The sequence below is a fragment of the Eretmochelys imbricata genome, chromosome 3 (genome assembly GCF_965152235.1).
Source record: "Eretmochelys imbricata isolate rEreImb1 chromosome 3, rEreImb1.hap1, whole genome shotgun sequence".
Classification (NCBI taxonomy): domain Eukaryota; kingdom Metazoa; phylum Chordata; order Testudines; family Cheloniidae; genus Eretmochelys; species Eretmochelys imbricata.
This window is the reverse complement of record NC_135574.1, coordinates 210,741,856-210,861,021: the sequence shown is the minus strand read 5'-3', so window position 1 is coordinate 210,861,021 and position 119,166 is coordinate 210,741,856. Positions and strand designations below refer to the sequence as shown.

General features: G+C 45.3%; 2 protein-coding genes across 2 annotated transcripts; one reads left to right on the top strand and one right to left on the bottom strand.

Annotated features, from left to right (window-relative positions):
• Positions 1-36,615: 36,615 nt before the first annotated feature.
• Positions 36,616-91,174, top strand: ATL2 (atlastin GTPase 2). The gene is made up of 13 exons (XM_077814267.1): positions 36,616-36,720; positions 58,407-58,675; positions 64,629-64,763; positions 66,329-66,433; positions 68,434-68,484; positions 71,663-71,719; positions 73,436-73,528; positions 73,824-73,962; positions 74,698-74,825; positions 78,287-78,343; positions 79,837-79,908; positions 86,021-86,452; positions 90,958-91,174. Exons 1-13 carry the CDS (start codon positions 36,672-36,674, stop codon positions 91,075-91,077), a joined length of 1,707 nt encoding a protein of 568 aa, XP_077670393.1. The 5' UTR covers positions 36,616-36,671; the 3' UTR covers positions 91,078-91,174.
• Positions 91,175-98,490: 7,316 nt separating this feature from the next.
• Positions 98,491-114,669, bottom strand: EIF4A3 (eukaryotic translation initiation factor 4A3). Its single transcript, XM_077814268.1, has 12 exons — positions 114,449-114,669; positions 113,788-113,860; positions 110,612-110,678; positions 108,650-108,712; positions 107,276-107,408; positions 104,531-104,611; positions 103,964-104,105; positions 102,221-102,359; positions 100,457-100,572; positions 99,249-99,356; positions 99,040-99,167; positions 98,491-98,736 (listed from the first exon to the last, which is right to left on the bottom strand). Exons 1-12 carry the CDS (start codon positions 114,609-114,611, stop codon positions 98,720-98,722), a joined length of 1,230 nt encoding a protein of 409 aa, XP_077670394.1. The 5' UTR covers positions 114,612-114,669; the 3' UTR covers positions 98,491-98,719.
• Positions 114,670-119,166: the final 4,497 nt, after the last annotated feature.

The window sequence follows — 119,166 nt, the reverse complement described above, 5'->3', positions numbered from 1 at the left end:
GCAACATATGGGATGTTTGTTCTGAGCCACCGTTTGAAGAAGTGATGTAATGATCTGGAGAAGTAGAGAAGATTTGCTTTCTGTTCTCCTGACTTTGGCCAATATAACCTGTGTTTGGGCTTAGTTTGCTGTGAATTGTTCCTCTGCTTGAAAACAACAGAAGCCAGATTCTGATCTCAGTTACATGAGAGTGTTTCCATTAAACTTCAGGGAAGTCACTCCAGGTTCACACAAGTGTAACAGTGTAAAAATCTGGTTTTGTAAATCTTGAACTAGGGAATAAATCCTGTTTGTGAGTGTGCGTAGACCTCCTGGCAATGGAACGGGTGCTTCTACCTTTCTACAGAACTGTAGGATTTGGTGAGGGCCCAAAGCAACAATACATGTTCCCTGGAGAACCTGGAACTGCAGTGCCTATTTGGGCCTGGCCCTGAAATTCCACTGAAAGCTAGCTCCTCAGGTACTTCCCTCAAGTAAAACCCGAGTGTCTCTGGATTCAGTTTAGAAGCGTGAGCAACAAGGTTGATGTCGTGGTGGGAGTCTGCTATAGACCACCGGATCAGGGGGACGAGGTGGACAAGGCTTTCTTCCGACAACTGACGGAAGTTACTAGATCGCAGGCCCTGGTTCTTATGGGAGACTTCAATCACCCTGATATCTGCTGGGAGAGCAATACAACGGTGCACAGACAATCCAGGAAGTTTCTGGAAAGTGTAGGGGACAATTTCCTGGTGCAAGTCCTGGAGGAACCAGCTGGGGGCAGAGCTCTTCTTGACCTGCTGCTCACAAACCGGGAAGAATTAGTAGGGGAAGCAAAAGTGGATGGGAACCTGGGAGGCAGTGACTATGAGATGGTCGAGTTCAGTATCCTGACACAGGGAAGAAAGGATAGCAGCAGAATACGGACCCTGGACTTCAGAAAAGCAGACTTTTACAACCTCAGGGAACTGATGGGCAGGATCCCCTGGGAGAATAACATGAGGGGGAAAGGAGTCCAGGAGAGCTGGCTGTATTTTAAATAATCCTTATTGAGGTTACAGGGACAAACCATCCCGATGTGTAGAAAGAATAGTAAATATGGCAGGCAACCAGCTTGGCTTAACAGTGAAATCCTTGCTGATCTTAAACACAAAAAAGAGGCTTACAAGAAGTGGAAGATTGGACAAATGACCAGGGAAGAATATAAAAATATTGCCTGGGCATGCAGGAGTGAAATCAGGAAGGTCAAATCACACCTGGAGTTGCAGCTAGCAAGAAATGTTCAGAGTAACAAGAAGGGTTTCTTCAAGTATGTTAGCAACAAGAAGAATGTCAGGGAAAGTGTGGACCCCTTACTGAATGAGGGAAGAAACCTAGTGACAGAGGATGTGGAAAAGCTAATGTACTCAATGCTTTTTTTGCCTCTGTCTTCACGAACAAGGTCAGCTCCCAGACTACTGCACTGGGCAGCACAGCATGGGGAGGAGGGGACCAGCCCTCTGTGAAGAAAGAAGTGGTTCAGGACTATTTAGAAAAGCTGGACGAGCACAAGTCCATGGGGCCGGATGTGCTAAAGGAGTTGGTGGATGTGATTGCAGAACCATTGGCCATTATCTTTGAAAACTCATGGCGATCGGGGGAGGTCCCAGACGACTGGAAAAAGGCTAATGTAGTGCCCATCTTTAAAAAAGGGAAGGAGGAGGATCCTGGAAACTACAGGCCAGTCAGCCTCACCTCAGTCCCTGGAAAAATCATGGAGCAGGTCCTCCAGGAATCAATTCTGAAGCACTTAGAGGAGAGGACAGTGATCAGGAACAGTCAGCATGGATTCACCAAGGGCAAGTCGTGCCTGACTAATCTAATTGCCTTCTATGACAAGATAACTGGCTCAGTGGATGAGGAGAAAGCAGTGGATGTGTTATTCCTTGACTTTAGCAAAGCTTTTGACATAGTCTCCCACAGTATTCTTGCCAGTAAGTTAAAGAAGTATGGGCTGGATGAATGGACGATAAGGTGGACAGAGAGCTGGCTAGATTGTCGGGCTCAACAGGTAGTGATCAATGGCTCCATGTCTAGTTGGCAGCCGGTATCAAGCGGAGTGCCCCAAGGGTCGGTCCTGGGGCCGGTTTTGTTCAGTATCTTCATTAATGATCTGGAGGATGGTGTGGATTGCACCCTCAGCAAGTTTGCAGATGACACTAAACTGGGAGGAGAGGTAGATACGCTGGAGGGTAGGGATGGGATACAGAGGGCCCTAGACAAATTAGAGGATTGGGCCAAAAGAAATCTGATGAGGTTCAACAAGGACAAGTGCAGAGTCCTGCACTTAGGACGGAAGATTCCCATGCACCCATACAGACTAGGGACCGAATGGCTCGGCAGCAGTTCTGCAGAAAAGGACCTAGGGGTGACAGTGGACGAGAAGCTGGATATGAGTCAACAGTGTGCCCTTGTTGCCAAGAAGGCCAATGGCATTTTGGGATGTATACGTAGGGGCATTGCCAGCAGATTGAGGGACGTGATCGTTCCCCTTTTATTCGACATTGGTGAGGCCTCATCTGGAGTACTGTGTCCAATTTTGGGCCCCACACTACAAGAAGGATGTGGAAAAATTGGAAAGAGTCCAACGGAGGGCGTCAAAAGTGATTAGGGGACTGGAACACATGACTTATGAGGAGAGGCTGTGGGAACTGGGATTGATTAGTCTGCGGAAGAGAAGAATGAGGGGGGATTTGATAGCTGCTTTCAACTACCTGAAAGGAGGTTCCAAAGAGGATGGATCTAGACTGTTCTCAGTGGTAGAAGAGGACAGGACAAGGAGTAATGGTCTCAAGTTGCAGTGGGGGAGGTTTAGGTTGGATATTAGGAAAAACTTTTCACTAGGAGGGTGATGAAACACTGGAATGCGTTACCTAGGGAGGTGGTGGAATCTCCTTCCTTAGAAGTTTTTAAGATCAGGCTTGACAAAGCCCTGGCTGGGATGATTTAGTTGGGGATTGGTCCTGCTTTGAGCAGGGGGTTGGACTAGATGACCTCCTGAGGTCCCTTCCAATCCTGATATTCTATGATTCCCCGTTCATGGAGGACCGCCTTTTATTTATGCACTGTACTCTGAAGGTCAAGGCAGAGCATTCTCTGTAGTGAGTGACAACTGCAGAACATCACATTTCAGGCTGAAGATCACCTGCAAGGTTTTTAGCAGGAGTGGGTGGGTGAAATTCTGTGGCCTGCGTTGTGCAGGAGGTCAGACTAGATGATCATAATGGTTCCTTCTGACCTAAATATCTATGAATCTGTGACTTAACACTGGCACTCTTTTCCCGTTGGTGTGTTGATTTGGTGGCAAAGGTTGGTTGAAGCAAGGAAAATATCAAACTCTGGAATTCCTTCCATAGGAGCAGACATCTGAAACGACCTGTTTGCTTGGAGAAAAGTTGGCCTTTGAAAGGAAGCCAGTTTGATTTGAAGATTGGCAAAGTGTGCACTTATGAAGATCTCAGTCTACTCTATGTCCTTCTTAATTGTTACACCTCATTCTTTAGGGGCAGCCCTTGCCGTGTGAATAACAATAGTGATGTGTTTCCAGCACCTTGTGAGGTTCCAGGGATTGAATTCAATTTGCCTGCCTTCTGCAGCTAGCTGGGGTCTGATTGCTCCAGGCTAATGCCTGTGTCACTGGGGGTGACAGCAGATAAAACTACAAGCTAACGCTGGTGGAAATGCCTGTAGTAGGAGCTAGCGTTTCCTGCTCATCTGTGTTCTGGAAAGGAAAAAGCTTGCCCCATAGGAAAGTGATTGCCAGCACAGTACCAGGATCAGCCCTTTGTTAGGGGGGAAGGCCCAGATCCGCAAAGGTGCTTAATTACCATTGATTGGAGTGGGAGTTAGGTGTCTAATACCTTTTGAGAATCTGGGGCTAAGCGAATAATGTCCAGCTTCCATCATCCCCCACCCCCATCAGTGGCACCCCTATCCTCCTCTCAACCTGCATTGCCACATTTAATCGTGCATGAAGAAACGGTCTATTTCCGCTTCTGATGCCTGAGTGACGAGCTCTGGCTAGCTGAGTCTGCGTGTTGGCATCGGGTGCATTGGGGAGTGGCATAGGAGCCCTGCAAATCTTGTGCTTTGAGGGGAAGTTGAGCAAGTCACCCATGTTTAATCCATTTCACATCCAGCTTGCTGTCAGCAGGGAGCAGTCCACAAATGAGGAGAGTACAGGGAAGGCAGCTGTCCCTGGGCCCTGCACGTGGGAAGTGAGGATAGGACAAGGCTCCTTCTCTGCACTCAAGCTGGGCACCTACACAAGGATGGGACCCAATCTGGCCTTTAAATGTGCCTGACCCTGGGGCTTGTTTTGCACTTAGTACATAGATGTGTGTGTAACTCTGTGCTGTACTTAGTGGGCCATACCAGCTACTCGTGCAAATGATCTCGCTGCATCTGTACCAAGGGCACCAGCTGAGACTCTAGCCCCAGAAGCAAAATTAAGGGGGCAGAAATGGTTGAATAAGGGAGAAGGGCCCTCCTGCTCCAGGTGAGCTCAGTTGCTCAGGCAAGTGAAGTCACAGTGTAAATACAGCTGGTTTAACCGAGTGACAGCGGTACTGGGTCTGGTATCCCTTGCACTTTATCCTTCAGGTTTGTGGCTTTCAGCACCCCGCTAGCTGAAGCTCAAGCTCTGGAGAGCAGTTAGAATTAACTGGTGCCTCTGCTTGAGACCCCTGTCTTCCCCAAGGCATTAGCTCCACTGCCCCATAAGATCTGAGGCCAGCAACCCTTTGAGACAAGTGTGTGATCTTCTGACATGGAGAAAGACCAGGCAGCAAACTCAGGGAAATTCAGTGAAAGGGTCTGTTTCAGAAGCAAGCAATTGTAAGAGACTTAGGCCAAAAAGGTTCCTGTTTTTATAGCTGGGACCGCCTTCCGTGACCCTGCTGACGTAAGCCTGGATAGGATGTCCTGCTGCCTGCTAGGGGCAGGGACTCTCCGGCTGATGATTAGAGCAAGTTACAGTGCCTACAGGTATTGTTGTCACCCATTGCCTTTTCCCTTGACCTGCACCGGGTGTGCCAAGACTGGAAGGCTAAAGGGGCTAGCTGGGCCAGTTAACTGTCCAGGCTGCACCTGGAGGAGTAGCCAGGGAGCAGGGGCTTATTAGAGATGAGGCTCAGCTGGGCTGGACAGGAACAGCAGGGGCCTGTGTAAAGTCCAGGAGCTGAGAGCAGCCGGGGGCTGCAGAGAGGGAGGCTGCAGGTGTTCCCTGGGCAAAAGGAGGGGTGTTTGGAACTACAGAGGGTAGTCTCCAATGCTTCCCTGGGAGGGTGGTGAGCCAGAAATGGGGGTGGGAAACCAGTGAGGAATAGGCTAGTGCAGAGCTTGGCTGCTGAGTAGAGGGCCCCTCTACTCAGCTGGCACCCGGAGGAGAGGGCAGGCCTGGGCTGGGGAAGGGGCGCAGAGCCGGCAGCAGAGAGCAGGCTGCCGGGGAGAGTTTGCCCAGAGTGACTTTGATACCCTGGAAGGGGAGGACCCCAGTGACCTGGCCAGAGGGCTGAGTCACAAAGAGGAAGCTGCAGCTCCTGGAGCGAGAGACTGCAGGGTAAGAGAGGACAACAGGCAGAGAGACGGCCGGAGGAGGGTACAGCACCTGGGAGGAGCTAATCCCCAGAGCAGCCAGGAGGAGGCGCCCCTAGCGGTGAGTGGACCCCTTGGCACCAGGATAAAGGGAACTCACCTAGAGTAAGGTCAATATAAAAGACCATGTGAACATTTTCTGCCATTCCATGAGACATCCCCAGATGGCAGCATGAAATTTGCATAATTCATTCACTCCAGATGCACAAATGGTGACTGACCCCTCACACAGTGCGGCCAACTCCAAGTATTTGGAAATTGTGAGTTGGGCCCCTCCAAAATCATGAGATTTAAACACACTAATAATAGGTTTCAGGTTCTCTCTATTTGCGTTCTGGTTTCTGAGCACTCGGGCTGCCCTCAGGTCACATTTTCAGGCTTTTCTCTGCAACCGTGAGGGCTGGAAACATACTGTTTTTTAAATGAACGCTGAGAGTCTTATGTCATCACCCGAGGCTTTAAGTTAAACTCCAACTGTCGCAAGAGTTGGCAGCATTGGTCAACACACCCTGCACGGTTTGCATAGCCCCCTTTCCTACCTTAAGCTGGGTTTCCAGTGTTTGCTGGAGTGTCATGTTTAACAGAGTGATTAAAACCATTTTTACTAGCTTCCCCCAGGCTGGTGTTAACTTTGCCAGGACACCTTCAAACTCTTAAGCCTGTGACTAGGGAGATCCCAGCCTCTTCTTTTTGGGAAAGACTCATGATTTGATCCTAGGAGCTGGCTAATGATGTGTTTCTGCTCAGGAGGAGAACCTGCCCATCTGCATGATTGTGCTCACCATACTGTGTTGTGTGGTATCACAGTGCATCTTAAACAGGAGGTATTTACTGAAGAAAACTACAAGCTGCAGACACAAGCAAATTTGCTTCCACACAGCAAGAATGCCAGCATTGCCTCTGTTTACCGGGGACCCACACCTTGTCTGGAACCTGACTAGTGCAAGAGACACCTACCGCTGAGTAATAGACTGCAAGTAATTTATCATCGCAAACACAGAGCATCCCCACTGAGCGCAGGTGCTGTTTTGAAAGAGGGAAAGAGCAGAGTCATCACCGTGAGAACCCCTTTGGGATTCATCCCTGGTGCAGAACAGTCCAATTGTGTTGACTTAACGGGTCAGTGAAAGGCCCAGATATTTCCTCGTGCTCTCCTGGCGTGAAGGAAGATGTCCTAAGAATGGCGTTGCAAAAGAACTCCTGCTGCTGGAGGACTCCTAAACCTAGATTTGACCCCACTTGCATAAGCAGCTTTAATTTCTGGGGGAGGGAAGGAGACTTTTGGCCCTCTTCCTTGAGGGAATTGATGTGCTTCCAAATGTATGCAAAGGCCCCCAGATGCCACACTAATAAAAGACAGCCTGGTTTACAAAGAACAGGTCTTGCCAGACCACTGTGATTGCTTTTCGGGGTAGAATTACAAATAAGTAGGCAGAGGGGCACCAGTTGCTGTCATGGGGTCGGGCTTTAGTCAAGTATTTGATTTTTTCTCATGAAACCTTACAGTCTAATCGATTCAAAACAGCTCAGCCAGGAAGGAACATTGTTATGGGGGCTGAAAACTGACTAGGGGCCATAAAGAAAGACCTATGGTCAAAGACATTCATGATGGTAGCACAAAGGGGCACCAGTGAAGACTGGTACCCCCTTATGTAGGCACATAGTAAAAGACAGTCCCTGCCCCAAATCGCTCACGCTCTATATAGACAAGCCAGTTAAAGGAAGAGCAGTTGTCCCCGCTTTGCTGAGGTACAGAGAAACTAAGCCCCAGATCCTCGCAGGTATTTAGGTCCTAACTTCTGTTGATTTGGGGCCTAAGTGACTTGGCCAAGATCACACAGGATGCCTGTGGCAGAACTTCAGTTGCCCCCAGATCCCCTGAGTGCCAGCCCAGTGCCTCAGCCGCGGGTCTGTCCTTCCTCTGTGGTGTATCTGGAAGCACCTGTCAGTGACTGGGCTCTTTCTCCCACAGCCTCATAACGATGCATGAGACCAGGCTGGGTGTCACGGCCAGAGGCTTACACTGAAGGTTCGTGCAGCGTGCAGTGTACTTTTGCCAGCATGCGGAGTACCTGTGCACGTAGGCCCCCAGGTATAACAGCAGTGTAGCCCGTGAGGCACGGCTTAGGTGAGTAAAGGGACATCTGCAGGGCCTGGGTATGTATCAGAGTACGTCCCCTACACCGCTCTCTACTCACTCACCCCACCTCCCTGCCTTGACCGCTGGGTTAAGCAGTGTAGTGTCCCACTGCAGGAAAAGCCTCCAGCAGGAGGGAAAGATGCTGGGAGGGGAAGGCAGCAGGGAAGGCTCTGCCAGGTCCCCCCGCTGGAGCCTTTCACAGATGGGTGGGTACAGCTCGCTGTGGTGTGTAGCTATGCATACCCTACAGCCGCCAACGTTGGTGTGTGGCGTAGACATGGCCAGAGGGGGATCTGGAAGGGACCAGGTTGTGGAGAGCAGAGAGGAGGACCACAGGAGCCATGAAAATACTCTCATCTGATTGATCATGATTATTCTATCTGTTTGAATCAGTGGAAACCCATGGCCTGGGCTGCACTGACCAACCTGCAGAGAAACAAGTGAGAATTATATTTGCACTCCCTCTTCTAGCCCATTAATGAAGTGATTGAATAAGACCAAAGCCTGCACAGATCCCTGGGTTGCACCCCATAGCCCTGCCCTAAACTCAGTTATAGTACCCTCGTCTCATTACCCTTCATTGGGCCTCTCTTAGCTGGTTTCCAGGCCAGATGACAACACCTTCACACAGTCAATCTGAATTAATTTTGTAGCTCAGGCTCTGAGAAATGCTTGACTGAAATCCAGGTGTATTACAGCTGGCCCATTCCCCTGGGTCAGATCCTCAAAGGTAGGCTCCTAATTCCATTGAAATCAAGGGGAGTTAGGCACCTAAATACCTTTGAGGGTCTGGGCTTTGTAATCCATCAGAAAAAAAGGAGCAAAGTTTGTCTGGCAAACTGTGATCTAATAATCCCTTCTGGCCTTGAAATCTATGACAACGACACATCCCCTCGTGCTTTTTGCTCAGAACTCCCTCGCCCTCTGTGGTCGCTCATTCCGTTGTTGCATGAGGGATAGACGTTACCCTTCGGCAAGGGGCAATTGCCAGGGTCACTTTTGTTTCTTGGTAGATCCAGCAGGAAAAGAGAAGCCAGTTCCAGTGTGTCCCATCTCCAGGTTTGCCAGTGATCCACACCTGGGAAGACTTGGCATAATTAGCTTGAGCCCCACTCACTCGCCTCCTAGAGCCACGCTGGAATAAATGTCCCACCTGAATGGGGAGCTTGGGTTTCTTTGGTAGGAGACACAGGGTCTGATACTCCATGGCCCTGGCCCCTGTGTAACTATTTATAGCAGTGCAAACTATGGGTAAAATGCTAGCAGATCAGAGTGTAAATGACTGTCTGGGGGTGGGACAGTGGAGAATGGATTGGGCCCACATACAATAGAAACTAGGAGTTACGAACACCATAGTTATCAACTAAACAGGCAACCACACACCTCAGTTGGAACCGGGAGTATGCAATCAGGCAGCAACAGAGATCAAAGAAAAAGAAGCAAATAAGAATGGCCAGACTGAGTCAGACCAAAAGGTCCATCTAGCCCAGGATCCTGTCTTCTGACAGTGGCCAATGCCAGGTGCCACAGAGGGAGTGAACAGAATAGGGCAGTTATTGAGTGATCCATCCCCTGTCACCTATTCCCAGCTTCTGGCAAACAGAGGCTAGGGACACCATCCCTGTCCATGTTGGCTGATAGCCATTGATGGACTTATCCTCCATTAATTTATCTAGTTCTTTTTTGAACCATGTTATAGTGTCGGCCTTCACAACATCCTTTGGCAAGGAGTTCCACAAGTTGACTGAGCGTTGTGTGAAGAAATACTTCCTTTTGTTTGTTTTAAATCTGCTGCCTATTAATTTCATTTGGTGACCCTAGTTCTTGTGTTATGAGGAGTAAATAACACTTCCTTATTTACTTTCTCCACACCAGTCATGATTTTATAGACCTCTATTTTATCCCCCTTAGTCATCTCTTTTCCAAGCTGAAAAGTCCCCATTTTATTAATCTCTCCTCATACGGAAGCCGTTCCATACCCCTAATCATTTTTGTTGCCCTTTCTGAACCTTTTCCAATTCCAATATATCTTTTTTGAGATGGGGCGACCACCTCTGCACGCAGCATTCAACATGTGGGTGTTCCATGGATTTATATAGAGGCAATACGATATTTTCTGTCTTATTATCTATCCCCTTTCCTAATGATTCCCAACACTCTGTTCGCTTTTTTGACGGCCGCTGCACGTTGAGTGGATGTTTTCAGAGAACTCTCCACGATGACTCCAAGATCTCTTGAGTGGGAACAGTTAATTTAGACCCCATCATTTTATACGGTACAGTGCAGTGTTAAATGTAAACTGCTAAAACAAAAAAAAGGAAAAGCAGCAGTTTCCTTCTGCATAGTAAAGTTTCAAAGTTTTGTTAAGTCAATGTTCAGTTGTAAACTTTTGAAAGAACAATCAGAACATTTTTTCAGAGTTACGAACAACCTCCATTCCCGAGGTATTTGTAACTCTGAGGTTCTGCTGTACTTCAAAGCACTGCCCTTTGGACCCCTCCGGCTCACAGATGAAAAGAGAAATTGCATAAATTAACCCTTAGACTGATACGGGTAATTGCTGGAATATCTGGTAAGTAACTCTTAAGTGACTTGGGTAATACAACCCCTTTGCCTGTGATGTCTGATGAGCATTAGTGCAACCTGAATTTATCTTGCTGCCTGGATGATAGGGTCCAGAGTTCTCTTTTTTGGATCATGATATGGGAGACATTGAATCGATTTGGGCTCAGCTGTGGAAAAGTCAGACTATATAAAACTTCACTCAGGCTTATAGAGACGTTGCCTATCTTGGTTTCCAAGTAACCTTTAGCTCCTGCAGGATGCCCCAAGGAGCTACAAATCCAGCATTTATGGAGGAATCCACATGTATGGTCCTTTGTATACAGTGATTTCCGCATTTGCATGGGGGGACTCCCAAGGACATGGTGAGTCAAGACAGTGTTGCCAATTCCCAAGATTTTATTGTCTCTCTCAATATTTAGTGTTTTTTGTAAAATTCCAGCTCCAGGAGGCATGTGATTGCTTGAAAATCTCTGCTGTCCTTTCAAAGCAGTAAGCTTCTAGGCCAGGGGTGGGCAAACTACTGCCCAGGGGCCGCATTTGGCCTGTCAGACGTTGTAATCTGGCCCTCGAGCTCCTGCCAGGGAACAGGGTCCAGGGCTTGCCCCGCTCCACGTGTGCTGTGGCTCTGCACGGCTCCCAGAAGCAGCAGCATGTCGTCCCTCCAGCTCCTATGCATAGGGGCAGCCAGGGAGATCCACGCACTACCCCTGCCCCACGTGCCGCCCTTGCAGCTCTGATTGCCCACCCTCTAAATCCCTCCCGCCCTCTGAACCCCTCGGTTTCACCCTCCTGCACCCCAGAGCCCACCTCCCCACCCGCATCCCAACCCTCTGCCCCCTCCCACACTCTGAACTCCTAATTTATGCCCCCCCAGCCTGCTCCCCATCCGGAGCCCTCACCCCCTCCAGCACCCCAAACCCCAATTTCATGAGCTTTCATGGCCTGCCATACAATTTCCATAGCCAGATGTGGCCCTTGGGCCAAAAAGTTTGCCCACCCCTATTCTAGGCCATCTGACTGTGGAGTAAAAAGCTTGGAAATGTGACCCAGAAAGATTAAAAATACAAAGAAAATTAAAAATATTTTTAAGTATCGCATGAGTTTTATACCAAATCTCATGATTTTGGGAGCCGGACACGTTTTGAACGGTTGGCGTGAGCGATATTGTAAGTATTTTCATTCAAAATTCACTGGTGCTTTGCGGGAGCCTGAGGCTTGGCTTCAATTTCACTCTCTCTCCTACCGTAACAGGGGATCATGAGAAGGGGGTCACCAGCATCCATATACACAGACTCCCAGGCCAGAAAGGACCACCGTGATCATCTACTTTGCCCTCCCGTACAGCACTGGCCAGAGACCTGCCCCCAAATAATTCCCAGTGCAGGCCTTTTAGAAAGACATCAGTCTTGATTTTTAAAATCTTTTTTAAACTATTTAGGAAGTTTTAACAAGTTTACAAATCCTTGCCATGTAACTACCAGAAACAAAACCACCCTTACAACAGGGAGCTTTGTTTAAAGAGACATTCTAGAATCAGCAGAGCTTTCTGCTGGACAGGGTGTTCCCATGGCAGAGGGAGTGTCAGTCTGTCATCTAAGTTGTTTCTTGTGATTTTATTAAATTCAGTGAAATCTCTCTATACACATGGAACAGACTGGGCATGTCTATCCAATGTTGATGCTCAAAAAAACTGGACAAGTGAAGCTTGTCAAGCTGGTGAATGTACTGTAGCTGAGTGGTGAATCAAAGGTAAATATTTAAGACTCTCTCTGTCCTCTGCCTACTTTGCAGCATATGGAGTTGGTGTGTTAATTTTTCCACAACCACAATCTCCGTATTTCTGTGAACTGTCCCGCAAGGGCTGGGCTGTTTTTCTTTTTCCAAGGAGGGGCCATCCATAGCCAAGTAGCTACTAGCAGAGGAGAGATTAATTCTTCATTTCCTCTTGTGTGATCATTTCTGCGAGGAAGCCCCAGGAGCTCAACAAAGGCTCCTGGTAACAGATACCCAGCAATTTGTGATATTCGGTTATGGATTTTGCATCCCAGTGTTCCAGGGCTTGGATGTGTCCACCACATAAGCCTAAAATCGCCTTTCAGCACTACTTTGCCAGCATGTAGCCCCCACTCACTCTGTATATCTAGTTTAACCTGACTGGTGTGAGGTACTGTGGATACAGTATCTTAAATACATTTTCTTTTATTATGCTACAGATTGTAGTTCAGGGGCTCTCAAACTGGGGGTCGGGACCCCTCTGGGGGTCGTGAGGTTACTACGTAGGGGGTCATGAGCTGTCAGCCTCCACCCCAAATCCCGCTCCACCTCCAGCATTTATAATGGTGTTAAATATGTTTAAAAAGTGTTTTTAATTTATAAGGGTGGGTCACGCTCAGAGGCTTGCTATGTGAAAGGGGTCACCAGTACCTGGGATTACCAGTCACGTGGGGATTACCGTGGATGAGAAGCTGGATATGAGTCAACAGTGTGCCTTTGTTGCCAAGAAGGCCAATGGCATTTTGGGCTGCATTAGTAGGAGCATTGCCAGCAGATCGAGGGAAGTGATTATTCCCCTCTATTTTACACTGGTGAGGCCACATCTGGAGTATTGCGTCCAGTTTTTGGGGGCCCCCCCACTACAAAACGGATGTGGACAAATAGGAGAGAGTCCAGCGGAGGGCAACTAAAATGATTCGGGGGCTGGGGCACACGACTTACGAGGGGAGGCTGGGGGAACTGGGCTTATTTTGTCTGCAGAAGAGAAGAGTGAAGGGGGATTTGATAGCAGCCTTCAACTATCTGAAGGGGGGTTCCAAAGAGGATGGAGCTCGGCTGTTCTCAATGGTGGCAGATGACAGAACAAGAAGCAATGGTCTCAAGTTGCAGAGGTGGGGGACGTCTAGGTTGGATATTAGGAAACAATATTTCACTAGGAGGGTGGTGAAGCACTGGAATGGGTTACCTGGGGAGGTGGTGGAATCTCCTTCCTTAAAGGTTTTTAAGGTCAGGCTTGACAAAGCCCTGGCTGGGATGATTTAGTGGGTGTTGGTCCTGCTGTGAGCAGGGGGTTGAACTAGGTGACCTCCTGAGGTCTCTTCCAACCCTGATATTCTATGATTCTTTGAGTACAAAAATTTGAGAACCACTGTTGTAGTTGCATCTCCTCTTCTCCAGATCAAACACCCTCCCTCTGGGGTGAATTGTCTATCCAGGTCCTTTCCTCAGCATGTCCTATGTGGACACTTTTTTTTTTATTAGGAAAGCTGTCTGCAAAGATTGATATAAATTCTTAAAAATGTTTTCGTTTCCTTATTGCCCAGACGCCATCACCTCTGTTACAGTGAGCTTTCGTATGCAACAGGTTTTCTAGAAAGTGAAGAAACATAGTGCCTGACTTGAAAGCAGTGGTGCAGGGGAGAGTGGGCCAGCTAAAGTTAGCTTTGACCAGTAAATAAGTCGAGGTTTTTTTACTGAATAGCTGGCCAACCGTGTGCATTCCATGGCTCTCTCATCTTTGAAATCCTCTGGTTCGTGATTTGGGTTAAGATCTGGATTATTTGCAATGGGTCATTGAGGGAAAAGAAATGATTTTACCTCTAGTTCTAGCCCAAACCCATAGACTAGCCTTTGCTAAAGGATGTGTGTCAATTTCTGGAGGGTCTGACTTTATTATTATTATTTATTAATTGTGGCAGCCTAGTGACATTTACTCTGCTGTGATTTTCTTGTCCAATAAAGACCCGTTGTTGGGCTGGGTTAGAGCAAACAGGCTCTTCTCTGAAACCTCTCCGATTCATCAACATCCTTCTTGGATTGTGGGCACCAGAACTGGACACAGGACTCCAGCAGCAGTCACACCCGTGCCCAATAAAGAACTAAAATACCTTGTCTACTCCTGTTCGAGATTTCCCTGTCTGTGCATCCCAGGATCGTTGCATCAGAACCAAGATATAAAGTGCTGTCATGCAGCAAGGATGGATCCTGTTGGGTCTGAGACGCCTCTGTAGAACACAGCTTTTCAAAAGCTAAATTCACCAAGAGACACTGGCCCCAATTCAGCAAGCACTTAAATACATGCTTAACTTTAAGCACACACTTAAGTTCCAATTGGCTAAATCCAAATTACGGAGCAAAGACTCTCCCACTCTGAGACATGTCAGCGTCTGAGTCAGAAGGTGTCAGCAGCAATTGCAGTGCACTTGTGAACAGAGGGCACATTTGCCTAGTGTATGAATGTTTTCTGACTCTTAAAACCTCGCCAGAGCCACGCATAAAAGCCGAGCTCAGCAAACGCCCTGAGGGACTGGGCCAGTGAGCTCCATCCCCCAGCGCCAAGGCTTCAAGGAAAAGCACCCTCTGAGACCAAACCTCTGAGAAGCTGAGGGAAATCCCAGCCAGAGGCCACGCGTCCCTCCCCTGGTTCCACCACAGGAGATGGGCCGGTGAGATCCCTCCGGCAGCAGACACAGCTGCTCTCACCCTTGTACCCCAAGCAGAGGGTTTGCCCAGACAGAAGGAAGAGCCAATGACTCCGTGAAATCTACTGGTCCATTGCAATTGATTTTATGTGGACAGTGCCCAGATACTACACCCACGGAGAGCAGCGTGAGACCCTAATATAGACAGTTATCACCCCTCGGGCTCGGACGCCATCCGTCATGTGTGGATGCCATTAATGTGACATTTTCTCTCCTCTAGACCATTCGTGAAGAGATTAGATTATGTCCAGAGCTGATAAAGATCCCAACTGGGGCCCATTCACCAACTTGATCCTTTGTTGTTTATTAATTATTAATAGTAAATACTATTGTATGCATCCGATGAAGTGAGCTGTAGCTCACGAAAGCTTCCGCTCAAATAAATTGGTTAGTCTCTAAGGTGCCACAAGTCCTCCTTTTCTTTTTACTATTGCTGTATTTATTAATATTAATTATTAATCGAGCTGGTCAGAAAACTTCCCAGTGGAACATTTTTCCATCAGAAAGGGCTGATTTATCAGGAGCCAGACATTTTGTGGAAATGTGGATTTAAAAGATTTAGAACAGGAACTGAGCATTCCAATCAGGCTGTAACCGTTTCAGTCTTTTCAGAACATTTTTTATTTTTCCATTTTGGAAAAAATTACTTCTCCTTTCAATGTTTTAAATTATATAGTATATAATCAATAATACATCTGTATTATATAACTCTGCTATTCAGCATTTTCATTCATGGCTTGGATAACGGAGCAAAGAGTATGCTTTTAAAATGTGCAGATCACACCAAGCTGGGAGGGGTTGCAAGCACTTTGCAGGACAGGATTAGAATTCAAAATGACCTTGGTAAATTGGAGGGTTGGTCTGAAATGAACAAGATGAAATTCAGCAAAGGCAAGTGCAAAGTATTACAAGTAGAAAGCAAAAATCAACTACAACATGGGGACTAGTTGGCTAGGTGATAGTACGGCTGTAAAGGATCCGGGGGTTATAGTGGATCACAAATTGAATGTCAATAATGTGATGCAATTGTAAAATGATGCTAATATCATTCTGGGGCATATTAACAGGAGATCATTGTCCTGCTCTACTCAGCACTGGTAAGGCCTCAGCTGGAGCACTGTGTCCAGTTCTGGGTACCACACTTTAGGACAGATGTGGAAAAACCGGAGAGAGTCCGGAGGAGAGAAACAAAAATGATCAAAGGTTTAGAAAACTTGAGCTATGAGGAAAGGTTAAAAAACTGGGTGTGTTTAGTCTTGAGAAAGGAAGACCGAAGTGGGGGGACCTGACAACAGTCTGCAAATATGTGAAGGGCTGTTATACAGAGGAAAATGATCAATTGTTCTCTGGGTCCACTGAAGGTAGGACAAGAAGTAATGAGCTTAAACTGCAGTGGGGGAGGTTTAGGTTGGATATTAGAAAGATTTTCCTAATTCTAAGGGCAGTTGCACTTTGGAAGAGGTTACCTAAGGAGGGCGTGGAATCCCTATCACTGCAGGTGTTTAAGAACCGGTGGGACAAACCCCTGTCTGGGGTGATCAGGGTTTACTCGGTCCTGCCTGAGAATGAAACGTTTTTGATTTTATCAAAACATTTAAATCGACCCCAAACGGTTTTCATAATGCTGTTTTGCAGGAATTTTTAATTTTTTCTTTTTTGTGTGTGTCTCTCATTTCAGAAAAACTTTAGAACATCACAGAATTTTCCTGTGAAACAGAAAAATCCAGGGTCCGCCCAGCTCTGAGGATTGATTTGGACTGCAGTAGCGCCTAGAAGCTCGACCCAAGACCAGGGCCCCGTTGTACTCGGGTCTGTCTGTACACGTAGTAAGACAGACCCTGCCTCAAAGGGCTCACTGTCGAAACAGACAAGACAGGCCAAGGGTGGCGAAGAGGAAGGGTCCCTCTGCTCACTTTCAATGCTGCAGTTTCTGTACTAGTATGAGTTGGCTTCCTGTGGTTAGGGTGGGCAGCCGGTGTGAGCAAAGGGACAGGCTGCATTACTTGAAGAGGGTGAGGGGCAGCTGGCAGTTGTATGTATGGGGAGCCTTTTAAAAAAAGTTTACACGTTTAAAAAAAAGAAAAAGGATTATTCCTCAATGACAGCATGACATGCAACAAAGCCCAGGTGTTCCCCTGTCCGCTCATTAGTCACACATTTCCACAGCTGTGTCACGTACTGGCAGGGGTGAAAACCCACTAGGCAGCTTTGGAAACATCCGGCTGACTCGCTTGTGTAACAGATTTGCATATTAAAAATGTTACCTCACCCTCTGCATTGAACGCTTCTCGGCCGTACACTGTGACATCGAAGGGCAATAGTTTCAGACCAGAGCATGGAACGAGCTGCTCTTTGCTGCCACTGAAGAGTACAAAGGAACAGATGCTGCAGAAGCTAATGGACTGAAACTCTAGTCAAATAAACTCCTCTGAGCAGTTCGCTCAGTGTTCCATAACTAGCAGACTTCAATGAGCCCTTCTGCTGAGTCGTCTCACAGGGCTGGTGCACAGAAGTGGCAGCGTCAGTCAGAGTGAATTCAGTGACAGAGCTCCCGGCTCCTTGGAGATAAGGGTTCCCTGCGTGCCCATGTTCAATATTTAAACTGAATTGAATTTCAGCTGGCAGCGCTCTAGCCCATGTGTAGACGGATCCACGGATTTAATGTACTGGGGTTTCCACATCTTGATCTTGCCCTTTCAACGTTTTCATCTGTGCATGTTTGCAAGATATACGTGCTCTTGATCTTGGACTGCAGCAGCGCTGTCTGACGATAGCCTCGGGGCCGAGGAAATGCTTACTCAGTTACTGAAAATCAGTAGATTTATTTCCTCCACAGCTTTATTAGAACTGCGCTGCGAGGGGTAGATAAACATAAATCAGTATTACATGGAGCTGAAGGTTTGAGGCCTGATTTTGACTCAGGTGAGCAATCGACCATCTGATTGGTACGCACAACTGCGGTAATTGCACACCTGCCCCCAGATGGGTGTCCACATGTAGGCTCCTGATTACCTGGCGTACGGCCTTCAATGGAGCTGCAGGGTGCTCAGCATTTGAAAACTGGGCCCCTAGCTCAGGGCCTGGGTGAAGATTTAAAAGCCAAACTTTAGGTACCCAGGCCCAGCTCCTCAAAAGTACTTGGGTGCCTAACTCCACCGTTGGGGGCCTGCACACGGTAGTCACAGCACTATCCCCATTACCAGTGAACAGCAGGGACCTCATGTCTCCGACATGCCCCACCTATGAAGAGCCCTTCAGCTGGTCCAGGAGGGGTCTGGACAGACGCTTTGATGCATGTGTAACCCCCGGGTGAGCGAGCGAGTGTGTGTGACAGGGCCCGGGCCGGGCCACAAACAGTGGTGATGAGTTGCTGTAGTCCCTATCTATCACCTGTTGGCTCGTTAGCGCAAGTTGTAGCCACTCCTGCTGCTGCGACTGGAGGGCTTTGGTTCAGTCCCTGGTGTATCGGCCAAGGGGGTGGCTCTCACGTATGCAACACGCTGATCTTCCCACGCGAGTTGTCCGGGTATCGTCAACAAACCTTCAGGGGGAGGAAATGCAGGTCCTGGCCAAGCAGAGTCCTCCAAGGAAAGCCCTTTACATCAGGCAGGAGCAAAGCCCTGCCGAGTGGGGGGATGGAGGTTGTATTTCCAGCTCCCCTTTTTGAGATTGTGCCAGGAAAAGCCACTTTTATTGGCGAATGAAAAGGAAACAAACCAAAAAACACCCACTAAAAGAGAGAGGCACGTTCACCAGTTTCTCCCCAGCCCAGGCCCCAGGCACGCCTATGGAGCTGGCCCTCCACGTCCTCATAGGCACGTGAACAACGGCCAGTGTGGCTCCTCTGTCATGGCATTATTACCACCAGAACTGCAGATCCACCCCAAGCCTCGGCACGCGCGCCCCGGGTTGGCTGGAGCACCGATGCTGGTGCAGCCGAGTACGGCGGGGGGAGGGAAGGGCTGGGTTACCTAACGTGCCTTACACTTTGTGAGCCGGTCCTAAGGAGAGACCCTGAAGGTTGTGACCCTTTGGGCGGGTTGAAATAACTGACTGGCTGCCCCATGCGTTCTGGCTGCTCTCCAGCAGGAGGCTCCCGCCTGCTTTGCGCTCGTTAATATCCGAACCCCAGGTTTCTGACGTAGAGGTTGCAGCCGGCGGACCCTGCTCAACACGGCTCTCTCGGAGGGCCTAAACCCTGGCAGAAGTCCCTGGTGGAGGAACCTTAGCAGGGGGTCAGGTTGCAACAGCACAAAACCCCCAGGATGGGAGAGGCCAGAGCAAAACTGGGTGCCGCTCGCTGGAACGGGTCCGTCAGAGTCCTCTGACTCAGGGGTTCCCTGGGGAATCTCCCCTTGGCCAGCTCCTGCGGAGCCGCAGAGGGAATTACGGGCATCGCCCATCTCCCAGCACATTATGCACCCCCAGCCCTCAGCAGGGCAGGTCTCCTCAGGGGACCAGGTAGGCAGAGCCCTGCAAATCCGTGGATCTCTGGTTTATACCCGCGGACCATTTTTGCAGACCACGTGTCGGATGCGGATACCAATGATGTGTCCACACAAGGCTCTACAGGCAGGGGCGGAGTTCCCCAAGAGCTCAGCACCTAAAAGCTCCCACTCAGGCACCCAGATTTTCAAAAGTGTGAGCGTAACCCACCCGTCAGCGTGTGTACCTGACCAGCTCTGCGCCCCACAGAACGGGAAGCGTAGCACCCCGGCAGCGGCAGCCTCCCTAGCCCAGGCTGGAGAGACATATGCTTTTAGCTCTGGAGGGCCCCATGAAACCCCTGTGGGGCTGGCCAGGATGGCAACCGTACCACAAGCCATGGGAGCTGCTGGAGGCTGAGGCTTTCTGGAAATCTGGTTTACATTCTCAGCTGGGAGCTGAGCTCTGGAAGACCTGGCCCATAATTTACCTCCGAACCTGGCTGTATGTAATTGATGCTAAAGACAAGACTCCCCCTGATTTTAAGCTTTCTCCATTAATAATTTTCCTGTTTCTGTTGGTTTACCGCTCCAGCCCACAGTGGATCTCTCATTTGGGTCTTACTTCATCCCTAAAGTGCTGCTCTTTGACCCAGCGCAGAGCTCTCCGCGAACTCCATCTGTCTCATTCCTATCGATGACAAGCGCTCGACAGGACAATGTCCTCTGCCTGGGGTCACTCTCTCAAGGGCTGAAAGATTAGACTGGAAGTTCTTCTGGAGGAAGGCGTCATATAGCTGAGGTCAAGATCCTCAGTGTCGCTTCTGGCCTGCTCTGTTATATAATCTGCAGCTGATAATCTCTCGGTAGGTCAGTGCTTCGATGTGTGCCAGCTTGTTACTGCTTGGGGCAGGGAGAGATCTCAGACATTGGCTTTGACTGGCACAGAATGTTTTCCTTGAATGAGCTGAAGAGGAGTTTAAGGCCTGCATTTTCAAATGCCAGACTCCCTTTTGTGCCATGACACTCTTACCCCCCTTGCCTGGGCAGACCCAGACACCTGGGAGCTTGGCAGCACGCATAGGTACGCTCCAAACAGTCTAGCACCTGAACGCACCCAAGCGTTAGGAGCCACACCTGGGAAACACGCTGGCCTCATTGGCATTTGGGGCACAAATTCTAATCCACGCGACCACGCAGGGAGATGGGGGTCAGAGGAGTGACAAAGACGGGAGAGGGACTTGGGGGAGAAGACGGGTGGGGACTTTACCAGCAGACATGGGAGAAGAAAGGACCGGGTGAGAGGCGAAGAGAGGGAGGGATGGTGGAGAGAGAAGGAGAGGAACTGAGGGAAATTGGGACAGAGTGGGAAGGATGACGAGAAAGCACCACACACGGGAAGAGGGGAGGGATGGTCTTAGGGCTAATGCGTGAGCCCGGAGTCGTGGGTTCAATTTCCCAGGCTTCCATGGATTCCCTGTGTGACACAGACTCTCACTCAGTTTCCCATCTCTAAGGCAGGGGTAATGATACATCCCTATTTCAGAGGAAGGTGAGGTCCCCAGCAGCCTCTCAGATGGCCCGTGTGTCAGTGAGGCATTATTACTATTAGATGGAGAGAGAAGCTAAATCAGAAGAGCTCCCTCGCTTCTCTCACACACAATCACCAAGAGACGTTGGTCTGTTTAAAACTAGAATGGGCAAAGCATTTGAGACTATACAGTCTCTCTCAAACCATACTATCCAACCAGGCTGGATAAGAAGAGTAGCTGGATGGTTCTGCTAAAATGATTGGCACAGAAACAGTTAACAAAGTTGCCATCCTTCGGTTTCAGAGTCAACACCCCATTGTGACAAGTGGGGCAGTTGATACCTTGTGTCCCTGTCGTTACATCCGCTGAGTTTCAAGCGGTTAAAGTGGACATGTTGACGACTGTGAACTCAAGTAAACTTGCAACCGGAGAGGGTCTGGAAGACTGGCTGCTGGATGGTAGCAGAGCATTGGTATGTGAACAACTAATATCGGGTTATTCCCCTCTGGCACACTCCAATTTGATTTTTTTACACTGCTTACAATGGGCTATATTATTTAAGGCCAAGCTGCCTTAAAGCTATTATGCAGAGAGGCGTGTACATTGTTCCTGCTGGGATGGCCTGTTTTATATGATCAGTCCAGACATGCCAGTTTAACGCGGCTATGTTGTTGTTCAATCCAGCTTTCTGTTTCCTAACACCTTTCTAAGTGTTTTGTGTTTTTTAAGATATGTTTTGTGGTGGTTATGTACCATTTAATCTGAGTTTAGATGGCCAGCTCTTAATCCCTGGATCTCAAATGAATTTAGATCTAATACAATCAAAACGAGGTAGTGAATTTAATTGCTTTCGCCCTCCATAATTTTTCTTTTTAGGCGGTGAGGTGCTTTGCGAATTCAGCTCTGGAAGTTTAGTGTCATTTGATCAACTCCAAATGCGTGAAGTCTCCCTGAGTAATATTTCATCTCCATTTTACTCTTTTCTCCTACACCAGCAATAACAATCACAGGCTGAATGTCCTGCCTTTGCAAAATTAACCAAGCGATTGTAAAATATGAGTGCCAATACAATATTGTAATTTTGGGGTTTGTTATGCGATCAGTTGTAACCTGATCTGTGTTCTGTACAGCTCTTTAAAAGCGACTCATCTAACATGTCGTTTAAGACACGGAAACAATACAGTGGCATATTTTGTTACTTATTAAAAAGAATAGTTTTCTGGGTCACCAAACTATTAGGCTAATATGCCGCTTGTGAACATTTCTTCGCAGCAAACGAATGCTGTGCTAGACCTCTGACCCATGCTGCTAAACATAGGCAGCCTTGGGATGGGGTGTCCTTATGCAATCCAGCAGCCCGCAGGTGACCTAATGAGTAAAGAATATTGTCGCCCTCGCTATTTGCTTGCGCTGCTTTGCCTAGCACTCTCGGCACGGCATCAGCTGGCAGGCGTGCAGCCGGCCCTGTAATAGAGTACCCGGAGGGCCAGTTGGCCTAGTGGGTAGCACATCCAGCCTCACGTCCCAGCGGGGAGGCCTTTCCATCCAGTTCCTTGCCCGTGTATACGCTTAGCTGCACCTGGGCTTTTCAGTGTCCTTGCCTGCTTCTTACCAGTGCAGCAGGGACAGGCGGCTAGGGAGCCCGGGCCCTCCTGCTCTGCTGGACTGTGACCCAGGGCCCTACGAGAGCCAAGCAGGAAGGGTTCTCCAGCACCCCTGTTGGGGAGCCCCCAGGATCAAGCTGTCTTCCTCCCTAGCCTCCCCCTTCTGAGCTGGGTTGTTCCCTTTTAAGCCCCCAGCACAGGTGCTCAAATTTGGTTGCAAGAAATCTGGCCTGGCGGAGCAGAGATGCCGCTCAACGCTCCGGGGTGGCAGCATGTGCTGAAAAAAAGACTTTTGGCTGTGCAGGATGCAGCACGCTGGAGTTTTGTTATACGGCATGCAGCATACTCTTACACTGGCAGCCCCTGGTCCCCACCTCTCAGCTACCTTCGATGTGCTACTCATTCCAGCTATCCTGCCTACCCGAGAGACGGAGCCCTCAGCAGCCAGGAAGCAGCATCATTCTCCTGAAATCAATGAAGCGATGCTGATTTTCCCCAGCTGAGGATCGGGCCCTATGAGCATGTCTATCAGCAAGCTGTGCTGCAAACCCTTCTGAAACAAAGCTTTGATGGAGGGGCTGTTATCTGTTCCATACCGAGCTTAGGAATGTCTCCCCGTCGCTGCCAGCTTGATTGTTGTTGTTTGTATTACAGTGGCACCCATGTTCCCTATGCAGAGGTTTCGCTGTATCCAGCAGAGGCATGTGTCTGACTACATGTTGAAACCATCTTGCAATTGGGAAGCAGCAAGGGCTAAGGGATCAGGGATACAGAGACCTGAACTCTGTTCCCACCAGTGACCTGGTTCTGCAACCTTGAGCAAGTCACTTCCCCTGTTTTCCCCACCCTGTGTCTGTCTTTTCTGTTGAGACTGCGAGCTCTCTGGGGCAGAGACTCTCTGACTGTGTGTACATACAACACCCAACAGAATGGGACCCTGACCTCAAGAGCAGGGCCCTGTTGTGCCAGGTGCTGTACGGACATGCTGATGGAGAACTGAGATAGATCAAATGGGTCATCCAAGGTCACACAGAGTCTGTGGCAACAGCAGGAATTGAACCCAGATCCCTGAGTCCCAGTCCAAGACTTATCAGGGGTGGAAGGGACCTCAGGAGGTCATCTAGTCCAACCCCCTGCTCAAACCAGGACCAATCCCCAACTAAATCATCCCAGCCAGGGCTTTGTCAAGCCTGACCTTAAAAATATCTAAGGAAGGAGATTCCACCACCTCCCTAGGTAACACATTCCAGTGCTTCACCACCCTCCTAGTGAAAAAGTTTTTCCTAACATCCAATGTAAACTTCCCCCACTGCAACTTGAGACCATTACTCCTCGTTCTGCCATCTGCCACCACTGAGAACAGTCTAGATCCATCCTCTTTGGAACCCCCATTCAGGTAGTTGAAAGCAGCTATCAAATCCCCCCTCATTCTTCTCTTCTGCAGACTAAACAATCCCAGCTCCCTCAGCCTCTCCTCGTAAGTCATGTGCCCCAGCCCCCTAATCATTTTTGTTGCCCTCCGCTGGACTCTCCAATTTGTTCACATCCTTTCTGTGGGGGGCAGGGGGAGGGGGGGAAACTGGACGCAATACTCCAGATGTGGCCTCACCAGTGTCAAATAGAGGAGAATAATCACTTCCCTCGATCTGCTGGCAACGCTCCTACTAATACAGCCCAATATGCTGTTAGCTTTCTTGGCAACAAATCTAGAGAGCTGCTGCTCCCTGCAGAGGTTTGCACAGACGTGTTCACACTGGGTGTTCCAGAGACTCAAGCCAAGCAGGGTGTTTGCTATGGACTGGCACAGGGCCTTCCTCCTGAGCCAGACAATGGCCAGACCCTTCTGTCCATGGGGGCCCCTGGGAAGGGTTTGGCCTGCGAGGGCCCCATAGGCTGGGGGTGACCTCTGGTAAGCTTGTAGCATGTCTATAGGAACGCGTTCTGGTTTTTAGGTGCTTTCTCTTTCATGCTTTAGCCTTAGGAATAAAGGCGCTTGCTTAGAAAGAGCTGTGTGGTGACTTGTAACTCCAGCAATGCCCTGTTCATAGCCCTTGGAGAGAAAGCAACGTGCAGGGGCTGGCTGCTAGGCAGCCTGGCTTGCTGGGGATATCACGGGTTGCGGCAGGGGGCCGCGCACCGTTAACACTCCCGGTCAGAAGGGAGTGGGGCATGGCTCCCTGACTGGAGACCTGACTGCCTCTCCCTCCCCTGGAGTGGGCCCCAGAGTGGGAAACAGGGGTGCAGTTACCCTGAAACTGCAAGAAGTATCAGAGCCTGGTCCCCCGAGTCCCAACCCTCCTGGGCTGCTCCGAAGCTGGGACAAGATGTTGGAGATGCAGGGGAACCTTCAGCCTTTCGTGAAGAAACTAAAAAACGGTGCCAAAGCAAAATGAAACACTGGGGAATCATGATCAAAATCTGTGCTTCCCTAGCACAGGGGTTGGACAGTTCATGTCCCAGGACACACATGGCTTGTTTGTATTAAAGGCTGACTGGACTCTCCTACCAGGCCTTAGGGCCCGACCCTGCCAGTAGTTCCTTCCTCTTTGGGTGGTCCTGTGGGATCAGTGCAAGGCGACTGGTACTATTCTAAGGGGAGCAGAATCTGGGCCTTCAAGTCAATGTGCAGAGCCCAGCATGCTGCATGTCTCCCGTTCCATGGTGAATGCTCTAACCACCGTGGTTTTTGGCTGCTGCAACTCCAGTCTCTTCACTGGGAGCAGCCCTGCCTCCACAGCAGGTTAGGGCACGCACCGTTGAATGGGAAGTGGTGGGTGCTGGCTGGTATAGCCAAGGACTTAGTCTAGTAAATTGGAACAGTTCCGTGGGGCTGCTGTTCTGAATGGGGAGAGGGGGGCTCGCTAGCAGCCGGATGGAGCAATGCTCGGCGGTGAATTCAAGCTGCAATTACCCTGGCTCTGAGCTACCATGCTGCTGTGGGAATGGACACTGAAATCCTTGTTTTAAACACGCCAGCGTCTCTGTGCAGCTTGTCTGAACTTGCCTGCTAAAAACATCCACCTGCTTGTGAAGCCTGTAAATCTTGTCCTGTGGTGGAATATGACTTCCCTGGAGGCCCACATCACAGCAAAGGGTGCAAATAGGGTTTCACTGCATAATGATCACCCTTTGCATGCCAGCAGATAACAATGCAACCACTTACACAGTCCTTAACGGGGCCTGTGCACAGGGAGCTGTGACGCTGCAGAGCCGCAGCTGCTGTACGTCAGGGTTTCTCCACTGACGTCAGAGTAACGGTGGCAATTCACACCGCCTGAGATATTGGTGCATACGATTAAAGATCCATCCAGGTGCAAGGACAAGGACAAGCCAAAGAGACCAAGGGAAATTCCAAAAGTGACGCTGAATGATGAAGAAAACATTTCCCATGCTGAGAAGAACTGACGGAAACACTAAGAGTTCAGAGCTGATTTTACTGTTATAAGAAACGAAAGGCCCCCACGTTTTTCCGGTTTGATTCGAAGCACGTATGTAATGGCTGAACCCTGTATTTTCTCCGTGTCGCGTTTGGTAAGCCTTGATCTTTCTATTCTATCTCAGAGGGGAAGCAATGGCAATTATTTAGCGTACGTTCAAAGCACAATACTGGATATAACCACAGCAGGCCTTGAGTCCACTCCTCTGCCGACCGAATGGAAACTTGATGGGAGAGTTGCCATTTATTTAAAGGGAGCAGAACTGGCTCCTTATCACACACAAGATATGCTACCTCTTCCACCTTGTGTTTAGCTGAGATGCTCGGAGTACCTTTCCCAGCCCCGAAGCAGAGCTCTGTGTAGCCGAAAGCTCGTCTCCCTTTCCAACAGAAGTTGGTCCAATAAGAGATATCACCTCACGCACCTTGTCTCTCTAATATCCCGGGACCAACAGGGCTACAATGACACTGCAAACATCCTTATCACATAGGCCGTCACCGGCCAGCAACGGCAGAGCGGTAGGTGTTGCCACCAGCAAACTGTGCTGGGACATGACAGGAAGTGGGTGGGAGTGGCAGTAACTCATCTTTGGTTGGGGCAGGCAGAACAAAAGGGGAAAAGCCAGAGCTGTGGCTGTTAACTGGCTTGTTAGTTACCTGTCTCATAACAGTCCTCCTAGCTGGGGATGGGGGGTTGCCTCTGGGCACCGTCTGGAGGCAACGACTACACGTTTGGCAGAGTCCTTGCAAGCTTGTGCCAGGTCCCTTGTTGGGGGCCTTCCCGAGCAGGAGCCATTGCGTGCAATGCTAGTTGTGGCCTTCGGGGAAGCTTACATGATGCTCCTGAGCCAGCAATCCCTGCGTCAACATGGCTTCTGCCAAGATCAACAGGTTTCTTCTCCCCAATGGTTCCGTCTGGACTGTGGAACCATATATGGGCCCTGTGGCACTCTGGCCTCGCTCCGTGTACCCAGAGGCCCAGGCCATGTAGGGATAACCACTGCAAGCTCAGGTAAGGAATGTTTTGTCCGTTATGGATATGTCTACATTGAACACTAACCCCGGGCTCTGACTCTGATTTGAGCCCAAGACCCACTTCTGTCCACTCACACATCAGTCTGACTCAGGTCCAAGCACGGCCATTTTTCAGCATGGACGCAGCTCAGCCTGCAGACCTGAGTCAGAAGGCCTGTGTAGTGCTGCCTGAGTGCGTTAGCACGGCTGTGAGACAGGGGTACAGCGACTGTGAGCCTAGGTTTACAATTCACTGCAAGTGCAGGCTTGGAAATACCAAGTCCACAGGCGTGGGCCCCGCAGACCTCGGTCTGCGGTGCAGGATAGACACACCCTGTGGCATTTGTGCAGGTCTGTTGTTGTGGGGCTGGCCCTGCAGCCCTCTCTTTTGCCAGATCATTCTGCTCACGCTCAGAGCACACCTTAGATTGCTGCAAAGTTTTACAGAGAGTCATACATACTGCTGTCCAGCTACAATGCTGGGAAACTGGCGTTCTGCTAGAAAGGGGAAGTCAGCAAGCTCAGTGCAAATGCAATACTTTTATTCTTTCAGCCTCTAGGCTGGGTCCTCAGCAGCATCGAAGCAGGCCGTGGGTTATTATGCCACCTTTTCCCTTCCTTAGTCCTGAGACTGCATGAGGGCCAGTTTGTCCATCAATGCAGGTAAAAGCAGCCTCAGGGCTGCTCTAAGCTGTACCTAGCCACAACAGCTCCTAAGTGACTTTTCAGCAGCAGGAGATTGCTCCAGCACAGTGGTTCTCCAGACACTATCTCCACATGGTGACTGACGCTGGCTTTATGCCACCCAGGGATTCTCCTAGGGCAGGGGATGGGAAGCCCCTGTAGCTTGGTAAGGCTGCTTTGCACAATAGGACCAGTGCACAGCACCCTTACTGGGGCCATGATCTGGCCCTCTCTTCAGATGAATACTTAAAAGGCGGCAGACTAATGCAATGTTGCATCAGAATGTGATGCAATTTCTGTCCTGCTGATGCTATCTCTGGGAAGATCCTGCCCTGATGTTGCATGAAATTAGTTAATTCAAGCAAATGCTTAAGCTTTAGCCAGTTAGGACTCTTAAACTCTACTTTTTAAAAAATTCAATTTGCTATTTAATCCCTTGAAAACTTCAGTCATCCTGATCAGGGATCCTGGCACACTTGTCCTTCTGCCCCTCCACCCCCACGAACATGATACAGTTCTGTGGTGACCTAGAATCCTATTTTTGACGTCTCCGACTCAAGGAATATTTCCAAAATACCTCTCAACAACATACTAATCCACAGAGGCCTCCCTACCAACACTACAAAAAGAAGGATTCTAGGTGGACTCCTCCTGAAGGTCGAAACAGCAGACTGGACTTCTACATAGAGTGCTTCCGCCGACGTGCACGGGCTGAAATTGTGGAAAAGCAGCATCACTTGCCCCACAACCCCAGCCGTGGACACAATGCCATCCACAGCCTCAGAAACAACTCTGACATCATAATCAAAAAGGCTGACAAAGGAGGTGCTGTTGTCATCATGAATAGGTCGGAATATGAACAAGAGGCTGCTCGGCAGCTCTCCAACACCACTTTCCACAAGCCATTACCCTCTGATCCCACTGAGAGTTACCAAAAGCAACTACAGCATTTGCTCAAGAAACTTCCTGAAAAAGCACAAGACCAAATCCGCACAGACACACCCCTGGAACCCCGACCTGGGATATTCTATCTGCTACCCAAGATCCATAAACCTGGAAATCCTGGGCGCCCCATCATCTCAGGCATTGGCACCCTGACAGCAGGATTGTCTGGCTATGTAGACTCCCTCCTCAGGCCCTATGCTACCAGCACTCCCAGCTACCTTCGAGACACCGCTGACTTCCTGAGGAAACTACAATCCATCGGTGATCTTCCTGATAACACCATCCTGGCCACTATGGCTGTAGAAGCCCTCTACACCAACATCCCACACAAAGATGGACTACAAGCCGTCAGGAACACTATCCCCGATAATGTCACGGCTAACCTGGTGGCTGAACTTTGTGACTTTGTCCTTACCCATAACTATTTTACATTTGGGGACAATGTATACCTTCAGATCAGCGGCACTGCTATGGGTACCCGCATGGCCCCACAGTATGCCAACATTTTTATGGCTGATTTAGAACAACGCTTCCTCAGCTCTCGTCCCCTAAAGCCCCTACTCTACTTGCGCTATATTGATGACATCTTCATCATCTGGACCCATGGAAAAGAAGCCCTTGAAGAATTCCACCATGATTTCAACAATTTCCATCCCACCACCAATCTCAGTCTGGTCCAGTCCACACAAGAGATCCACTTCCTGGACACTACAGTGCTAATAAACAATGGTCACATAAACACCACCCTATACCGGAAACCTACTGACCGCTATTCCTACCTGCATGCCTCCAGCTTTCACCCTGACCACACCACACGATCCATCGTCTACAGCCAAGCTCTGCGATACAACCGCATTTGCTCCAACCCCTCAGACAGAGACAAACGCCTACAAGATCTCTGTCAAGCTTTCTTACAACTACAATACCCACCTGCGGAAGTGAAGAAACAGATTGATAGAGCCAGAAGAGTTCCCAGAAGTTACCTACTACAGGACAGGCCTAACAAAGAAAATAACAGAACGCCACTAGCCGTCACCTTCAGCCCCCAACTAAAACCCCTCCAACGCATTATTAAGGATCTACAACCTATCCTAAAGGATGACCCAACACTCTCACAAATCTTGGGAGACAGGCCAGTCCTTGCCTACAGACAGCCCCGCAACCTGAAGCAAATACTCACCAACAACCACATACCACACAACAGAACCACTAACCCAGGAACTTATCCTTGCAACAAAGCCCGTTGCCAATTGTGCCCACATATATATTCAGGGGACACCATCACAGGGCCTAATAACATCAGCCACACTATCAGAGGCTCGTTCACCTGCACATCCACCAATGTGATTTATGCCATCATGTGCCAGCAATGCCCCTCTGCCATGTACATTGGTCAAACTGGACAGTCTCTACGTAAAAGAATAAATGGACACAAATCAGATGTCAAGAATTATAACATTCATAAACCAGTCGGAGAACACTTCAATCTCTCTGGTCACGCAATCACAGACATGAAGGTCGTTATCTTAAAACAAAAAAACTTCAAATCCAGACTCCAGCGAGAAACTGCTGAATTGGAATTCATTTGCAAATTGGATACTATTAATTTAGGCTTAAATAGAGACTGGGAGTGGCTAAGTCATTATGCAAGGTAGCCTATTTCCCCTTGTTTTTTCCTACCCCCCCGCCCCAGACGTTCTGGTTAAACTTGGATTTAAACTTGGAGAGTGGTCAGTTTGGATGAGCTATTGCCAGCAGGAGAGTGAGTTTGTGTGTGTGTGTGTGTCCCCGGGAAAAAAAAAAAGAGGGGGGGTGAGAAAGCCTGGATTTGTGCTGGAAATGGCCCACCTTGATTATCATGCACATTGTAGGGAGAGTGGTCACTTTGGATGAGCTATTACCAGCAGGATAGTGAGTTTGTGTGTGTGGTTTTTGGAGAGGGGTGAGAGAACCTGGATTTGTGCAGGAAATGGCCCACCTTGATTATCATGCACATTGTGAAGAGAGTTGTCACTTTGGATGGGCTATTACCAGCAGGAGAGTGAGTTTGTGTTGGGGGGGTGGAGGGTGAGAAAACCTGGATTTGTGCTGGAAATGGCCCAACTTGATGATCACTTTAGATAAGCTATTACCAGCAGGACAGTGGGGTGGGAGGAGGTATTGTTTCATGATCTCTGTGTGTATATAATGTCTGCTGCAGTTTCCATGGTATGCATCTGATGAAGTGAGCTGTAGCTCACGAAAGCTCATGCTCAAATAAATTGGTTAGTCTCTAAGGTGCCACAAGTACTCCTTTTCTTTTTGTGGAGAAAGCTTCCTTCACATCCACATCTGGTCCTGCAAGCTTGCTAACACTGCTTTTAAATCCACAAGCAGTTGTGTATCACCCACACTGAGGACAACCTACAAACTTCTAGTGAACCTGTATTCCTTTGCCTCATGAAGCATTGCCAGAAAATAAAGCATTGTAGTGTTGTCCAGGCCATCCCTCTTCTGTTCCATCACTGCTCCTTGGGTTTAAAGGCACAGTCCTATGTAAACTCTGCAGCAATGGCTGCAATCTGAGAACTACGGATTATGCCCCTTTTTAAATATATTTGGTGCCTGGCTTCCACTCTTGTTTTGCGCCTGTCAGTTTTCACTTGTGTGGGATCCCCACAAACAAATCAAACCAAGCAGGTGAGAGCACCTATAGGCTTTCCTGCAGCTGGTGCCTAGCAACACATGCTCCAAATCCTTATAATGACAGCTAAATTTAATATTATTTTATACTTTCCCCCAGAGCAGCTCCCAGACCGTCACCAGAAAGAATGGTATCTTACAAATGAATGGTATTTGAGGAGCTGGCTTTCTGCATCTGTCATACACATGCATTACCACCAGCTGCAAGGCCGCACAAAACTGCTTCTGGTCTGAAAGAATTTATTTCTCTTCTCTCTAACATTCTAATAACATCGCTGATTTTGAAGGGTCTTAGGATAACATCTCTGCTTTACATTGACTAGTTCATCTGCATTGCTTCACATTCTGACTATGTAGCTTAATTTACTGAGCCAGAGTCTGATACATTCACTCATGGTGCGTCCTAGACCCAGATCCTGCAAAACTACTGTGTAGTGCTCGGGCTTGGGCTGGAGCCCAAGCTCTGGGACCTTCCCACCTCCTGGGGTCCCCCAAATGTCGACACTGCAATTTTACAGCCCCATAGGCTGAGCCCCACGAGGCTGAGTCAGTTGAAACAGGCCAGCCACGGGTGTTTCATTGAAGTGTAGATATACCCTATGGCATTCTGGTAAGTATAGAACAAAAATATTCTGACAAAATGGCTTCTACAAAAAGTTTGCCACAGTGAAATAAAAGAAGCTAAGTTACCAGACAAGTATATTACTGTAACAAGTGACTGCTTAAGGTTATCCCGGCTAATTTAATTGTGCATGTTCAGGTGACATTTAGCAATAGCAAGCATTTTTGAGATGAAACCTTCATGTGCCAAACTCAACTCTTTACACAGTTATCCATTTGACACTGTGAGGTCAACTTCAGATTTGTATAAACAAGGTTTTATAAAACCCAAGAACAGCAGAAATGTTTCATAAAATCATAGAATATCAGGGTTGGAAGAGACCTCAGGAGGTCATCTAGTCCAGTGGTCTCCAAAGTTTTTTGATCGCGCACCCCATCAGTAAAAAATGTTTTGAGTACGCACCCCCAATACATGTATATTTATTTATGTATAAATTATATACATGTACTACTGTACTAATATATTATGTACATTATAAAACATACACAAAAATGGAAATTAAAAAAGGATGAGATAAAGATGAAATAAACAATATTTTTAAAATAATTTTTTTAAAATTTTATTTATTAACGGTGCAAAAAACCTTTTGGCTCTCACTAAAATATTATTATTAATCATATTTTTAGTGGGAGCAATGTGATTGACTATGCTTCGTTATTTTTGAAAATCTTGGTTTAACACTTTGTGATACAACGATTCGAAGGTCTGGTTCTAAGTTCAGTTTATTTCGCACCTTGATTTTAATGGCTGTCATAGCTGAAAAAGATGCCGCACAAAGATACGTAGATCCCAATGGAAGAAGTGCACCCTTGGCTGCGCTTACTAAATCATGATGCTCATTTTTCAATCCCATCCACCAATTATGCAAAGTGTTTTTGTTGAAATTCAGCTAGTAAATTTCCATCTTCCCTGATGTCGACCAGCTGTTCTTGCAAACTAATCGGAAGGTGTTCCATTTTTATATTTTTAACAAATGGGTTCAAAACCCACTGAAACTCTTCATTTGGCAGATTTTTAAACAGGTTAGAAAATTCTGTTTCCAAGTTTTTTGCAGATATGAGAGTTTTTATAGGTGACACTTACATCGTTTTCGGCAACAAAATCACATAACGATGGAAATATTTCCAAACATCCGTTTCCAAAATGCTCTTTCCATAGCACGAGTTTCTTTTGAAAAGCAGTTACTTTCTCACTCATCGTTCAAACATCACCTTTACCTTGAAGGGACAGATTAAGTGTGTTTATTTTTTCGAAAATATCTGCTAGGTAGCATACTACTGACAGCCACTTGTCATCACAGCAAAGGTCAGCAAAATTTGGAACACTTGTCTTTTTGTAAAAGAAAAATGCACAACTCATCTTTAAGTTCGACAACTTTTTTAAGCACGTTTCCACAAGATAACCAGTGATAATCTGTGTGGTACAAAAGATTTTCATGGTCACTCCCCGTCTCATTACAAAGTATTATAAAGATTCTACTATTTAAAGGTCTTGTTTTTATAAAATTAACCACATCGATGACGTCCTGTAGCACTTTGTGCACTTCTGGCTCCCACTTCTTTGCTGCAATAGCCTGCCTATGAATGATTCGGTGAATGAATTTCACGTGTGGTTCTATCTCTGTAACCTTACCCCGGAATCCTTTCTTTATTCCAGTCAAAGCAGCCACCCCATCACTGATTACACTTACACAGTTTTTCCATAAAACATTGTTTTTATTAAAGAAGTCATTTACTGTTGAGAATATGCCTTCTCCTTACATCTTTCCTTTAGTGGCTCGCAAAAAAGTAGTTTGGAATCTGGCAAATACCATAAGCTGAGACATGTTAGAAACATCTGTATTTTCATCCAACTGTATAGCAAACCTCCCGTGCTGCGTAATTTGTTCTAATACTTGCTTCTTCAAATCTTCAGCAATGTTTTCTATGCATCTTCCAACAGTATTTGCTGACAAAAGAATGCATTTTAGTTTGTCGCCATATTGTTTTACGTGTATTATTTCATCCATTTTTACCACGGCAAGAAGAAGTGTTTCCCCAATGGTATGTGGCTTTTTGTCTTTTGCTATTAAGTAAGAAACCTCAAAAGAGGCTTCTAAACATTTATCATTAAGTTTAGTGAAATTTTGTAAAGTCCTGGATTGAGTATCGCATGACTTTAATCATCGCTGAAAAAATTGTTGAGGTTTGTCTTCATGTTCTGAATGCTTAGTTTTTAAATGTCTTGCTAATCGTGATGGCTTCATACTCTCACCAGCTAATATCTCAAGGCACAATATACACTTAGGGCGAGGTTCATCATTAACGATAGTGGATGTAAATCGATATTTCAAATAGTCGTCTTGATAATTTCGAATTTTTTTGGCCTTCTTGTCAGATCTGATTGGGTCATCGTCGTTTTTACCTTGTAATGTGGCTGACTAAGAGCTGGTACGAGGAGTAGGAGAAGTGTCAGCTCTGCCATTTTCTTGTTGTTCGCTTGTGCTCGCATTATTAGTATTATCTTCAATCCGCGGTTTCTTTGCAGGAATCTTTTTAAGCCACTTGTCCATTTTGTGAGGGGTAGGTGAGTTAAAACTAGATAATATAATCCGTAAATCCCCGTAACTGGGCACGTGTAAACTGCAATACGTCGCAATACGCTGAAAGCGAACGAACGAGTGAGGGCGCCACTGTCAACCCCTCCGCGTTGTGGAACCCCCACTCTTCCCTCAGGATACCTCGCAGGGCCGGCTCCAGGCACCAACGTAGGAAGCACGTGCCTGGGGCGGCATGCTGTAAGGGGCGGCATTCCGGCCAATCTTAGGGCAGCGCTCCTCCTGCCGCGCCGCCCTTTTGCTCCGGCTGTGCTCCTCCTGCTGCCCCCCCCCCAATGGATCGTCTCGCGCGCACCCCACTTTGGAGACCACTGATCTAGTCCAATCCCCTGCTCAAAGCAGGACCAACACCAACTTTCCTTAATTATTTTTAGTTTCACTGAAAATTGTGTGGTTTTTGTTTGCAGTTAAATGTTCCCCTTATGTGTTTCCAAACCAAACACTGTAGCATTGCAATACTGCATGAGAACCATAAAGAGAAATTGACAGTTTGAATTGTCTGAGAAGACAGAAATGCAAAAAGGTGCCTGGAGTCACAACACAGATTAGGTTTCAGAGTAGCAGCCGTGTTAGTCTGTATTCACAAAAAGAAAAGGAGTACTTGTGGCACCTTAGAGACTAACACATTTATTTGAGCATAAGCTACAGTAGCTCACGAAAGCTCATGCTCAAACAAATTGGTTAGTCTCTAAGGTGCCACAAGTACTCCTTTTCTTTTTGCGAATACAGATTAGGACATTTTGGCCAGACTCACCAGTACAGTCCGGTGACATAAAGCAGCCATAAACTCGTGCAAAAAAAAGAAAAAGATGTGGAAAACAACTCGTTATGATCATGGGCAAATCCAACCCAATCACATTGCACTGGAGGCAGAACTTAGCACTCCTGATGCCATTAGCAACCCCTATTGATTGCTGAAATCTGAAAGGGCAAGATTTATCAAGGCGATACAAGAGTTGCTATGGTGCCCATGTTTTTAAAATCCAGATCTGTAACAATTATGGGGCAATATTTTTAAGGTTGTGAAGCAGTCATGCAAGCCATTCCTTCGGGGCTGGTGTAGCTAATGCCAGCTTCAGTCTCAACAGCGACTCTAAATGACACTAAAGAGCCGCAACCTTTTCCCCCACTGGTGACAACCACGACTGCAACATTGAACATCCTTTCCATGCTCCCTAAGCTAGCAAAGACCCATCTCCACCAATGCCTGCCAGCTGCAGCAGTGGTGTGTGAATCCAGCGGCATTAAAGCCATGTTCTGGGCTGCTTCCTGGATGATGTGTCACAGATAAGAAAGTGAGAGGCGTTATTCTGATTCCACCCATCTCCCCCTCTCTAACACCATCCTGAGGATGCTCTTTGGTATCTCCAGAGCACCTTCCCTCCCAGGATCTTCACTGTGCAGTAGGTCAGAACTGTTCTCCCCATTCAACAGATGGGGAACTGAGGCACAGAGAGTGATCAGTTGACTTTGCCCAAGGCCCCATAGGGAATTAGTGTAGCCAGGAACCAGCATGGCCTGCGGCCTGACTTGGGTAGGACACGTCAGCTGGGATGAGCGACTGCAGCCACACCAGGTGCTGATTCAGCATGCCCAACAAGAAAGATTTGGGGCCCTGATACCTCATGTTTGCTGGGGTCCCACCCACTCCCATTTCACTCTGTTTATACAGGGGTGACTCTGGGGAGGGGGAAGCAGGGGTGACTTCAGGGGGATGACTTCAGGGCTGGGCAAGGGTAATTCTGCAGGGGAGGCCTCGGGGGTGGGCAGGGGTGAGTCGGGGGGGTGGGGGGGTGACTCTGGGGGTGTGGGGATGGGTGGGGTGAGTTAGCGGAGATGGGTGGAGTGACTCAGGGGTTCTGGTGGGATGACTCCAGGGGAGGTGGGTGGGGGTGAGTTGGGGGACGGGCACAGTGACTCCGTGAAGGCTCCGGTCCCTGGCCGCTCGGGATCCTGGAGCTGGGGCTAGGGACGCCAATTTTAGTTGGATGTATTTCTGGAAATTTCATCACATGTCATAATCTTTCATTAAAGATTAATCTTGAAGTCCTGGAGACTCCAGGCCAATCCTGGAGGGTTGGCACCCCTAGCTCGGGGTAGGGCCTCCCCAGAGGGCGCTAGGACCCGGCAGCACCGGCAGCCAGGCGCCCGGCGGGCAGGGAACCCGGCGGCGCTCGGACCCCGCGGGCTCCGGACCGCCCGCCCGGATGGGGCGGAGCCGGCGGCGCAGTTGCCGGGCACGCGCCGCAGCGGGATTGGCGGCGCCGCGCGCTGCCGGCCGATAAAGGTCTCGCGGCGGCGTTTGACGTCACGCGGAGTTAATTTTAAACCCGGACAAGATGGCGGAAGGGGACGCGGCGCGGGGCGGCCAGCGCGCGGGGCCGCCAGGTAACGAGCGGCCGGGCCGGGGCTCCGGGCTCTGCCCCAAGCGCCGGGCCCGGCCCGGCCCAGCCCAGCCCAGCCGGGGGCTCCGGCCAGCGCCGGGGGTGGCGGGGCCGGGTGTGGCGGGCTCTGGCGCGCGTCGGGCGGGGCGGGCTCTGGCCGGGGCACGAGTGGGGGCCCACTGGGGGGGGACGACTCGGCGCGGGGTGGCGACGGGGGGGCCGCTCTGGCCGGGGCACGGCGGGGGGGGCTCTGGCCGGGGCACGGCGGGGGGGGCGCTGGCCCGGGCACGGGGCGGCGGGGTGACGGGGGGGGCTCGGCGCGGGGCGGCGGGGGGGCCGCTCTGGCCGGGGCGCGGGGCGGCGGGGGTGGACGACTCGGCGCGCTGGCCGGGGCGGCGGGGGGTGACAGGTTCTCATGAGTGTTTTGGGGGCGCGGCTGCATGTCGCAGGGCCTGCCCGGCACGTTTTGGGGGGGGCTGGCAGGGTCTGGCCCGTACGCTTGTGGGTCCTGTCGTGTCCCGTGTTCGGCGGGTGGGCAGGAAAGCTGCCGCGGGCGGGTGTTGGGAGCTGAGGTCTGTAGCTAGGGAGCCGGCGTCCCGGTGCGATGGGGGCAGTCCCTGTATTCGGGGCTGTGTCTTGCAGAGGCGCCTGTCCCCTGCCCCCGTCCCCCCGCTGGTCGCCCTGCCCGTAGTGGCGGCAGCCGGCTGCAGGGAGGAATCCGCTCGCGTTGGAGCGCGGTCCTGGCGGGTCATTTATGCTGTGACCTACTTTTAAGTAGAACAGAAATCCTGAAGTGCCAGTTTTATCCCTTCCAACTCCCTCATTTGTTGCTTCTCAGCTCCTGGCCCTCCGTAGAGAAAGGCTCTTTGAGCTTTGCCCCGCGCAGATGGTTCCTGTAGTGAGTCTGAAACAACACATTCAGTGTGTGCACAGAGGGAGTTGGGTGGAAAAACTGAACTGATAACGTTTTAGTGACCTTACCCTATGCTGCAACGTGGTTCTAGCTGGCAAGTGACCTGGGGACCTTGCCTTTGTGTAGGTCATAAGTTATGTGCATAATTGTTGCCAAATCTCTCAGGGAGAATACATTTGTAATACTCTACAACTCTGTAAATAAGCCAAGGCAAAGGATAGCATTTGGATACTATCATGATGGGAAATGCAGAAAATGTAATATAGATAAAAATGTTAAGTCATGTAAAACCTTAATGACTCAAATCCTAAATGATGGGAGTAACTTATTTTCTCATTCAAATAAAATCAAAATAGCCCTAGTAATATGTAATGTGCTTACTGGTTCTGGTTACAGCACTTAAAGTGGGGTCTGGTTGTGAAATTTTACTGACCAACTGAGAAGAGATCTGATGAAGATAAACTAGACTTTCCTTGCCCCTTTACAAGAATATGCTTGTACTAATATACTGTTTGTCATGGAAGCAGACTTGTACACTGGAGCATCAATGTTCTTGTAGCAAGTCCTCTCTTAATAATGGGACCTACTGTCTTCAAGGGTTTGCTACTTAGACTCCTATATATTTGAGTCTAAGGTCGTACGGTATGGCTCAAGAACAAACCAAACATTTGAGAATGTAACTGTCTGATTTTAGAGCTAGAAAGACAGGCAATGTTTTGCTAAGTCATAGGCTCTTGGGGAGTTAAAATACAATGTAATATCTTCAGTCAAATGTTGAAGTCTCTATTGATCCTCTCTTGCTACCTCACACTTGAGCAAGTTAAAATAACACTTTTAGAATAGGAGACTAGTACTACTGATGTAAGTTGGCCATAGCAGGGGTAAGTGCTGCTAGGTCTTCTCCCTCACATTGCTAATGTTCTTAATGGCAACATCTGAGCTGTTCCAATCATGAAGCTTGCTTGATCATACTGCCAAGTACAATAAAAATGGTGGCAGTGAACTTCTGAAGTACAGACTAGAATTGGAACAAAACTAAATGCATGTTCTTCTCACTTAGCGTAAAACATAACTGAATATTCAGTCTTATATGACAATCACAAATTGCAACCCTTTCACCAGGGTTAGGATAAGAGGAAATAAAAAGTTATGACTGTTCATATCCTTTGTCAAAACACACTATACCATGTCAAAATCTGATTGCTCAGTTCTGAGGAGTCACGGACATAGGACAAACTCCGTACTTAAAGGATACCACCAAAGCTGTTCCAGCTTTGACTGCTCTTGACTGTAGCCCCTCGGGCTAGCTTGCCTTTATTATATTCAGCAGTAAAGCAAAGAACCTACAGTTAGCAGAAGACTTGAGGCCTAATGCATAATCTATAGATCAGGCAAGATGACAGATGTCTTATACTTTAGGTCCCAAGTTAAGATTTCCAGTCACTTAAAAGATTGCATTGTAACAATAAACATGCAGATTTGCTGTGTCCATTTAACAACCTGAACTTCTTAGAATGATCTGCAAAAGTTCAAAGGGGCAGTATCAAGTTTAAAATTCAGAGTTTGAAGTGGTTTGCATTCTTGCTTGCATGCGACACTCGGGGGGTGTGTGTGTACACAATGTTGCACTGTGCGCTTGCAGTTCTCCAACTTGCATGCATTTCATTAAGTCCATCCTGGACCAACATTTTAAACTTGATTTACTAACGGTTTAAATTATTAAAGATCACGTCTTAATCTTTTCTATTTCTCATTCTTATTGTCCAAGCTGAGTGAAATCCCAGAAATATAGTTCTTGTTTACACCATGCTGCAATTCTTGCAATCCAAATACTGTAGAGGAATTTTGAAATACCTACACTTGTACTAAAATCTTAAACTTAACATGACTTCTAAACATTGCAGTGAAGAAGTCTATTTAGTTTTTTGTGAAAACAAAAAACACTTTTATAAACCAGCATCTGAGTTCAAGCTGTCTGGCAGTGGTGCCTCTTTCCTGTTAAAATGAAAATATTTTACCCTGAGCATTAATGGATCATTTCCCTCATGTGTTCAGAGCTTTGCCATAGTCCTGCAGTTGAGTGTTGAAGTCAGTGGAACTCTGCATGGGTTTGCCCATGTGAATCCAATTGCAGTATTGGAACTTATGCTTGTCACATGAATACTAGAGCAAACTAATCTGTTCTAAGGAATGGTCTTCTTTTATGGATAAAAGCAGGTTAATGATATTGAAGAACAGTCTTTCAGTTCATTTGTCATGCGGTACTCTGAAAGGAGTACGGGTATCTGTACAAATAGAAATAACTCAGCTATAGTACTTGGCAACTAATTTCACAGGAAATGTTTTTGAGTACTTATCTAGGGAATCAGTAGGTGATCATATCATGCTTCAGCTGTAAGACTTCCCTAATATTACTCTTCTTTAATAATAATTTCCTGTAAAGCTAAATGATTAACACTACACAGGTCTGTGAGTTTAAAGCTATGGAAGATCTTGGGGGTTTTCAGAAAGCCCCCAATATGTTTAACTATATTGATTTTTTAAAAAGATGTTCAGAATAAAATCAAAGTTGTGTTTGCACTGTGTAAACTGGAAGTTTGCCTCATGCAATGGCATGCAGATTGGGCCAGTCACATTTCTAATATCTGGTAGCTATCTGCAGTATCTTAAAGGGACCTGCAACTCAAACTTCTTGAAATATACTAACTTTAAAAAGTTTCCCATGTCTGATAGATTTGAGGCATACTGTTTAAAGGGCACTATTTACATAAGTTTAAAAAAAAATTCTGGCAACAAGGGAGGAAACTGACTGCAAGGGGCACAGGGAAACTGACTTCATACAGTGCTTTTGTGCACAAAGTAAATAGGCTGTTTTTTTTGCTTTCAATTACCGTAATCTTGGCTATTAAATCCTACTAGTCAGTAAAAACAAACCCCATTATTTTCAATTGGTATTCCTTTGGCATTGGTCCTATAAATGCTTATATGAAGTGGTCCATGCAGCACTCCCACTGTGTGATCCTTGCTTTCATTCTGTGGACCACCAGAAAGTGCCAGAGACCACAACTTGTTCATAAATGATCTGGAGAAAGAGGTAAACAGTGAGGTGGCAAAGTTTGCAGATGATACTAAGCTGCTCAAGATAGTTAGGACCAAAGCAGACTGCGAAGAACTTCAAAAAGATCTAACAAAATTAAGTGATTGGGCAACAAAATGGCAAATGAAATTTAATGTGGATAAATGTCAAGTAATGCACATTGGAAAAAATAACCCCAACTATACATACAATATGATGGGGGCTAATTTAGCTACAACTAATCAGGAGAAAGATCTTGGAGTCATCGTGGATAGTTCTCTGAAGACGTCCACACAGTGTGCAGCGGCAGTCAAAAAAGCAAACGGGATGTTAGAAATCGTTTAAAAAAAGGGATAGAGAATAAGACGGAGAATATCTTATTGCCCTTATATAAATTCATGGTAGTCCACATCTTGAATACTGCATACGGATGTGGTCCCCTCATCTCAAAAAGGATATACTGGCATTAGAAAAGGTTCCGAAAAGGGCAACTAAAATGATTAGGGGTTTGGAACGGGCCCCATATGAGGAGAGATTAAAGGCTAGCTTGGAAAAGAGGAGACCAAGATTTCAGCTTGAAAAAGAGGAGACCAAGGGGGGATATGATAGAGGTCTATAAAATCATGAGTGGTGTGGCGAAAGTGAATAATGAAAAGTTATTGACTTGTTCCCATAATATAAGAACTAGGGGCCACCAAATGAAATGAATGGGCAGCAGGTTTAAAACAAATAAAAGGGATTTCTTCTTCACGCAGCGCACAGTCAACCTGTGGAACTCCTTGCCTGAGGAGGTTGTGAAGGCTAGGACTATAACAGGATTTGAAAGAGAACTAGATAACCTCCATGAGTTTAAGTCCATTAATGGCTATTAGCCAGGATGGGTAAAGAATGGTGTCCCTAGCCTCTGTTTGTCAGAGGGTGGAGAGGGATGGCAGGAGAGAGATCACTTGATCATTACCTGTTAGGTTCACTCCCTCTGGGGCACCTGGCATTGGCCACTGTCGGCAGACAGGATACTGGGCTGGATGGACCTTTGGTCTGACCCAGTATGGCCATTCTTATGTTCTTTAACCATTGTCTTGAGGAACTTTTCAAGTTCAAGTGCAAACAATGATAGCTGTCATGTGCCTAGCAGAGAAATCTAGACTATCATTATTTTACCACTGCGTACAGCCAGGTTTGTGTAGCATATAGTTATCAGTTTTTTTCAGTGGACCGATCACATTTTAGTACTAATTTCCTGTGAAATCCTGGATTGGCAAAAAAGTCAATTCAAAAGCAAGTATTTCATAAGACTAGCTGTAATATATATCTGTTTATTAAACTGACATCTGGGAAACGGAAACTCTTTCAAATAGTGGGTAGATGCAGGTAGTCAAGTTAGTTTGAGCTGGATGTAACACACCCACTCAGTGGGCCACACATAGGGAGATTGATGAACGTGCCACAGTTTTAGTATAGCTGGGTCGTCTAGTTCACTCAGTAGAGGCATATTCTTTTAGAACTGGAGGTCCCAGGTTTGATACATACTGCCGATGACCCACCCAGAGGTGCAGTGTTAGAGACAACAAACTGCCTGAAAGTTCTCCAAACAGAAAGCTAGCCTCCTCAACTTCAAAGTCAACATTTCCTGTTAATACCCAAAGTTTTTGTATGGGTTGTCTGTCTGAAATTTGTCAGTGCTCATGGGAATGTGCAATTATACCTTTGAAACTGGACTAAAACAAGATTCTCTCCGAAAATACATTAAAAATGCAGTTGACCCTCCCACTAATCAATCTCAGATCAAATATTCTGAAGTGCTTGTGTATCCCTGTATCCTCTCTCAGTATTGGCTAGTGGTTAGCTGCTATTTAGGGATGGGTAAAAATTAAACAATCAAGACTGTTAAGCTATTCAGAAGCTAAGGGGCGGTCCTACAAAGAGTAGTTGGGGGAAAGAGCATTTTCTTTCTGCAGCTCACTCGCTAGCAGTAAGTAATTTGGTAGTCATGAGCAGACACTAGAAAACTGAACATGTAAAGTGCTATGTAAGTGCATTATTTGCATCTGCAAAATGCCTCACAAAAACTAATCCTGTGGGGAATGTAAATATGATCTCCATATTATAGTTCAGGGTATTTAGGGGATTGGAGATGGTTTTGGTGACTTATTCCAGGCTACACATGGAGTCATAGGAAGGGACTTAAATTGTAACTTTTGCATTTTTTGGCATGTCTTGCTCATGGCTTGCTCTCTGAAAGAGGAATATTTTGCTGTTTTTTCCTTGTTGGATGCAGGCTTCTTCCCTCCGAATCTCTTGATATCTTTCCTTTTCTCTAGCTGTTCTCTCTTTAACAACTTCAGTTTCATATTTTATCTTCTGACCAGAGAGTGAGCACATGGTTGCTTTAATTGCTGTTGCACAACTGACCTGGAATGTAGTACTACTGTATGGCAAGATGGAACATGCACATTACCACTGATCTCCATGGATTGCTCTTCAAGAACTGGAATGAAAACCAGACTCTGAAATTCAGCCTGAGCATTCAACTTTTTTTCCTTGCATGTTTGCACAAATAAAAAATCCACAGATCTACGAAATAGGTTTCAAAGTGTGGGCATAGACACAGATATAAATCAGAACTAGCACATAATTATTCAAGCATAACTGGGTTAAAAAAAGAACTAGATAAGTGATGATCTATGCTTAATGAAGTGACTAGTCACCAAGATGGTCAGGGACATGACTCCATGCTCCAGGTGTCCCTAAGCTTCCAACTGCCAGAAGCTGCGACTGGATGAAGGGATGGATCATTCGAAATTGCCCTGTTCTGTTCATTCCCTCTGAAGCATTGGGCATTGTCCACTGTCAGAAGATAGGATACTGAACTAGATGGACCACTGCTCTGACCAATATGGTTGTTCTTATGTTAAGTCTTACTGGTGCAAAACTGTGTAAGTGAAATCAGAATCAGGCCCCAAAACATCTTCAATAAAGCTGCAGTCACACACTAAGATGGAAGGAAAAAGTAGATTAACATAACCTTGTCTATATTATAACAATCCACATTGTATAAACAACTTCTTATTGATATCAGGAAAATATTTAACATGTATGTTGGTGCAGTTTTTACTGCATGACTACCAGTAAAATGAAACCTCATTTTCAGTCAAACTGTAAAAAGTGTGTGGAAAATCCTATTGCAGAAATAATGTTGACTGCCTGTTCTGCAATACAGGGTCTATATTTTTACATTACACGCTCCCAGGAAAGTTGTTCTCACTCAGTGATACAGTTCAGTTTGGGATAAAGAAGGTGTGGCGTGAAGTGCAGTTATTTTAACCTAGTACATAAGCCAAATCTTGTTAGTGCCCCCTCCAAACTCCTGAGGGGCTGGCTTGTACCACTTACGTCTCGTAACTTCTTTCTTGAGAGTAGGTAAAAAGATAGGAGGAGCCCCTTTTCTTTCTCTACTTCTTGCTTTTGGCTGTTGCTTTCCTGAATCTTTTTAGGGTATGTCTACGCTGGCAGAGTTAGTGCTGGCAGTTACAGCGCCGCTCAGAGAGTGCTGAAAGGAAACTGCTGTTGTGTGTTCACACTGTCAGCTGCCTGCACAATAGCATGTTCACACTTGCAGCAGTATTCGGAACGGTGCACTCTGGGCAGCTATCCCACAGAGCATCTCTTCTGCTGCTGCTAGGAGCTGTGGGAAGGCAGAAGGAGTCACGGGGCGTCCTGGGTCCTGTCCCATCCCAATGGCCTGTGATGCATTGCTTCGCATCCCAGCAATCCCTGTGTTTCTGTACACATTTGGTGCCGTCTTTCAATGGTTTGTGTACTGTGCACTCTGCGTCTTCGGTCTGCAGGAATGGATCCTGCACTGTTGACCAATATGCTGCTCACGGTAACACGTCACGAGTGGCAGTGGAGTTATTCTTTTAACTACAAAGGCAAGCGGAGGGCAATATTGATCTCGCCACACATGGTAGGTACGACATGAGATTGCTTGTGGCATTCACGGAGGTGCTAACCACAGTGTAACGCCACTTTTGGTCTCGGGAAACAAGCACTGAGAGATCACATCGTCATGCACCTCTGGGATGACAAGCAGTGGCTGCAGAAACTTTCAGATGAGGAAAGCCACATTCATGGGACTGTGGGATAAGCTTGCCCCAGCCCTGCAGTGCAAGGACATGAGAATGAGAGCTACCCTGTTGTTGGAAAAGCACGTGGCGATTGCACTGTGGAAACTGGCTACTCCAGACTGCTTCCAATAGATCGCTAACCAGTTCAGAGTGGGAAAGTCAACCATTGGACTCATGTTGACGGAAGTGTGCAGGGCCATTAATTGCATCCTGCTCTGAAAGACCATGACTCTGGACAACATGCGTGACATTGTGGATGGCTTTGCACAAATAGGCTTCCCTAACTGTGGAGGGGCAATAGACGGTATGCATATTCCAATTCTGGCGCCAGGCCACCTAGCCACAGAGTACATTAATTGCAAGAGGTATTTCTCAATGGTTCTCTAGGTGCTTGTGGATCACCGTGGGCATTTCACGGACATTGACGCAGGCTAGTCCGGAAAGGTGCATGACTTATGCATCTTTCGGAACACTGTCCTGTTCAAGAAGCTGCAAGCAGGGACTTTCTTCCTGGACCAGAAGGTCACTGTAGTGGCAGTCAAAATGCCCATTGTGATCCTGGGAGACCCTGCCTACCCCCTAGTGCCATGGCTTATGAAGCCATACATGGGGCACCTTGACAGCAACAAGGAGCGGTTCCTCAACAGGCTGAGCAAGTGCAGAATGGCTGTTGAGTGGGCTTTTGGCCATTTAAAGGCGTGCTGGCACTGTCTGTATGGGAGGCTGGACCTGGCTGATTACAGTATTCGTATGCTTATAGCCGTGTGCTATATGCTCCATAATATTTGTGAAGGGAAAGGTGAAAGCTTTGCTCAGCACCTGGAGGCTGAATTTGGACAGCCAGAGACCAGAGTTATTAGAGGGGCACAGTGTGGTACCATAAGGATCAGGGATGCCTTGAGTCAGTGATTTGAAGTTGAAAGCCACTAATATTTGTTGCTATGCTCAGGAGTGCAGTGCTTGTAATGCTCGGAGGTGATAGTGCATTGTCTGCACCAATCACTATGAAGGTGTAAGAAAATTACCTGTTTGCTTTCAATAAGGGAATAACGATTGCTTTCAAACCAAAACAACTTTATTAAACTACTGGATTGGGGAGAGAAACAATAAAACATATCCGCACTGAGGGGGAAGGGAGGGTCGCAGGAGGAGGTGAGGTCCTGGGATGGTTAAAGATTCGTGTATGTCCAGGTATCCTATCAAACCTTGTCCTTTGGAGTACAGTGCAGCGGGTACTATACTTCAGCAGGGCTAAACTGCAGAGGGATGGGTGTTGATTGCAGTGGGTACTGGGAGTCTGCAGGACTGGACTGTGATGGGGGCAGGAGTGGCTCTTGGGGAGAGCCAGCACTGTAGGGGGTGGCTTATAATCATCCCTGTCCCCACATTTTCCACAGGCTGTGTTCATTATGGAAGATATCTCGCTGCTGAGGGTGAGCGAGGGAATCAAGGGAGGTTCTTCTCCAAGACTGCAGCTTCCTTATGTGTCTTGCCTCTGTGCAGCAATGGTGTCATGCAGATTCCCGTGAAGTGAGGGAGTCAGTCAACACCCTGTTCCGCTGCTCAGACTAGGCATGTGGTGGTACGCACATCATACAGACACAAGCCTGCTTTCTGCAACCCTCCTGCCCCCAACAACTCGCTTCAGCAATTCCCAAAATCAAACCCACTTACCAGGGGCCTCGGTTTGCACTTCGCCAAGATCCGACAGCTGTGACTGGCTAGGCTCCTCTGGGGTAGAAAAGAGCACTAAGTGGCTGCATGCATCTCTGACCTCCGAGTCATCTTCTGCCTCTGTGTCCCCGTCCACAACCTTGTCCAAGATTTCCTCCTCCTGGCTCAGTCCATTCTCGGCTGGGCATGTGAGCCAATGGAGTTATCCACAGGGGCCTTCACAGTGGAAGTGGGCTTGCCACCAGGTATTGCGTCCAGCTCTTTGTAGAACTCACAGCTCATGGGCACAGCACCAGAGCGGCGGTTTGCCTCCTGCGCTTTGTGGTAGGTGTTCTGCAGCTCCTTTACTTTGACCCTGCACTGCAGTGTGTCCTGGTCATGGCTCCTTTGTCATGCATTGTGAAATCTGTCTGTAGGTATCATAATTCCTATGGGTGGAGCATAGCTGGGACTGGACAGCTTCCTCTCCCCAAATGCTGCTGATGTCCAGCAGCCCAGCATTACCCCAACGTGGGGATCGCCTGGTGCATGGAGCAGGCATGGTCTGCTGTAAAGATGCACTGAAACCACTGCACAAGTCACCAAGCAAACAAGAAGGGGACTTTCAAAATTCCCAAGGAATATACGGGGTGGGGATTATTGGTCACCTGAGGGCAGTGCAGTAGAATTCAAACTGATGACCAGAGAGAGAGGCAAGAAAAGGCACTGTGGGGGACACCTCCTGGAGGCTGATAGCAGCTCTGTAATCGACCAGGGTGTCTACACTGGCACTGTGGTGCTGTACTCCTGGCGCAGAAAGCTCTACGCCTCTTGTCGGGGTGGGTTTTTTACAGCACTGCAACTGCACAGTTTCTGTGCACTCAGTGGCGTGGCCGTGTGCTCAACTCGGGAGTTACAATGCAGCAGACTGCTTTACTGCGCAGAAACTTGCCAGGGTAGACAAGGCCTGAATGTGGTTTGATTTGAGATCCCTTTGGTTTAGGAGTTAATTAGGAACAGAAGCATACTGGCCACAGCACAGAGGACTGACAACTTGTGGAAACTCACAGTATCCATTTCAGGTGAGGAGCAGGCAGTGGAAGCAGGTGAATTTCTAAACAGCTAAGATCCTCTTTAAATGCATATATCCTGACTTCCTGCGAATACACAGAATGGCACTGAGAATTTCAGCTGCAAAGCCTGCCATGTAGTGTTGGTGGCTGTTGTGATCAAATATCTTCTATTTAAAAGAGAGAGAACTTTTCCTCAACATTTTCCTTAAAATGTAAGCATACAAAATACACTTTACTGAGCTATTAAGAAGAGTTCTTGTTAATTGTTCATGTATAAAGTAACACTTAATGCTAAATATTGTATTTCCATGCCATTAGCTTTAACGAGGTACTTCGTCTTATCACTGTTACTATTCTGTTGGTTGGAAGTGGAACTTCAATTAAAATTTATGAAGTTGGGACCTTATTTCATGTTGGCTGTGTTATGTGCCCCTATGTTCTTATAGTAGCGTTGTGGGGTTTGTAAGACTTGGGTGTCTCATCTACATTAAAAAGACCACCCTGGAAGTAGTTCTGTCTGGGAAACCTGTGCAGTTAATGAAATCTATTGGGTTCAAGTAAAATACAAAATATTTAAAAGCAAGTATTGTCTCTAAATGCTAACAGGCTTTTAAACCTTAATTCTAGAAAGGTAGAGCTTCCTTACATGTGTTACATAATCTTATTACAAATTTATAGCTTTACTTCTAAGATGTACATTTTTGTAAAAGTGCAAAGTTCCTAGAGCTTCATGCAAGAAATCTGCTAGTATTAAAAGTACTGTAGAAATAAGTAGTAATTGTGTGGGTCAGCTGCTGAATCCTTATCACATGGCACATTCCTAAAGGTTTAACAGTGAAGAAAAGAATCTTCTAGTATAAACTGAGGTTAATGGTATTATACATGGAAGTTGAACTAATCTTAATAGCAGTATTCAAGATCAACTATAAAAACGGGCATACAGTACTTCATGGACAAAACTTAGAGAATGGAAATGGAGACATCTGTGGAGCATTCAGACACTACACAGGAATCTTGATTTTTATGAAAAAATGATGTATGGAGTGTGAAGAGGATTTAACTTGGCTCATCTAATAGAATGTGAATAAGCAAGAATAACATGCCATTTAAGTACTTTGCATTGCAGGCATAACATTCTTTTGGTCCTTTTTGTTAACCAAATATCCTACTAGACTATTCTGTAGTACAAAATACATGACTAGCTTCCCATTTTATAGAGCATTAGAACTGGCTAGATGTGGAGTTCAAAAAGTAAAAAGTAATCCATTATTGTACTTGCTTGGGGTCTTTGTGTCAGCTCTGTGACCTCTGTGACTGTAATGTTTGCGTTTTACACAGCAACAGGGAAGAAATGTCTAAAAAAGACCCACACAAACTGAGGAAACTGAGAATACACTTTCTTAGGTGCCCAAAATAAACTGGGGGGAAGCTTCCATGTATTGGTTATAGTGATATTAAGGTCCTATAATAATAGGTTAGTAAATCTTCAGACAGAAGCATGATTAAGGTGACCGTCCCTTCAAATGAAAACAAGGTTTTAAAGACTATAAAGGGCAATGATAAAGGGTTGCTGTGTGTATATGATCACTGTGTAGAAAAGTGAAGGTCAGTAATAATTATAGCAATATTGGATTAGTATTTCAGACTCCTCTGGTTGATGAAAGAGGGAAACAGTCAGCTCCCTCTTGTCTTCCTTTCATAATCCTTGCCATCTTGTCATTCTCTTCCACATTATTCATCCTTTAAAAAGGGTGTTAGAAGGCAAGTCTACACTTAAAATGCTGCAGCAGCGCAGCTGCACTTGTCCAGCTGCAATTTTGTAGCGTTTCAGTGAAGATGCTACTACGCCGATGGGAAAACTTCTCCTGTTGGTGTCGTGTTAATCCACCTCCACAAGAAGCACTAGCTGTGTCGACAGGAGAAGTCCTCCTGTCGACATAGCGCTATGTACACTGGGAGTTAGGTCTGTATAACTGTGTAGATTTTTCCACACACCTGAGTGACGTAGTTATACTGACATAAGTTACTAGTGTAGACCAAGCCTAACAGAAATACACATTGTATGTAGACATAAATTGTATTAGTGCCATCCATGCCACCAACTGGTTACAAAGTTCATTTAAATTGTAGTGTAAACAGGACCTAATGGAGTGAAACTGATATGATCCTGGAGAACTTCAATACCTTTATGATGAAGAAATGCTTCATGCAGGAGCAGCATAAGAATTTTTCTTTGTTCTCATGTGGGGAAGGTGTAGGGGACCCAGGGAAAGGAAATTTGCTTGTTTGGCTGCAATTCTCTCTATCTTGAGTAGTCCTCTGGGAGGCCAGATTGATTTAAATCACCAAGTGGAAAGCCTCGATTTAAATCAACTTTAATCAGCTTTTCCATTTGTACTTCAGTTCTCTTCTAAAGAAAGGTGCATTCTCATTGGATGATATAACTATTAAAACACTGATTTACAACTAAATAGCCTTTATGCTAGATTTGGTACTTCTTTTTACTACCTAGGAGGATACTCTCTAACGATATACATTCATTTAAGCAGTTATATAATTTAACATTTTCAGATTCTTAAATGTACATTTTTAGTATGGTAGAAAGTGGTGAATGAGATATTGCTCACTTACTAGATATTTAACTTTTTGCCATGAATTGTCAAGCTGTGTTAAGATGGTAACTGTGTAATTAAATTCCAAACAGCATATAAAACTTATTTTTATTTAACAAAACAACCTTAAATGTTATGGATATAGAAACTTCTCTTATCAAAGTGTTCCACATGTACAACTAAATGATTTATTAAACAGGAGGATTAACTGTATTCCATTAACTAAACTGATTATTTCAGCTTAGCCAAGGAAATTTTTCAAATACACCTGAGCAAAATGACTGGAACTTACGTTCCTACTCATCTAAGTCTTTTGAAAATGAGACAGTCTCCTAAGTGACTTAGGCTGACCGACTGTGCCATATTTATAAAGCTTGACCTCAAAAGTTAGATGTTTCCCCCATTCTTTCATTAGATAGAAAGCAGCCTTTACCTCATTTTTTGATGAGACTCAGGGATTCAAGAAAAAAAATTTAATAAATCAAAATATCTAATTTAAATAAAAATCATTAACTTGTATTCACCCTGTTCTCTGCTGTTATTGGAAGAACTTGTGCTGTTCCTTCCTACACATAGCTTTCTCCCCCTCGTCAAGCAAAAGTTAACCTGGTAGTTTCACTAGCATTGTTTCCCACAACCAGTTAAAATTTAACATTCATCTTTGTCTAGGAAAAATCAGGATGATCAGCTTTTCCTGTTGGACAATCAAATACAGAACCCAAGTTGGCCTTGGAGAAGTAAAAAATTTCAATACAATCCCAGTTTGATAATGCATGCTATTAAATCTACTTCAGCATACAAGAAGTTGGTTGCCTGAGGTTTGGACAAGTTCTGCTTGCCTTCCCAATGTGTATGTGCTTTATGGGATCTGACCACTTCTGGAGGCAGTAAACAAGACTCTTGGGGACAGGGGAACTTGAGATGCTGCATTTTTTCTTCCTCATTCACATGTCTTAACTTACCATAATATTTCCCAGAACAGCATCATGCAGCTTGGCACTGTCCTGGTAGATCTCATTTTGCTGTTGCTGCTGGGGTCTTGCTATGTGTGGAAGTCCTGTGCTAATAAAAGTCCTCTAGGTGAGAAGGAAGAGAAACTTTAAGTTTGTCACTGTCTCCTCCTTTCCCACCCCCAACCTAAAAAAAACCAAACCAAACTTTCCTCTTCAGTGTGGTAGATGAACATAATTGTCTCAGCGGCTTGATCCATAGTGTGTCCCCAAAACAGGAAGTGCATAGTGAAATATGACTGGGTTTGTGTCACATTTCATGCCACCACAGTCTTTGCAGTTACTTACTGCAGCATTTTTCCAAGGCCCAACTTGTGTGGAAGCAAACTGCTGAATATATTGGGGTGGGGAGGAGTGTAAACTTTTTGCCACCTATCCTGCAGTAATGTACTGCCTGCAGAAAAGTCTTCTGCATTTCCTCTTCAATTAAAAACACAACAAAACACTAGCTTTCCAATATTTCCATTTAATGGGAAAGACTCTTCCTTTGCCCTTTTATACAAACCTTTCCATAAGCAGACCTTTGATTTCTTTTGGCTATCTAAGATTAGATAGACCTATGGTCTAATTAGCTGTGACACTTCTTGGGTTTCTTGGTCACCAGAATATCTTCTCTCTCCCCCATTCCCTTGTAGCCATGCAGCTTCAGGTCCTTTGCCTTTTTATGGTTTCATATAACCAATCCAGAATTAACAAACATAAGAAACAGAAATTCTGTAATTAGAAAGGGATGGGGGGGAGGGAGGTGCAGCATTAAATATTCATTTCCCCCTCATTCCTGTTGGATATCCAAACAAGTCTTTGGAACTTAACTCATCCACCCTATTTATAGCAGAAATATTCAAAACACTTAATTATTTCTGGCCTTAAAATGAGCTGCTTGGCAGCATTTGCGAGTCGGCAGTAGGAAGGCAGCGGTGCCATGGCTTTCATGCGACTCTTGCTGTGAATTTACAAAATGAGGCCACTGGAAAAAAGGGCAGATAGCAATTGTTTTTTAAAAAAAATATTTTATCACTTAGGGTAGCAGCACTGTCTCATAACTGAACTATGAATTATTTGTCTAGATATTGTAAATGTGCTTATAAATTAACTAAAGGAAAGTAAATTTTATTTGCATCTGACCCTTAAGAGAACTTGTAACTCTATTAAAATTTCACACATGCCTACACTTTCTCTATTCAGTTCACTACCCCAAAACACTAACCACACTCAGGCCTCTCTCGCTAGAGAAAGGGGAGAGACTAAAAAATGCCGGTCCTTTAGCGGGGTGAAAAGGTCTGACAGGAGCCTTAAAAATTAAATTATGCTTCTTCACACTGTACAAGACTCAACAAGAACTAGCTTGGAATCTTAGCTCAAACTTTACATCCAAAAGCTCAAATAATAAACTTTGTGATCATAATAAACTTCCCTTTAAAAGGGGCCAGTATAAACTTTAAAATAGACTTGTCTGAAATTTTGGTACCTAGTGTGCTTACAAGCAAAACCCACGATTACTATGACTGGAAAGTGTCAGAAGGGTAGCCGTGCTAGTCTGGATCTGTAAAAGCATCAAAAAGTCCTGTGGCACCTTCATAGACTAGGCTCCAATAAGTCTGTTAGTCTATAAGGTGCCACAGGACTCGTTCCCGCTATGACTGGAAAGTTATCGAGACAAAATTCCCCAGTTTTTTCAGTTGACTGTGCATGTGATAGCATTTTGTGTACTCCCTTCCAGATTCTCCTGTATCAGTCTTTCCCTTATAAATATCCACATAGGAGCAAAACAACATCTATTTTTAAAAAAGCCAGCACCTCTTATTTAAAAAGGTTCCTGTATCAGATATAGGAGTTGAGGGGGAAAGGGAGGGAAGCAGTAGACTCAATATATCTTGATTGTAGTAAGACTTTTGACACAGGCCTACATGACAGTGTTTTGAGCAAACTTGGAAAATGTGGTCTAGATGGAATTACTAGGTGGATGTGCAACTGGTTGAAAGACCAAAATCAGAGTGGTTAATCAATGGTTCACTGTCAGACTGACAGGATGTATATAATGGTGTCCCGCAAGGATCAGTCCTGGGGCTGGTACTAGTCAATATTTTCATTGATGGCTTGGATAATGTAGTGGAGAGTGTTCCTATAAACGTTTCAGATATCATCAAACTTGGAGGGGTTGCAAACACATTGGAGGACAGGATTAGAATTCAAAAGTGGCAAATTGGAAAATAGTCTGAATTCAACAAGGTGAAATTCAGACAAGTGCACGTTACTTCACTTAAGAAGGAACAATCAAATGCACAACTGCAAAATGGGGAATAACTAGCTGGGCAGTAGTACTGCAGAAAAGGATCTGGGGGTTATAGTGGATAACACTGAATGAGTCAATGTAATGCAGCTGTGAAAGGCTGGCATGTAAGAGACTGGATATAATTGTCCTGCTCTACTTGGCACTAGTGAGGACTCGGCTGAAATACTGTCCAATACTGGGCACCACACGCCAGGAAAGATTTGGAGAGTCCTGAGGAGAGGAGATACTCACTGAGGCAAAGGACGCTTCCCCTCCCCATGCCACTTTAAAAAAAATAAAATAAAATAAAAAAGCTGGTTGAAGAGTTACACTAGTTGAGATGACTTCTCTTCTATCTCTCCTGGCCCCCCTTTTGACAGCCATGTGGCTTGGAGGAGTAGAAGAGACAAAATGCCTCCTTCTGTTGTGCATCCGTGATGTGTAAGAGTGTGGAGCTTCAGATCAGAGCCCTGCGCAGGACTTTTTAAAATCTTGTTCCCACCTATTCCTGCTGTTATGGCAGCTGGTCCTATGGGATCAGAGTCCCGCTGCAGGGCTCTATGCTAGTCCCAGGCAGGGCTCTACTTTCGATTGTTGTAAGGTCTTACAAGCCAGAGGCTGAGAAGATGGAGGTCTAAACATGTCCAGAGAAAACACTGGTAGAAATCGCAGCATCCGGAGTTTTGGTTTTTCATCAGTTTGGTGCTCCTTCACGTCACTGATGAATGGACTCTTACCCTTGCCTTTTATATCTCCCGCTGGCTAGTAGATGTTTGGTAAGTCTTTCAAGACCTGCTAGTAGCCAAGGCTTTTCAGCAGCCAAATGCAGCTGCATAATCCCTCCCCCACTTGTACCAAGCAAAAAAAAAAGTTTTTTTGGATGAGGGGAGGAACACTTCCCTCACACTTCCCCCAAGTGCATTTTTGTTCCAGATCTCATCCATGTTGCAAACTCAAGCCTGCAACTTAGTATCATGCTCAACTTTAGTCATGACTTAACCAGAATTAACCTTTCATAAACGCAAACTCTTAAGTAATGATACTTGATGGACCCATTCCCCAGAGTTCAGTTTTGAGGTAGGAAACTAAATCTCTTTTGTGTATGCCTCCAACTTGAATTCATGTAGCTGTGCCTAATAGTATTAGTTGTGTGGAAAATACTAGTTGAGGAAACTAGGCCAGACCTGACTACTGAACTTGGAAAACTGAATACACTGAGACATACAGGCAAGTATGTCTCAACAGTGCTGTGTGGGATAGGTGTAAAGGGTTGATTCTAGAGTGCTGTGTGACAAATTCTGTTTATAGATCCCTGGTGGAATAGGCTCTAACACTAACTTAAACATGTGTTCTCTGCAATACTCATCTTTGATATAGGACCAGAACTATTTAGCTTTGACTCTATCAAGGCCCAGACAATATACACAGTTGTAGGAGTTGAGGAAATCTGAGACTCATATCACAGGATCTGCCTGACTTCTAAAGTTTGCACATCTGCTGTTGATGGAATGAAGACAATATCATGTTTCCTGTGAAATTCAGTTAATCTTGGGACTGTAAGTAGAAAGGTTTTAAAGATCATTCTGTTCCTATGAAAGCTAAGAGGAGAAAAGAGCCTTGTGGTAATTATTCGTTAAGCTTATTTCTGTAAGAGCCGAGGGAGGTACTGATGCAGGGTGCTCAAAATGAAGTGTAGCGCCTTCAAGGGAAAATGAGGTGTCAGGCAGGAACTTTGACAGTTCCCCACTGCTTTGAAAGCCTTTTTTCAGCAGTATAAACTCTGAGCACTACCCTTTTTTATTTAAGCAGGCCATGAGATATCATGTGTTCACAATGCTTGGGAGCAGAAATGTCTTTTTCATAGACTGGAGTGCATGTGTTCTTAGAACTGGATGACAACAGACAGCTCTTACCAAGAATCAAACAGTTGGTCACTGTCAGGCCACTGGAGTCTTTAGGCTTTGTGGTAAACTATTGAATGTCTTACTGTGCCACAAAACGATTGGAATCCGTAGGTGCTCTACTCAGAGGTGTCCCTGTCTGAGAGCAGGATCCAGGATACTGTAGGCCTGCCAGAAATGACATGTCAGAACCAGCAGATGTTGGCTAGGATTCTGCTATCAGTATGTCAAATGGTGGCAGCATCATTTGTTTATACCTGGTATGTTCCCACAAGAGACAGCTGTCACTGGATCCTGAGATACCTGCGAAAACTACTCATGCAAGTACCTGCTGCATTGCATCCTGGTGGTGGGGGACCTCTACCTCCTGGGCTTGATTGAGATTATCTATAGACTCTCCGTTGGATCTGGACTTCCACATTCCTTCAGCTCAAATTGGAATGACCGCAATGTGCATTATGGTTTGACTAGAACCCAGTCAGGAAAGCGTCACACCCAAGATGCTTGCTTTCTTTGTGAATTACAGCTATACACAAATCATCTGGAGATTAGAGCAAACTAAAGCCTACATGGACCTGGTATTCCACCAGGTGTAACTTAAAGTGTGGGGGGAAAATAGGATCATGCCTGCGTTCAGAAGCCCTGTTGGTGTGGCATGTTGAGCCATTTCTTTCAACACGCTTCTAGTGGGAGAGGAGAAGCAAATTGGTATCAACCCTCAAATGATCCCTGGGACAATTATTTTAAACCAATCCAAGTAGTACCTGCTGCCCACCCTGAACACGTTCACCATGGGGACACGTAGCAGCAGCCACCGCAGCAGGGGCAGAGGGTTGTGAAGTGATCGGGACTATGCACCAAAGGTGGTGGGCATGACAAATGTTATAGAATAGTTGCTGACTTTGATTGTTGGGGCTTTCTAACCTGCACTGGGGCCGTTGATTGGACTCGTGGATATAGGTCGCTCTCCACAAGGAGCGCGCATACGTAAACTACAAAGGGTACGACTCGGTCGTTAGGCAGGCTCTAGTTGACCACTGGGATGCACTGGCAGGGGGCATACCACCAGGCTGTTCTGGAGATTGGGACTTTACCTTCACGGACAAACTTAGACGTTGTTCCCACCAAATGACATTATAAATGGAACACTGTCCCCACTATTACTCTAGGGGACACTGCTTACCCATTGTTGCCATAGCTTATGAATCCATACCATGATTTCAGAGGACCTGGCAGAAGAAGGGTAAGCTGCAGGCCCAGTGACTGTAGAATGGTGGTGGAATATGCCTTTGAAATCCTGTTGGGGCTGCCTTCAGAACCGTTTGTATGCCAGTGTAGTCCGTACCGTCTGCATTATTGTGGCTTGCTGTGTTTTGCACACAGGGAGGAGGAGGGATTTTTTTGCCAGGAGTGGACTCAAGATGCTGCCAGATTTCTGCATAAGTGCACGCAACCAGATAGTGCACCTGTGCTGACTGCTGCTGGATCCACATGCACAACAGAAATCAGGGATGATTGTGTGTGCCCACGTAATGGATTTGCACATTGGAGTTTTGAATAAGCCCTTGCATATTAACATGAATATTTAAAGGAAATAATCTCCAACTTTTGCTGGATCTTCAATTGTAGTGCTCAAGGATAAATGTGAAGGTGAATTTTCAAGGAACAACAAAAGTTTGTGCCTTCTCCCCTTTTTCTAGAGAATCTTAAAGATGTGTTTTCTGTTTGGGCTTTTTATACAGTATTGGGAATACTTAGTCTTGACTTTCTTCACTTGCAGGAGAATCTGAATGAAGGTTTGAGGTTGACCTGAGTTGTAGCACTCTTAGCACCCTGTTGATGGAGAAGGCCAATTCTGGTGCTTTCAGGGCTAAGTTGGGACTTGCTGCTATTAATGTCTGTCTGTATGTATAACGTGAAACTGTGACAAAGATATGGTGGCCTTTATTCTCTGCTAGGCCAGGAAGAATTGTCAGCTCAAAAAAGAGAAGCTGTTTCTAAATCTTTGACTTTGAAAATACCATCTTAATGCTTCATTCAAGACACTTTCTTCCAGTGGTGCAAAATCACGCCTGCATTTTCCATGCCCATTTGGGATATATACATAAATTTATCTTGCCTACTACTTCGTGTTCTCTTAAAATGGCTTCTAGCTCTGTATGTTCGATGTTAGCTAATTATTAACAAGCAGTGTTGAAAGTCCAAACTTCCCAATGAACTTACTTAGTGATTAAAATCAGTGTTGTGTTGGAATTGGAAAGAAACAGTTCATAAATTTCAACACTGTCTTTTTCAGTGTAGCTCTGTGAAACACTAGGTAATATTAAGTTAGTACAATTTGGTAACCAAAATTGTCAGACTGTCAATCTTTTGTGTCAGTGGAAATATAGTAGTGTTCTAAAAATAAGTTTTATGTCCCCCTTTAACATACAATTTTTATGTTAATTTCTATTTAAGTGAGAAGAGGTAGCAAAGATCCTTGTTTGTGACAGAAGCTACATTTCCAAAGGTCTTAGAGAGGGTTTCAGAATATTAATGCTGAAAAGATAATTTTGGAATGCAAGACTCCTGTACAATTGAAAGAAAGTTGAAGTGCTAAGATACAGATGCTGCTCTGCAGTGTGTTACATATGGAACTCATAAAAATAGACAGTTTTCTATGTCAAAGAGAACTTGTGCCATTGGGGACAAGATCCATATGAAATGGAGAATATTATTAATTCTGACAGCTGGCCCAAGACAACTTACGATACCTGCAAAGTCGTCATTCATAGCAATACGATAATGCCTTGACCCATGCATCATCGGATTAGTCATGGCAAAAGTATATGTGCAGTGTTGTAACCATGTTGGTTCCAGGGTATTAGAGAGACAAGGTGGGTGGGGAAATATCCTTTATTGGACTAACTTCTCTTAGTGAGAGACAAGCTTTTGAGCTACAGAGTTCGTCAGGTCTGGCAAAAGTATGTGACCTGTAATTTCATTATCAGAATTCAGAAAAGTGTTATGTTTAGCTTGATTCACTAATTGTCTTTTCAAATGTTAATCTCTAGATAAGAGTTTTGAGGAGGATGCCCTGGTAGACTCTGATGCCCTGGTCGACTTGGAAGATGAAGCAGATTTGAAGACGCCTTGCCCTATACAAATTGTTCTTGCGCATGAAGATGACCATAACTTTGAACTTGATGAAGAGGCGTTGGAGAACATTTTGCTTCAGGAACACATAAAAGATCTCAATATAGTAGTTGTCTCTGTAGCAGGGGCTTTCCGCAAAGGGAAATCATTTCTACTGGACTTCATGCTTAGATATATGTACAACAAGGTGAGTAGTTGAAGGCTGTTCCTGCAGGAATAAATAAGATACCACCTAATTTGCTAGCTCTCTGCTTTGGCGACCTTGTTTATATACCATACTCTTTTTAAAAAAAAAAAACAGTAAACCATCAAAAAAAACCCAAAACCCTGCCCTTCTGACTCCAGAAATATTGACATGGTGTCAAGTTGGCGGAGCTTGTGAAGGCCTTACACTCATCATGATGCCATTTCTCTGTCTGTAATGTGATAACATTTGAATATAGCATCCATTCAATTCAAGTATTTCAGGGAATAGTCTGGGCATCGATAACCAGAGCCCTATTGATTTTGGGGGAACCTAAAGAGGAAAAATGGAGCATGGCCATCAGATTAGCACATCTGCAAGCACCTCTGCAATTGTCTCAAAGAATTGGTTGATGATGCCTGTTAATTCCTTGCAACATAACAATGCCTCTATCTCATCTCTGCTCTGAACATCCTGAATCACTTATCTCCCAGAAAGACAGAATAATGGCAGCGGATAGCAGGGAGGGGAATTAGGGTATCCTAATATAGGGGGAGGCATGGGAAGAATAGGGGTGCACACAGACCTCTGCCATGTGAGGGAGGAAGAAGGAAAAGGGGCACATAGCATTTCAGGCCCTGAAATATGAGGGGGTGGCGGGATGGCCCACAGGGATCTTATGGGGAGGAATGGAAGAATGCATGGAGCCCCTGCTGGGTGCAGTGAGCACAGCTGACAGAAGCTATGACATGTGATGCATTAGTAATACTGATCTTCAGTTCTGAAGAATGTTCAGATATTCTTTGTAAGTATTTTTGTTTCCTACAGTGGTTAGCTTAACTTATTGTTGGTGTCACAGCAGAAATTGGCATGGAGGAAGGATTTGAGAGAGGGTAGTGGCTTCCAGATGAGATGAGGGAGAATGCTATAGTATAAGGTGCAGCATGGAAGAAGATGGATTTGTGGAGAAGGTGGACTAATTCACTATAGCAACAATATTTCAGACTTTAAAAAAGCATGATTGCATAATACTTGTAATTTTTGACTGTTTACTGTTTCAGTTTGTGGCCTTTAAAAAGAAGATAAATGGCTTCAATTCAGACATTGAATTAAGTAAGGGGAAGAGTGGCAAAGTTTTAACGGCAGTTAAGAGCAATTAAATGTTTTCTAGATTTCTCAGTTACAGAAAACAAACTTGTAATCTACATATCAGTACTTATATAAGCTAACAACAGTGCACATGTGTTCAAGTATCTTTCATCTGCTCACTGAACAGTGACCTTGAACAGCCATCTCCCATGGACAGTAGAAACAATATGTAATACAAAATTAACTGCCATGCTAGGGGGCCTCAAAGGCATTCTGGTGTGTGCTCATCAGTCCTTGACAGTGAGAACCAGGGTAAATTGTTGCCTTTTTAAAAAGTAATCTAAGGGTGAAATGCTGACCCTACGAAAGTTGATGAGGTGTTTTGACATTGACTTCAAGGGAACCAGATTTCATCCTAAATCTTGACACTCAATCCTAGGCCACTTCAAATTGCTGCTGTCAAACTATTTGCTACTTTAAAATAATGACAGATGTGCTGATTAATGAGCATTTTGGGGAAGAGAGCAAGATATTGCCACAGTTTAAGGCCTTACTAAGAGTTGGGTGAAATAACTCTCTTGTTAATTTGGAGTGTAAGCTTTTCCATACCCATGACCTCATTATCTTGTATTCATCTGTATGGCCAATAGCGCCATGTAAGTAAAACTGAATTTGGTTTGGGTATTTTCCTCTGTGATTAGATCTAATATGGAGGCTTTCCATCCCGCTTGTCTTGTTTATTCTGTAGTGGTCAGACCAAAACTGTATCTGGATTTTAAAAAAGGGATGGATAACTGATCCCACCTATACACCCTTGTGCAACTAGTTAAATGCACCATGGGGGTGGGAGATGGTGTTTTTTAACATTCCTCTGAAGAACGTCGATCCGACGTTCCTATGGGAAAATTGAGTTACGACATTTTGACTTAAGACGTGATTTTCAGGAACCAATTGTCACAAGTCCAAGGACTGCCTGTATCACTTCTTGGTACCAAATGAGGAACATGCAGAACATTGGAGCAAGGCAACTAATCATCTTTGCTTGATTCAAATAAGGAAACTTACTTCATTTGGAATAGCAGCCTGTGTTCCATAGGCCTTCAAGTTCTGCAGCTGTTTAGTATGTTGACTGGGTTTGCCCTGAGAGAGAGCCCCGTGTTCCATTGTTTAGACAATTGCTACTTCAGAGCTAACAGAGTTGACACCACAACTTCAAAGTCCAGAATGACCTCTCCTTCACCCTCTTCAGACCAGTGCTGCAGATCTTGAACCAGAGCGATCTACCAGACAAATGTATATAGCAAAATGGAAGAGATTGACTTTAGGCAGTATGATGCAAGAAAGTCAGAAAATAAAGCCTCATTCAAGTAATGGGTAAGAAAAGTTCCATACTCCAGATGTTAGAAGAGGTTTGGCTTTTTACCTGGATCAGCCTAGGCCTTTCAGGTCTTTGTCTCAGCTCTTTGTTGCAGTTTCAGACAGAGTAAAGGGCCGCCTACTATCCACCCAGAGGATCTCTTCCTGGATTTGTGTGTGTCTCAGAGAGAGACCCCGATTTGGCTGATTCTGCACCTCCAAGTAAAGTGGGCGCTCACTCAACCAGGTCTTGGGCAATTTCCATGGCCTTTTTGGCTTGTGTTCCCATACTGGACATTTGGAACGGAGAAACCTGATTGCCTGTCACATGTTTGCCTCCCACTGTGCCATCTTTCATCAATCTAGAGACTCTGCCGGATTTGGACAGGTGGTCCAACAATCCCTGTTCATGTAGGCTCCGAGCCCACTTCCACTTCAAACATCGTGTGAGCCACCTACAGTGGAATAGATGTGCAATCACCCAAAGAAATGGTTACGTATCTTTCTATAACTCTTGTTCTTTGAGATGTGTTGCACATGACCCCTCCCTTTCTGTCCCTTCTTTATCAGTCTTTCTGGTAGGAGGTAACTGGGGGGGAGGGGCGGGCTGTGGGCAGCATGGCCCTTTGTACTGTGTGCAGTGGCATGAGGCACCAGAGGGTGCTTTCGCTCCACCAGCATTTACTGCTAAGGGAAAAATCTCCAGCAGCTATGCCTGAGGCACACACACACTTGCAGCAGAATGGACGTGTGCAACACACATCTCCAAGAACAACAGTTACAGAAAGATATGTAATGAGTTATGTTACCCCTGCCTACAGCATGAGGGAGTCTTGCCTTTGCTTAGCTGGGTATCAGCTCTAACAGCACCAGCCTGTTAGTCACTCAAGCACTCTCCTCTGGGCTACGTCAGCCCTGACTTTGCCTTGCAGTTTAATAATTGGTGCACCCCAGTCCCTTTGAAGCATTCCCTTGTGCTACCAGTTCCTGACGCTGGCTACTCACAGAATTATCAAGTCTGCTGTTCCCAAAGGAACAGTGCGCTCCTGCTTGTATGGATTCAATTTAGGATCAGCGCATTGCTTAATATCACAGCACTTAAACTTATTCTTGTTTTCACTATAAAGGTATTTATCAAACATTCCAGATTCAAGTGATAGTAAGTAAATATATTGGAAACAAACCATTACATGGAAAACAAATCATAACATGCTTTCTAGAGGTTAAACTTAACTAACAGGTTAACATCCTGTCTAAAGAAGCTTCGCACACAAAGTCCTTTGCAGCATTTGCAACCAGATTGGCTGAGGTCCTGTTTCCATGAATGTAAATGTGCTGTCCACTTATTTCTTAGGTGCAGGATGACAGGGTGTCATCTTTGCCTCGTGCATGTGCCCTCAAAGTGCATTGTCTGTCCTCAGACAGGGCTTGTGTTTTGCCTGTGTGGTGCTTCCCTGTTGACTTAACATCTCTTTGTTAACATTTACCTTCCTCTGTAAATAGGCTTAATTTATATCCTAGGTGCCGACTCCATGGGTGCTCAGGGCTGGAGCATCCACAGGGAAATGGTGAGTGCTAAGCACCCACTGGAAGCCCCTCCCCCAGCGGCCCTGCGATCAGCACCTCCCCTTTCCTCCCCCGCAGTGCCTCCTGCCCACTGGGATCAGCTGTTTCGTGGTGTGCAAGAGGCTGTGGGGCGGAGGAGCATGGACATGGCACACTTGGTGGAGGGGGGGCAGGAAGAGGCAGAGTGGGGATGGGGACTTGGGGAAAGGGGTGGAGTGGGGGCAGGGCCTGGGGCAGAGCCAGGGTTCAAGCACCCCCAGCAGATTGGAAAGTCGGCACCTATAATTTACATCCCAAAAGAGAGAGACATTTCTTACCTCTTGTCTGAAGGAAAACCTGTCTTTCACCTCTGCGGGTGATGAATGCCTTGATAAAGACTTCAAAATCATATTTTTTATGTATATATATATACTAGTATCTGTACATACATGTCAGAATAATATTAATGACCAGTGTGACCATGGCTTTTATTTATGACCTCACATGATGCTTTTTGGTGAACCAGGATGTACATACCAGAAGATATTCCTATAACCCCCTGGCTAGCTGCCAGTAAGGGGTTCTTGGGACACAGGCAGGGAAAATAAATTGATTCAACATCTGCATCTAGTCTTCTGCCAATGGGCCATTTCCTAACCTTTAAAATCAAGCCGTCCCTTTATCAAGATTTGACTTGACTCCTGTATATGCCTACCATCTACCTCTTTGTATGTAGACACACCACAGTGAAAAGATTCATCAATAATCTCTTCCTGCTCTTTCCCACCTCTATGTAAACAGATGCATTTGTGGATTAAATCTGTTGCTTATGAAACTGTTGGACTCTCCCCTATGAGCCACTGCTCTTTATGCTGCCAGTTTTTGAAGACTGATTTCCTCTTCTCAGGAGCATCAGCTAGAACAGTTTGAACTATGGGCTCTGCTGGCTGATTCTTCTTTCTGCAGGGATAGAGAGGCTGTCCCCGCCTTAAATTTTTTTCTAAGGTAGCTTCTGACTTCTACCTACCACACTCTTGACAGTTTACTTCCCTGAATCCTGACCACTACTGGGAGACGCTAGCTCATAAATTCATTATAAAGTGAGCTCTTAAGTATTACCGGGGCAGGTTGAAACCTAGATAGCAACTCCCAAACTGGTTTGTGGACCACTTGCTGGTCACTACCATTGTTCTTTTCTTCTTGGGTGGTTCTAGTAGTCTGTCTGCCCTTTGAGGGTCTTGTATTTCCTCTCTCGCTGTGGGACCTGAGCACTTCGTGAGCTTTACTGAGGTGTGGGTGGGGGCGAGGGGGCTAAAATCTATTTTCCTGATGCGTGGATGTAGGGACAAATGTTTTTAGGGACATGAGGCTGAAGTTCCCTTATTCAGCCCCTTCTAGAGTGAAGTAGGTGTTTTAAATGCTGCAGCCGTGGATGCACTCAAAATGGTACAGGTAATGAGTCTTTCTGTAGTTCTTTTGAGGTGTTCTGTGCATATCCATATGACCCACTCTCCATCCCTACTCTGAAGTCAAAGGTATAAAGTTGAAAGTTAAAAGCAGGTTAGACAAATACCTGTCAGGGATAGTCTAGATAATATTTGTCCTGCCATGAGTGCAGGGGACTGGACTAGATGATCCCTTGAGGTCCCTTGCAGTCCTACGATTCTATCATTCTATGAAATAACTGTTGGTCGCAGCCCCTTATGGGGTGGGGGTATGTGGACAACCCTAAAGGCCAAAGTTTTCTCGAGGGAAGCAGTCAAGACACAGGGGAGTTGGAGCACCACAGGACCTGCAGGTAGTTATCTCAGACTCCAAGTACAGCTGAGCAACCTCTTTTTCTAATACTTTTTGTAACTTGAAAGCCTGTTCTAAGAAACCAGAGGAGTATATGGAAGTGTGCTAAAATACAATCCTACAAGTGATCCTCTTGCTGTTGAGTAAGTGTGTGTCTTTCTCTTAACAGAATTCCTCATGTTGGATAGGTGGGAACAATGAGCCATTGACTGGATTTACATGGAGAGGTGGATGTGAAAGAGAAACAACTGGCATTCAGATTTGGAGCGAAGTGTTTGTAATTGACAAGTCTGATGGGACAAAGGTAAGCATTTCTATGACTAAATGGACTCATTCTTCTTTATGACCTCTTAAGCTTTTGTTGCCTTCATGAATTTGGTTATGATGTTTAATTTTTTTTAAGTGGTCAGATACCCCAGGTTTCTCAGTTACCCTCTTTGTATTAATCCTAATAGTTTCTAAGAATAAAATTTCAATTTATTTATGAGATGGGGTGGTGTACAGGAGGGGAGGAAAGGGAGAAATTCTAGCTTTGATCCAAAGCCTTTTGCCAGAATATATATATATTTATATTTTCCACCCTGTTGCTGTTCAGATACTTTGTGGCTATTGTGGAAGGCTTTCTAGAAGTGACTGCTGTTGACCGTCGTGTATAGCCAAATGTTCTGGCAACTGGAAGTATTCTGCAGAAAAAGCTAGTGAATTCTGCAAAAATGAGACGCAGTCGTAGCCTGCAGTTAGGCTCCAGTGGAATGTACACATGGCCACAAAATCCCTGGAGGCCAGGCTTTAAGTGTGTGTGGAAGTTGTTGATCCCGCTCTGTATGGTTCTGGATGTGAGGTTCTTGAGATTTAAGTTTTATGTATAACCTCTTCACAATGAAGCAAAGGGTTCATATGTTGCATTGTGTGTAGTGAAATATGCAGTGACTGCTGACAACAAGGATTAAATCTTCTTAAGCCTGTCCCCCCCCCCCCCCCCCCCCCCGCCTCCCAGAGCTCTTGACTGATATTTTTCATAGGCATGGCACTGCTAGAGCCCAAAGGGAGAGTTGGCAGCTTCATTGGCTGGATAATGTTACAAGTTTTAAGTAGATGGTGGCCTCAGTGAATGTTAGAAAGAACCTTGCATCCTGAGTGGTATAGAGTTGCCTCTGTAACTTCCATGATTTTTAACTCAGGGCTAGCTGACTGGTTCTGTGATTGTAGAATGGTCAAAGTGTGGGATCTTGTCTCTAGCAGCTTGTGTAATGTTACCCATTTGTTCTTTTTTTTTCTGCCTTTTATAACTGAAAGAAAAAGAAATATGAATCTATTTCAAAGATCTAGGGGATCAGACAGTAGATGTGTTTTGGAGTCAAGACTGCTTCACTGTTTCATCACTTAATTAATTGTCAACTTACTTAGCAGGAAACAGCTAGTTTTCCTTCAGAAAATGTTTAATTGTTTCATATGTTCTTGAAGTAAGCTTTGTCACACATCTAGTGTTCATGAAAAATGCTGGAGTGTTAGCCCCAGAGACTGAAGTCCTCTGGTGTGTCACAGTCAACAGTAAGGGTCGGCTTTGCTACAGTGCCCTGTAAGAGTGCCTCATTGGTCAAGGTTGAGGATACTTTGGGGGGAGGGGCTAACTCTGTATCTGTGTATCCTTGGCCTCTCTGCAGAATGCCAGTAAGGGTGTCACTCTTGGGTAGTGGTTTGAGTTGTGGACACCTGTCCACTGGGAGCTGAAGTAAGACTGTCAACGCGGTTTTAATGAGTCAACAGAGGGGCAACGACTTCCACTACCTGAACTGGATCCGACCCAGCAGCCTAGAGGTGAAACCATAACATCTTGGTTAATTATTGCTGCTTTTTAAAAATCTTTAGGTGGCTGTACTACTTATGGATACCCAAGGTGCCTTCGATAGCCAATCCACTATCAAAGACTGTGCGACGGTGTTTGCTCTGAGCACCATGACGAGTTCTGTCCAGGTGAGAATAGCTGTGCTGATAAATGGCAGCTTTTAAACCTCTTTGGCTTAGAAGACATCTTAAAAATATATCTGTAGTCCTGCCTTAAAGGGATAGGCAGACCTTTTAGATTTCCATCGCTCATTTAGAGTATCGCAGATGAATCTCTCTTTGGAGCGGAGATTACCCAAACACTACCCCCATTTCAGGTCCCTAGTTCTGTTGCACTGCAGATTCTACTAGGGGAATCCCAAATTGATTTATTTTTATATAAAATATATATGTAGTGACACCTCCACAAAGATGCATGGCAAAAATCACTGAGCAGCCTAGCTTATCCAAAGGGAGGGCTGACCCAGCACAACAAGCTCTAAATGGACTACTGCTGCGACAGTTAAACTTCTGTCAAACTTCTTGCAGTATGTCTCTTGAATACGGTTTTGAGGCTTGTCTAAATTTTCAAAAATGACCAGGTGTTTTTAAGGAGTATCAAATTGGACACTCATTCATTTGTAACTCTTGAAAATGTAGGCCTCTGTATATATCTGTTAACAAATACCTACATATACAGAATCCCGCCTCTCAGGAGGTGACAGTACCCTTCAAAGGCATCTTCTAAATCTATAGGTATAAATTTTAAGTCATGAGGGGAAAAAACACACTATCATTTTTATTACTCACTTTTAACGTTTAAGAATAAAAAATGAATTCTTGTAGCTATGTTTACAGAGACACTGTCAACTTGAAATCTAGTCCACTTTTAAAAAACGAGATACTATATGTTTGCCCTGGAGTCCCCCGTCACCTTGTATGACTTTACAGTCTTGTCTGTTTTTAACTGGCTTTTCCCTTCATTGCTGCTTTCCAAAAGACCCATACAAACAGGAATCTGTGCATTCGATACTTTGTGTATAGTCAAAAAGAAAAGGAGTACTTGTGGCACCTTAGCGACTAATCAGTTTATTAGAACATAAGCTTTAAATTTGTTAGTCTCTAGGGTGCCACAAGTACTCCTTTTCTTTTTGTGGATACAGACTAACGCGGCTGCTACTCTGAAATCTGTGTATAGTCAGTTTCACAAAGTAAACATTTTGTGGGGTGGGAATGATACTTTACTTCAACAGAAAGGGAAATCTTGCTTGTTGCAAATAACAATAGTATATCACAATCTTTCAGAAGATTGGTTTGTGGGTTTCACTTTTTTAATTAAAGGTACATTTCAGAGCATTCTAACAACCTTGAAATACTGTGCTGACCTTCCACAATATCAGACATTTAATACATTATCTTATCCTTTTCTCCTGAACCCTTGACTTGTATGACTCCAAATCTAGTCATAGATCACTAACTCTGCTTTGAGTTATGCCTCAACATTCAGTATTCGTACTGTCTGATCAATCCTGGGGGCTCAGGAGAGGTAATGATTTATTTGCCATGTTGGCAAAGTTCTATGTCAGCTGGGATATTTAAAAGTAAAGGAAACAGAACTTTGCAAAATCAAGCAATATATAACAAAGAGCTATCCAACTCTGTGTGGGCCAACACCAATGGGGTTCTGTCTGATGCAACATTACCACAGTAGCATGTGCTGGGGCATCTCCTATTCCTGCCCCAAGCAATCTGAGTTGGGGTTAGAGAGGGAGGTGAGTTGAGTTTCAAGCTGCTAATGTTAAACGTGTGCCCCTCTTATTCAACTGGGGGGGGGGGGGTGTTCAGCAAATAAAATAAAAAAAAAGTTTGCAGTTCATTCACTCTTGAAAGAACTCTTACGAGCTAGGATTAGGAAACTAATCACCCTTAACAGCAGTTATGTCCAAAGTCGTTGGTATGCCCAGGTGGCGCTTTTGAAAATACAGTACGTGATACCACTTTGACTAAAGAGTGACCGTTGGCTGTTTCGACCTCAGCAGAGGTGGGGTGAATACTCAAGTTCTCCACTATAGACTAAATCTGTGTTACGGAAAGATAAAGAATAAACCTTTCTTCTGCTAAAAGTCTTGGAACTGCAATATCTCTTACAGGTTTACAACTTGTCCCAGAACATTCAAGAAGATGATCTCCAACATTTGCAGGTACATATAAACTGAGTTGACTTAATATGGCTTTTATTGAAGTGCTGTCCTCTTAGAATTTTTTCAGTTCCCTATTTTGCTTGATTTGGCAATCTGAAACTCTTGGAACCCTGTTTAAGGGATTGTAAACAACTTTTGGATCAGGTTAAATGTATTTTTTTTCAACTGGTTGTAAGCACGATCTTTTAAAAAGCAATTAAGGTATTGGTAAAGCAAAGGCAGTTAGTGTGATGGGGTGTGAAAGTCTTTTTGTCTCCCTTGGAGGGGGCTCCCTGGCTAAGAGGCACATCTACCCAGCGATGCTGCTAAGCAGAGGGTCTGCCAAATCAGACCGAGGGGACTGATGGATTTATTTTAGATAAATTCCAGCAGGAGTCACAGTTGGCTCAGGGAGGCACTGCCAGTTTGGGATACTATTAGGCACAGCTGTGTCTGATTAAGGTTCGGAACTTTCGGGCTAGCCTGCACTTGAAATTTGCACCAGTGTAATTGTGTTTAGATAGTGTGATTGCTTTGTTTTACTGAAATTGTTCTATCAGTGCAAGCCCTAGTGTGGATGCATTTTCACCGATAAGTGTATTCACATTGTGGGGGCTGTATTGCTTTAACTACCCCTATCTAGTTAAAGTGGCACACCTTTTTAGTGTGGGCAAGACTGTAGACCGACAAGAAGCTGTCCAAGTGATGGAAGAATTGTCTTGTTTGTAACCTGCGTTTTCTTCTTTCTAAGTCACGTGAGGAGAGAGTGGCCAGAGGTTGCTGGGTTTTGGTTTTGTGCATGGAACACGAGCCTGGTCTCTTTCAAATAAATATGAAGTCCCGAAGAGACTGGCTTTTGTGTTAGCCAAACCTCTGTCTCCCATCTCCAGCTGCTCAGACCATGGCCCCTGCCACAGCTTGAAACTGGTTAACACGTCACCTGATACCAGGCTCCCCGACACATTCAGCTTCGCAAAAGGTGACAGCTGCCAACAGTAGGAGCCAACTTACAATTAGACATTTTTGAAATGCATTTCACAACTAATACATAAGTGCTTCTTACTGTTTGACCTTTCAGAGTACAAGCTGAGCAAAAGAACTGAGCAGTTTCTTAGAGGTTAAAGGGAAACTGATTTCCCAGGTGGCTTTGGTACTTTGATTGGATTCCAGTTGTCAACCCTGAGGGTGAGATTCATGATTGGGGAGGGGAAACTGCCTGGTGGATGAAGTTGGGAAAGGGGATAGGAGACCCATGCAATCACAGGTTGGAGGAAGTAGTTTGGGGTTGATAGGATATGAGCCGTGTCAGCTCTTCTCTCCAGTGGCCTTGAGGTGGGGGCAGGAAGATACTTGTATTAGGGAAATGGAATCTGTGGCTTGTCCTTGAAGGTCCTTGTTTGCGTACTTGGCAGCACCAGCTGTGTTCCTCTAGTGTCCACTTTATGGGCTCTGTCCCCTTCCAGAGTGACGTGGTGGCTGGAATAGGCCCCGGGTATCCATGTTTATATTAGATACTGCTAGAGTTTACAGCCAAATCAATGCCACCTTATGATCAATGGAAGTAGGCTGGGGGCCTCCCAAATGTGGTTTCATTCCTGTCTTTGAGAGGCTCCAGAGGCTAGTTTTGTATAACTGCTCTTCTCTGTCAAAGGTGCTCTTGAATTGGGTTTCACAGGGTTCCATCTCTTTTTCCCTAGTCGTCCCACATGGACATGGGTCCACTAGAAGGGCTAGTAAGGAGATGTAAGGCTACTGTGTATCTTCACTATGTTGATGATATCCAGCTGTCTTACTTGCATTGAACCAACAAGCTGGCTGAAAGCTCAAGCTATACAAGATGAGTGATGTTGGTAAGATGGTGGAAGCAGCTAGAAGAGAAGATGAAATTAAGGGTGTGTGCTACTATTTGTTACTAGAGTTTGCAGTCTAATACCTTGTTGCTCCTGGTAGATCACATAGCAGCAGTGAGTAGGATGGTTCTCTTCCATCTGCACCTGGACAAGAGACTGCAATCATTTTCTTGAATGCACACTTCGCAACCACAATCTAAGCCTTTGTAGTCTCATGTAGACTACTGCACTGCCTGGGGCTACGCCTTTAATCAGTTCTGTTGCTGAAGCTTGTGCAAAAGGCAGTGGCTTGTTTGAGTTTCTTGCTGTGATATAATACGTGTTCAAGGATCGGCTTTAGTTGCCTGTATGTTGACTCTGGAGGTTGAGGTCTCTGTCATTGGAGATTTTTAAGAGCAGGTTAGACAAACACCTGTCAGGGATGGTCTAGATAATACTTAGTTCTGCCTTGAGTGCAGAGGACTGGACTAGAAGACCTCTCGAGGTCCCTTCCAGTCCTATGATTCTAAGTGACCATATCTCTGTGCAACTGTATGGTGAAGAATGCAAACTGGATCCCCTTCTTTTCCCCTTTCCCCAGGCTAAAATAGAAATGTGCTGATCTCCAGAGCTTGCTGTGTCTGTTTCCTATGCTCTTGAAAAGGGAGGGAGGAGTTGCAGGCTGGGAAGGGTATCTGGTGGGTAGGAATCATTGGCTGGCGTGAGGGTTGGTCTGTCCTTTCTGATTTGGTGAAGCTGCTGCAATTCTAAATTGGCTTTTATTTGTAAGAGATGTCAGGCATCTAGAGCCTCTGATGAAGAATGTTTTGTAGAAACCCAAATCAACGTGCAGCACTTTGGAGGGGCACTCCTTGGGGGAGTTGGGAGCGTGCTATGTCAGATGGTGGCTGCCCAGGGAGGCCTGGATGGAGAGGTTGGGCAGGGGTACTCCTTTAGCTTAAGAAACCACAGGGTGGGAAGGTAACAGCTATGTGAGAGCAGATGATCTGGATAATGAAGCTGGAAGCCTATGGGGGGAGGGGGCTTTTCAGAGACCATTGTGGGGTCTAGGAGAGCCATTGGAAAGTGGAGGGGAGATCTTCATGAAGAGGAGTGTATTTTGCTGGAATGACATGCAGACTTCCTTGAGAGACCAGGGAAAGGATAGTCCTCCCTCAGTGCAATTTCTTGAACATTGGTATTCCCATCCTCCAGGTGCCGAGGGTTAACTTCAGGGCTATTCTTGATAATTCAATTAAAAATTGGAAGCCACTAATTTTACCATTGGTAAAAGATGGTATTCTTAATGGCAACACAAATTCTTTTTGTAATCTGTATGTGGCATTATTCTTAACAGTTTCATTTAATAGTTGTTTACAGAGTATGGAAGACTTGCTATGGAAGAAATTTACCAAAAGCCATTTCAGGTAATATATACTCTAAACTCTAACCTTTTTACATAATTACCTAGTTCAGGGCTTCTCAAACTTCATTGCACTGCAACCCCCTTCTGACGACGACAAATTACTACACGACCCCAGGAGAGGAGATTGAATCCGGAGCTCGCTTGAGCCCTGCTGCCCAGGGTGTGGAGGCCAAAGTCCGAACCCCACTGTCCAAGGGCATCAGCCCCAGGCAAGGGGCCTGTAACCCAAGTCCTGTGCCCAGGGCTTCAGCCCCAAGCAGTGGAACTCAGGCTTCACTTTTGGCCCCAGGTCCCAGCAAGTCTAAGCCAGCCCTGGCGACCCCATCAGAACAGGGTTGCAACCCACTTTGGGGTCTCGACCCACAGTTTGAGAACCGCTGACCTAGTTTTTCAACACCTGTTCATAAGGGTAGGAAATTTAGTTAATTTACATTATGGAGAGAAATTAGCTGGGCTGAAGCTCGTCGTCTTTTTTTTATAGGTCTGGGTGAGATGTGTGTGACAAATCAAACCATGGTAACTGCCTGATGGAATTTCATGTAGGTGAACTTAGGCTAGCATAGAATCTTTCTGAAAAGGCTGAAGGAAATCTGACAAGGAGTTTAAGATACAAAGTGTTTTTAATTTTTTTTCCGCTTTTTAGCCCTCCTAAGGTAGTGATGGGTTTTTATGTTTAACTCTATTTCCAAAACAGCTTGCACTAAATCCTTCAAATTGTCTTACTCTCCTTGGAGTTATGGCAGTATAGATCCCCACTCTTGAGGGAGTGTGCACTAGTTACCAATGTTGAAGTCCTCTGGAAAGCAGTTTAGGACTCTCACGTGTTCATGTACAGAACCAAATGTTCAATGTGGGACTATATAGGGAGCCGTAGCTCCAGCTTCACCCCATTCCATTTGGCTGTGGAGGTGAGAGGACTTGGAACCTCTCAAGTTCCTTCTTCCTTTGTAGGTGCCCTTACATAGTTCATGCTAGATTTTAAAAGTCTAAACAGACTGTGTTGTCAACAATATTACACTGTCTGGCAATCCTGTTTTGTGCCTTATGCTGAAGCAGTGATCTTTGAGGAGAGACAAAGCCAGGGTTTCAGCACAGTGGATCTTTTAATAGCAAATTGTAGGGTGAATGGGTGTTCTGGCTCTGGTGCTCATATCTGCTTGCTCCAGGCAGGCTTACACCAAGGGACTGTGAACATCCTGATCTTAGGGTTCCCTTGCAGTTTCTCTCTGTTAATTTGGTGTCTCCCAAATTCTTCTTTTTGTTCCATGTGTGGTGGTTCTACTAGGTCCTAGCTTTTACTTAGGAACTAAATATGCAAAATACCGTAAGTGTACATAGCTAGTGCCATCCAGCTAGCTCCCCTCTTGGTAGGGGAGTGATGTCATAAGATCTGTTTCATGTCTCCAGTTGATGGAAGGGAGGATCACACTCCTATATCTGGGCTGGCAAGAGACAGGAAAAACTAGAGTAACAGGTGAGAGTGTCCTTTTCGCTATCAAAGGTCACAAGTACATGCTAGCTTGAAGGTGCTCCTTCAGCTGTTCTTTCTCACAGCAGAGAGGAATAACAAGTGTCTTGTATTCAGCTTAATCAGGTTTGGGGTTATAGTTTGTTGAATTACCAGCCGCAGATGTAGAATTCTTGATTCTCTGCCATTTTCTGCAGCTATAAGGAATATTAAATTAACCATTCATTATTATTGTACTCTTCTGTGTAGACACTAATGTTCTTAATCAGAGATTGGAGCTATCCTTATGAACACTCGTATGGCTTGGAAGGAGGAAAAAAATTTCTAGAAAAGCGATTGCAGGTAAGTTACGGCTTACAAAACCCACACTGGTTCCTTAGTTCAGGTGCTGTTCTGTGTTTGAGATAGCTACACACGATTGGCTAAATATTTTCTGCTTGCTATTTTCTCAATACAAATAATATTTAAATATGTGACATCAAGTGATTGCCTTTGTACGATCTACATTTTTATAGAAGTTCAGAAAAAGGCTAGACTATGTTAAATCTATTCATAAACTTTCCACCATTAAATTCAATTATAAATCTTGCAGTCAGCTCCACAGAGCCATTTAGAATTCTTACTTTGCTTTTTTCAGGTAAAGCAAAACCAGCACGAAGAGCTACAGAATGTAAGGAAGCATATTCGCTCATGTTTCAGCAACCTTGGCTGTTTCCTATTGCCCCACCCTGGTCTTAAAGTTGCGACTAATCCAAATTTTGATGGGAGGTTGAATGGTAGGAAGCATTCCATTGTGTTAATTTGCTTTGGATATATATCACTGGAATTGTTTTGCTGTAGCATAGAACTTGCCTTAAATCTTGCCTTAAATTTATTGCAGAGTTTGGGGTTGAAAAGTAAAACTTAGAAGTGTGCATTGGCATATTCTCTTTTTGGGTTGTTAAACATATGGAGGAATTAAGTGATTATTTTTTTCCTGGTTCTGTGTTGCTTTTTAAGTTCTCAGGTAGCTGTTGGCTGTAACCTTGCAGATTTAACACTATCCAAGATGGCCAGCTGTGGGATTATGCGGTGCCTAAAATCAGAGGATTTACAAGCAGAATCCTAGGAATTCCACTCACATTTTGGTGGGTGAGAAGTTGCTAATGTGCCAAAGGGTGGTGTAGGAAAAAAAAATTCTTGCATCTTGTGGAGTTCCCACCAATTATGTGCTGGGAGCAGAGACCTGAGCGGTTATACTGTGAGCGGTCTTCAAAGAATTTATTCTAGTTACTCCAGTACTACATAGATGAAGGGAAAAAACCCTACTCTAATTTTACAATAGTTTCCAATTGTCAAAGTGTTTCTTTAAGCCCTAAAAATTTCTTCAGGATAAGCAAATTATTCTGAGTCAGGAAGCATTGTTTTTTTAAAGGGATTTGTTATCAGTGTGTTTTTCTAGAGGAGAAACTCATTATTGCTTGAAATTGAGACGTACCACCTTTTTCTCCGGCTGATTCAATTTCCACCAGACATTGATGATGATTTCAAGAGAGAGCTGCGGAATCTGGTTCCATTACTACTTGCTCCTGAAAACTTGGTAGAGAAAGAGATCAGTGGATCCAAGGTGACTTGTAGAGATCTTGTAGAATATTTTAAGGTAGGCAAACTCTTGTACTAATTATTTTTTCACGCCTTACCAAATTTATCCTAATTTTAGAATACGTTCCCAAAGAAGAGATGATAGTATCTAGGTTGCCACTCACTGATGAGCTTTAGGTAGTTTTGACTTTAATTTCAGCACGTCTGCTGAAACTGGTATGCATGGTTTTCCACCAGTACAGCTCTAAGGGCTTGTCTCCACTTACTTGAGGGCATGCGGTGATCAATCCACTGGGGGTCGATTTAGTTAGTCTCGTGAAGACCTGCTAAATCGACCACTGATTGCTTTCTGATAGACTCCGGTATTCCACCAGAACAAGAAGCATAAGGTAAGTCAATGGGAGAGCTTCTCCTGTCGACACAGCGCGGTATAGACACCGCAAAAGTTTGACCTAAGCTACGTCAACTCCACCTACGTTATTTACGTAGCTGGAGTTGCGTAACTTAGTTCAACTGGGCCCCGTAGTATAGACCTGCCCTAAGTGAGCTGCTGTTTTGGCTGTGCCTTTAGATAGGTGTAGGACCAAAAGGCAAATCTGACATATTTTTCTTGAATAGAGATTATTACTTCGTGTCCTTAAACTGAGTTTGAGACAAATTAGAGCAAAGTGCCAATCTTGGTCCTGATATAACTTTAAATATAGGTATTGTGTGTAGTTACACTTGTAATTAAAGTTGTCTAAGCACTTCCATTTGAAGGCCTGTTTTCCAAGCTCATAACTTAATCAAATTTTTGGGCTGAAATTGTCCATGTTCTCTCTCAACCTGAGAACTCTTCTTCTTTGAAACATTAGAATAAAGATGGCATAGCTGTTTTTAATGGTATGTGTAGGGAGCACATGCTGCTGCTGTTTAACCAAAGCAAAACACTTCTGCCACCTTTGAAGGCTTGTGGTGTCTCAGGGGTTACAGCAGGAACTTGCAAGTAAGCCGTGTGTAGTTCCTAAGTTTCCAGTGTGCCTTTTGGTGGTCTGGTGAAAAATCTGTTGTGACCTGGGGAGAATTGCAAGGGTTTAAACACGTCTGTATCATGCAGGCGCGCTGCTGTTGTCAGAGAAGAAAAGGGTTGTTTTTCCTAACCTCACATGTTGTGTTGGCTCCACTTGTGCATGTGTGGGTAAATTCTGAAGAACTTAATTTGTAATATGAGGGGGTGTGCAAAGTAGGATATGTGAGGGCATGTAGGGCATGAGGCAGGGGCCCTGCAGCAACCCTTCCTTTGTATTCTGCACACTATGCACACCCAGCAATGTTTGATTGCTACCTAGCAAATAGTTCTTCATGATCAAACTTCTCTTTAAAACAAAATCCCCTTGGAAATTCCAGATCAAAATCTACATTAAAAGAATGTGACGGTTTCAAAGTGAAGCACTTGAGTCAGGAAATACCAAAGTTAAGGCAGCACTGATAACCAAAACCCTGGCCCTGGTGAGCCAGTGTAGTAGGACAGTCTTTAATTACATGATTGCATGCAGATTTTTTTCTCCATAGGACCTCTACCGCACTTAGTTCAGGGACTGAATGTTTAGTGAATGTGGAAGAGACCACACCCTGAAAAGTGAGGATAAAATATATAAATATTTAAGAACAGCTGCCTGATTCACGTTGCACTGTCCAACCTATGCAATGAATGACATGGGGTGCTGTGAAAAGACTAATATGTGATCATGCAAATAAAGATTCCCAACATATAGGCACAAGGGAGTAGAACTAAGATTAGGAGGGCAGCCTTAAGTCAGAAAATAGTGAAGTTGAGAGCTTTACTTTGCTGTTCTTCTGATTTATTTCATGTTGTACATTATTCAGAAGAGTTCCGTGCAGATTGGCCACTTACTTGTCTCATAACATAAAACTCTGGGTGCTCAGGTGCCCTGTTCTTTGACTTCCTTTCTGAAAGTGGAAGTCCCACTCCAAGCATAGAGGTCTGTACATCAGCATTAGGGACCAGGACTAATGGCAGAGGAAGGAGAAATCCCATCTTTCTCTCCCTCCCCCACTCCTAGAGATGAATAACTATGAAGGAGAGGGATACAGGAGGAACAACAAAAGAGTTCAGTGTGCTAGCTAGTGCAACTGGCCCAAAGCAGTGAACTCCATGTTGCTGACCAGAGCCCCAGTTTCCCATTAATCTGACCCAGAAGGCCTGAGTTCCTTCCCCAGCTCACTGCATACAGGGCGTTGCTCCTCACCAACCTCTGAGGAGTGTGCAGACTGGACACAGTGCGTTGTCCTCTTCCTTTCCTCCTAGGCACAGACAAAGGACAACTGAAGCTCTTAGGGGTGGGGAGCTGAGGTCCAGCTTAATTGTAATCAGCCCACTTAGCTTCCCCAGCACACCCTGCCACCCCAACAGTTGTCTCCCATGTCCCAAAGTTGGTAGTTTCTTCACCTTCCCCCAGATTATCCCTTATTCCTACAGGGGTGGGGACATAAGTGTTCCTCCACCCCAAACTTGTTCACCTCCTGGAGATGGGATGTAACTCTCTGCTGCTCCAGATTCTGGGGAGGGCACGGGGGGGGAGGAGGGTTGTCTTCCCCCCCATCTTTCAGAAGAGGGGTTCTTCCCAGCCCCCCAAAGACTCCCCCCACATACATTTGGGGGTGTGGGGGGGGCATAAGTGCTCACTCTTCCCTGATGAGCTCCAGGCTGCCACTCCTTGAAACAGTAGTAGCCTCTTTTCTCTTCAAAACCCTCTTCTGTGCGGCAGGCCTCAGCCCTGGTGATGCACAGACACACCTGAACAGGGGGGTGCGGTGTCTCTGAACAGAGATGTATTTTTAATAAAATAAAACTCCAAGATTCATCCCTAACTCACTTCGTGCGTGTGTGTGTGTGTGTGTGTAAATTGTAAACGTGTCAGTGAGAAGAACCTTCAAATGAAGCAAGTAGAACAGGGGTTCTCAAACTGGGGGTTGGGACCCCTTAAGGGGTCACAAGGTTATTACATGGGGGGGCTCGCGAGCTGTCAGCCTCCACCCCAAACCCCACTTTGCCTCCAGCATTTATAATGGTGTTAAATATGTTAAAAAGTGTTTTAAATTTATAAGGGGGGGTCGTGCACAGAGGCTTGCTATGTGAAAGGGGTCACCAGTACAAAAGTTTGAGAACCACTGAAGTAGAAAGTGGTTTTAATACCATGATAGACATATAGCTCTAATCTTGGTAAAAGCACATATTAATTGCCATGTGTCACTACAGTATTGCTTTGATTCACTCAATATGGAGATTAGTAGGGACAGCATTTATTATAAGGGGTTTGGAATGTAAAGGGATTAAAGTGTTGGGAAACATGTGTAAATGTCAGTTGTAGATTATTTTACTCTTACATGTAGAGATTTGCTTAATTGAATATTTAGGATTAACATGCAGGACTGATTTGGACCCTGGCTTTCTTCCCATCATAAATGCTCAGGTCAAAAAAAATCAATAAAACAAAATTTAATTGTTTTGTTTTTCAGGCTTACATTAAAATCTATCAGGGAGAGGCGCTACCTCATCCTAAATCAATGCTCCAGGTATTTCCTTATCCTTTGAACATAAGCGAAGTGAAGAAATAAAAATTAAATTCTGTGCTATCATTAAGGATTGTATTTCTTCAAGAGACTGAAGGTTGAGAATGAAGTGTTAGCACCCAGGGAGCTGTGTTTCTTCAAGAAGGGCCGAGGCAGTTACCCACTTCGGGGACTTGTGTGGGCTCAGAACCACCTGAAGTGGTAGCCACTGGGGTTCTGCTGTACATTAGCGTATACACTCCTTCGAAACCTTGCCATGTTGTCTACATTTTGACTCAGTTTCCGGTATTATTTTTATTAGCTTAGTATCTAGTGCTAATAGATAGGTGCACTTAGTTAGTTACATGTCTGCACCATTACATGGTGTCAGGCCACTTTTCACTCTGTGGGTCTGTGTCAGATAAGGTAACTGTACCCATATTCCCCTCCATGGCTGATCCAGAGAGGAAAATCAGATTTAGATTGAGCTTTGTGCAGTCCAGTCATGCCTTGCTCAAGTGTGCAATGCTTACGTTGTTTGGGGTTTAGGACTTGCAACAAGGGAGGTGCTCACTTTATGCTGGCTTTACCTCTTGTGTCTTGAGGGCTGAAAGCCCCTCTAGTGAAAGAAGCCAGAGGAGTTATTTGGTTTAGAATCTGAAATTGTTCTGGGTACCCTCCCCTTCAAGGAACCATCTCCTCCTTGGACTTGTGTAAGGGTTCAGAAAGCCACTTCCAGTGCTCCCTCAGATCCAAAGACAAGGGATAGACTCCAGTGGATCACCACTTCCCTTCCTCCTGTGACTTTCAGGGGGAGGATGGGACCACATTCTCTCCTGTAACATTATTTAGACTGGTTGGCTCTGACATGGACACATGCATGACCCCAAAAGACACTGCTTACTATAAATTCTGAGCCCGCAACTGCAGGCCTGTGACCTGACCAGAGGTAATACACTCAGGGGAGGGGGGAAACTGCCTTTTATATAGCGATGGAATTTTTTCCTGACCGCTTTCTAACATTAATTTGGATATCCTTTTCCATTTGGTAACCGTCAAAATAGTAAAAAGAAAAGGAGGACTTGTGGCACCTTAGAGACTAACCAATAAATTGGTTAGTCTCTAAGGTGCCACAAGTCCTCCTTTTCTTTTTGCGAATACAGACTAACATGGCTGTTACTCTGAAACCCGTCAAAATAGTCTCTTCCATACCTATCTCATGATGGAAAGATCATGTACAGGTATATGGATGTATCATACATAGCTTTTCTAGAGTGCCAGGGCTGAAATCTTTGCTTCTAGTGAGCTATTTTAATCTATTTTACAGCAGATCCTTTATCTGTTCACATGGAAGGTTTTCTTCAGGTCTGAAGTTAATGGGTAAACATTCAAAATTAAATGGTACAAAACTGGTTAAAGGTGTTGGTGCTTCATAATGTATAACTAATGTTACTGGCAAGTCAGATACAACCATGTGCAGTGCTTGATCAATATCTGTATGCTTTCATTTTCTGAAGGCAACAGCTGAAGCCAACAATCTTGCTGCAGTAGCAGGAGCAAAAGACACCTACAACAAAGGCATGGAGCAGGTATGTTGATTACGAAATTAAGGCAGTGGTACGTGTAGTAAGGCCTCTGTTGTAGAGTTATGCGTAATGTGGTGTTAAACAGTTACACGGTTAACATACTAATGGACAAATTGGCTGAGCATCAGGACTCCCATGTGTGAAGATCACACATGCTGCAAAAGTCACAAGATCACTTGTGAAGGAGGGAGAAGGAAATTGATGGTGAGGTAGGGGGGTGGGATTGAGATGTATTCTCTACATGCTAAATGACTTGAGAATTCTGTTAACAGCCGCTGATTAAAAAGATACGAAGCAGCTAGTAGAATGAACAGATACATCTGGTAGTAGTATCACCGTACAGTGTTCATACTAAAAAATATAAAAAAAATTGTTTGGTTTTGGAGATATTACACTACTGATTTCTGATGATTTTCTGTAAGGCTATAGAGCAACATAAATGTGCCGTAAAATGTGAAGATTAAAAGGTACTTAAATATTCAGTATTTGCAAAATCCAAAACATTTCTTCCAAATAGCTACATGTAGCTAACAATTTCATTCACCATATGCTACTTCAAGCTCCATTGTGAAGGTACTCTTTTATAGTGAACACACTACCAAGGCCCACTGCAATCTTCAGACCACAAAGTTGGGCAACAGTTTAAAGCCACTTATCACAGAACCATTGACACCATGTGGGAAATTCTGAAATACAATTGTACATCTATGTTATAGATATCAGAAGGTCTTTCACTTACTGTGAAGCATGTGCCCATGAAAACAGCATCAACTTAAGAGTTCATCTGCTCCTGTAGCTACTGTAAATTAGTGCCATGGCCACCTCTGGATTACTGTGTGCAGTACTGGCCACTACACCACAAAAAGGATATTGCATAAGGACATAAGAACGGCCATACTGGGTCAGACCAGTGGTCCATCTAGCCCAGTATCCTGTCTTCTGAGAGTGGCCAATACCAGGTGCGCCAGAGGGAATGATCCATCCCGTTGCCCATTCCCAGCTTCTGGCAAACAGAGGCTAGGGACACCATCCCTGTTCACGTTGGCTAATAGCCATTGATGGACCTATCCTCCACGAATTTATCTAGTTCTTTTTTTAACCCTGTTATAGTCTTGGCCTTCACAACATCCTCTGGCAAGGAGTTCCACAGGTTGACTGTGCGTTGTGTGAAGAAATACTTCCTTTTGTGTGCTTTAAATCTGCTGCCTATTAATTTCATTTGTTGACCCCTAGTTCTAGTGTTATATGAGAGAGTAAATAACACGTCCTTATTTACTTCACATCAGTCATGATTTTATAGACCTCTATCATATCCCCCCCTTAATCATCTCTTTTCCAAGATGAAATGCCCCGTACTTAATCTCTCCTCATACGGAAGCTGTACCATACCCCTAATAATTTTTGTTGCTCTTTTCTGAACCTTTTCCAATTCCAATATATCTTTTTTTGAGCTGCGGCGACCACATCTGCACACAGTATCCAAGGTATGGGTATACCATGGATTTATATAGAGACAATATGATATTTTCTTTCTTATTATCTATCCCTTTCTTAATGATTCCCAACATTGCAGATGATGAGAGCTTGGAGATGGCTGACAAGAAGGGCATGGAAAAACTGTCCTATGAGAGAAGAGATTGGAATTATTTGCCTTAGAAAGGAGACTAAAGGGGAATGAGTCTATTAAAATAATGAATGGTACCCAGAAGGTAGATCAGGAATTTTTGTTCTCCCTGACTCACGACCCCAGAACAAGGGGATGCCATCGAATCAAACTAAAAGGTGGTAAATACAAAACTGATGAAAGGAAATCCTTTTTCACACAATTTGTAAATGGACTGTAGAGCTCACAGCCACAGAAAGTCAGAGGCGAAGAACATAACGTGATTCAAAAAGATTGGGTACGTGTGGTTATCAAGATTATCACTGATGATAATTCTAGATGATAAAATCTTTGGAAGGGATAACTAAACCTCATGCTTCAGGGTTTAAGCCTCTCTTTTCTGTATTAGAGATCAGGATGATGCCTAATGTGGGCAGATTACCCCACATCTACCCATTGCAGGGTTCTTATACCTTCCTCTGAAGTATCTCGTGCTGGAGCCTGTCAGAGACAGGATACTGGACTAGGCAGACTCCAGGTCTGATCCAGTCAGGCAATACCTATGTAATAAAACGGAGTAGGAGTATTCCCATTTTGTGAAGACCTTTGAGGTTTTCAGATGAATTGTTATAAGAGAGCTGAATTATTTCTCACCTGAAGTCATGACTGGCCATGGAGATGATTGAAATATTGGAGAATTTAGACTTCAGGTAAGGAATAAACAGGAACAGATGTTTTCTTACAGATCCTGTTTCCATAGGAACTTCCCAAGTGTTATATTTTATGTACAAAATAAGTGTACAAATAATTAAAACAAATAATTGTTTTGGTCTTTACCTTAATTAACACTAGTTTTAATCAAGTCTTTATTATCAGTGCTACCATAGTGCCTAGGAGCCCAAGTCATGGACCAGAACCCCACTGTGCTGGGTGCTGTATAAATACTGAAGACGGTTCCTGTCCCAAAGAGTTTACAATCTAAGTATGACAAGGAAGAACAGGTGGATACAGACAAAGAAGCACAAGGAAACAATGAGGCCATATTGGTCATCTTGATGAGCAATGGTCTCACTACAGTTAGGCTGCTGGCGAGCGCATGAGGGGCAGAATGGGAAGAAGCATGAAGGGACTTGTTTGAGAATGTAACTTGTGGTTGATGGATGCTGACATCACGGGCCAATCAAAGGTGGGAGTCAGTACGTTGATAATGAATGAGAGAGCTCATTAACGGCCTTGACAGTAAACACAAGCGACTTTTATGTTTGAGGTGATAGAGAAGGGTGAGTCAGTGAAGGATGCAAAGAGGGGAGAGATGGTCAAAACAACAGGCTAGAAAACTATCTTTGCAGCAGCATTTTGACTGGAGGTAAATGGAGCTAGGTTACATTTGTCAAGCCAGAAAGAAGGATGTTGTAGTAATTGAGATGATTTGAGACTGGACAAGAGTTCTAGCTCTGTGGATGGATAAGAAAGGCCCTAGCTTAGAGATGTTATGCAGAAAGAATCTTCATGACTTAACCATAGCCTGGATGTGAGGACCTAGAGTGGTCTGGTGATGCCCAGGTTATGGGCCTGAGTGACTGAAAGGATGATGGTGCTGTCCACAGTGTTTGAGAAGGTGAGGAGGAGACAAGGAGTTCTGTTTTAGCTGTGACTAGCTTGTGCTGACAGCTAGACAGCCACAAGGTATTAGAAATAGACCAAAATTTTAGTATGGACAGAAGACGACTGTTCTGGAATAGAGAGAGAGATCTGAGAGTCAACAGCAGACTTGAATTTGTATTTGTGGATGAGATTACCCAGAGAGAAGGTGCAGAGGGAGAAGAGAAGGGGACCAAGGCCGGAGCCCTCTGGAATCACCCCAGAGAGCCAGATGGGGGGATGAGGAGGATCCTCTGAAGGTCACACTGAAGGAGCAATTAAAGAGGTAGAAGAACCAGGAGAGGATAGTTACAGAAGCCAAAGGAGGACAAGACTTCAAGAAGAGAGTGGTCGGTGGTGTTGAAGGCAGCTGATGGGTCAAGGAGGATGAGGATAGAGTACTGGTTCTGAGCTTTGGTGTGGAAAAGTTCATCTTGCTCTTTGGCAAGAGCAGTTTCGGTGGAGTGTAAGGGGCAGATGCCAGATTGGAGAGGGTCAGGATGAGATTAGAGGAGTTCTTCTACAGACCGATCTTTAGCAGGAGCCATGTAAAGAAAGAAGACTAGGATAAACAATCCAGAATGATAGTTTGATTTATGCCTCCCTTGAAGGGGGCAGGATGGATGGGCAGGTGCATGTTGCTGGTATAAACTCTTGTCCTTAATCTCCCCTTGAGAGCATTAAGTCTCTCCCAGATCACCTTTTTACCTCAAGAGAACTGGATGGGACTCCTTAGAGCAGCATTGATTAGCTCCATCATCTGCCAGAAAGGGTCCCTGGGGCACAAGGTACTTGTCCTCTCTCCCGTATCCCTGGTTCCCATTACCCAGGTGCAAGAGAGCAGGAGTGAAACCCATCTTTCCTGCATGGCCCTTCAGAATATGGCACCAGACATGTCGACTTGCTGAAGACCATGGCTTCAAATTCAGAATTGTAAAGGCAGGGTGCTGTGATTAGCAGCCCAGCTGTTCAGTAAAGCTGCTCATAGCAAACTCACTGAATAGGAAACTGAGCATGCCCAAGTACCTCCTCAGGCAGAGGGAGGCCTTTATCATTCAAATCACCTGCTTGCCCTTAGTGAGTCTCTGATGCACTCATGAAAAGGTAATGTTATGGGATGGGCAGCTGGGGTATTCCTTGCGGTCTGTCTTCACACACTGCTGAATTTACCAAGAGCCAAGGAATTGACAGCATTTGTTTTTGTGAACTCAGAATATGGCCCAGTGTGTTTGATTCTGGGTAGACCTGTTAAATCTGCTGTGTTTGAAATCATCCCAACTTTGAAAGAGCTGTGCTTATGGATGTGTGTTTCTGGGCTGGACACTTTTCAGAATACTGCAAAGCTGAAGTTCTGAGCAGATTAAGAACGCTTCCCCAGCCTCTGGTTCTTGTTTGTTGCATCATAACTGGTTCGGTCATCTTTTGCTTAACTGACTGGTGAGAGGCACTCCATGCTGTGGGTCCCATTTTCTGGTTTCACTTAAATGATTTTATAGCATTTCCTCTGTTCCTTTAAAAGCTCTTTTGGAAAGGACCCATGGCAGCAATGGACACTTGCCCCCTTCAAGAGGGGGCTGGGGCTGCAACACAAGCAGAGAGATGGACACAGCTAGGGCTTTGACCAAGCTCACGAGACACTGGTTGTACAGTCCTAGTGGCTTACATTAGCTAAACCCAGTAGCCTCCTAGTCTGGCTGGAGGTGGTACAGTGGCTGATCCATCAAGCTAGCTACCTTTCCACATCTGATCGTTTAGAACCAGAGCATCTCTTTGCATCCTAGCTTAGGATTTGTTCTTGTTAACCAGGCTGCTGAGGGTGGAAATTGAGTAGTTTGAAGTCGTGCAAGCGATGTCTTACGTGTCCTTTTAACAGACCAGAAAATCACATAACTTTAATTGGAGGTAGATTGGTGAATCCCTTTAAATTGCTCCCCCAAGCAACTTGATTACTTTCTGTAGTCCAGAAATGAAGAGACGGCACCTTCAGAGATCTGACTGATATTTCAGACTCTGTGAGCCATTAGAGTCCTGTGAAATCAAGTTTCTGATATGTAATATTTAAATCTACAGGATGCAGTCACAGCTGCCAGCAGGGTTTTAAAAAAATCCATTCTTCCGTAGGGAGAAAGGGAAGCTCTCCCAGGCTGGGGCCATCACGTTTTGCAGAATCTCTGGTTTTACTGGGGGAGGGAATGTTTCTAACCCTTCTGGGCCATTAGCTTTCCACCCCTAAGTGAACAGTGTCGCTTGATGCAGTGCTGTCTTCCCAAGTCTGCAGGCACAGCTACTATTGCCACTATTGATAGCTTTGCCCAGCTGCAGCCCAGTGAAAACTGGGGATAGACGAGGCCTAGATGGCATCCGTGGGTAGGTTCACCCGGCTAGGTCCAAAACAGAGGCTGAGGCGAGGGCTAGAGTTCGTTACCCCTTTCCCACCTGTTTTAACAGCCAAGAGGTTCTGAGATTCTGTTTCACCTAAAAGGAGAGACTTGCTTCTGTGTACTTATTCTGTGAAGGTGAATGTTACAGCAGGTCCACAGTTTCCTTGCTGCCACTGAGCCCCCTGCCAAAAAACCCCCAACAAAAGACGCTGGAGAATATAAAGTCATGTTAGACTGAACATTACCAGATGGTCGAGGCCATTTCTGATTCTTAGGCTTCAGTCTGAAGCAGGAGTGTCTTAACTGCTTACCTTGAGCTTTGGAGTGTTCTGACCGTGGTCAGCTGCAGGCGAGTGTGGTGCTCGAGCTACTGCCCTCTAAGGATCGAACATCAAGCAGGTAATGGTTTGTTGTTTCGAATGCAACGTTGGACAGCCCAAGCTCTTCCTGCTGTACCCTGACCCCTCACGTCTGGTTATTCTTCTCACAGGTTTGTGGAGGAGATAAGCCTTACATTGCTCCATCAGACCTGGAGAGACAGCACCAGGATTTTAAGGAGTCAGCTGTCAGACAGTTCTGTTCTGTGAAAAAAATGGGAGGAGAGGAGTTCTGCCGTCGCTACCAGGACCAGCTTGAGGCGGAGCTGGATGAAATCTATGCAAACTTTGTGAAGCACAATGATGGCAAAAACATCTTTTATGCTGCTCGTACCCCTGCCACTCTGTTTGCTGTTATGTTTGCCATGTACATCATCTCAGGACTGACTGGCTTCCTTGGTATGAACTCCATCGCTAGCCTGTGCAATCTCGTCATGGGGCTAGCACTGATATCCCTTTGTACTTGGGCATATGTTAAGTACTCTGGGGAATTCAGAGAAGTTGGAACAGCCATTGATCAAATCGCTGAAGCACTATGGGAACAGGTTGGTATCTATTGAACTATGAAAGTGTCCTTTCTTGGATGAACTTGCCAATTACGATTTCTGTTTAATGCTGTTAATCAAAAATTGTTCTAGAGCAGACTAAAGAATTCAAGTTCTTCTGGAAGGTAAAATGAACTCAGAAGTATAGACATTGTGTAACTTTCAAGGAGGATACCTTGGAGAAATTAACTATAAAACCAGCCCAGGATATCATCCAGTGTCTAATTACCTGAGGTCTTTGCTGACACTAAGTTCTGAGAGTAGCACAAAAGTGGAAGGATTTTTTTAAAAAATCCTTGTTGTTTACTTTTCTCTAAAAGGTAAGTTTGAAAACCCGGTGAAGAATTCTTAGAGAGGTAAGTTGAAGTTGTTGAACGTCTTCATTTCTGATATGGTGCATGTGAGACTCCATTGATTTACTGGTGCAAGAACTGTGACGCCACAACACTGCCCAGAATCATCTCTGTATCTGTCATCCCCTTGCTGTTGGACAGCATGCATGGCACTGAAGAGAAAGCTAATTAAAGACTGCAGGGAAGAAAATTAGAGGTAATGAATACCTGCAAAGAGTCCAGCTTGCAGCAGCTTCCATAGGAGAGATGGCTGTGTTTTCTCATATTGGGAAGACAGACTGTTTTAAACGTTACTAATAATATTTTGAGTAGCATAGTGGCTAGTATAGTTGCCCACGTAAAAACGTTTGCCGGAACTAGTGGTTCTCAACCTGTGGCCTAATCAGTGCACAGCTGTGGCCCATGCGACATTCTCAGGGCCACACAAGTAATATATATTTTGTGTGGATGTGGTCCATATAACTCAGAAAGCTGCATATGTGCCCCACAATGGTAAATAGTTGGAGAACCACTGGCTGGAACAATTTGCCTTTCTTTTTAAAGCTAACATATGATATGACCTTACATTAAGGTAGCAAATGGTGGTAGATGAATTTTCATTCAACTCTTAATCTGGGAACATGTAATTCTGCCTTTATAGCCTCAAGCCAATCTTGTTACTACTTTATCTGATTGGCCAACTATATGGGTCCAACTTTGAGGTTAGAACATAGGATTTTTGACTGCTTTTCAGAGACTGAATAGGGAAGCCTTTAGGAAAGGTTACTGGAGATTCTGTAGTTCTAGTTCCTGTAGTGTAGTGGATGTGATGCTTTGAGTAAAAATAGGCCGTGACTTGTGCTGAGATCTCAGATGAGAGATGTGATGCAAAAAGTGACAAGCAAATAGTTGTGTGAGGTAGAAAATAAATACTTAAGGCCTCACAATGGAAACTGATTGTTTAAATACTGAATCTCAGTTCAGGATTACTGTATGTGAGATGGTACGGGGCAATGTGCAGGATGATCAATCTCTGTTCTCAACTATGTAGGTTACCTTTGACAGATTTTTTTTCTTAAATTGCAGGAAGCAAAACTAGACAATAGGTTTGTAACTTGAGGAAATCAGTTAAATTCTCGTAATTTACTTTCTATGTCCTAATTCCTGAAGCTTTGAAAAAATCCATACCCTCCTGCAGTCTGATATAAATTCTGACTTCAGAATTGTTTTGTCCTAGCTTGAAGTGGCTTCCTCGAGTCTAGACTTCATCAGCTTCACATGTAAAACTAGGGTTTCTAAGCATGCGGTTGGGTCCTTACTCCAAGGAAGAGACCAGGTCATAGTAAATCAACACTTCAGTTTTGCTGGCAGAGCTATGTTGGTTCAGGGTGTGTGAAGGAAAATCACACCCTTAACTGACCTAGCTGTGCTGACAAAGACTCTGGTATAGATGCAGTTATACTAGCATAAAAACCTTTTCCTGGTGTCACTTACTTTGCTTGGGAACTCTTTTGCTGGTGAAAGCTCCATTCCTACTACGAGGGTTTGCCAGTACAGCTGTACTGACTAACCCTTTCTAGTGTAGACTCTGTGACTGAACCTGTCACAGAGACCCCCTTGGGACTGTCACCTTATGGGCTGAAATGATCTCTGAGCCCGTTTTCCCTGCCAGCTTGGGACTCCAGAACCCTGCCTTGTTGAGCCAGACATGCTAGCCTGCTGCAGTACAGACCCAGGTCTGGTCCACACCCCCAAAGCTGCAGACTTTAACCAAATACTGCTCAGCAGGTCACCTATCTCCAGCACCCAGAAACCCAGTTCCCAATGGGATCCAAACCCCAAATAAATCCATTTTACTCTGTATAAAGCTTACATAGGGTAAACTCATAAATTGTCCACCCTCTATAACACTGAACATAGAATATCAGGGTTGGAAGGGACCTCAGGAGGTCATCTAGTCCAACCCCCTGCTCAAAGCAGGACCAATCCCCAACTAAATCAGAGATGCACAGCTGTTTGCTCCCTCAGGTATTAATCACTTACTCTGGTTCATTAATAAACAAAAGTGAGTTTATGAAGTATAAAAAGTAGGATTTAAGTGGTTTCAAGTAATAACACAGAGAACAAAAAGAAAAGGAGTACTTGTGGCACCTTAGAGACTAACGAATTTATTTGAGCATGAGCTTTCGTGAGCTACAGCTCACTTCATCAGATGCATCAGAGAACAAAGTAAGTCACCAAGCAAAATAAAGCAAAACACACAAGTCTAAGCCTAATACATTAAGAAACTCTTTACAGGTAAATCTCACCCTTAGAGATGTTCCCATAAGCTTCTTTCACAGACTAGACTCCTTCCTAGTCTGGGCCCAATCCTTTCCTCGGTACATTCCTTGTTAGTTCCAGCAGGCATCTTAAGTGAAAAGCAGTGGCTTTCTCATGATTGGGACCACCTGTTTGTTCTCTCCCACCCCCCTCTTATAGCTTTGCACAAAGCAGGAATCTTTTGTCTCTCTGGATCCCCACCCCTCCTTCTAAATGGAAAAGCACCAGGTTTAAGATGGATTCCATCATTCTCTCTGGGTTGGCTTACATGAACACAGGAGGGCTTGCAAGTAAACAGAGCCATTTACAACCAATTGTCCTAGTCAATGGGAGCCATCAAGATTGTAAGCCATCATCAATGGCCCACACTTTGCATAATTACAATAGGACCTCAGAAAGAAAAGGAGTACTTGTGGCACTTAGAGACTAACCAATTTATTTGAGCATGAGCTTTCGTGAGCTACAGCTCACTTCATCGGATGCATCCGATGAAGTGAGCTGTAGCTCACGAAAGCTCATGCTCAAATAAATTGGTTAGTCTCTAAGTGCCACAAGTACTCCTTTTCTTTTTGCGAATACAGACTAACACGGCTGTTACTCTGAAATAGGACCTCAGAGTTGTATCTGAAGCTAGAAATATAAAGTATAGGACTGATACATGCATACAAATCAGATGAACACACTCAGTAGATTATAAGCTTTGTAATGATACCTTACAAGGGATCTTTTGCATGAAGCATATTCCAGTTACATCACATCCACACTCGTAAGCATATTTCCATAAACATACGGAGTGCAACGTCACGGACAACACCTGTCATTGCCATTGGACTATGCATTATACTGTGAGATAAGAACCAGTTCCTCTCTGATTGCTAGCCTAAGGCCTGGCTTACACTTAAAAATGAGATTGACCTATTTGTGTTGCTCAGAGCTGTAGTTAGTTCAACCTAGCCCTCAGTGTAGCCGCGGCTCCTCTGATGGAAGAATTCTTCTGTTGACCTAGCTCCCACCTCTGAGAGATGGATTAGCTACATTTGTGATGGATGGGTTCTTCCCAATGTAAGAAATGTCCACATTATAGCTCTCTAGGGGTACAGCTGCAGCAGCTGTAGTGTAGATGTGCCCATCATTCTGAAACTGAAGGTGGATTCCTTTGTCCCATGTCTCATGCATGTTATTGCTACTGACCACTTCTAAATCTCTCTGCTTTTCTTTTTTCTCTTTGCTTCAGAGGAATCCCAGGAAGGTGAGAAATTAGCAGCAATTAGTCTTATTAATTAGTTGCCTTTATTTTCCTGCTGCTTGCTGCGAGTTCTTTTCCTAACCACTGAATTCATATTTTAGGTGTGTTCCAAACTCTTTGAAGTTGTTAGACGTCGAATGATTCGCCGTGTTCTTACATCAGCGCAGCGACAGCGACTCTCGTCCAACAATAACAAGAAGAAAAATTAGACAGTATTTTTACATTTCTTTCTGTATCTGAAGTGTTCACACTTACACATATAGGACAATAAGCAGGACCGTCTGGGCCGGTCTGCATAAATGCTGTAAACATACCAGATTGATGCTGCATATAGGGTATGGAACTGCACAGCCATCTTCTAGGAACTGTAAAGTGGTTTGAATTCCGTGAAATGCTGCTGTGTAGGAGGAGATCGGTTTTGTTCATGATTCACCTCATTACTATAGCAGCACAGCTTTTCACCATTTCCTTTAGTGCATCATGTTCTTGTTTATTTTTCAGATTCCAAGATCTTAATTTTTTCATTACTTGAATTCTTGTATTTTATATTTTTAAAGGGTTATTTATTTACCTCCTCTTCATTTTGCACATTTCTCATACCACAGGTATTGAAGCCCCTGAGTGATAATTTGATGGAGGATAACATGAGGCAGTCTGTAACAAACTCTATCAAAGCAGGCCTGACCGAACAGGTGTCTCATCGTGCCCGATTAAAGACAGACTGACCATTCATCTCCTCTTCAACTCTGCCCTCTCATCCTAGACATGCTGTACAATGAGAACTCAATAAAAATAAACCAAAGTTTACAATCAACTATAGAAGTAGTTTAGTGTGACTGGCTTCACTGATTGGTGCCATCAAGTGTGAAAAATAAGTTTGTCAACATTAAGCATTCTCTTTAATCTGCTTCTAAGACAGACCAGTGCCATGGAGACTGGTAAGTGCGGGGACTCTACATGCAGTTTTAGTGTGTTGTGCACGTGTCCCAGGGTGAGTGACGTTCCGCCTTTCCTGAGATGGTGCAGTCTCTGGTGTGCAATGGAAACGTATCCTCTCTACAAGGATATTTCAGGGAAGTAATTGTCAAATGTGTACAAGGAAATCATGTAACAGTGTGTTTAGCCACCCAATATCCCATTGGAACTTTTAACTTCTGGAGGATTTATAAAATCACTGTATCAAGAGTCAAATTGAAACGTCAGCGCTAGCTGACATCAGTGAAGCCATTATTGAGCCACTGTATAAAGAGGATCTTGCTTGACTGCTTTTTACACCAGTGTTATCCGAATGCATGTTGGTTCCTTACAAAAAATGACATTAGAACTAACTATTGTAACTACGGAAGTGATTCCAAGTGTACATTTGTCTTGCCTTTTTGATTCACACACTTTGTCGGAGAGGCACATCAGGAAACTGAGCTGTCTTTTTCTGCAGTTTAGCCTTCGTGCGTATAATAATACGCCATTGACGTTCCTGGAGGGCAATTCCATCCAAAAAAAGTTGCCTACAGCTAGGAAGCAGTGAGTGAGGGTGGTTTGTACAGCGTGTTGAGTTTTTATTTTTAAGAAGTCAGATAGGGCGTGTACATGAAATATAAATATATAAATACAATTTTGTATCAAAGTTTTGTAGTTTATGGCAAAACCTGGTTCTGCGGTAGGCTAAGTACAGTCCCTGTGATGGAATGCTTGTGGCTCATGTAAACGTGTGAATGCATCAACAGTTCGACGTTTTTGATATAGTTGTGATATTTACCTGCCTTGAGCACTGCGATCTCTCACCCCGGGAAATCAATGGGAATGTTGGTTGTGAAACTTATTGTCCTCTGTTGCATTTTAAAGTTATTTCCTGTAATTTATTTTCAGTACATGATTAAAATAAGTTGTGTATATATTAAATGAAACTCCTCTTTCTTCTTTAAGAAATGGTGTTTACATGCACTCACTCCATAAATCATGCCAGCTATTTAATCTGAAAAGATAAAACAAGAATTGCATGCTGTACTTAGCACAAATATATGCTCCAGCTTTTAATGAAGATGAACCTGAAAGTATATTGGTCCCCTTTCATGCTGGAATGTCTGTCTTTGAAAGAGAACACTTTGTCTAGCAAGTCTTGTGTGTTTTTTTTAAAAAAACACACACACACAAAAGTGGTGGTGGTATAAGATCTCATCCTAATTAATACCCCACAAAGCACACTAGGTCACTTGTTGAGTTGCATGTCAGTTTCCAAACTTCATTGATTGTATTTTTCAGAAACTTGGTTTTGTTATGGATTGTGACCTTCAGTTCCATATGTATTAAGCTGATATGAACGAAAATGTTTTCAAATATATATGACAACTTAAGAAGGGTAACTAAATAGCATCTTAACTATTTCAGTTTCACCTGAAAATGATCAGTTGCGCAGTGGATTGTTTTGCATCCCTAGTTACTTACCTAGTAGCAAAAGCATGAAACTGATCTAAAGCTCCTAGAATTTTTTTTCAGACAAATCAAGGAATCAAGTGAAGTCTAAAAATAACATGCACTACGCATAAGGGAATTCTGCCATGATTGTTTCATGCAATAGGCAATAAATTCAGATAGGGAAACACCTGGAACATCAATGTAGCTTGTCTATTTTTTTTCTGGAGTAGCAGGTGTTTTGAGTCTAGAGAAAGTCTTTAACTGAGACAAGATATGTGAGGTAATATCTTTTATTGGACCAACTTTTGTTGGTGAAAGAGACAACCCTTCAAGCTACAAAAACTCTAAAACAGGCATGTATATTGGGTTATGTGGTTTCTTTAAAATTTAACAAGATTGGATGCAGTTTAAAGTACAGCAAATAGAACTTTTGAAGGTTTTTTTGGTTGGTGTTGGACAATCTAGTAAATTACAACAAAGATAAATGAGAATTCTACAGTGCCTTCACAATGGTGCCAATTTACTCCATCATAGAATCATAGAATATCAGGGTTGGAAGGGACCTCAGGAGGTCATCTAGTCCAACCCCCTGCTCAAACCAGGACCAATCCCCAATTAAATCATCCCAGCCAGGGCTTTGTCAAGCCTGACCTTAAAAACTTCTAAGGAAGGAAATTCCACCACCTCCCTAGGTAACACATTCCAGTGTTTCACCACCCTCCCAGTGAAAAAGTTTTTCCTAATATCCAACCTAAACCTCCCCCACTGCAACTTGAGACCATTACTCCTTGTCCTGTCCTCTTCTACCACTGAGAATAGTCTAGAACCATCCTCTCTGGAACCACCTCTCAGATAGTTGAAAGCAGCTATCAAATCCCCCCTCATTCTTCTCTTCTGCAGACTAAACAATCCCAGTTCCCTCAGCCTCTCCTCATAAGTCATGTGTTCCAGTCCCCTAATCATTTTTGTTGCCCTTCGCTGGACTCTCTCCAATTTATCCACATCCTTCTTGTAGTGTGGAGCCCAAAACTGGACACAGTACTCCAGATGAGGCCTCACCAATGTCGAATAGAGGGGGACGATCACGTCCCTCGATCTGCTCGCTATGCCCCTACTTATACATCCCAAAATGCCATTGGCCGCCTTGGCAACAAGGGCACACTGCTGACTCATATCCAGCTTCTCGTCCACTCTCACCCCTAGGTCCTTTTCCGCAGAACTGCTGCCTAGCCATTCGGTCCCTAGTCTGTAGCGGTGCATTGGGTTCTTCAGTCCTAAGTGCAGGACCCTGCACTTATCCTTATTGAACCTCATCCGATTTCTTTTGGCCCAATCCTCCAATTTGTCTAGGTCCCTCTGTATCCTATCCCTGCCCTCCAGTGTATCTACCACTCCTCCCAGTTTAGTATCATCCACAAATTTGCTGAGAGTGCAATCCACACCATCCTCCAGATCATTTATGAAGATATTGAACAAAACCGGCCCCAGGACTGACCCCTGGGGCACTCCACTTGACACCGGCTGCCAACTAGACATGGAGCCATTGATCACTACCCGTTGAGCCCGACAATCTAGCCAGCTTTCTACCCACCTTATAGTGCATTCATCCAGCCCATACTTCCTTAACTTGCTGACAAGAAGCACTCCCTTCTTTCTGAAGGATTGTCGACCTCACTTCACAGCCCCTGAAGGTGCAGCCTAACACTCCTGGCAGTGCTGGCCATCAAGTTGTGGTGGAAGGATGTGTGTCACCTGTAGAAGAATTGTCCCAAAACCATCTGCTCCTTGGATGTCTTGCTAGAAACCTGTACACAAATGTTAGCCATTACAATCAAATGACTGCAGGCAACACTTCTTGGGTTCCCAATTGTGGCTCTAAAGTGGAAGATTTGACATGCCTTCTACAGTATATGGTTTGACTTCTGCACGGTCTACTTTGTTTCAGAAAACTTTTGTCTTAAACCCACTGAGTAAGTTAAACTTCAGTTTATTTCAGTATTCCTGAACTGCTTTCCATCTCTGTACCAATACCTGTCTTTCATCCAGGTTTCTTCAAGAGGAATTCTATGCCTGTCAACTGGCTTGTTATAGGCTACCATAAGCATTTCACCTGAAACTGTTTTAACACTGAAGCTCCCCTCCCTTCAGCTGGAAGCCCTTTTGTAGGTGGCTGCTTGTATCCAAGACTGTTGTGCAAGAGTAGAATGGAGCATTCATGCCAGCTGTATGTACAGGCCTTCAACTTTCATCTCCCTTTTCATGGCAACAAGAGGAAAAAGCTACTGCTGAAGCCAGGAGTCTGGCTGACTTGTAACATGAGTGCTGCTCTAACACTCAAGAAAAACTGCGTGTGATGTTCTGACTCAAATTCTAAACCAATGTCCATCTCTCAACCCATGTTGTGGAGCCAAGGATCCAGCAGGTGCTTGAAGTGGCCTCTTCAGCATTGACAATTTTTGTGATTTTTTTAAAACTTTCTTAAAGCTCCAGTTGTCATGATTACACCAAAATCTCAGCTGCTTAAATCTTGTAAAGGCTTTAAAACTTAAGCTTAAAAATCATTTCTAAAATACATCTGTCTTCTGTTTCTAAGTAGCAGAGCACCTCGCCTCCTCTAGGGGGGTGCTGTCAGGCCAGTACTGCACAGTTGGGCAGTGTTACCCTCTTGCACAGAGCTGAAGGGCTCTATTTAGTGTCACTGTCCAACAGCCCAGGGATTAGCACAATTACATGGGATCTGGAAGCCCTGTTTTCAGATCCTAGCTCTGCCTGATTTGGAGCAGGGTCTTCAATCTGGGTTTTCCACATCCCAGGTGCACCTCCTAACCACTTTGCTGTGGGTAGGTGTCTCTACCCCCTCCTCCATGCAAAAGGGCTGGCCTGTTTGAGGTACCTAACTTCAGCAGTGGCAGTGTGACTGCCTCCCAAACAAAGTTAAGTGTCTCCCTACCTCTGAGCAGGCCACACCCCTCCTTGTCACTTCCTAGGGAGTGGCTTACACAGCTCCCTACGGCTTCAGTGAATCCCATTCTTTGGTGCCTGCCACTCATGTTGAGTAAGCTAAGCATCTGAAATCACCTGCTTCTAAAGCTAGTCAAATATCAGCTCAACAGATGGATAAATGTGGGCATGCACTATAGCTGAAATAAAGTGGATTCCTGTTACAATCTCTATCCTTAATACAGTTGATTCATCCTCAGCTCTAATTAATTCTGCAACTTCCATTAATTTTAGATACTTTATTGGCTCCGAACATTATTGGCTCCGAACAAATAGATTCTGAATGGGTGGCTGACACTAAGCATGTTCTAAAGACCAAACACTGGTGGTGGAAAGAGAGGTTGGCTGAGCCCCCCCCCTTGTCCTTGCCTAGAACTGACAGTAGCTGCCCTTTGCTCTGCAGCATTGTGCATGCTTCCAGGCTCCTACTGAACTTATCAAAACACCTCTTGCCAGCAACAGAGGAGAGCAGGAAACCTCTTCAGCAGGCTACACTAAAGTGTATTGCTATTCCTTTTGGATTGAGTGTTTGCACCTGTTTGTCACTGACAGTTTAAATTGGAATCCAGACCACCACCCCTGACCCTGGCTGAGAATCAGAAGTGCTGAACTGCACCTGTTTCTCTGATGTCTGCATCAAGCTATGCCTCTTCCTCTGTTAAGTTGGGAGCAAAGCAAGGGAATCCCTACCTGGGATTTTTCTGATAGTTGTAGACTCTCTCAGAAGATGCTGATTTAGATTTAGCCAGCTGGCCAAGGAGTAAACCTTGCCATGCTTCTATAAACAGCCTCCTGAGGGTGAAGTGTGTTGTCCTGCTGTAAAGATCATTACTTCTAAACTAAAACTGATTCCTTTCTGAAAGGCTTAGAACAGCTCAGTAGGCTACCTTCTTCTCTCAAACGCCAAGCCTGACTGCTGATGTGGATCCAGACTGTGCTGGGGGAGGACTGCAGTGTAGAACCAGTGTCAGAGACCCTCCTCCTGCCTTAGCTACACCAGCAAGGCTCAGTGATGGGTACCCTCAAGAACCTGAATGAGCAAAGGATACTGTCCCACAACAAAGTACAGTATTAAGCATTTTCTAGAACTTTATTTTCTAAAGAACTGTCCAGCTGTTCACTCACTAATCCTCACAGCACCCCTGTGGAGTAGGGGGTAAGTATTACTCATTTTACAGATGAGGAAACACAGGTGAAGTGACTGTCCAATATCTGACACCACTGGCATGTTACAACTGACAACCACCTACCATTGTGCTGAATCAGCCAGACCTCCCTGCATGTCACCACCTATCTTACTTTGCACATTTGATGCTGGTTCTGAAAGAGGAGGAGGACTTGTGGCACTTTTAGCAACTAACACATTTATTTGAGCATAAGTTTTTGTGACCTACAGCTCATGAAAGCTTATGCTCAACTAAAATGTGTTAAGCTCAAAGGTGCCCCAAGTCCTCCTTTCCTTTTTGCAGATATATATTAACATAACTGCTGCTCTGAAAGAGTAGTTCACTCCAACAAATTAGCAGTACTGGAAATAAGACTTGAAACTGAAATCCCAAACTTGACACTGGAGCTAGAGTTCAGCCTTTCACCTAACAGAACATAAAATCTACTCATGCTGCAGTTTACAGCTCATGGTAGTGATCAAGTGCAGTGCACTGAATAGGAAGTGCCCTTCCCCCTATGGAAATTGTTTCCAGACCATGGGAGCCAGCTGCTGGCTAGGTTTGGCCAGGGCAGTGAGATGACAATAGTAAATTCTGACCTGCTCACCAGCTCCTCCCCTCACCAAGGGAAGGAGGTAATTTTTTAAAGTCTGTCTTTAATAAGGGACCCCTGCCTTGTGATGTGTGGGGCTGCCAATTCTGCAACTCCTACCAAGTTCCAGCCCCATTCATGTTAGAAGATTGGAGCTCCTGAAAGTTACCAGACATTTATTTTTAGCTGAATGAACAGAGGAACTGTGCAGTAAAAGAACTAGAGCCCCTTGAAGCTACTGTAATCCTTATTTTTTGTTACTGATAGAACTAACCTTCACACTATCCAGGTTGGGTTTCTGTGACTATTCTTTTAATATACTTTTTTAAATAAATCATGCTTTTGCTCAGCTTACAGGTTTGCAGAGACTCCTGTAAATGTCAGACTAAGTGCTGACCAGCCCCCCATTCTCTTGCTCCATCCTGCCGCTTCAACTTACCCCTGCTGCTTTCAATAACCCCCTGAATAAGGTTTGTCAGACTAAACGCTACAAGGAAACCTAGTTGTCTAGGTCAAGACATTCCCCTAACACTCTCTGCCCTTCAAAATCTTTAACTCCCAAGCAGTCATGTTGCTCTTACATTTGCTCCTGTTCAGCACTCCACAGTCTACCACCACTGACATGTCACTTCAGATAACCCTAACCTCACTGAGACAGATGTCCTCACATTGGGTCTGGTAAAAAAGTAAACAGCTTGTGCAGTGAGCCACCATGAAGTTATCTCATTAACTAGTACTATTTGCTTTCCAAGAGTGGAAGAGTTCAGCCTCATGGTGGCTTTCTTTCCTTACACAAACGAGCCAGAACTTACAGGAATGTTACAACTGGAACAAACATGACTGGGAGGTTTGCCTATTATGTTGTCGAGGGGCCTCAGTACGTGACAGCTGTTGCCCTTTCATAACGCTGCATCCTGCTGTAACACACCCCTCTTTGGACCCAGTTACCAACTTACAGTGAGCAGATGAAGAGTTTATGGTAAAATTTTAATTGAAAATAGTAGTTAGAATGGAAGTGAACACATTATTTACACAAATCCTAATTTGCAGATTACATCAAGAAAAGGGCAATGTTCCTCCAAGGGAACTTCAAAAATTTCACGGTTAAATAAAAATACCACGTAAGACTGAGTCCTTGTAAAGTAAGTCTAAAATGGAGCTCTCCCCGTCTACTGGTCTTCAAGGTGTCTTGCTTCTTTAAATAAGATCAGCAACTGAATTAAGAGAGAGAACATAAGTTAAGCATATGCTGAACATGCTACAGATTGCAGCATACAGTAATGCAGCCAATGCACGTAACTGCTTCAGCCTCTTCACTGGAATACAAGCACCTGTCAGTCCACCAGGATTTGAGTTTACAAATGGCCAAAAACTTCAGTACAATAAAATTTAGTATTTTACATTTCCCTATTTGATTGTTGTAATATTTTACATGGTGATCTACAACTAGGTTAGGAGGCAGCTGCCATTCTGCCCAGCTGAGCTAGGAGTCATATTTGGATGCACCCTACACTCACCGTTCATGGGCATCTCATCAATCTGGGTAGAGTAGTACTGTTCAATATCACGCAGGATACGGATGTCATCATTCTTTACAAAGTTGATGGCAACACCTTTTCGGCCATACCGACCTGATCTACCAATTCTGTTGAAGGAAAGGATCCAGGATTAGTTGACTGGGTAGTCATAGTTCAATCAGACTTAATAAAAGTAGCCATTCCTGTACCTGTGTATATACAGTTCTCTGTTGTTGGGCAAGTCGTAGTTAATGATCAGGGACACCTGAGGAACGTCCAACCCCCTGGCCCAAACATCTGTAGAAATAAGCACGCGGCTGCCAAGAGAGAAGAGCAGAGTTATTACACTCATATCCCACAGGAAGGGTGTTGTGAAATGAGTTAGGGAGATACTGACAACCCTCTTCCTGCAGTGCACTGACATGCCGAGTGTCACTTAGCAGCTTTAGGAAACTAGTTAATAAGAAAACTGTTTCAAAGAGCTACAGTCAAACTCCAACTTTACGAACATGAATCTTATGACTGACCAGTTATACAAATCATTTTCCTGACAAAATACACATGGCATAACAAATGTGATGCTGATGGATAAGTTGACATCCCTTGACACTAAGTGGCTTTGCAGTGCTTTGAAGGACACAGTGATGCAGTGCACCTGCTGCAACTTCCACACTGGAGCTACTACAATTGAGGTATTCAATTTTGCAAACTCCTCGATCCCCTATTAGTTCATCGAACAGGGGTTCTACTGTAATCAAACTGCTCACGCCAGCCCCTTGATGACAGGACAGCTGGTGAGAAGCTCATTTTGATATTCAGCAGATGGAATGAGTCATTTCATGTTCTGCCACTTCAGCAGGAGGCTCCTTCTTCTAGTTCTTTAACAGGGGGAACTAGCTATGTGCTTCCTCCAGGGAGGACTCAGCAGAATACACAAGAAACTAGAGCTTTTAGGGTCAGGGAAGATGGGGGCTAAAAACCTCCAGTACAAAGTATCACATTCAACAGCAGCTGCCTGGTATGGCACAGTCAGAGGCAACTCCTTCCACATGCTGAGAAATGAAGCTCAATCTCTGCAGCTTTCTCCAGCTCCCACCTACTCTTAATAAATACCATGGGCTCATTCTACTTCTAACATCACAGTTCTCCACCCAGCCTATGCAGCGGTCCCCCACCCTGAGGTGCTATGGAAGAGCAGTCCAGTGATCTCAGTGAGAGTCTCAGAACTTATATTTTCATCTTATAGCTTATTCTAGAATCACCAGAAATGAGGGTGAAAAGGTGAAGGGGGCTTTCAGGGCAGAGATGCAGAAGGACAGATATTGAAGGCATAGTTCAGCCAGTCTTCCATAGGACACTGGGGAATCCTGGTCTCTTGCTGTAACACCATACACAGAGGAGTATTTACGTCACTTGCCTTGCCCCAGATCTGAACTCTTTCATGATGGATTCCCTCTCCTTTTGTGGCATATCACCATGCATTGAGGACACCGTGAAGTTGGCTTCTCTCATCTTCTCCGTTAGCCAGTCTACCTGCGCACACAAACAGGTAGTGAGGGTTAGTTCTGTACATGTACTATCGTGCTGTTTGTTCCTGAAATAATAGTTTGCTAGTCATGCTTGAAGAAGCACCCTCTTATGGAGCTTTCATGAAAAAGCACAGATGTTAGAGGGAGCTACAAGACATCTCCATGGCTGCTTCTGAAGATTAGACTTTCAGGAGGAAAAAGCAGTCAGCATCCTGCCTGTGGAACATGAAGCATTTCCGTTATTTATGGAGCACGGACCCAAAGCAAGGTTCAGTGAATTCGATCCTAGCAACGGTGGATCACTGCATTTGAACTAACACCTGCAAGACTCCTACTAGCTAATAAGTAACAGCCAGGACTAACTCCACATGGGGACAGCTGGACCCCCCTTCAATATACTTGCCTGGGCAGTAAAACCATCCAGGGAGAGAGACAGCTGATCCAGAAAGAGCAAGCTCCACTATTCCTAAATATCCATGAGTGACAGCTCAAGCTGTCCCTATACATCAGGAGGGGGATCCAAACCTAGCAGTGGGCTTGCCTGTGTGATAGAAAAAGTTGTATTTTTCTCTCCCAACCCCCATGTATGGATTAAGTGAATTTCCTCCCGGGGTTCACTTTTGTTTTTAATAGTCCCAAGGGGACTATGGATCTCTACTTGCTAGTCAATTTTATTGTTCTAAACGGGCAACTCCACCTCTGATTGCAATTTTGTTAGTGGACAGGATGGCAATATGACAGCACATGACTGGTTAGTGACTAGCTCACTATCAACCTAACCAACAAGAAACCCAGCACCAGGTTAGCATGTCTCAAACAGGCACCCAGTGCCATTTGGTTCTAGTTCCATAAGGTACTAGCTGAACAGTCTCAAATCAGGGCACAAAATCTCTCTTCCAATTGGTTCTACTGCCCATTACATGCTGCCTTTAGTCAATATCAAGTCACGGTTCATGTTGGTTAGTTAAAAGACTGGCTAGGTAGTTCAACAGCAACATGATTTACAATTCCACTGGCTGCTGCAGGTAAATTAGTTGACACTTCCCAGGCTAGGTTTGGGTGGGCGGGGAAGACAATGCTCCTCCTCTCTTTTCAGCAGCCTTCACTGCCTAGGGCTCATCCCACCCAACACACCTGAGCCAGGAGGCTTGATCACTGTAACCAAGGGCCAGCAGGCATGACAGAGAGTAGATTGTAAGCCCAGAAGAGACCACTGTGATCATCTAGTCTGACCTGCATAGCACAGGCCACAGACCATCCCCACAATTCCTGTTTAGATGTTTTTTAAAAGATTGGCTCTAGTCCAGTCTTGATTTAAAAAAATGGCTAGTAGTGGAAAATCCTCCAGACTCCTCAGCAGATTCTCCCTACTTCTACTAGGAACAACCTGGAAAGAAGCTGTTAGAAGAGGGATCCTAACCCGTGAGTGGAATTTTCTTTGGCATATCCACTCAAGGCTTTTGTTACTAAAAGTCAATCGCCAGGAGCAGAAGGCTGCAGTTTAAAGTAAGAGATTAACAGTTCCCATGGCTAACAGTTGGCCTCTAGTCTTCAGTCTCACATTATTAGATTCTGATAACTCTGACAGGCCAGGGAACACCACAGCCACCACTAAAGAAGTAAACATGAACACTGATTCGTAGCTGCCATACCTTCCTCTTGGTGTTACAGAAGATGACAGCCTGCGTGATAGTGAGTGTGTCGTACAGATCGCACAGTGTATCAAACTTCCACTCTTCCCTTTCCACGGCCACAAAAAACTGTTTGATTCCTTCCAGAGTTAATTCATCACTGCAGACAGAAAAAAGCCATCGTGTCTTTTAATAGACAGACACTTCAGGGCAGTCTGTAAGCCAATACATTTCAGCCTGCCAACCACGCTGAACAGAGTTCATACTATTGTCACATACACTGTGAATTGCTGATATTTCATTTACACAAGGTCCTACATGCACATGGTGCTTTAAAAAGCAGACAGAGGGAGACCCTGCCTGGAAGTTCCATTAAGGCTCTGACTGCAAGCTGTTCCATGTGAGAGGGCTGTGTGCATGTGCTGAACCCCAGTGAAGGGCTAAATGAGTCTGCATGTGTTGACCAACTTGTGGGATTGGGGCCTAAATCAACAGGAAGCAGTGATGCAGGGGAGGCTAAGGGTCATGCACCCACTTATGTGGAGTGATGCGCACAACCTAAGGGTTATGCAGATTTGGGGAATGGTTCATGTACTGTTAATGGTTCAGACGTGTTCTCTGGGAAGCGTGCTTTGAGGATGGACGTAAAGGTGACCCGCATGACAAAACTGAGCTTGTGCCCTGCGTGCACTACACACAGAGGACCCAAAAGGTGAGATTTTCAATGCTGCTGCTTTTGACCTTAGGAGTTCTGTCAGAAAGGCGGGAAATCTAATGACAGGTTTCAGAGTAGCAGCCACGTTAGTCTGTATTCGTAAAAAGAAAAGGAGGACTTGTGGCACCTCAGAGACTAACACATTTATTTGAGCATAAGTTTTCGTGAGCTACAGCTCACTTCATCGGATGCATCAGGAAAGCTTATGCTCAAATAAATGTGTTAGTTTCTAAGGTGCCACAAGTCTTCCTTCTCTTTTTGGAAATCTAATGCGATCATGACATCACAAGAGAGATGGCTAAGCAAGGGGAAGGACCCATTACTTATCCTGCTTAAAACTCTGGTTTTGTTGCCACACATAGAATTCCAATGTATAATGGGAATTTGGGACAAGAGAGATCTGTTTAAGATCCAAACACCCCATCCCCTTTGGTTATGATGTGAAAGCTGAGACATATCAGACCTCACCTCCCCCAAAAGTCTTCCAGCAAAACCCAGGAAGCCCAAATTGAGCTTTCCAGGTATTTCCAAGGTGCAGCACTTTTCAGACCTACCTCACACATTATAAGATGTGAGAGGAGGCATCAAAATATCTTCTGGGTCACCTCTATAGGAGGAGCAAGAGGTGGCAGGACGGAGGTGAAGAAGGGATCTCTAGGAAGGCACTGCATGGGAGAAGGCCATGAAAAAGCAGCAGAAGTGGTTTGGGGAGCAGAGTAGGGAGCTACCAGCCAGGCTGGAGGGAAGCTACAGAGTTCTATGAAGGAGAGATGTTTGCTGCAGAACAAAACTATCCCAAGTTTTAGCACAGAAGGTTTGCAAGCTGCTTGGCAAACAGCACCAAACTAGAAGAAACATCTGAATGGGCTTTGCACTTTAAACCAAGTTTACAGCCTTAACCAGTCCCTTTCTAGTCCAATAATGAAGGTATCTGAAGCAATCACATTCAAAAGCCATCACTTACAGAGGAAGACTAATTCCAGAGACTGACAAGAGCCCAACTTCTGGTGGAACTCGACAGCTGCTTTTCTTGTGGGAGCATCACTCACCGTTTAACCAAGATGCGGATTGGGTCAGTCATGAATTTATTGGTCATCTCCAGGATTTCATGAGGCAAGGTAGCACTGATTAGAACCACCTGAGTAGCTGGGGGCAGGTATCTGTACACATCATAAATCTGTTCTTTAAAACCTGACAAAGCAAACCAAATAGCACAGCAGTGTTAATGTTTGCATTTTCTGTGAAAACCTTGTTCTTACACTGACTCTGGAATTCAAAATTAAGGTTACGCTTAAAGACAAACATTAGAAAGTAGTGAATTCACAGCTAGTCACCCAAACAACTTCAACTCTATCTTATCCCCCACGCTGCAGAACCACTGAACCCCACAGAAAATGGAGATAGTTTGAGGCTTTGCTGACTACTAGTTCCAGGGGTGTGCGTTCTTCCTAAGGGATCTCTCGCTGTATCAGATTAGGTGTAGCAAGTACAGCCACAGGGCTACTGAAGTTCTAAGCAGCTACATTACACGCCCTTTGGTAACAGGATTCCCAGTGCTGTGCACACTAGAGCATGAGGTGGAGGAAGGAGAAAGGTGTGCAGAGGGTATTTCTTACCTTTATTGAGCATCTCATCAGCTTCATCCAAAACCAACATTTTGATGGCACGAGTCCTTAAACTTCGACGACGAATCATATCTGCAAGATTCCAGTTCAGTATCATGAAAGTTTCCAGCTACACAGATACTTGCAATACTCCCTGACCGCCACCATCAGACAGTTCTACTGATCTATGCATTCCGCTGGGGCAGCGATTCTCTCCATATCATTGCCCCATATTCATGTGGCAACCTAGGAAGGCCAGGGTGCTTGCAGCCCTGACACCACTTTGCAAGCCCCACAAATCATACACAGTATACTTTAATTTATCCAAATAAAATCTGTGTCCCTCACACTATTTGGATAGTTGGGAGTTCAGATAATCGAAAGGACAGCCTCTCACCCCAACCCTCCCAGGGCTCTCCCTTGCAGAGGAAACAGATGGATAGGGTACAGATTTCACTGTTGTCACTACACATGTGCAGTAACAGCAAAGCAGCAGACTCCCTAGCAGCTGGGCTCCTTCTGTGGTTGCTCAGTTTGGTGTGCGCCCCAGCACTGGATCCTGCATGCTGCCCAAGGAGCAGCATGGAGGCTGTGCCAATGAGGGAGCTGGGCACTTCGGTGCTGCATCTGCCAGGGCCAGAGCTACAGCATTAACCAGGTGAGAAGAGCAACTCTGCAGCAGAGTCACAGAATATCAGAGTTGGAAGGGACCTCAGGAGGTCACCTAGTCCAACCCCCTGCTCAAAGCAGGGCCAATCCCCAATTTTTGCCCCAGATCCCTAAATGGCCCCCTCAAGGATTGAATCACAACCCTGGGTTTAGCAGGCCAATGCTCAAACCACTGAGCTATCCCTCCCCCCCGCCCAAAAAAAAACAACTGTCACACAGAATGGCCCTCTCAAGGATTGAACTCATATCCCTGGGTTTAGCAGGCCAATGCTCAACCCACTAAGCTATCCCTCCCTCTCCACTAAGCTGTTCCTCCCTCCCAGAGGTGCAAGATGGTGGCGAGGGGGGAGAAGGTGGGGATGTGCGAATAGGCAGTTGGACCTGGGTCGCAGGGGGTTTCACTGGAGGGCTGCATGCCAGCAGGAGGCAGAGTGGCTAACTGGGGGGTTGTATGCAGGCAGGGGTGTTGGGGACAAGGACGGGATTTGGATAATGTGGAAATCTGGATAATAGGGTTTTGAATAAACAAGAGTATATTGTATTCGGGGTTGGCTCCTCACATGCCAGTTAAGGGACCAAAGACGGGGGGAAAAATTCAGAATTCCAAGCCCCAGGACACAACTTGCTATCTGAGGCAAGGAAGATAGGACAGGTGAGTTGCAGCCATTTGCATAACACCAGTGAGACAGCAGGATACGGGGGACTTCAGCTGGAAAGAGAGATGTGCATATCCTTTGGAAACTGCTGCACAAGAAACCAATCACACGGATCCAGGTTTCGTTCCTATTTCTGGATGGCTCAGAATAGCCCCTGGTCCTGTGATATGGAAGCCTTTCACTATTACCATGGGGGTCAATCCAGACCAGGAGGGTAGTTACCAACTATTTCCCATTTTGTGGAATATGAAGACTGGCTCCATGTTAAAATCACAGGGTTAGGAGGGACCGCCAGAGTCATCTAGTTTAACCCCATGCCAAGATGCAGGATTTGTTGTGTCTAAACCATCCAGGACAAATGGCTACCCAGCCTCCTTTTGAAAACCTCCAGGGATGGAGCTTCCACAACCTCCTAGGCAGTCTGTTCCACTGTTCTTACAGTTAGGAAGCGTTTCCTGAGATTTAATCTAAATCTGCAGTGCTGAAGTTTGAACCCACTGCCATTTGTCCTGCCCCCTGTGACAAGAGAGAACAGCTTTTCTTCATTTTTTTATGGCAGCCTTTCAAGTCTGCTACCATGTCCACCCCTTAATCTCCTCTTTTCCAAACTAAACATATCAATACGTTATAAATACAACCAGAACTGACACTTGTTGCCAGGCTCAGAGAGTCCAAGGACTGAACAGGAGGGCTATTCAGCCCAGGAGATAAGTCAGCACTAACGTACATTGGCAGGGCAGTGTGAGAAGCCTGTACTGCTGCTGCCCATGCCGTGCCATGCCTGCACAGTTAAAGGAACTGAGTCTCCAATACTGTCATCCAGGCCCCTTTCAGTAGCCGTAAAAATTGAAGTTATTATAGAGAAGCCAGAAAACAAAGCTGCATTGGCACGCTGGGCTAGCCAAAAGGGGAGGATTGGTAGCTAGTTTCGAGTGGAAATATATTGCTGAGAACTTTTTACAAACCACATAAAAAGGATTCAGACAATTTTTAATCTAGTCAATTAAAAAACAATTGAGTAGCTTCAGCTCCTACCCCTCCCCCGAGCCTCATACCCATTTCTGGGGGTACGCAATAACATTTTCCTCGTAAATTATTCTCTGCCTTGTTGCTGTGCAAATACCACACAAACAGGAAACCGATTATTCAGAGAAGTGAAATTGACTATACATGATAAACTGAAAACAACTACAAAATGATCTCTCTCTCCAATTCTTTCCGCAGGAGTGATCTTAGACGTTACTATTAATGGTTGGTAAAAGTTAGGGTGTTTAGGTTTACAGTATCCCTTTAAATGGAGTTTTCATACCACTTACATTCGCAGGAGCAGAACAATCCCTTAAACATGAAGTATACAAAATTTATCCTGAATAATTATGTGTATCTTGGGTATTAAGCCAGATATGGCATAGCTAGCCAGTGACCTCCTTACCGAACACACGGCCTGGTGTGCCAGCAACGACATGTTGTCCGTAATCCAATTTCCGGATATCTTCACCAACATTTGTGCCTCCAATACAGGCATGACACTGTACATTCATGTAGTCACCAAGAGCAAGAAGGCCCTGTGTCACATCAGCATAGAAGAAATATTTAGACAGTTTACAATAGCACCACGTAAACTATTTGCAATGAGATCCCTAGACAGATCCCTCCCTGTTTGCAGCACCCTGCTATTTATATGCAGATCTTTCCACATCACACACCTTTCTGCCCCCTGCTCCAGCCTATAGTGTTATTCCTGTGCTTTCTCTGTAAAGCAAGAGTGGGAAAGGGAGGACTGCTGTCATGTCTTTAGGCATCTTTGGAGACACAATCCTCTAAGTCATATAAGTGGATCCAATGAATTCATGGGTTGCTTTCATGGGAAAGGTGGAAAGAAGATGGCCATGTTGGTCTTCCAGTGACACTTTGTATGCAGAAATAGCAGCAGAGACACAAACCTCCCGCACTGATAAGGGAGTTTCAGGACCATGGGCAGGAACATAGTATCTCCATGATTAATCTAATTCCCTCAACATTTAAATTAGAGTTGGTAGGTCAAATCACAAGTGTCTGAAAATTTGCAGCTGAATTTAAACAGAGGAATTGCAATCTGTATCAATAAGGCAACACTTTCTCTGATTATGGCATTTCTAGCTATGTATGAGTTTCTCAATCACAGGACACACCGTGGGATTTTTTGAAGTTCCAAGAAAGAGAAAATGCTATGGTGCCACATTCCAAAAATCCAGGATAAAAAGCTACAGCATCAAGGCAAAGGTTTCAACCCACTCCACTGGACATCTTTTAAACCCGCAATCTCCCACCCAGACTGGACAGAAAAGATGAATAAATTCAGCTTCACAACACCGTCAAGAGATCTGCACACATCACAGCTGTGTTTACAGAAGGATCACTACAATGCCAAAAAGTTAACTGTTGTACCATGTGAGCATGATAAGAAGAGGAACAACCAACACTGCACAGTCAGAGAGTCTAACATTAAGAGCGCCAACAGTACCTCAGCAAGCAACAAAATATGTACTTTTGGGCTAATCAAGAGTTATTCCTATGGAATATCAGTAAACCAGTAGTATTATCAATTTGTTACTATACTTAATACAGTATTAGATACAGTAACAAGTATATGTGCCACCACTTCATTTTCTCTGGAGGAAAATAATCACTGCAAATTGACAAAATTCTAAAAAGTCCCCAACTGTTCTAGTAACACTTGGCACTTACCAACATCTGTAAAACACTGGAAAGAGCTTACAGGCATGAAGAATGTGCTCAAAAGTTTGGCTGCTTCAAATGTTCTTACCTTTTGAATCTGTACTGCCAACTCTCTTGTTGGTGCTAAGATCAATGCCTGGGTTTCACGGACCTGAATGAAACAATAGACAAATTAAACAAGTCCAATATCACCCAAACATAACGGGGGCAGTGGATACCAAAGGGCTTGGAAATGACAGAAACCAAGAAGGATTCAGCATAGATGTTAGTACAAAATGCGTAAGGGTCAATCAACGCATCTGGGAAGTTGCTCCTGCTCGAACCCACTCACACGAGAATACCTCCCTGCATAAATCACATTCAACAGTATCATCCAGCAGCATGTTTCACTCCACAGGCTTGTTTTTCATTATGCTAGCTACAACCAGACAGGTTTCAGAGTAACAGCCGTGTTAGTCTGTATTCGCAAAAAGAAAAGGAGTACTTGTGGCACCTTAGAGACTAACCAATTTATTTGAGCATGAGCTTTCGTGAGCTACAGCTCACTTCATCAGATGCATACCGCAGTTTCCACGGTATGCATCTGATGAAGTGAGCTGTAGCTCACGAAAGCTCATGCTCAAATAAATTGGTTAGTCTCTAAGGTGCCACAAGTACTCCTTTTCTTTTTACAACCAGACACTCAGTCCTACTTTCCGAAAACTACTAATTATGAATGTATTTGTTCTTTGCTTGCACATGAATATGATGGTGTGCCCTCCCAATACCTGCCCTGAAAGGCAGGCCAGAGGGGCCAATTAATCTATGAGGTTGCAAGCTGGGGGGAATTAAGACAGAAGCCTTAATTAGAAGAAGCTCACCTGGGCAGGAACCAGAAGAGCCTATATAAACCAGAGAGCTGACAGTGGGGGCTGCTGGGAAAGGCTGCAGTCACTCCCTAAGAAGAGGGAGGAGTGTTTGCAATCTGTGGAGATGGGTAATTCACAGTTGCTCCCTGCGGGGAGGGAGTTGGGAGGCTGGCAAACCCAGAGAGGGGAAGCAGCAAGGAACAGCCTTCACTACTGATGAGAGGGCTGCCCCAGATTCCCCTACCAACTGCTGAGGAAGTGGCACCAGCTGGCCAGGAAGACTGCCTGAGCCCATTTGTCAAGAGAGACTTTGCTACCCCAGCACGGGGAAGCAAAGATAGTGACCTGGCCAAAGGGCGAAGCTGCAGGGAGGAGGCTGCGGCTCCTGGGGCAAGAGGACAATGGGAGAGACACCGCTCCAGGAGGGCGCAACACCTGGAGGAGGTGCCACCAGCGGTGAGTGGACTTCCCATGAAAGATGGAAACAATTTATCAGATGATTTTCTCAGGTATAATTTTACTAGTCAAAAATCAAAGAGACGAAAATTTAAATCTCTTCCACTGGGAACACTGAAAATTTTAAGTAAACATCCCATAAAATTAAATTTAGCATTTGGAAAATGTGAATTTATTTTAAAGTTACTAGACTGCAGGGAGCTGCGAGAGGAAGAATCAGACTCATAAATGAAGCCAGACTGTAAAGGGACTATTGGTCTCTTTATAATTGCTTGATCGTTTACTTCAGTATTTACAGAATGTAAATGTGAGCATTTGGGGAAGGCGGGGCTGATAATGAAAAATCAGCTTTATTGTGATGAAATTTCAGTATTTTTCCCTTAAAGAACCTCCTTAGGCCACAATTCTCTAAGTCACATGAGTGGATCCAATGAATTCATGGGTTGCTTGCATGGGAAAGGTGGAAAGAAGATGGCCACGTCTGTCTTCCAGTGACGCCTATTAAAATATAGGAATACAGCCAAGTAGACCTCAAGAGTTAAATTTCTGCAGAAGTGGATTTTAGCCAAAATCTCTGACTAAATTAAATTGGACAAATTCCATTGCCTATGGTTAGAAGATTTCAGTTTAAAGCTTCACTCATCCAGTTGTAGTCTTAACAATAAATGCATATAAATTATTAAATCTATTTCAAAAGTTTCATTTTAAAATTGTAAAATGTAGTCTATTTAAGTGCTGAAAGTTACCTGAATATCTAAACACTGTAGAACAGAGATGCAAAATGTTGCTGTTTTGCCTGTTCCAGATTGTGACCTGAAAAGATAAAGCATTTAAGAATCTATTTCTGGAGAACACACCCAGCTAATTTTAACATTCCCCAAAACAAAATAGTTAACTTTTCTGCTCATCCTTTAATAGTCAATTTTACAATTAACAATGTTAATTTTCAACAATGTACCTTACAAAATTTTAGCTAACTGCTGTCATTTGCATAATGAAAAAAACCTTGTTTGACACTAGTAAATCCCCAGCTCTGGAACCCCCAGTCTCCAAACTAAGGGACTATTCGCCTGTGATGACGACTCGGGAATGATTTTGCTTCCTTGAAAAACAGGTCATAAAGAAGCAGGGAGAGGGGTTGGTAAAGGTGTTTTCTGCTTGTATTTTACCTTAGATCTCTCCAAGAATATCAAGTCTGCTTCTCCGGCTTTGCTAGAAGACTTTCCTGAGAGTCTTAGAGCATGTTTACTGGGAGCTCACATCTCAACTGAGCGCATGTCTACATGCGCAGCTGTACTGCTGCAGTGCGTCTGGTGAAGACGCTCTACGTCGACCACCTCCACGAACAGCAGAAGCTATGTTGGTGGGAAAAGCTCTCCCTCCGATGTAGCGCTGGGCACACGAATGCTTACGTCGATGTAACAGCTGCTCGGGGGCAGCTTATTCACACCCCTGAGTGACATAAGTTATGCCAACAGACTGTAGAGTAGACATAGCCTAAAGGTGTAGTGCTAGATCTTTATCCAACCCCTGTATTCAAATAGTCACTGAAGTCAAACAGGTGTTAACCCATGACTAAAAATCTCTACACTGCTCCACTTCCACCCTCTACACTTGCAATGTCGCTATTTCCCTAGTTCCAGCTATCCCAGGCACTAGTTTGGGACAACAGAGAAATTTCCCACCACTGGTTAACGGTTCAGGTCCACTGGCATTAGCAATGCTAAGAACCTGCCACTGTTTTAACAAGTTGATTCAGCCTGCTCTGAACAGGGTTCTAGGACAGTGTTTAAAAACACTGGCAGCCAATCCCAGGGCTCCCACTGTTGCTTACTCCATGGAAGAACCACTGCAAGCAGCAGTGGAAGATTTTCAGATGGTTTCCTAGTGTAGACAGGGCTAAGTCTTTTATGGCAGAAAAAATCCCAGATTTCTAAATGAAAACAAGCAGCAGCAGATTTTATAAAACCCTTCGACACTCTCCCCTGACAAAGGAGAAACATCCGGCACAAGCCCAATTCTCTCTCCTTTTGGAATGTCATCTTCAGCCACTAGATAGACACGGCTGACAACAGAGGTCTACCAGAAGGCCCAGCTAGACTGTTACTCAGATACAGATGAACACAACTTGGGAGCTTATCTACAGGAGGTCACACCACACAACACTTGTTATAGAATTGTAGTATGCTTTCTGTAATGGGTGTAGTAAATAGTATAGCTTTTCTACATGAGCTCCCAAGCTGTTGTCAACCCTGGTTAGGGGCTGCTTAGATAGGCTCTCTGGCTGACCCTCATTGTCAATCGTGGGTCACTTCCATAGCTTTGACAGAACCCTATTACAGGCAAGAACTTGAATCCTGAGATTGACTTTCACGATGCTAGCTCATAACCAATATGGGCTAGCACTGGCATATTAGGTAAAACCAAGGTTTCAGCTACAAAAACATCCCATCAGATTTTAAAACCAGTAAACCTGTTTGAAGTTTTAGGGAAGTTCATCAGTGTAGACAAGTGTACACAATTTCCCATGGTAGACAGGGCTAGATATGTTACTTAGGCCCAATCCTGCAAACTTTTGCATACACATTTAAATGAATACATAAACATTTGCCAGATCTGTGCTTTAATAAGTTCTACATTAGACCACTCAAGTTTCAGCAGTGTGAACAAAAATTTTAAAAAGTTTAAATTGTTTAAATGATTAAGACTTAAAAAAAAAAAACTGTTTAAAATAAAATCTGAACTTAATGTAAAATGTTAAGACCTAAGCTTACTATAATCTTTTAGGTTTCAGAGTAACAGCCGTGTTAGTCTGTATTTGCAAAAAGAAAAGGCGTACTTGTGGCACCTTAGAGACTAACCAATTTATTTGAGCATAAGCTTTCGTGAGCTTGCATCCAATGAATTGAGCTGTAGCCCACGAAAGCTTATGCTCAAATAAATTAGTCTCTAAGGTGCCACAAGTCCTCCTTTTCTTTTTATAATGTTTTAAAACATTTAAATAAACTGCTGAATCCAAGAGCCTCTAGCAAAAACTTTGAGTTAAAGACCACTCTTCTATATAAAGAGAATCGGGGGAAAGGGAAATTAACATTTGAGGTCAAGCTTTATAAATATGGCACAATATATCATGTACTAAGGGCTTATTTTAGTCATAAAAATTGATTTTATATGCTGTTTAAATTCCAGTTACCATCCTAATGCAGCCTGACAAACCATGAGCAAAATGTTAATTATGTAGTAAATAAGCAATAGAGCATTCACCATATTTTACACACTGAAAATGTATAATCCTAAAATATAACTCTATATAAAGACTACAAAAAAAAGGTACAGGTAGTTTAGTGAGCACTCACATTAACATCTGAAAACACGCTGTCTGCAGAAAACCATACAATCACAAATAAGGGCTAGATCCCGAAAATGCATCAGTACAGACACAAGTACACCAGGGCAGATCCATTGGCAGAATCTAACCCTTATTTTCCCCAACGCTTGTCTTATCAAGAAATGGCAGCAGTCATTGTAGGGACAACAGGTACTCAAGGCGATAGCACGTGCATCTCTTGCCCTGCTTTCCTTTTAACAGAAGGATGATAAAATGAGAAGCAGTGAACTATTACGGGGGAGGGGGGAACGACATTTCAGCTGCGATCACATCTAGCCCAATGTTGTTTTTGAACTCTGCTTGTGTGCGGCATTTTTTTAAGGTTGTAGATGGTGAATTTTCTTTCATGCAATCACAGCCAACAATAAGTTGTTGGTGATATCTCATTCTTGAAACCTTGACCATTTCCAGGTTTGTTTAATACCATTATTTTAAAAAGCTCGGAGGACCTTGGAAAGATGAGCTAAGTTGCTAACAACCATTTTAAAAACAAAGCGCCTCCATTCTCCTCCTTCAGCGCGCAACTCCACTTACTGTGCAATCACGTCCCTTCCTTTGATAATCTGTTTGATCGCCCTCTGCTGAATCGCTGATGGTTTCTCAAAACCTGGAATGTTGTTTCAAAGAGAGACACCTTACGGCGCTGTCCGTCTTTCACAAACCGAGGAGGCACAGCGGCGAGGGGGCCACGCGCCCGGCGGCTGCCGACGGGAAGGGGCAACGTTCAGCCCAGGGCCCTGCCGCGCCGAGCAGACACGTGCCCGCTGAAAGCGGCTTAACGCCAGCCCGGCCTGCCCCGCGGGAGGCGGCGGGCGGCGGCGAGCCGAACCCGCGCGAGGGGGAGCCGGCCCCGGCCGCACTACGCCCGTTGTCACGGAGCCCGGGCCAGCGAGCGCCGCGCCGCGCCGCGCCCGCCCGCCGGGGAACCGGCCCGGAGAGGCGCCGCCGAGCCGCGGACACGCGCCCGGCGCCCACGCTCGGCCCCATTTTGTGCGACGGCTCCGCGCACGCCGGGAGCGCGCGCAGGGCGGGAGCGCGGCCAGAGGCGGGCGGCGGCCACGCGCGCGGAGCCCCGGGGACCCCCCCCCCACAGCGGGGACCGGCAAGGGAGAGCCAGGCCCGCGGGGCCCTGGGGGAGCGCCTCGCACGGCCCGGCCCCTCCAGCCCCGGCCCCGGCCCCGGCCCCGGCCCGCACCGTAGGCGTAGATGCCGCGCAGCAGGTCCTCGCGCAGCCCCATGGTGTCGAAGGTGGGGGTCACGTCCACCTCCTCGCTGGTCTCGAACTCCACCTTGGTCATGTCCTCCTCCTTCAGCAGCCGCTTGCGGGCCGAGCCCGCCGCGCCTGCCGCGCCCGACATGGCCGCCCCGGCTCCGCGACTCCCGCCGCGCCGCCCCACGATCGCCGCGCGATGCGCCTGCGCCGCGTCAGCTCCGCGCGCCGCCCCACGTGACAGGGGAGCGCGCGCCTGGCTGCGGAACGGGCCCTTCCCCCCGCCAACCTGCGGGGCTAGCTCCTCCCCTCCGGGGCTGCCCTGCCCTGACGCCACGGGCCTGGCTCCTCCCCCCACGTAGGGCTGGCTCCGCCCCCACCCTGCTGCTAGGGCCGCCCCTCCTCTACCCCAGGGGGCTGGCTTCGCCCCCACTCTGCTGCTAGGGCCGCCCCTCCTCTACCCCAGGGGGCTGGCTCCGCCCCCACCCTGCTGCTAGGGCCGCCCCTCCTCTACCCCAGGGGCTGGCTCCGCCCCCACTCTGCTGCTAGGGCCGCCCCTCCTCTACCCCAGGGGCTGGCTCTTTCCCCCACTCTGCTGCTAGGGCCGCCCCTCCTCTACCCCAGGGGGCTGGCTTCGCCCCCACTCTGCTGCTAGGGCCGCCCCTCCTCTACCCCAGGGGCTGGCTCCGCCCCCACTCTGCTGCTAGGGCCGCCCCTCCTCTACCCCAGGGGGCTGGCTTCGACCCCACTCTGCTGCTAGGGCCGCCCCTCCTCTACCCCAGGGGGCTGGCTCCGCCCCCACTCTGCTGCTAGGGCCGCCCCTCCTCTACCCCAGGGGGCTGGCTTCGCCCCCACTCTGCTGCTAGGGCCGCCCCTCCTCTACCCCAGGGGGCTGGCTTCGCCCCCACTCTGCTGCTAGGGCCGCCCCTCCTCTACCCCAGGGGGCTGGCTCCGCCCCCACTCTGCTGCTAGGGCCGCCCCTCCTCTACCCCAGGGGGCTGGCTTCGCCCCCACTCTGCTGCTAGGGCCGCCCCTCCTCTAGCCCAGGGGCTGGCTCTTTCCCCCGCTATGGGGCTGAGGCTCCCGCCTTGCAGCCCTGTGCATTGCTGTGCACTCCCCACTCGCAGCATGCATGCCCCTAACCAGGGTCTCTGAGTCCCTGCGGTTGCCTCAGGCATGTGGCCTGAGTGCAAGGAACCCCTGGCCCCCCTCCCTCTCTCACTGCTGCCCCTGTGGGGGGCTCTGCGGCTGGCACAGCAGCAGTCACTGCTGTACAGTGCCTGTTGTGGGGTGCAGGCTGCTATTTCTAACTGTAGTGCTTGTCACGGAGATGCTCTAAGCTGATGGGCTCTCCCATCATCTTAATAACGCCTGTCTGTGCGAGAGGCGATAGCTATGTCGTGAGGAGAAGCTCTCCTGCTGACCTAGTGCTGTCTACACTAGTGCTTACACCCCTGAGTGACATCAATTACATTGAAGTAACCTATAGTGTAGACAAGGTCTTTCTCTTTTTCCCCAAGAGGTGACCCATCTAATTTCCCTACTGCATGCCATCTGCACAATAGATCCAGTTATACAGTCAGAGCTGATTTGCTCAGAATTTATGGGACATCCAAACATGAATAAAGAGAGGTTCCGATAATTGGAAGAACTACTAAGGCCTTGATCTTGCAAATACAAATCACTATGTTAACTCAGTAGGACGAATTTATGCCTGGATTGATTTATCAGCCTAAATATTTGCAGGCTTGGAGTTTTAGAGATTCACAGCAAATAACACAACTGTACCTAGCATCTCTATAGTCAAAGGACTGCTCAGATCCTATGTGTGTGGGTGGATAGGAATGATCATCACCTCATTTTACTGATATGAACATAAAAACAGCCATACTGGGTCAGACCAGTGGTCCATCTACCCCAGTAGCCTGTCTTCCTGTGCTTGCCAACTCTCCAGGATTGTCCTGGAGTCCCAGCAATTAAAGATGACTCTTCAATTAAAGATTATGTCATGTAATGAAACCTCCAGGAATACGTGCAACCAAAATTGGCAACCCCGGGCCAATGCTGGATACTTCAGAGGGAATGAACAGAACAGGGCAATTATCAAGTGATCCATCCTCTGGCAGTCAGAGGCTTACACTCAGAGCATGGGAGTTGCATCCCTGACTATCTTGGCTAATAGCCATCAGGGCAACTATCCTCTAGGAACTTATCTAAATTCTTTTTTGAATCCAGTTATAGTTTTGGCCTTCACAACATCCCCTTGCAATGAGTTCCACACATTGACTGTGTGTTGTGTAAATAAATATTTCCCTATGTTTGTTTTAATGGGGAACCTGGAATGGAAAAGTGAAGGCTACATAGTAATTCAGTGGCAAGCTCCAAGGTAAAGGCCTGCTCTACTCCACAGTAGGGGCTTGTCTACACTTGAAATGCTAGAGCAGCACAGCTGCAGCACCCCAGTGTAGACACTCAGCTCTGATCTACACTAAAAGTTTAGGCCAACCCCAACATCAGTCAGGGATGTGAAAAATCCACAGCCTTGAGCAATGCAGTTAAGCTGACCCCTAGGGCACACAGTAATTAGTTGACAGAATTAGTTGACATCGTACCAAAAGGACTGAAGGTAAAAAATCCATTACAATCTACATACCACACAGACTATGCTGACAGCTTGTGCCACACGCTCTCAAAGAAACTGCGGAATCACCTGATCAACATCCTCTACAGCAAACAGGGAAAGATTAAGAATGAGCTCTCAAAAATGGATACTCTCATAAAAAACCAACCTTCCACACAAACTTCCTCTTGGCTGGATTTTACTAAAACTAGACAAGCCATTTACAACGCACACTTTGCTTCTCTACAAAAGAAAAAGGACACTAAACTTTCTAAACTACTACATGCTACAAGGGGCCACAGCAATGGTTCCCTCAACCCACCTAGCAATATTGTTAACCTATCCAACTATACTCTCAGCCCAGCAGAAGCAGCTGTTCTATCTCGGGGCCTCTCCTTCTGCCCCTCCACCCCCACGAACATGATACAGTTCTGTGGTGACCTAGAATCCTATTTTCGACGTCTCCGACTCAAGGAATATTTCCAAAATACCTCTGAACAACATACTAATCCACAGAGGTCTCCCTACCAACACTACAGAAAGAAGGATTCTAGGTGGACTCCTCCTGAAGGTCGAAACAGCAGACTGGACTTCTACATAGAGTGCTTCCGCCGACGTGCACGGGCTGAAATTGTGGAAAAGCAGCATCACTTGCCCCATAACCTCAGCCATGCGGAACGCAATGCCATCCGCAGCCTCAGAAACAACTCTGACATCATAATCAAAAAGGCTGACAAAGGAGGTGCTGTTGTCATCATGAATAGGTCGGAATATGAACAAGAGGCTGCTCGGCAGCTCTCCAACACGAGTTTCTACAAGCCATTACCCTATGATCCCACTGAGAGTTACCAAAAGCAACTACAGCATTTGCTCAAGAAACTTCCTGAAAAAGCACAAGATCAAATCCGCACAGACACACCCCTGGAACCCCGACCTGGGATATTCTATCTACTACCCAAGATCCATAAACCTGGAAATCCTGGGCGCCCCATCATCTCAGGCATTGGCACCCTGACAGCAGGATTGTCTGGCTATGTAGACTCCCTCCTCAGGCCCTATGCTACCAGCACTCCCAGCTACCTTCGAGACACCACTGACTTCCTGAGGAAACTTCAATCCATCGGTGATCTTCCTGATAACACCATCCTGGCCACTATGGATGTAGAAGCCCTCTACACCAACATTCCACACAAAGATGGACTACAAGCCGTCAGGAACACTATCCCCGATAATGTCACGGCTAACCTGGTGGCTGAACTTTGTGACTTTGTCCTTACCCATAACTATTTCACATTTGGGGACAATGTATACCTTCAGATCAGCAGCACTGCTATGGGTACCCGCATGGCCCCACAGTATGCCAACATTTTTATGGCTGATTTAGAACAACGCTTCCTCAGCTCTCGTCCCCTAAAGCCCCTACTCTACTTGCGCTATATTGATGACATCTTCATCATCTGGACCCATGGAAAAGAAGCCCTTGAGGAATTCCACCATGATTTCAACAATTTCCATCCCACCACCAACCTCAGCCTGGTCCAGTCCACACAAGAGATCCACTTCCTGGACACTACAGTGCTAATAAACGGTGGTCACATAAACACCACCCTATACCGGAAACCTACTGACCGCTATTCCTACCTGCATGCCTCCAGCTTTCACCCTGACCACACCACACGATCCATCGTCTACAGCCAAGCTCTGCGATACAACCGCATTTGCTCCAACCCCTCAGACAGAGACAAACACCTACAAGATCTCTGTCAAGCTTTCTTACAACTACAATATCCACCTGCGGAAGTAAAGAAACAGATTGATAGAGCCAGAAGAGTTCCCAGAAGTTACCTACTACAGGACAGGCCTAACAAAGAAAATAACAGAACGCCACTAGCCGTCACCTTCAGCCCCCAACTAAAACCCCTCCAACGCATTATTAAGGATCTACAACCTATCCTAAAGGATGACCCAACACTCTCACAAATCTTGGGAGACAGGCCAGTCCTGGCCTACAGACAGCCCCGCAACCTGAAGCAAATATTCACCAACAACCACATACCACACAACAGAACCACTAACCCAGGAA

What these genes read in the sequence shown, in the direction of transcription:
- ATL2 (XM_077814267.1), top strand. Translation starts at nt 36,672, where the DNA reads ATGGCGGAAGGGGACGCGGCGCGGGGCGGCCAGCGCGCGGGGCCGCCA. An exon ending in ACAAGTCTGATGGGACAAAG is followed by an intron (nt 64,764 to 66,328) that starts GTAAGCATTTCT and finishes AAAAATCTTTAG; the next exon opens with GTGGCTGTACTACTTATGGA. An exon ending in ATCTTGTAGAATATTTTAAG is followed by an intron (nt 74,826 to 78,286) that starts GTAGGCAAACTC and finishes TTTGTTTTTCAG; the next exon opens with GCTTACATTAAAATCTATCA.
- EIF4A3 (XM_077814268.1), bottom strand. Translation starts at nt 114,611, where the DNA reads ATGTCGGGCGCGGCAGGCGCGGCGGGCTCGGCCCGCAAGCGGCTGCTG. An exon ending in CACACCAGGCCGTGTGTTCG is followed by an intron (nt 104,612 to 107,275) that starts GTAAGGAGGTCA and finishes GGAATCTTGCAG; the next exon opens with ATATGATTCGTCGTCGAAGT. An exon ending in TCTGTAACACCAAGAGGAAG is followed by an intron (nt 100,573 to 102,220) that starts GTATGGCAGCTA and finishes TTGTGTGCGCAG; the next exon opens with GTAGACTGGCTAACGGAGAA.